Source organism: Lactuca sativa, chromosome 2, assembly GCF_002870075.4.
Source record: "Lactuca sativa cultivar Salinas chromosome 2, Lsat_Salinas_v11, whole genome shotgun sequence".
NCBI lineage: Eukaryota > Viridiplantae > Streptophyta > Magnoliopsida > Asterales > Asteraceae > Lactuca > Lactuca sativa.
The window spans coordinates 142,484,369-142,628,547 of NC_056624.2; the positions used below are offsets into that span (position 1 = coordinate 142,484,369).

Genomic DNA, 144,179 nt, shown 5'->3' on the forward strand with positions numbered 1-144,179 from the left:
CCTGGGTGGGTGTGTGTACCTATCTATGTTGAGCCGTGGAGTATTCGATAGTGAACTCAGTGGGGGTTGTGACTCGAGGAGGAGATTATGGGGTGATAAGAGGGTGAGCAGATCCGAGAGAATGTTGTGATACTGCGGGGAGTCGTAGTATTCATGAGTCAGTGAGAGAGTGTTGTAGGCCTGCGGGGAGCTGTAGCGCTCATGGGTTAGTGAGATGGACTGTTATGATACTACGGGGAGCCGTATTATTCGCTAGTAAGAGCATGACGCAGAAGAGTTTTTAGGCTTGGGTAGCCTTATTCTTTAAGTTTCTGGAACCTGGTGGTCGAATCAGGGGCGAGACTGGGGTCTCCATATTCATCGGGAATTGTTATATTCTGAGTTGATGTAACACCCATGAAAATTAGTCCAAATTTTTAATTTTTCAAAACATTCAAATAGTTATAGTTAATATAATTTGTTTCCAAAATAGTCTTTATCAGAGTTTCCCCAGGAATGCATCACAAATATGAGGAGCGGTACGATCATGTCTTCGCCTTGTCTCGATCCCCGGATGTACCTGAAACAATAAACTGAAACTGTAAGCCCGAAAGCTTAGTGAGCTCCCCCAAAATACCCATACACGCAGATATACGAATTATCACAACACAATATACAATGGGTCCAGTCAACCATCAGGTTGGAATACCCCAGGCCCTCAACCAATAGGTTGGAATGCCACATACTACGAGTCCAATCATCCTCGGGAAGGAATACTCACGGCCCACAACCAACAAGTTGGAATGCCCAGGTCTGTCGGCTTTCGCACAAAGCAGATAAGCCTCAACCGCTAAACAAACAAGTGCACACATAACAGATAATCACATAACATCATATAGACAGCACCTGACCTAACGGGTCATACCACATAGAACATAACACCATCCTATCTATCAGGATGCCTATCTAACACTTCATATCACATATCGTATAATATTATCCTACCCTCTAGGATACCGATCCAACAGACAACGTTAGCCTAACATAACCAGATAGCAATCCAAAAGGGTCGGCCTTGGTGCCTTAGACCCTTGAGTATAGTGAGGAACTCACCTTGCAATGTCGACTCACAAAAATAAGCTCCAACCCTCGAGTCACTGTCACGAACTCCACCACCTATATTTATCACAAACTGCACACGTAAATTTCTGATCCTTCCAGAACTGTCCTCAAACGTCAACGGGTCAACCCATGGTCAATGGTCAAATTCAACAGTCAAGGTCAACAGTCCATGTTGACCTGACTCGCCGAGTTCCCTCAGCTACTCGCCGAGCTTCCTTGGCTTCCTGTCCACTCGTCGAGTCATCGATTGACTCATCGAGTTCTCCTTCGTTTTTCGATTGAACTCTAAAGCCACTCGTCGGGTTTCCTAAACGAAACTCGACGGGTACACACGTGTGCATAACTTTGGGGGAAATTCATCCGACTCGTCGAGTTGTTCATCAACTCGCCGAGTTTCATGACGATCTTCATCGGACTCGTTGAGTTGTTCATCCAACTCGTCGAATTCACGACTTTCTTCATCAGACTCGCCGAGCCATCCTTGTGACTCGCCGAGTCTGTTCGGTCCTTTTTCCATACAGACTTATTCTGAGCCATGCAGTGGCTCCAAATCATAGATCTAGGCTTCTAGAGCATACTTATCACGTAAAGTTGCAAACTTTACGTACATGCATTGCTTTAAAGGCTCTAAATGCCAAATCTAAGCTCTTAATGGGGCTTCATGCCCAAGAGGGACCTCATATATGACCAATTCTGCGACTTCATGTTGCTAGAGCTTAGAGAGGGTTCAGATCTGAAGTTACAACTTCAGATCCAACCTATTGCTCAACTTATCAACCCTTAAGGTTCATGAAAACCCTAGAACTCATTAAAAGAAAAACCAACAGGAGAGATGGTGATTTAGGGTACCTTTGGAAGATGACAACTGAGAATAGTGCTAATTCCACACCTTACTCACTCCAACCTCCTCTTCCTTCAAGCCTTCTCCTTCCAAAAATCTTCAAATCAAGCTTCACACACTCACAAAGGCACACACACTCGAATCAGACTTCTCAGGGGACTCTTTAAGACTGTAAAGAGGCCCAAGTGAGGTTAAGGCTCCTTTAAATAGGGACACAAACCCCGGGAATTATGGTTTCACTTGCCAGCTCCTACTCCCCGAGTCCCACTAGTGGACTCGTCGAGTCGGTCACTTAATCCGCGATCCAATCCCGCTGCTACTCGACGGGTAGGGCAACCATCTCGTCGAGTAGGGCCAAAACCATGAAACTTTATTTGAACAATACCTGAGAATCGGGGCGTTACAGTTAAGTTGTGGTTATCACAATCGAAGGAATTGGAGAAGTGATGTACGCGTGGGTTGTAGTTCATGGGTCATGAGTTGAGTGCCTTATTGGGACGAGTGGTTCCAAATCTGTGCCGGACCAGACTCTTGAATTTGAGTTTGACTTGGGTAGTGATTTGAGCAGGCGAATGAGATTCCGGATTCAGAGATGGGTTTCATTTTTAGGAGTAATGGGTGTCATCTGATGTCTTAGACCTGAGTGGGCCAGTTCGTTTGTATGGGGAGGACAGCAAGGCGCACAGAACTAATGAGTAGTAGACGACAAAGGTCAAGGGTGAGACGATTTCAGTTGGGATTGTGGTATCCGTTTAGGGTAAAGTGAACTTCGTAACTTGTGTGTCACCATAAAACCCATTTTTTATAACATTTGGTCCGTGAACTACCCTAAAGGCCCAATGGGTTGAAAACCATTAAATTGGGCGTTATATAATCAGAATCAAACATTTAAGGCCTAATTCACTTCTTTTCCTTCTCCCTTTCGGCCCAACATATATATATATATATATATATATATATATATATATAATGATAATAATAATAAAAATAATGAATGGATGATGAAATAAGATGATGACAACACATTATTATCTAGCAAATAACTAGATAAATCACATGTATCAAGAAACTCATTATCCATCATGCAAAAATTCCATTCTTCCCCCTCTCTTCTTATTTTCAGCCAACACGCCTTCTCACCACCTCATTTCCTTCAAAATCTCTTAAGAAACTCTCTCTAGAACACCTCCTTCATCCTCCAAAAATTTCGAAGATCTAGAGTGCTTTCAAGAGGATTATTCACCAAGATCATTATCCTTGGTAAGATATAACAAACCTAAGTTGATTTATTTCATTTCTAAACTCAAATCACTTCTCTTACCACCTTGTTTTCATGAATCATACTCTAAAACTTCCTAGAATTTGAAGATCCTATCAAAGAAACAAGCTAGGCCGAAAACAACATCATCTTCTCATAATTCTTCTTCAAAACCAAAACATCAAAGCAAAGGTGAGTTCATACCCCTTGTTTTCAGTTTTTACATGATTTATGGGGGAGGATACAAGTAAAATATGTAGATCTATGTGTTATATGCATGTCTTGAGTGATTTATTAGTTGATTTTGTGATTATGTGTTGTTTTCTTCATAAGTCTAGAAATATGTTAAGAATATGAAGTTTATCACTTGTATCTACAAGAAAACCTTGAGAAAAGTATGTGTTGTCACATATAATACATGAAAATTTGTAGATCTGGGATTTATACACCTTAAATAGCAAAAATGAGTGTGGGATTCAAAGATCTATAAACTAACTCAAAAATCAGCCCTTGATAGAAAAGTTTTGGTCCAATATCGGACTGTTTTGATCACCTTAATGATAATATTTTTCAAAACTGTTTTACATGCAAAAAGTTCAGGTTTATGCCTTTAAAATGACTACTCTCACGTTTTCATACGATTTTTTTACAATTTTTGGCGAATTTTACAAAACTGTCTATCATATTTGAAATAATTTTGGACCAGCATGTGAAGGTGAGAAATTTCACACTTGTTTGAGGCCATTAAAAATTATGAGAAAAATTGTGAACAAAGTAGACAAAATTTCCAAATATCCAGAATTTACGGATCCAAATTTCGACTTACGATGATTTTTCTACAAAATTTTCCGACAACTGAGTCGGAAAAGTCAAAAACCAGAAAATGTGAAATTTCACAAAGATCAAACCAAAAATGAATACTTTTACCAAATAGGGGCTGAAAATATCAAAAGTTGTATTTTGGGCTGAAACTATAATTTAAGATTTTATTTGGGCCGAAAAGGCCAAGTCAAATAATCTAATGGACTAAAATGTCATTTTTCATCAAAAGGGACTAAAAGTGTCATTTTACACCATTAAGGGCTGAAAATGTAAATTTTGTATGAAAAAGGGACCGAAATGGTCAGATAAACATTTTGGGCCAAATATGTATGTTTCTAAACAATTTGACCAAGGATATAAATTTTTATAACATGAAGGTTTAAAAATGGTATTTTTATAAAAACTAAGAATACCGTTATAAACCAACATTGAATATTTTAATATCGAAAGTAAACACTAAGTGTAAAACAAATCCCATACTACAACTTGTATCAATAAACCTATGAATGATACGCTGGTTGGGCCCAATGTTTCCTATTCGTGCTTATTGGGCTTCCGGTGACCCAGTTACATGATTATTGGGCCCAATATAATCAACACATGTTTATTGGGCTTCCGATGACCCAATTACATGTCTAATGGACCCTCATTAGCTTTTATATGCTATTGGGCCTTTGTGGCCCATTTGCATTACTAGTATGGTCCAAATCAATTATCATATGCTTGATGGGCTAACGTGTTCATCGCATACTCGACAGTCTGTAATAACATACATGATTAGTGGGCCACAGTTGTCCTTTTTCGTGTTTGTTAGGCTTTATTCATATTCATGTAAACATCAAACGAGTTGTAATCAATGTTATTCAAATTCATGGGGTAATAATAGGTATTTAGTGAGAATTATCGGTTGGCACCAATAAGTGTCAGCCGTAACCTGTAGTTATAACCAGAGTCTCCTGGAGGGAGGGGGAGAGTTTGTGTATAGATCTATACGAGGGTGACTCCCCCACACCTGAGCTGTTCGCTACAGTTAGACTCGGCCAGTCTAGCTAGGGTGACAAAATCTTTAATTATCAAAACCGACATTTGTAAAAATTCCAAGACAGGCGAAATAGTCATTAGTATGCATGGTTATAACGACTCACATAGAGATCCATTACCATATCATCATTCATGGGAATTCAAATTCATACCTAGTGGGCATATAAGGTGATTCATGCGATAATACAAAACAATCATACTCTTCTAGATCGGAAAATATCGGATTTTCCGGGGAACAACATTATTCATTTTTTTACATACATCAAATACCATTTAAGGAAAACGTATAAAAGTCATTCATTTATACATGTTTGAAACCACACACGCACATACATATATTGGATCATCACATCGTATCGCGAACAGTTTTATTACAGAAAATATCGGATTTTTTGTGTTTTACAAACAATACAAACTATTTTATATCAAACGTGCTTATGAACTCACCAAAATTATATATGTTGACCATTTTCAAAATACCTTGTATTCTCAGGTAACCGTTAGAACGTAGGATTATCAAGTGTGTTTCGAAATTTCTTTTGTGAGATGTCAGTCATCAAACAATTTATGTTTTGGGATTAAGTAATGTAAACAATGTACTTGATGTGAACAATGACAGTTGTGTTATGTAACGTTGGTGATGTATGTGTTATGTTTCATTTAAATTCATTATGATGATATTTCAATTGATAGTCACACTAGCCCTCGGACGTTTTCGCCGTCCGGTTCGAGGGTGTGACGAACTTTGACTTGTTTCTACCAGTAGCCACGTAAGAATCAGAGGGGAAGTGAGTTATCGAAGTCTGTTATTCAAGGAGCGAATAACATCGTGATATCTTGAGTGGGCGGTTGTCAGTTGGACAGGTCACTAGAGTTTCCAGATTCTGGAAAGTCAAAAGGGGTATCATAGCGGCAGAGGGGTCGATTTTATTCTGGATCTGGAAGTTCCTGTTTGGATTCAGGTTTCGATGGAGAAAGATATCGGTGTGGTATGAGATCCTTTCAGTGGTGCTTTTCAGGTTATTGGGTTCGATCTATGTGTGGTTGAGGAGCGATTTCGAGGGCAAAATCTAATTCAAGTGGGGGAGAATTGTAACATCCGGAATTTCAGGTATATTATTGTGTGGTTAAATTTTGAAATTTATGGAGCGACTCGACGAGTTGGGAGTCCAACTCGCCGAGTAGGGTCGAGTTGCCACATGGGAATTAATGAGTGGACTCGATGAGTCAAAGAGCTGACTCATCGAGTAGGTGCTAGGCAGAGAAACCCTAATTTCCCAAGGTTGGTGCCTATATAAGGGAACTTATGCCCCCATTTCCGCCTTACCAATTACCCTACACCCCTGAGAGAAAACCCTAATCGCCATTGGAGCTAGAAAGTGAGTGGGGAGCTAAGTTGGTGTTTATTGGTGCATTCTTTGAATGAGGAGTGAAGAGTATTGAGGTTGGGACAAGAGGAAGCTTGGGATCCACAGGTTCATTAGTGTTTGCTTGAGGTAAATATGCTAACTTGCTCATCTTTTAGGGAGATTTTGAAATGGGAGTTTTTCTAGGATTTTCTTCCATTGCTTAGAGCCTTTGAGCCTTTTGTGTATGATTTGAAGTTGAAACCTCAGATCTGAAGTGTGGAGGGTCTTGAGAGCCCAAAGGCCTAAACTTTATTGAGCTAGAGATCAGATTTTGAGCACCTAACCCTTTGTTAGACTTTGTATTGGCATTATGGGCATATATGCCATGCATGAACGTAAAGGTCGAGACTTTAAGCCGCTTTGTGCATTTAAGGGCTAGATCTAGAGTCTAGTGTGGTAGATGAGAAATCAGATCGAAGGAACTCACTGAGTCCATAAGATGACTCGACGAGTCGGTGAGGGTTTGTCCCGATGAGCTTGAGCGTGCAATAACTCGGCGAGTTGGGGGTCAACTCAACGAGTTGAGCTAGACCTGTTGAGAGTTCTGAGGAAACGAGGGGACTCGACGAGTGGCAAGAGTGCACTCGACGAGTTGGGTCAAACATGGACTGTCGACTCGAGTTTGACTTCCGTTAACTCTAGGGTTTGGTCAACATGAGTAATGGAGACCATGGAGGGGTAAAATGGTCTTTTACCAAATTCAAGAGTTAGATAGAGAAGGATAACATTTGGTTACTTAGAGTCGAAAATCGAGTATTAATTAGAGATATTTACCCTATGTGTTAGGTAGTGGCTCGTTCGAGATTCGAGTTCGAGGATAATTGCTTGCTGCTTGCGAGGCGAGTCTTCTCACTATACTTACCATGTGTGGTATCTTTGTGTGAACGAGATGTCTTATGTGCTTATATGTGTATTGTGATATTCTGCATTATGTCTTTGTGATTTATGTTGAGTATTATCATTATGAGCTTCCTGAGTTAAGTCCGGAGGGTCCACCCGAGTATGGGACCAGAGGGTCCCACTGAGACATATTCACCATAGGGTCTTACAGTGATATAGCCTCGAGTGGCTAAAAAGTTGTGTGTGTGGTATTTTGGGGAACTCACTAAGCTTTGTTCTTACCGTGTTATGTGTTATGTGTTTCAGGTTTTTCTCAGGATCGCTGGAAGGCACCGGCTTGATTGTACACACCAGTGAAAGAGTTATGTATTTGAGGATCCTGAATTTTAACCAAACAAATATGGAGTTGCGAATTGTAAATTAAATAAATGAGATTTTTGTGAAATGCTTTATGAGAATTATGTGATTTTAAATGCAAAATTTGTTTTGAAAATTTTCGGTGTTACAACTATGCACTCACTTGTTGAAGTGATGACTCGAAATTCAGACAACGCTTCGCTTCTAATAATCGTCTTTTACTTCGATGAATCCTAGTATCATTACCGCTAGATTTTAGTCTGATATTCATAACGACTATTTACGAGAAATATTGTTTTGTAAGTGTTAAACAACAGTTTTCAACTACTATGTATAGTCAGGAGCCAGACATGAAACACCGGAGGGCATGATCATTTTGGCATTATAGTACCTCTGAAATCCAACAACCCTATGCGGCCCTTCAAACCAGATTCTCCGTATCACGAATAGTTAAAATATATTATAGTAACACTTTGTATATTATATTTTATAAATATTTATTGTTTATACGCTATGCTATCAATAGCGTGCTATAGCGACACTATAGCATTTTGCGGTGATACTGAATCGCTATTTGGAAATAGCATTTACGAATAGCGGTGACACTATTATCGGCGCTATTGGCCGCTATTTACCACAAACCCCATCAACGCTATAGCGACGCTACACCCGCTTTTACAATTTCGTACATTTGGCTACTTTGACAAAGAAAAAACCGATTGTTGGCAATTTCAATATTACATATGTATTTTTTAATTCGTTCACTAAAATTGTTTTTTTAATAAGTCCAAATAATACGTCTAATTAATTGGAAACTACCAAACAACGAATGACAACTTCTCTTTCTTGTCTCTTTTTGTACTAAGAAACCACAAACGACTTGAGTGTAATGACACTTTCTAATTACCATATTACTATATTAGAATATTATATATATGGTTTATGTGATGTTTATATATGTCTTTTTCTATGATATTAATTCTATATTGTATTAATACTCCAATATATCAATTTTATATAAACATATAATATAAATTATATATAATATTAAAAAACGCTATATCACCGCTATACCACCGTGATAACCGCAATTTCAACTAGTTAGTTAATTCCTTCCAAGAAAATAGATTATGCGATGATGCGCGTAATAGATCTCCGCTATTGAAATTATGACCGCGATAACTGCTTAGTTTATACGTTATAATAACGATATTGAACTTAAACATAAGTTATACTTGAAGTAGGGTAAGCATAACTCACTTATCGGGAGGTTTGGTTGGGAACCGGGCTCTATGGGGGCAGAACTTCCGAGCCAAAAGCTCTTGTTCTCAAAGCCTTCTAGCACTTTGGGACTTTCCTCTAGCAATTAGGAGTTACTAGGGCTTTGGGAGAGGTTTAAAAAGAAGTTAGAGAGAGAGAAGGGTTATGGTGTGAGGAAAAAGGGTGAGCTTCACATGGTATTTATAGACTGAAAAATGGCCCAACTCGTCGAGTTTGAGCCTACAACTCGTCGAGTTGGTGCCACATGTCACCATCTGGTGGCAAGGCGTGAGGAGAAAGCAATGGTCCAGATTAAACCACGTCACCCATTTCGCAACAACACCCTTCCGATTTCTAAATTCTGTAACATTCGCATACGAGCTCTGTTTTCGATGTTCTTTATATTCACACGTATGTGTTGACAAGATCTACAACTCTCCATTTGACTCCATTGACTAATTCTCGATCGATTTTATATTTAACGGTATGAGAAGATTACATTGTTAACGGTCGTGTAAAATTCAAAACTTTTACATACAGACTCCGTTTTCGACTGTCTTTTTATCGTTGAACTCCTATTTGTGAGATATTCAATTCTCATTTAGGTTGTTCGGCTAAAATCTCTCGATCTAAAATTCGATTTCTAGGTTGTATACTGCTATGCGAAATCTTATAAAAATTATAACTTCTTCATACGAAGTCAGATTTTGACGTTCTTTTTGTGCACACTCTCGGTTTAACATATACTACAACTTTCATTTAGATCTCCAAGTCTAAAAAGTATTTTATCATAAATTCACTTTTTACGTTATGCGGTGCCGTGCCGGTTTAGCTGTAAAACTTTAACGGGTCATAACTTATTCGTTATAATTCAGATTTCAGCGTTCCTTATATGTACGGAACTTTGTGACATATACTATAACTTGGTTAAGATTATTTACTCTAAATAATCTTTAATCAAAAAGTCATTTTTGACGCTTATTGTCTCTAAATTGACTAGCCCGAATCTGCGGGCGTTACAATTATCTCTCCTTAGGGTGATTACGTCCTGGAATCATCAACAAAACAGAGCTTGTATAATGAATCCATACGTTATCTCTGTTGGATTAGGTGTCTAAGCTCATAACTATATATAATTTGTACTTGACCCGAGAGTAACATGGTCCTTTTGGGTTGCCTTCACCAGAACAATTTGATAGGATGAATATTTGCGAAATAAGTTACTTGTGATTTGTTAATATATTATAAGTATACCATATAAACAACCGAAATCCATTTGGATTTAATTAATTGGATTGGATCAAACCGATCCATCTAAACGAGCACTCGTGATCATCATGCCATTAAAGTTATGAATTGCCATTATAGATTGTGGCCATAAGCTATTTCCATCCATTTTTATTCTCCACCACCATTTTGAAACATTAAAGTTCCTTAAACACCCAATTTCAAGCCCTCTAATTTCTTGGGAGAAACAACTTTTTTCCATGCCACCCACCTGATTTTCCTATTGGACTCATATTTAGCATTTTTCCTTGTACTTTCTATAGAACCAATGATGTTTTAAGGGCTATGAAGATTGAAAAATAGTATAAGGGATCTTTATCACATGCTAACAAAATTATGATATTACAGGAGATGCATCTAAAGTTCTTCATATATTTATCACATGCTCTACAAAACAACTCAACAAGTGCACTTTCAATATTTTGTTGAGAACCACATCTAATTTCAAGATTCATGATATTATTGCTAGAGACTAGAGTAATCAAATACTAAAACCCATCTTTTAAATATCCATGATACCTTAAAAAAACATATCCAAGATTTTCTTAAAAAACTTCAACATGTTTAACACTTATGTCAGTACTATTTTTGGTAAGAACAATAAAGTTTTAACAAGTATGAAATTAAGCGTTGTTAAGCATACTAAGCAAGTCATGAAATGATGGTCCAAATTAAGTATTTCATGTCTTGTAACATTGTTTTCATACAATAAATAATTGTTTTTACATAATAAAAAGATTTAATATAAAGACTTTTTTTTCCTATTTGAAAAGTAGTCTAGAATACCTTGTTTCGAAGTCTACTTATATATTTCAAAGAAAAAAAAATCCTATTTGAAAAGTAGTGTAGAAGAACTATTTTTCATATTTGAAAAAGTAGTCTAGAAGACTTTTTTTTCGAAGTCGTCTTAGATATTTCATAGTCAACTTAAATGCCAAGTCAAACTAAATAACACCACTTGTCCTCGCTACTTTTCTACGCACACCATTCACACACTATAAATCCACCTCTACCACCCCACTAATTAAATCATACAAACCTCCATGAAAACATTCTCCATTCTAATTGTCGTCGGCGTACTTCTCGCCGGTATCCTCCACATCTCCGCCCAGAACTGTGGCTGTAGTCCGGATTTGTGCTGTAGCCAGTTTGGGTTTTGCGGCAGTGACGAAGCGTACTGTGGAGCCGGATGTCAGGAAGGGCCGTGCTTCGGACCTCCTCCGACGAATGATGTATCGGTTGCTAACGTCGTGACAGATTCATTCTTCAATGGAATCGTGGACCAATCTGACGCCAGTTGTGAAGGAAGAGGGTTTTATACACGCGCCGCCTTCCTGGAAGCTATCGGAAACTATCCTCAATTCGGTAGGGTTGGTACGGAAGAAGATTCCAGGCGAGAGATCGCAGCTTTCTTCGCACATGTCACTCATGAAACTGGACGTAAGCTCAATCTTCCATCTATCTCCTATCACGTAGATAAAAATCTTTACTAAACTTACCAAATTTTTGAAAACGTTATAAAACCATACAATCTTTAAAAAAACGTTACAAAATCATTCAACCATGTAAATAATTTGAGGTTTTACCGTTTTAGGTTAGAAAATAGATAATAGCAATGTCTTCCAAATAAGTTTTTTTTTTGAAGGGCAAAAAAGGACGACATATATTATGGCAAAACTAGCAAGAAGCTTACCAAAACAAAATTAATTCTTCCAAATATGTACAAAAGTGCAATAGTCATGGTTATATTTTTGCGGATTTTCAAAGTAATATGATGAAAAAAAACTAAATGTACGAGATATTAATTTTAGTATTTCTTTTAAGTAGTACTATACATTAATATGTTTTAATAGAAATAAATAAAATGATGATACGCAAAAATGAATGAAATTAAGTTGGTTTTTGTATTTAGCCCAATATCAATTATTGTAGTGACAAAACTAAAATCGACGTGAAATATTAAATTGAATACTGTGTTAACTTTTGCATGCATGATTGATCAGATTTTTGCTACATTGAAGAAATAAATGGTCCTTCAAGGGATTACTGTGATGAAAATAACACTCAATACCCATGTAACCCTAGCAAAGGGTACTATGGAAGAGGCCCAATTCAACTATCATGGAATTTCAACTATGGTCCAGCAGGAAGGAGCATCGGGTTCGATGGATTGAACAATCCTGAAATCGTGGCTACAGATCCAATTATCTCATTTCGAACCGCATTATGGTTTTGGATGAACAATGTCCAGTCAGTCCTACTTTCTGGCCAAGGGTTTGGAGCCACTATTCGAGTCATCAATGGACAACTCGAATGTGATGGAGCTAATCCAGATACAGTAAGTTCTCGTGTTAGGTATTACACAGACTATTGCAACCAACTTGGTGTTACGCCGGGTGATAACCTTAGGTGTTAGACTATTTGAACCTATATTTGTATACGAATTACAGATTTGACACTTGTACTTTGAGTTTATTTTTGTATCTCATGTGTTGTTTAACACATGAAAGTTATCTCTATTGATGTATTATATTTTTATTTATATCTTACTCATATAATAGCGGTTAATCTCTTCGACTTCCGGCATATATTGAAAATTTTCAAATGTTTCTTTTAGAGGTACAATATATGGTACTTTTATCCTATGCAAATATGTAACACATTGTGTCCACATGTATCTACGTAAATCAAAAGATCTTATGAGATCATATACATATTTTGTGCAAAAGAAAAATATAATATGCCAAGTGAATATCGGTATGTTATGCAGCTTAAACTTATATAGTTAAAATATGGCGAATACATGTTGAAAACAATTTGTTATTTATATTAACTATGAATAAAATAATATTTTACAACTAATTTGTTATATAAAATTGTAATGATTTTGATATTATTTTTGTACAACTATTATTTTTTGTACAACTACGTAACATACATAATTTATAACTTTATGTTTTGTTGAACTAGTATTATTCTTAACTAATTTAAAACTCATTTATTTGAAATTTTTTGAATTATTATAAAAATATTTTTTGATATTCTTTTAGTTAATTTTACATGTCAATTTAGGTTTACACTTAAAATAGTTAAGCATTAAGCGTCAATGAAACATTTTATTATTTGTGACTAAAATATTGTTTTTGTGTAAAAACTATTCTAAGCAGCCCCAAACCCACACTATTTTTATGATATTGGTCTTTATAATATCACATATTAAAACAATTTTTTAATTAGATAATATTATTTTATTGAAGAATTTATCAAAATAGCCAAATTTCTTAGCTAAAAATAAAGAGGTTGTTTGGTAGCATCTGGAAGATTCATATCTAAATGATGCAGATACCTGGATGATATAGAAACTCTTTATAAATCTGTATCTAAATAATAAATTGATGTTTGAATGTCTATCTCTTAATGAGGAAAATGACCATTTTAACCCTCTAAACTATATTTTGCATACAAATAAACATCATACAACATTCAGTTACATATCATACAACATCTAAATTTATCAATTTGATAATTCAAACTATGAATAAAAGATTAAAAGTAGATATAACTTGATCATAAATTTGGATTTCATAAAAATCGAATCTGTCAAAAACACCAAGCTTTGTTCATCAACCTGATCACAAGAAATCAGAACATACCCAATAGAAATTGCACTGATGTCGACCAAGAATCTGTCAAAAACATAAAAATCGAGTAGAAGGAACACGATTAAAACACCAAACACATAGATAGAGCAGAAGGAACACGATTAAAACACCAATTTCATAGAAAACGAGCAGTAAGAACATGATTGAAACACCAATTTCGAGCAAAAAAAACAAATCAAAAAACTTACCAGCGAAGGGGAGGATGCGAGGGGGAGGCGACAAAGTCAGAGATGGAGCAACGCTGCCTGAGGCTGGCAGGGGGAGGTGACGACGAAGCCGGTGGCTAGCAGGGAAGCTGTCGACGGGGATGATGAAGAGGGAGAATGAGGGAGGAGTGGTCGATATGTAGGAAGAAGGTGAAGAATAAAAAAGAGGCGGGCGATGTTTTATTGTTAGGGCAAGGATAATAGATGTAATTTTTTTTAATCCTTAGGTCTTACCGAATCAGATCTATTTTTTGGCACATCTTACCGGTTAAGAGGGTGAAAAAGGTTTAACCAAACACTCTGAATCTTAATCATTTAGATAAAGCCTCTTGATGGGATCATTAAGATGTCAAACAAACAACCCTTGAAGACTTTTCCAAAACTAGCTAAAAGAATCCACATCGAGTCTTGCAAATCCCTTTCAAAAACAACTTGAATGCCACATAGGATGAGCCATTTCACTGTCTGCAAGGCTTGCAAAGGCAAACTCTATGGCCCACATGGATATTTAAAATTTAATACAAGGAATATCTTTGATTTTCTAAATATTTTATGAAGACTATTTTGATTTTAAATTGAAAGGCAAATCAATTAAAGCTTGATCACTCGAGAAATAGTGTACATATATTGTCCAATTAAATATAAAAAAGATCGTATTAAAACTATATTTACAAAAAAAAGAATACGAATGATATTTGTATGTAAATATAATATTTTTATATTAGAACTTTTGTTACGTTATTTATTTTATTTTTAAATTGGTAAATTCATCTTATACAAAAAAAACCAAAAACTAGTACTCTATTAAATGTATGGTTCTTGTTTTTTTTTTACTTCAATAACCTATATATATATATATATATATATATATATATATATATATATATATATATATATATATATATTAGTTGATGTGGCAGTGGGAACCATTTTTGAAAGATAAGTGTTATTGCACTGGTGTGAATAGTCATTGCAAAGTTGATGTGTTACAATTGAAAGATTAATGACATTGCACTGATGTGAATGACCTAAGTAAACTAAAGATAGCTAGATAGGGCAAACTCATCTGCAATTTCATTAAATGGATTGCAGAATTGTTGCCTGTTAACCGATTATATTTCAATTCTAGAAAAAGAGTTTCAATCTCATTTTAACATTCAAAGATAAAAAAAAAAAAAAAAAAAAAAAAAAAAAAAAAAAATTCTCTTTGATGGCGGAAGACGAGGGTGATTAATAATGTTTTAAATATTTTATATATTGTAATATTGCTTTCTTGATTGGTTTTTATGGTATAGGCTGAAATGTAATAGTATTTTGAACGTCTTTGGCTTGAAATTTGCAAAAAAAAAGGACTCGTAGATAGCATGGCCACAACAAGTGTAATGCACATAATGTGCATTAACGACTTTTATATTCGCAGATGGCATGACCATCTATGATTTCGTTATTTATTTATTTATTTTTGTTGTTGTTGTTTCATTCTTATGTGGTATCTTCTATCATGTAGTAGTATTTTGGATAAACTCATTGTCCAAACATCAAATTACAAAAAAATTGTTGAAATCACAAGTGAGATGAGAGAAAAATGTCGATGACCTTATGCCATCCGTGATTTCATGTATGGAATAAATGACCAACCGATCATTTTTATAGAAAATATGGAACAATAGATGGCTCGACCATTCTGTAGGCATGTTTGCCTCTTCTATGGTTTCATTGACTAGTTTTAAAAAAAACCGTGATATTTTGCTATTTTTGGCTAAATAATTAAGAAATTAAGTTATTTTTAAAAAATTTATCTATTTTAATTTGTTTTTTATTTTCTATAACTATCATAAATATTTTATTAGGATTTATAATATTAAAATATAATTTAATGTGATTTTTTAGTGTTTGAGTGTGTGTTTGGAGTTAAAAAGATTGGTTCGAGTTGTCTACTAATATTTCTGCAAATTACAGTTTTTACCTCTAAACTTTAGATTATTGATGTTTTTGCTAGTCTAAAATAAATTAAAATTTGTCTGAGAATTACAATTTTCCCATTAAATGAATATTCTAATTGATTTGTCGATATTAAAAATTAACTTTAAATTATCAAGCAAATATTAACAATTAATAATTCATGACGGATTGAAAAAAATTATAATTGTATACCATTTTACATTGTTGGAAATTAGGTTAAAACTACTTGATAAATTAACTTCAAATTTTCAAGAAAATGTTAAGAATTAATAATTCACGTTGGATTGAAAAAAATGGTAATTTCATACCATTTTACATTGTTTGAGTTTGGTTAAAACTACATGATTAATTAATTATATAAAATTCTATACATTTTATGTGCGCCAAATTTAAGATATAGACATTATTTTATAGAACAATTTATTTTTGTTACAATTTGAATAAGTTATTTTTTAAATTGTTTGGTATTTAAAACTTTAATTTAACTTATTTCACCCTTTTAAAATAATATATAATCAACATCTAACTTATATTAGTCACAAAGGTACCCAACTCATTCAACCCATTTAACATATTTGTGATATCATTCAACATTGGTTCTTCTTTATCATCATGTTCAACCCACTTAACCCATTTGTCATATTAGTTTCACATCATTTTTTTTTCTCTTTTCTCTCTTTCATCTTTTTCAAGCTACAAAACAAGAAACTTATATTTTCCAACAATATATATATATATATATATATATATATATATATATATATATATATATATATATATATAATATTTTTCACTGCATATCTTTCAATTTGGAAGCATTTTGATGTGTTGAACGACCCGAACCCCCAAGCTACTGCTTAAAGCGATCCATAATCAGTCGTCAAAAATATGACGATTTATGTCGAGTAAGCCGACTATTTTCAAAAGTGTCGATATATGCTCTGGCCAACGTCACTTTTTGATTTCTGACTATTCTACGCATACAATTGGTCTAGGAATAACACAGTTTTAAAAAAAAAATGAATTGAAATGAGAAAGAAATTCAAAAAGTAAAATGGAATGGAATTGAAAAGAAGAAGATGTGTGGCTTTGAAATTGTATGAAGAGAGTATTTATAATGGTATAAAGAAAAAAAAATATTGAAAATGTAACCGTGGAGCGAGTTCCACAACCCGCATTAACCTTCTTCTAGCGGTACTCTCTGTGCTTGGATCCATCTCCTCGGCGGTACTGCCCGCTATCCACCAGAGCCCACTTCCGTTACCCTCAATCCGTAGAGGTTTGAATACTGTTTATAAACTACAAACATGCTACTTTTCTTATATAGTACAGAGTTTTTATAAGATAAATAAAATTATTTTGCATAAAACATCTTCTCATTTATGAAACGTGCTATACTAATTTGTATCAAAAACAATTTAGTAAAAATATATATATATTAATTTACTATTAAATATTTAACTAGTGCCGTATTAAGAGAAGGTTTTGGTAACAATATTGCATATTTCGGTCCTACAATTATTGACCCAAAAGAAACTAATCTATTTGTAAAAATTAGAGAAAAAACAACATTGCATAAAAAACAGTTGAGCATTAGTTTTGATAATTGGATACCTTACATAGCATAAATAAAAACATGTGTCATATGATCAATTCTCTGTTTGTACAATGTGCAGTTTTTTTTTTGGCGAAGGTGATAAATATATACTGTATAAATGAAATAGATCCAGCCCACTGTTGTATAATTTTGAACATGCCAGCTAGAAGATCCAACTTCCAACGCTTTGGAACAACAAAACACCAAAAGTATAAGTCTTGTTGGGTGACAAAGTTAGTTGGAAATATATTTATTTATGTGAAAACATATCTAAAATTAAACTTGTGACGGTTTGTGTGGTTTTATATTTAGTTATTTGATGAGAAAAGAGTTTTCAAGATATCAAATTATCTTAGGCGCCATCCTCCGCTACTCCAAACTTGCTTTGGGACAAAGCTTTGAACTTCACTCGCTTATCTAATGAAATGAAAAGAAATACATTAAAGGTTTGACAATGATTGCAGAAAATCAAAACATGAACTATTTATCACTACAACATTATGGTATAGTTATTATCAGCTTTCGAACCCTAAAAAGTAATACATAAGAATGACATCTACATACCTTTAAAGCAAACGGCTTCTCTACCAAAACGTTCACATGATGGCATATATGAATCAAACTCACCCACCATTCGCCATTTTCTTAGGATGTATTCCCCTGTTGTTACCTGAAATCCGCTGAGATCTCCACCAATGATATGATTCCATGACTTGTAATAACCCAACACGTCGTCTTCTTCTTCTTCTTCATATGTTTCTCTGTCATCATACATCAAATTCACCCCACACTCCATTGTAACATGATGGCAAATAAATGTGTCTTTATTCATGGTAATAAAAACGTGGTCACCACATTCCATCTCATTCATCCCAAACATCCAATGACTTAACAAAGTGAAACTCTTTCCAATGACATCAACTCTACGAATGTAATGTTCGTATACCCAGATGCGGTTCTTTGTTATATTATTAATTGTGATCGCTGGCAAATAAAAGAACTCATCAGATAGATATGTTAGCACACAGCAGAAATTCAACCCTCTGAGCTTGAACTTGTTTGGTAACGATGGGACACTAAATGATATTGATGGCCCCTTGCTTCTATCCATAATCCAATTTGGCATCTCTCCACCTCCATAAATTGTGCTGAATATTCCAAATTCATAATACATCTGCCAGATATAACCATCTTCATTAATTATACATAAATAAACATTCAAACAAAAACAGATAGTTAACCAGAGCAAACCTGGATTTCAGATTCTTCTGATCCTATACCCGAAACCGAAACATCAGCCGACAAGCGCCTTTCGACGTTAAGGAAGTCTAGCTTAGTCCACCCCAAACTATGTAATAACTTTTCCTCAACACCTTCCAATGATTGGATCTTCACTATGCCTTCAATTTCAAACGATGAAGGTGCTAAAATCTTCCAGTCTATTATGAACTCAAGTGGTGACATTTTTGGATCAAATACAATTTTCCGTAGCAAATACTTATTAGGATAAGAATGGAGGTCCAAATATGTGAGTGATTGTGGAGGATGCTCGACCGATGTCAACATATTACAGTCTCTCATATTAAGTGTCTCGAGGCTAGGAAGACTTCTCACACAATTGGGTAGGGAAACCATAGGATTACCATTTAAATATAATTCCTTTAACATGGATAGACAACTGAAGTCCATGGGAAAAGATTCGGTGGATAAATTATTATTTGCAAGTGACAGGCGTACTAAAGATCTCGGTAAAGAAATCGCAAATAACTTTGAATAACTTGGTATAGCCGCCAAACTGGTGGAAGGATAGGTTATTGTGTTTATGCCGATGTTGAAAGCCATAAGCATATCCAATGGACTCGTATCCCTAATCTTGATTCGAGATTCACCAAGATGGCAACCGTTTAGCAATAGTGTTTTAACTTTTTTTAACATGCCTAAGCTTCTTGGAAGTTTTTCAAGCTTGTTGCAATAGCTCAGATCAATGAGGATAAGTTCAACGCATTGCTCACTTGATTCACAAACCTCAAGCAGACCAATACAACCTTTCAGTATTAACCTCTCAAGTTTTGGGAGATGGTCAAATCCACGAAGACTATGAAGTTGTTCACAAAAACTTAAATTAAGAATCTTCAATGATCCAAGCAACCTTTTATCTTCTGAGGACGATCCAATCAATTGCTGAAATTGAGATAAGTTAGGATAGTAGTGAATTTTATAAACTCAAGATAGAGGAGTGATAAATGGAGATAAGTTACCTTTAGCCTAGTATGAATTCGTTGTGGATAACTATAAAAAATCCCAAATGATTCAATATTGCTATATGACATGTCAAGAGCAACCAGATTCTCCATTGGTAAGTCTGAAGGTAAAGACTTCAAAGGGAACCCATGCATACACAACCATCTCAATTCTTCTGGAAAATTCTTGTAAGATCCGGTGATTTGCAGATAGTTGAGTTGTAGCAGCATTAGCATATCCATCTTACTCAATGCATCTGTTTTCAACTCAAGTGACCCTTGTAACTTCTCTTTCTCAAGCATGCTCATGTCAAGGGTGAGGCCAAGAACATTTTCTGTACCCTAAGAAAAAAGGGGACACAAAGATATTTTAAAATGTTATAAACATGTATATAGAAAATGCTTTAAATAAGAATACACGACCTCTTACCTTTTTCTGTTTCAACACTCTAAATGAGTCATAACCCCATAATCGACTTCGTTCCCATGGCTTGTAAGGTGATTCTTCACAAACCACAAATTTTCCCATCTCTTGAACCAACTGATGCATCATCAATTCATTATTCCATCTAATACTAAGAAGGCATTTGTCGATGAGATTTGTGATCCCAGTTTTTGTTTCTATATCACATGCTTCTAATATTGTTTCAGTAGCCTCTCTATCCATTCCAACGAAAAAACAAGCAATATGCTTAAACAAGTCTTTATCATTTTTGAATGGCAAAGAGTCAAAACTCATTCTCAAGACATTACTTATAGGGGGGCCATTTTCGTTCTTTAGCCTTTCCATGTACCCCTCCGAGTAAGATACATCACGATTATATAGAGACCTACCCAAAACTTTAAGAGCCAATGGATGTCCTTCACAATACTTGACTAGCTTTTTTGACACCTCCTCATAACCTACCTTGGGATCGTTGCACATAAATGCATGAAAACACAAAAGTTTTTGTGAATCAATCTCAGAAAGGCCTTTAAGCTTGTACGTTGTATGTTCGGGTTTAACATTCTTTTTGAATAGTGCACAACTATTTGTCAACCATGCGTCCTTTGTTGTTATTATGATTTTGGTTCCCAGATGAAAACCTTTGCTTCCAAGTAACACATCTAATTGGTTGATAGTACCAATATCATCTAGAACTAGAAACATTTTTTTTCGGGCTACTGCATTCTCTATCATTGAGGTGTATATAGAGCCATCATGAATTTGAACTGAACTCGGTTTTGAAATGTCATCATAGAGTTGTTTTTGTACATCAATCATCCCATTTGATTTTTCATCACATATCCTATTAATATCTTCAATGAAACTGCTTGTGTCAAATTCATGAGAATGTAACGCATAGACATATTTGGCTAAAGATGTCTTCCCAATTCCACCCATTCCCAAAATAGTGAGTATATCTGTCGTATGTGATGATGCATCTTTCAACCATGAAGTAACAAACTTAATGGAATCATCCATCCCAATAAGCTGAGGCAGTGGAAACCTTGAGGATATGTGTAATCTACGGAAGATGTCCTTAACAATTTCATCAATAAGCTCCACCTCTAGCCTGGAATATGACTTAAGTAAGAACCACAAAACCACAATCCAAAAAGCTAACATACCATACTGAGATTTAATTTTTCCAAAGATCCAAATCAAATTCTATCATATTAAGGTATTATTTTTTTTAAGTTTTTCACATCATAAACATTATTGTATTTGCAGCATATAATGTACAATGTCATAATTATTATCTATAATAAGAGCCGAGCTACCAATGTAATCCAAAATTTCATTAATGGTTCACCAAATTTCATCGTGTTTCTACAAAACCATCAAACTCAAAGATACAAACATGGTTTCGCATGATTCAAAACAAAATGTGAGTAGGTGGTTATAAGTTAACCTTTACTACTTACAAGTAAGAGAATTTAATTATCATAATAAAGGATTATATGCTTTGTAGGTGGAATGATAAACAAAATAGTAGATGATATAGAAACTAGATGCATTACCACCATTCTTCTTCTTCTTTTTTTTGTATTTGTTTTTTTTTTTTAGTAAAAAGCATATAAATAGATTAACCTACCTATGGGGATGAGCTTTATTACCGTCGGAACCGAAACTAGACCGAATTTAGTAATAAGGCTCGATTATCGGTTCTCCACTTTTAGAAAAATCGGTTTTGGTTCTACAAAACCCGATTAAAAATCCGGAACCGGAACGGAATTTTAGTTAAAATCCATGCAAATCTTTTTTGAAAATATCATCTCATTATCCTAATCTATTCCTAATATAAGTGTGTTACAATTTATGAGATGCCTTTGTAGAATTCGGCATCAAATGTATTACTTTCTTTTCCTGTATCATCACTTTTTTTTTGGAATATGTCCATCTTTTTAAAACGTGCATATCTCTTTCATATTAAGTCGAAATTACTTGATTTTTTTTCTAGCATTAGTTTTAGTATATTTGTATTTCGTTTTTAAACCGTACAAACACATATTTTGGTTAGATACTGAATCAACTACAAGCCCCAAAAGACAGCATATCGTTGCTGCATATTTTCTGTTTCAACACTTTTTGGTTGGAATTTGTCCTTCTTTTTGAAATGCACATAACTCACTCATATGAAGTCGAAATTAATTGATTTTTCTTTCAAAATGTAATTTGGTGTTTGTACTTCATTTTAAACTGTACAAATACATATTTTAGTTAGATATTGAATCAGCTACGGGCCTGAAAGACAGCATATCAATGTTGCATGATTTTCTTTTTCAGCACTTATTTTTAATTTGGAATCTGTCCACCTTTTTAAAATGTACATAACTCACTCATATGAAGTCATAAATACTTGATTTTTTTTCCAGCATGTAATTTGGTGTTTGTATTTCACTTTAGACGGTACAATCACATATTTTAGTTAGATATTGAATCAGCTACAGGCCCTAGAAGACAACATATCAATGCTGCATACTTTCAGTTTTTATAACTTTTTTTTTTTGGAATCTGTCCCGCTTTTTTAAGATGCACATAATTCACTCATATGTAGTGGGAATTACTTGATTTTATAGTTGAAACTTGGTTATTTGAATTGTATTCAACTCAGTTTTTCATTTTATGGTGGTTGAAAGTGCATTATTGTTCTTGGTTCCATTTTGAAAGTGCATGGTCATTCTTGGTTCCAATTTTAAATAATTGAAAAAATTAGATTCAATTCTTAAGTGTATCTTTATCCAAATTTAAATGCATCAAAAACATGCCTATTTGATGATTATGAAGAAATATATTGAAATGCATAAGAGGAAGTAGACAATGACTTTTCATGAACTATTTAAACAATATAAAAGGAGTTCAGAAATACGGGTAAGGAAGTAGTTACCTGCCATTTGCATCCACCCCTTTTAAATCAGCAACTTCTGTAAGCGCTTTATTCCATCGGTCCATCTTTTGAGCCCATTGATATCTTTTATCTGCATTTGTCTCCGCCTCCATCATCCGTGTATACTTAGCCATTGCATCTCCAAAGCTACTTTGTTGCTTCCTGACATCGGTCGGCTCAACATGATAAAATATAGGGATTACAATAAGTTTAGATGTCCTACGCTGCTCAAGAATCAACACCAATTCCTCAAGACACCAAGTGGAAGTAGCATAATTCTTGGACAACACGATAATAGAAGCCCTAGATGCTTTAATTGCACTCTCCAATTCTGGTTTCAAATCTTCCCCGGTTTCAATCTCTTCATCATCCAAGAAGGTAGTGATTTTGGCATGAATGAGGGCATTATAAAGGTGATTCGTGAAACTATGACGAGTGTCAACACCTCTAAAACTTAAAAATATGTCATATCTATGAGCTTCAATTGATGAAGAAGATGAAGCTTCTTCAGATATTTCATTGAGCTCAACCATTATGAGTTATAGGTTGATTCTTGTTTAATTCTTGTTTCTCCCAATAAGATAGTATTGTGTTACGAAGCTTTTGAATCTCACGCTTTCCTAAATCTCAGGATCCCACACATAACATCCCTACAAAAAAATCCAAATTTTTAATAACTATGCTACTTAAGTCTAATCAAACAATTTAAACCTTGGTAATGATACCTTATATTCTGCAAAATAGAAATTTGAAGTGTTTAAATAACAACACATATGCACCTCATTACGTTTCCATGTGAATTTAATATGCTTCGGAAATAACCAACATATATACAGCTACATATTAATATACTCACCATAACATTAAGATGAGAATTATTTAAAAATTGATTACTCGATGCAAGAAAAAACATCGAACATATCTACTCAATTAACCTACAAAACCTATATTTTTGATCTGATTAACCCACCATAAGCATTCCTAGAACTGTCTAAACAAATTCCACCTAAAGTTCACTTAAGTAATCATGAAACAAATCAACACCAAATATCATTCTAGAAACAACTACAAGATCCAGTATTACATACATTCTATAAAAGGAATTGCAAAACGTATAGACCATTTCCAAACTTTCACTAGATATGAACAAACAATTAAAAAATAAGTTTCTCGACATGATTGTTTATAGATCCCCAATATTAGCAAGAACAATCTTTTCAAATTTGAATTCAATTATCCAGATTGATATGAATTTGAAACCAACTAATCATTCAGCTTTTCAACATTTGATTACAAAGTCTATAATACATGATAATTCGGAGGTATGCAATACTTGATTGATTTCGGATTTAGTCTTTGCCCTAGCAAAATCCTAATTTTGATTCAAAGAATATAACACCCAAAAATTCTTTAAAGGAACCCACGTGTCTTACAATATGGATTAACAGATCAGCAAGTTTTGAACAAGGGGAAAATCACCAGAAACCTTAGCATTATTACAATCGCATATTAAAAACACTCATATGTAGAAAATCTAATCATGTTTGTGAATTGGATTATATAGAGGAAGTAAGGAAGTACATGTTCGACTATGTACTACAACCCTAAAATGATATACAAAAATGAACAAAAGTAATTGAAATAATCAAAATAACAATTATCTGTTAACGAACAAGCAAATGATTATGATGTGAGAAGTACAGTGCGAACGGAGGTAACCCGACCGGTAAACAGCGAGTCAACGACGGATGAAGAGAGGGAGACGGTAGAATCAGAAAAGAAAAGGAAGGAATTATAAACAACTTGTTTAAAAAATACATAAATAAATAAACAAACTAGTAAAAGTCAAGGAATCTTGATGAACAGCAAAGACTCCGTAAAACCCTTCAAAAAGAACTGGGCTTGCGGAAAAAATAAAGACTAAAACCTTTCAACCATTCTTTAATTAAACTAATGGATTATTTAAAATAGGGTGTTTTTATTAATCGATTATCTTTCTGGGACTATGAATATGTCATTAGATTTTGGTTTAGATGATTTGATTTTAGAAGGACTAAAAATATATTGTATGTTTGGTTGAATTTTTTTTTTTTTTTTTTTTGAAAAGAATATATTGTATGTTTTAAAACCCCTCAACCATCCCTTTAAAGTGATTGTTGGTAATAATAATAATAAGACAAAACTTCAAAAATGGTCCATGTGGTTTTCGAAAATATCAAGTTTAGTCCCTAAGTTCAAAAAACCTCACGGATCGTCCCTATGGTTTCAAAACTTTTAACATTTGGTCCCTCCGGCTAACTCCGTTACCATTTAGCCGTTAAGTCAGGGGCATTTTTGTCATTTCACTCCTTAGGGACCATTTATGAGGTTTTGTATTCCTTTTTTTAAAAATAAATAAATAATAAATAAAATTTAATATGCAAGGGTCCTCTCTCTCTCTCTCTCTCTCTCTCTCTCTCTCTCTCTCTCTCTCTCTCTCTCTCTCTCTCTCTCTCTCTCTCTCTCTCTCTCTCTCTCTCTCTCTCTCTCTCTCTCTCTCTCTCTCTCTCTCTCTCTCTCTCTCTCTCTCTCTCTCTCTCCCCCCTGCAACTTTGTCTCTTACCCCTAGATTTTTCGTTCCTTCATTTCCATTTGAAAATGCGTGAGATTCTTTACATTCAAGGTGGCCAATGTGGTAACCAGATTGGTGCCAAGTTTTGGGAGGTAGTGTGTGCAGAGCACGGCATCGATGTCACCGGGAAGTATACCGGAGACTCTGAACTCCAGCTCGAGAGGATCAACGTTTATTACAATGAGGCTAGTGGCGGCAGGTTTGTTCCACGCGTGGTGCTCATGGATTTGGAGCCTGCTACCATGGACAGTCACAGATCTGGTGCTTACGGACAGATCTTCAGGCCTGACAACTTTGTTTTTGGCCAGTCCGGCGCTGGTAACAATTGGGCAAAATAACAAAAAATTAGATTCCCCGAGAGTAGCACAAGTTATCGTTGTAAATTCGGTGATCCAAGTTATCTCGTTTGTTCTTAAGTCTAGTTTCACCCTCAATTCTTCAATCGAAATCATCAACGCAATCGACAAACCTTGAATGTTTGTTGGACTGTACAACACCTGTTGTACTATCTCAATTCCTCTCCAAGGTATGAATCTACTGAAATTTCCATCGATTTATGCAAATACAAGATGACTTTTTGAGATTACGGATGCACATGGTGAATATTTATGGAATTTCTCATTCTATTCCATCTCAAATACAATGTGAACTGATGCTTCAGAAGCCTGCTCCATGTCTGCTCCATTATGAGGGATACAAATGACTCATTCCAGAAAATCATGATTTTTGGTTTAATGTGTATATTTCTTATTTTCTCATAATCCCAATAGAAAATATATGTGTATTTGGTTCAGCTCAAATTCTGATGCCAGCTAGAAGAGAAAACACCTATTCTATGGTGAATTTATTAAGCTGCACATCAACTATTCGTGAAAATGCCTCCATAAAGCTATCACCATGATTTCTTAACTTTTTCACCTCCTTCCATGTCTTCACCTCTTCCTCTAAAAAAACTCATCTTCCCACATCAACATCCTGTTAAATTAACCATAAATCAACATGAACAATTTAATCCCAAGCTTGGTTTCATGAAGAAAAGAAAAATAGTTACACTAAAAAGGAAGAACACACAAGCTACCATTGTTGTCTCCTACTTTGCACCTGGTACCACCTCACCTTGAAGTTGCCCGAAAACAAAGGAAAAAACAAATTAAACTACAGACGGAAAGATGGATTTAAGGAGAATACGGTTGAGGATGAATATTTAAGGGTTTTTTTAAGCAGCTTTGGTTGTCAATGGTGAACAAAAGGTCATGTTCTTTGTTTCTTACGAGAGAGAGAGAGAGAGAGAGAGAGACCCTTTAATATTAAATAATTATATTTATTTTTCTTTTTAAAAAAAAATTAAGGCAAAACTTCATAAATGGTGCCTGTGGTTGTGAAATGACTGAAATACCCTTCACTTAACGGTCAAAAGTTAACGGAGTTAGCGAAAATGACCATTTGTTAAAAGTTTTGAAACCACAGGGACCATCTGTGAGGTTTTTTGAACTTAAGGACTAAACTTAATATTTTTGAAAACCACAGGGACCATTTTTGAAGTTTTGTCTAATAATAATAAAAAAAATATGGTGTTTTATATTCATGGATTATTTTCCTGGGACTATGAAAGAATATGTTGATGGATTTTGGTTTTTAGATAATTTTATTTTAGATGGATTGAAAATATAATGTATTTTCTTTTAATGGAATTAAAATCCATGCTTTTTCGAGCTTGTTTGGCTTGTAATTTTTTTTTAATATTATATATATATATATATATATATATATATATATATATATATATATATATATATATATATATATATATATATATATATATATTACCAAAATATGTATGTTAGGCAATTTACTATTGGTAAGCATAATCATTTTTTAAGTTTTGATACTTGCGGTTCTTTTTACATTTTTCTTCCTTTATTTTATTTGTTTTTATATTTTGTATCCTGAACAAATTTTGATATAACTTTTATCCTTATAGTTTTAGAATTTTATATATATTAATTACCAAAATAGGTATGTGAGGCGATTCACTATTTATTCCACCTAAGCATAATCATTTTTTAAGTTTTCATACTTGCGGTTCTTTTTACATTTTTCTCCCTTTACTTTTATTTGTTTTTATATTTTGTACTCTAAACTAATTTTGATATAACAATTTTTATCCTTATAGTTTTAAAATTTATATATATTTATATTCTTTCTCCTTAATTAATTTTTATTTAACAGTTTTCACCCATTATAATTTTAAAGTTAAATTATTAGTATTTTATACATTATAATATCAATTGTTTGTATCCATATTTTATTTTGATATTTTTGTGTTTCACTTTACATGATTTAATTATCTCAATGATATATATGGTGTCAAACTACATTTTTTAATATACCGGATCTTCTGCAGCAACGTGCGGATGGTCTAAACCCTAGTTTATGTTAAAAATAAAAATATTGATTTAGATTTTTCTTTTACGCATTTGTTGTTTAATAAATAACAAATAAAATAAGTTACAAATAAATATAAAAGAAAAAAACATTCTCTAAAAACATTCCAAAATATAAATAAATTACAAATAGTTGTTAGACCTCCTCGATCAAAAACTTACTTTTTGACATAATCAAAAATGATCTATATGATATGTATTTTTTATGTGTTTTTGTTTAAAGTATAACTTTTTTGGATTGTGAATCCTTTTTACTATTTTGTATATAAAAAAAGTATTTCCTCAAATTGAAAAAACTATTATATCCTTCTTCATTTTTTTAATAATTTTTTAAATTTCTAATAAATAATAAAATAAAATGGGTCTCTCTCTCTCTCTCTCTCTCTCTCTCTATATATATATATATATATATATATATATATATATATATATACACACACACACACACACACACAAAACTTCATTCCACCATCATCTTTACATATCAAATAACATCATCATTCAAAATAATTATCTTCACTTCCATCGATTATCAAAAGAAAAATTCACAAATCTTAATCCATTTCAAGAATCGTCATCGATTATCATAATCATTGAATTAATCTCCAAATCGATTTCAAGGGTAAGGACTGAATGTCAAATCAGAACATCAATTTGAATTCAATCAAACATAAGAACAACATTTTATCAATCCAAGTACAAATAAAAATAAAGAAAAATACGATCCTTGTATATGAGATTAGTCTAACAGGAAACAATAATGAATCGGCAGATAAGGTAGAATCAATTTACAAATTGTAAAGCAAATTGTGAATGATAAAACAAATCGCGTGATCTAATGATGCATAGATGGAACAATTAGATATCATCATCAAGGAATCGATTGGGATATTTCTTTATTTCGAGATACAACTTGCATAATTCAGAACATACGACTCAAGAACAAGAAAAGTCAAATAAAAAAACACCCCTCTTGTTACCATTTCATTAGAGGAAGAAGATAGGGCTCCACTGTTCATCATCTTCTGTGAACTATACCAAATTTTCTCGAATTAACCATCAACACTAACTGAATCCAACTAGTAACTTTAATATTTCCCTAGCTAACACCCATCCATATAGTTTATATGGCATCCACGTCCCATTTGGTCAACAAGAACAAATCTCAACTTTTCATAAATTAGAAATTTTAGTCCCTCTAACAAAGTTAATTCAATTTGACTCTATTTAACATCTAATTGATTTTTACCATTAAGGGAAATTTCCACAAAAGTCCTAATATTTTACCCTAATTAACGAAAAATTCCCAAACTAAAACTTGTTTATGAAAAAGCATGAATTACCGATAAAAATGATGATTTGACCTATTTTTTCTCTGTTTACCGGTTTCATTACTTACCTGATTCCAACATAGTTCCATTATTTTACCATAATTTACGAATAAGTCCCAAAACCAAAATTAAGTGATGCTTTGGCCCTTTTCTCCATATAACATACATTTTATCGGTTTCGTTGTTGACCTAGACACCTGGTCATTAAATGAGCTAATGAGATGGATATGTTGGGTTATATAATGTTATGTTTACCATAAAACTTAATATCATGATGTATTGTATATTTTTTGGAATATAAAATGCATCCAACGAACACTACAATAATTATATAAGCTAGCAACAACTTCGTCATTTTTTAAGTTTATAAGAAATTTCAAATCATCTGTCTAATTTTATGTAATCCAGTATATCAATCTCATTGGCTCATCCCCCCCCCCCCCCACACACACACACACACACACACATATCTTACCGATCTCATTACTGACCTGGATACATAGTCATAAATTAGCTGATGAGATAGATGTCAAATTTAATGATAAACATAGCATTATATAACTCATCATATTTATCTCTTATCAGCTCATTTAATGACTAGACGTCCATGTTAGCAATGAACTTTGGTAAAATGTATGTTACATGGAGAAACAGTTAAATCGTCACTTAATTTTAGTTTGAGACTTATTCATAAATTATGGTAAAATAATGAAACTTTAATGGAACCAAATAAGTAATGAAATCGGTTAACTGGAAACAAGGGGACAAATCATCATTTCTACTGGTAATATGTTTTTTCATAAACAAAATTTAATTTGAAATTTTTTCGTAAACTAGGGTAAAGGTTTAGAACTTTTCTGGAGATTTCTCTTATATTTATCATCAATATCTACCTAATTATATTTAATTTACTTAATTATTACTTTTTTATTTTATTAATTTATTTCTGAACAATATTTATTAAAAATGGCCCAAACTTCAAATGAGTTGTGGAATAATAAATAGGCCGAGTAAAAGTCGCATTTGATGCAGAAAAGCCTTATCAAGCTGTGAAATGAGCCTGTTGTGGTCATTCTATAAATTGTAAAAAAATCATTTTCTCATTTTTTTACACTATCATTTTGTTTCACACATATTAAGAAATTCTCTCTCAATGGAACAAGACGACAACAATTTACCGGATAAAGTAGGTTTTTCTGTCTTTTAGGCCGGACGTAGTGGACTGCAGGGAACCCGCGGGATCGGTTCCCACACTTAAGCACACTGCACCGTGGGTGCGGGAAAGGAACGGTGGGAAGAGGCTGGGGGAGAGAGAGTCCCGCTCTCTCTCTCTCTCTTCTAACCATTGGGTGACACGTTTTTTTACTCCAAACGGCTATATAGCCGTTATATATATATATATATATATATATATATATATATATATATATATATATATATATATATATTCTTTTTTCCTTCCCTTTTCTTAATCTATAAATACTCAAACATTTTATCATTTTTTTAACCTATAATCTATATTTCTCTCTAAAAAATATTACTCAAAATATCATCATCTTCATCAACCGATTTGACGGCGGTAGAGGATGTTAAGTTTATCGGTTCCGTCATGGCGAAAACGGTTGCATACTATCAAAACCGACTAGGTGAAACATCACGTGCATGACCTAACCTAAGAAAGCAGCTGTTACGTAGAAATCACGAAGCCGGACATGATCGTCTTATAGAAGATTATTTTGTAGATGACACCGTCTACGCTGTAAAGTTTCGACGTCGGTTCCGGATGAGGAAAGAACTATTCTTACGTATTGTTGGCGATTTGGAAGGTCGCTTTCCATATTTCCAATGGAAAATGGATGCAAGGCGTGTAAAAGGTTTCTCTCCCGTTCAAAATGCACGGCTGCAATTCATCAGCTAGCATACGGCATGGGCGCCGATAAATGGGACGAGTATTTTAGGATGTCAAAGCGTACCATGCGAGAGTGTGTGTACAAGTTCTGCAAAGCGATCTGTTTTGTAACGATCCGTTCCCGGTATGATAATTCCTTGGTATTTATTTTGGAAATTTTGTAAAGGGACTCGGCGAGTTCATAGCCTGACTCGCCGAGTAGGGACGGGATTTCGAGCACGTGTTAGTTGGCGACTCGGCGAGTCCATATTCTGGACTCGGCGAGTCTGTCCGTCTGGGAGAAACCCTAAATCCCCGGGTTGCCCACTATTTAAACCACCTTATAGCCCCCAATCTCGCCTCCTTGACCCTCTAAAGCTGCGAGAAAACCCTAATTCGTCCTTGAGTGTTTTTAAGTGATCTTGTGTGCATTTTGTGAAGGATTGAAGAAGGAGAAGAAGAAAGGAGCAAGGAGAAGAAGTGTAGAGCGAAGATTCAAGGGAAAACAAGAGTTCTTTGAGGTATTCTTCGGATTTCCTTTCCTTCTATGCTTTAAAATCCCCTTTAGATCTAGTTGATGCTTTTCTCAAGCCTTATGTTGATATGGAAGCCATTTTATGTCGGGATATCCTTAGATCTGTTCATTTAGGGGTTGTAGAGCCCAGATCTATTGTCTTTATGGAGCCATTGTGCATCATAACCCTAGATCTACCCTTTTAAGTGCCTTTCTAGCCTTTATTCCCTTGTTCATGTGTTTGTACACGTAAAGTTGGAAACTTTACGTGGTAAATCAGCTTATTGGACCCAGATCTATCATTTGTATGTATTGGATCCGAGCAGAATCGAGTGTAGAATAGTTGCATGACGGTGACTCGGCGAGTCGGAAGAACGACTCGGCGAGTCGAGTCGCGAGTCCCCGATTTCTTCCTTTTGAGCGATGTCGAGTGGGCCCAGTGAGTTGTGGAGTGGACTCAGCGAGTTCGAGGGTAGACTCAGTAGTGGAGGGACTCGGCGAGTTGTTCATACAACTCGGCGAGTCCAAGGCAATCTTCTTAAGCTCAAGAACAACTCGTCGAGTTGTTCATAGGACTCGGCGAGTCAGATGAAGATTGTCTGAGTTCTTGATCGGGGGAGTACTCGTCGAGTCGATGCCATACTCGACGAGTAGCAGCGGGTTGAGTCGAGGAGTGGGAATAGGGACTCGGCGAGTTGGCGGCCCAACTCGGCGAGTCAGGTCAACTATGAGTTGACTTTGACCGAGAGTTGACTTTGTCTGAGAGTTGACTTTGACCAAGGGTAAAAGAGTCATTTTACCCAGTGCAGTGTTTAGTATTTGATTGAGTGTGTTTATGGACTTGTAGCCGGGGAGACGCCGGATCAGCAGCAGCTAGCTTCCAGAGCCATACACTCAGCAGTCAGTTCACGAGGTGAGTTTCCCTTCAGTAGGAACGGGTCTGCGGTCACAATGCCGGCCCGTGTAATTATCAGTAGTTCCGGTCTTTAGTTTAATGTAGTAGCTAGCTGGCTTGACGTCTTTGTGATTCAAGCATATTTGTGTTATGAGTTCCGGACTTCGGTCCGATGCAGTATGCAGTATGTGTGAATATAATAGTTGTTATGTGATATGCTATGTCATGATCAGTCAGTTCCGGACTTCGGTCCGATGCAGTCAGTTCCGGACTTCGGTCCGATGCAGTCAGTTCCGGACTTCGGTCCGATGCAGTTAGTTCCGGACTCCGGTCCGATGCAGTTAGTTCCGGACTCTGGTCCGATGCAGGGGACAAGGTCCCAGTCAGTTCCGGACTTCGGTCCGATGCAGCTAGTTCCAGACCTCGGTCTGATGCAGTGGGCAAGGCCCAGTATGTGCTTTATATGTATTGTATGGGATGTGGTAGTTTGGGGGAGCTCACTAAGCTTCGTGCTTACAGTTCAGTTTTGGTTTCAGGTACTCCCGCTTGTAGAGGGAAGAGCTCGGGATGATGGCATCGCACACACCACAGCTTCAGCTTTTATCCTGGGAGTTGATTTGGTTCTTGATTTTTATATGACATGGATATGATACAGTTTTCCGCACAGTGTTTTTATTTTTATTTTGAGATACATCCTGTATGGGTTATGATATGACACTCAGATTATGGTTTTTGGTTATGTTGAAAAATGAAATTTTTGGGTCGTATTTTTGGGTCGTTTCATGTTTGGTTTATGGGCAACGATATTTGCTCAAACCAACTATCAACGATATCCACCAATTGTACACGGTGCATGAAGGCAAGCATGGATTCCCTGGAATGCTAGGTAGTGTTGGTTGCATGCATTGGAGTTGGTCATTATGCCCCAACGCATGGCGTGGTCAGTACATGAGAGGTGACCAAAAAGTGTCGACAGTCATTCTAGAGGCTATTGCATTACATGATCTTTGGATATGGCATGCATTCTTTGGTCCAGCTGGTGCAAACAATGACATCAATGTGCTAGACAATCGCCGGTATTCAATGATATCTACCTTGGAAAGTCACACGATGTATCTTTTCAAGCAAATAGGGTAGCATATAAGCGTGGATACTATCTTGCTGACGATATATATCCTCCCTTGTCTGTTTTTGTGAAATCGTTTACATGTCCTAACGACCCGAAAAGGAAAAAGTTTAAAGAGGCACAAGAGTCAGCTAGGAAGGATGTGGAGCTAGCATTTGGTGTACTTAAGAGACGTTGGCAAGTACTAACGGTCGTTGGCAAGTACTAACAGCACGTAATGTATGCATGTATCATATTGCATAATATGATTCTTGAAGACAAAGGAAGAGCGATATGTCGGTACAACGAGAATGAAGTTATTCCAAATGTCGAAGGAGTAGTCGTTGGTACACAAGAGTATAGGGTGAATAGAAGAGAAGTACACAATCGCGACATTCATCACGCCTTTCGTGCTGATTTGGTGGAGCACATTTATAGGGCTCATATTCAGCCCCCGCAAAGTCAGAGTAAAGTCAAGGTCAACGGACCATCTGGTCAACTCAACTAGTGCTTATATGTTAGGAGATTCTTTATGTTTCCTAATGTTCAACTATAATTCCTAATGAAAAGTAACACTTGAAAGTCTCAAAAGTTCAAAATTTAAAACCCTGATTTGATTTGGGGAAGTAACAGCTCAATAAAGAACTATTGAGTGCCCTTCGGGGGTGTATAACACGCAAAATAGAATATATCTAAGTCTAAGGACCTTGCACTACGAAGAAAAACACTAATAAATGCTCCCGACCAAGTCTCTCCCAATCTCTCCCACTGTATCTCTCTCTCACAAATCTCTCCAAGAAAATGAAGTCTTTTCTCAAATCTCTCCAAGAAAATGAAGTCTTTTCTCAAATCTCTCCAAGAATATCAAATCTCTCCCAAATCTCTCCAAGTATGTGAAATCTCTCCAAGTACGAGAAATGTCTCCCAAATCTCTCCAAGTATGTGAAATCTCTCTCAAATCTCTCCAAGTATGTGAAATCTCTCCCAAATCTCTACAAGTACGAGAAATCTCTCCCAAATCTCCCTACGTACCTTCCTTAATCGAAAACAACCCAAAACCGGAGGAGAGAACCCAAAAGGACCCTCTTGGTCCGGACTCCTCTTGGTCCGAAACCCTCTTGGTCCTGAACCTCTTAGTCCAGAACCCTCTTGGTCCGGAATGCCTTCTAAGGAACCAAGAGGACTCGCTAGTTCAGAATCCCCCCTAGCTTCGGACTGTAACATCCCGTTTAGAATATAATAATTAAATGATAAACCTGGAACCCGAGAAGCTGATTGTATTATTATTATAAGCATTGTAGCCCAAAATCAAATAATAATTAGTTGGGAGTGGATTTCGGAAAGCCAAATGGCAGGATTTGAATCTCCGGGGATCAAAATGTAATTTTGGGATTTATTTTGTAAAGATTTATAGAAGTTAAGAGTTAAAATGTAAGTTCCGGGTTAGTTTTGCAAATATTTATGAAGGCAGGGGCTAATGGGTAAATATTAGGACTTCACTTGAAGAGATTTTGGAGGCATGGGGCTATTTGGTAAATTTCGTACTTAGTGTGTAATGGATTTTAAGACTGAGGGTTGAAATGGTAAATTATGGATTTGTGTGAAAGAAAAGATGAGAATGGGGGACCATTTGTGTCATTATGGGCCAAAGATTAATGGAGCCGGGTATATAGCCTTTCATTCCCGTTCATACCCTAACCCTAAGTCCTTAAGTACCAGCCGCCATCTCCATCCTCTTTCTTGGTCGCCACCTCCGTCTCGATGGCCTTCAGCGCCGACATCACCACCAATAATGTAACGCCCAAAATTTCAAAACAATTAAAACTTTTCAAAAACCACTCATTTTAATAACGTTGTTACAAAAAGGTTTTCAATACATTATTTAACAGAGTATTTACCTAGGTTCATATCATAAAACACCAACGCGAGGAACGGTACGATCACGCCTTTGCCTTGTCACAGACTCCTGAGAACCTGAAAACATAAAACCACAACTGTAAGCCCGAAAGCTTAGTGAGATACCCCCAATATACCAACCACATATACGCCCTTCCAGGCCACGACCTTCCGGTGCATACATATTGCCTTCCGGCCCATAACATATTGCCTTCCGGCCCATAGCATAAAACGCATACATAACATAACAAATCATAGAACGACCCTGCATACCGGGTCACACCCCAGATCTAGCAATCATACGCATAACACATAATCATATAACAGTTCACAGTTAGCAATTGATCAACAGATCACATAACGTAGCATTACTCTAATCAAGATACCGGTCTAGCCGGTCACTAGCATAACATTACCCTACGAATCAGTCAACATACTGAATACATACATACGCCTTTCCAGGCCATGACCTTCCGGTCCACATAGCAATGCCTTCCGACCCATAACATGCAATGACAACTACCCGGATTTCCATCCGATAAAAGGGTCGGCCTTGGTGCCATAAACCCTAGCGATATAGTGAGGATAACTCACCTCGAAACTGTCGACTGAACAGATAGCTCAAGCTGCTCCGATCACTGATACGATCTCCACCTCTGGACAGCCACCAATGCACTGAACTCAACAGTAATCAACAGTTACCAAAATACCCCTGGAACCACTGGTCAACCCTTGGTCAAAGACAAGGTCAAAGTCAACCCCTGACTGACCCTACTCGCCGAGTCAACCCTATGACTCGCCGAGTCCCCATACTCAGAACTTCACTTAATCCGCGATCTAACTCGCCGAGTATCCCCCTTGACTCGACGAGTTCCTCCTGGAAGAATCGCGGGGCCACCCCGACTCAACTCGCCGAGTCTGAAGAACAACTCGACGAGTCCCAGTTATTCTTCAAGCTACTCGCCGAGTCTGTTCATCGGACTCGGCGAGTCCATGCCATGCAACCGCTCAAACTGCTTCCTAAGGTCAGAACTGCTCCGACCATTCATAGGTCTGGCCTACCTGGACTGGTCCATCACGTAAGGTCCTCATTTTGGTGCTCATGATACACCCCAAGACTTATAATTTACATATTGACCTAAGGCATAAGGATTCCAATCCAAAACCTTCATCAATTCCCGAAATGCACAGGCATGGGACATTCTGGACCTCCAAAGGTCCCAATACAGGGTTACAATCGTTTGGGGGACCAGGGTAACATTCAATCTAGCCACAAAAGGGGTTCCATAAACCCTAATTCTCTAAACACATCACCATAGCAGAGTATACTCGAATTCTTACCTGGATGATGTACTCTCTGTGTCCCCAATCCTCAGAACGTGACTCTCTTGCTGTTCCTTTAGCCCAGCCCTTCTCTTCTTTGCACAACCACTCCTTCAAAATCACCAATGGCCTTTAACCTTGCTCCGGATGCACACAATCGATTTAGGGTTCCTCTCAGAAGGCTAAAATGAACAATGACGGCTAATAAGTCCCTTTTATACGTCCCAAACCTAAACGGTTAGGGTTTTCGCTAAACAGCGCCGACTCGCCGAGTCCATATCTGGACTCGTCGAGTCCAGTCGCGAACCCGCGACCAGATCTGCGATCCTACTCGGCGAGTCTGAGCTCCAACTCGCCGAGTCCCCTCTTAAAACACCCAAAATCATAATTATAGCAATATCTGGAATTCCGGGCTGTTACAACTCTCCCCCACTGGGACTAGACTTCGCCCTCAAAGTCTCACTCTGAAAATAGCTCCGGATGCTGCTCCCACATCTCACGCTCCGGCTCCCAGGTCATTTCTGATCCCTTCCGGTGCTGCCACTGAACTAACACCAGAGGTATCTCTTTATTCCTCAGAACCTTGGTCTTCCGATCTCTGATGGCCACTGGTCTCTCGGCATAATTCAGGCTCGTATCCACCTGAATGTCTTCTAATGGGACCACTGCCGACTCATCGGCTATACACTTTCTCAATTGTGACACATGAAAAATGTCGTGGATTTGTCTCAAATCCGCTGGCAACTCCAAACGGTAGGCCACTCGGCCTACCCTCGCAATCACATGAAAAGGCCCAATATACCGGGGCCCCAACTTGCCCCTCTTCCTGAATCGAATCACTCCTTTCCAAGGAGAGACCTTCAGGAGTACGAAGTCGCCGACCTGAAACTCAAGCTCGGACCGGCGTCTGTCTGCATAACTTCTCTGTCGGCTCTGGGCGGTCAATAACCTCTGTCTAACCTGCTGAATCTGCTCTGTCGACTGAAGCACGATCTCTGTACTGCCCATCACTCTCTGGAACCGAGAATTACCCAAGATGCAACTCTGCTCTAAATCTTAACGATCACTTGACCCATAAGGGTTAGGAAACCATGAACCACCGGATCCCCGATCCAAAGCCCACTTTGTCCATTCCGGACCGACTGAGAGACCCATTCTCACTCTCAGAGCAACTCTCACGAGTTCTCCTCTTGCAATCACATACACATGCTGAACTAGCCCCACGCCCGCAGGTTGGAAGACCCGATACACTGATGATATCCTCGAACATCTCCCAAGATGAACCACTAATATCCACCCTATACCCTGATCAGAATCACACTGAGAATTCAAGATTCTCTCTCCCCCTGCATCCCTTCTGAGTCTCGACAGTCATCCCTAACCGGATGGGTTCCTACTTCACTACCGCGAACACGATGCTCAAAACCATACTCGAAATACTCTAACCATAACTCTACTCTGCAGCTTCCACTTTCGTGAACTTGCACCCCCTTCGGAGTTACACACCTTCCTCTTTTCCTTTTCCAAGGAACCCTCTTGGCCATAATGCCACTCCAACCGGTGCCACGGTGCTCGCCCCAAGCGACACCACCCTTTTTGCGTAACCGCTATTCACATACTCTGGCTCTCATTGCAGGGGCTCTCAAGCCCATGCACTCTCTCCACTCCACCAAATCACTACCTCAACTAAACAAAATCACTAACCCGGGGCCAGACCTTCCAATGTAATCACACTGCAACATATCAAATCCGAAATCTCAAACTGATCCAACAATACCATCAGAGTCCCCAGCATGACTGGACCGACTCTCATAACACACACTAGCCACTCGAGGCTATATCCCTGTGGGTCCGTACACCCAAACTCTGTGAACCCTCAGGTTCTAACTCTGGGAACCTTCCGGTTCCAACTCTAGAAACATGCACAACATAAATCCCGTGGGATTAATGCAGTACAACCCATCACGTACATCAAGCATACAAATACTCTGATCCCATAATCCCGATTACCTACTCAACTTGATCCCGGCCTGCTCCCAGGCCTCTACAATCAAATGCCCTAGGTCTGTATCCCGCCCCGCATACCCGACACTCGCTCTTGTCAGCCTATACTCTGAGCTGACAGAACACTGCTGAATCCCAACAGCTAAGCACCCTCACATACTCATCGATCTCCCAGAGAATTCTCCAATTCTCCCCCACTTGAAGCACTGACTAACAGCCACCGATCGCCATTAACGACCTTCTAGAACAACCCCGCACAAAGAGAACGCTTACACACTGACTGCTTCCCACAAGCCTAAGCAACCCTCAGCAAAACACATCTTCCCCCTGATCAATCCGCTCAAAAGAATCCGGTCTTTCAATTATCCACTCCACGACTGCAGATGCTACCCGACATTCAACTCAGTGCCGCATCTCCACTATCAATCCTCACGAATGATAACCAACGGAATTCCCAAACAATAACCCATAACCAAACCCACGACCTGCAAAAGGATGAATATCGCATCGAAAACCGCACAAGGATACCGGCACCAAAACACCAACTGTAACCATACCAAACCATCAGGGAACAACGAATGCCAAAGCGAAAACCTGAAACACCAATCCATAACCATGCCAAACCCGCGAAACAACGAATACCGCATCGAAATCCACACAAGATACAAACAATACGCCATAATCAACGCGAGATAATCAAGACATCAAGAAGGCATCATACCCGCAGCTGCCTCCGGCACTGTTCCGTCTCCCTCTGCCGCAAGCTGATAAGCACGACTCTGAGCCCTTGGGGCTCCGTTCCATTCTGTCCTCCTCCTGAACTCCTCAAGGTGGCCGGTGCTAGAGCCTACACCGGTCCTACAGAAAGCCGTGGACAATTGACCCTCAAATGTCCAACCTGCTGACAATGATAACAAATCCTCAAATCCCGAATCGGCACTGACTGCCGACAATCCCGCGCATAGTGCCCCTCCTTTCCGCACTTGCGGCATGCACCACCGGACCAGCAAACTCCGGTGTGACCCCTCCCACACTTTCCACAAGTGTGGCCGCTCCGATCCCCCACTCTAACATCAATGGTCCTGGACCGTTTCGGCGCCGGATGCGACTGCATCGGGGCCTGCCTCAGCTCACGCAACTGTAACTCAACCTCTAGCTCACGCCACATGGCGGCCTCCTGCAACTCCAACAAGGTCTCGCACCTCTGCGCAGACACGAACTGTCTGATATCCCCCTTGAGCATACTCAGATATCGGGACATCTGAGCCTGCTCCGAAGCAAACTCAGGGCAAAACATCGCCCTCTCAATAAACATCCTGGTGATCTCAGTCACCGACTCCGAATCCTGCTTCAGCCCAAGGAACTCCCGAGCCAATCTCTCCCTCTCATCTCGCGGAACATAGCGAGTACTGAACATCTCTCTGAACCGATCCCCTGAAACCGCAGCCCCCTACGCATCGAAATATGACCCCGTGGTCAATCTCCACCAATCCTTCGCCCCGAGCCTCAATAGGTTCAGAGCACACCTCACCCTATGATCAGCAGGGCATAAACTCGTGGAGAAACACCCCTCCATGTCTGATAACCATCTCATAGCAACAATCGGGTCCTGAACTCCATCGAATGTGGGAGGCTTCGTATAATAGAAGTCCCGATACTGAAAACCCCGACTAGGTCTCCCCTTTGCCGCTGCTACAGCCGATGTAGCCGCCGCGGCAGCCGTCTCTGCGAGAGCCGCATATCGCTCATCAAACTACTCAACCATGGCGGTCCTGATCGACCCAAACAATTCCGGCAACTCAGCCCGTAACAATGCAACAACCCCATCACGCAGGATCTCGCGAACCTTCGCGTCCAACTCGTTCGTGCTCGTCTGATCGATAACCTCAGACGGTACCGATCCACCCGGAACTCGCTCTCCAGCTCCCGATCCTGATCCGGATCCACTATCATCATGCCTCGAAATCTCCATACCGAAAACACCATACCAAATCCCAGACACTTCCTACAATCCTGGGATCCAACTCTCGCAATCCTACCCTAGAGATCATGGTTTCCCTGATACGCGTATGGGTCCTGTGCTTTCAGTAGTACGGGCCCATACTACCTTCCACACCTACCCATATTTGTATGAAGTACTACCACAATACCCTAGAGAACATGCATAACAACTATCAACCCTCACCACTAAAGAAACACTGAGAATCTCCCATAAGGGACCCTAGGCTACAGGCATCACAAATCAGGAAACATTATCATGAATTCCCGAAGATCCCTAGTCTAACTCTAGCATGCTGTTCTATCAAGCTCAAATAAAACAAATATCATGTATGGTATCTTGGGGTTACTTACTGGTTCTGGCTGATCGTACCTCCGCGTCCTCCTTTTACTTAATTTGAAAACCATTTTAATTTCTCTTTTTAAAATCCTCCTCGATTTGAGACTGGGGTCACACGAATGTTTCCCCAATTCACTCAAACCAAGGCTCTGATACCAGCTTGTAACGCCCAAAATTTCAAAACAATTAAAACTTTTCAAAAACCACTCATTTTAATAACGTTGTTACAAAAAGGTTTTCAATACATTATTTAACAGAGTATTTTCCCATGTTCATATCATAAAACACCAACGCGAGGAACGGTACGATCACGCCTTTGCCTTGTCACAGACTCCTGAGAACCTGAAAACATAAAACCACAATTGTAAGCCCGAAAGCTTAGTGAGATACCCCCAATATACCAACCACATATACGCCCTTCCAGGCCACGACCTTCCGGTGCATACATATTGCCTTCCGGCCCATAACATATTGCCTTCCGGCCCATAGCATAAAACGCATACATAACATAACAAATCATAGAACGACCCTGCATACCGGGTCACACCCCATATCTAGCAATCATACGCATAACACATAATCATATAACAGTTCACAGTTAGCAATTGATCAACAGATCACATAACGTAGCATTACTCTAATCAAGATACCGGTCTAGCCGGTCACTAGCATAACATTACCCTACGAATCAGTCAACATACTGAATACATACATACGCCTTTCCAGGCCATGACCTTCTGGTCCACATAGCAATGCCTTCCGGCCCATAACATGCAATGACAACTACCCGGATTTCCATCCGATAAAAGGGTCGGCCTTGGTGCCATAAACCCTAGCGATATAGTGAGGATAACTCACCTCGAAACTGCCGACTGAACAGATAGCTCAAGCTGCTCCGATCACTGATACGATCTCCACCTCTGGACAGCCACCAATGCACTGAACTCAACAGTAATCAACAATTACCAAAATACCCCTGGAACCATTGGTCAACCCTTGGTCAAAGACAAGGTCAAAGTCAACCCCTGACTGACCCTACTCGCCGAGTCAACCCTATGACTCGCCGAGTCCCCATACTCAGAACTTCACTCAATCCGCGATCTAACTCGCCGAGTATCCCCCTTGACTCGACGAGTTCCTCCTGGAAGAATCGCGGGGCCACCCCGACTCAACTCGCCGAGTCTGAAGAACAACTCGACGAGTCCCAGTTATTCTTCAAGCTACTCGCCGAGTCTGTTCATCGGACTCGGCGAGTCCATGCCATGCAACCGCTCAAACTGCTTCCTAAGGTCAGAACTGCTCCGACCATTCATAGGTCTGGCCTACCTGGACTGGTCCATCACGTAAGGTCCTCATTTTGGTGCTCATGATACACCCCAAGACTTATAATTTACATATTGACCTGAGGCATAAGGATTCCAATCCAAAACCTTCATCAATTCCCGAAATGCACAGGCATGGGACATTCTGGACCTCCAAAGGTCCCAATACAGGGTTACAATCGTTTGGGGGACCAGGGTAACATTCAATCTAGCCACAAAAGGGGTTCCATAAACCCTAATTCTCTAAACACATCACCATAGCAGAGTATACTCGAATTCTTACCTGGATGATGTACTCTCTGTGTCCCCAATCCTCAGAACGTGACTCTCTTGCTGTTCCTTTAGCCCAACCCTTCTCTTCTTTGCACAACCACTCCTTCAAAATCACCAATGGCCTTTAACCTTGCTCCAGATGCACACAATCGATTTAGGGTTCCTCTCAGAAAGCTAAAATGAACAATGACGGCTAATAAGTCCCTTTTATACGTCCCAAACCTGAACGGTTAGGGTTTTCGCTAAATAGCGCCGACTCGCCGAGTCCATATCTGGACTCGTCGAGTCCAGTCGCGAACCCGCGACCAGATCTGCGATCCTACTCGGCGAGTCTGAGCTCCAACTCGCCGAGTCCCCTCTTAAAACACCCAAAATCATAATTATAGCAATATCTGGACTTCCGGGCTGTTACAAATAACCGCTTGCTGCGTCGTTGTCGTCGCTACGATCATTCCGACGAGAAAGCGAAGTCACCACCGACTGTCACTGCTTGCGTATTTCCTCCCCAGCCGTGCCCGTCACCATCACAGCTCGAGTGGTTGTGTTCTGTGGTGCTCCGGTTGTCGCCATCTCCATTTCTGCGGCTGTTTTCCTTCCGGTGAAATTAAGAGGACACCGTGAACATCGCCTGCCACCATCCTTCTTCTCCTATTTCCGTTAGTTGTTGTTGCTGCTATTGGGTTTCTTTGTGGCTATCCACCACCTCCGGTAGTCATGGTTGTGGCCTTTTGGGCTGTTGCTGCCATCATTACACGCCACCAGGTGGGTGGCCGATCTTATCTCGCAAGCGGAGGAGTGTTTGTGTGCGTGTGTTTCACGTGTAAAGGGGCTATGAGATCGTTCCTTGGCCGGAGATTTGAGGAAAACCCCGTTGCCGCCATGCACCACCGTAGGTGGGTGTGTTTTAGTGGCTGTGTGCTTGTCATTGGGTGTGTGTGTGTGCTATTAGTGAGTGTGTATGTGTTTATTAGTGTGTTTGTGTGTGTTGGTTAATTGGGGTTTAGCATTGTAATTGTAACAAAAGAGGAATAATGAAAAGAAGAACCCAAACCACCACCATAAAGTGGTGGTTGCCGCCTCCTGCCGCCACCAGCCGCCGTGTCGAGTGGCGGTGTGTTTTGATTGCGTTTGGACCCCGTTCAGGGGATGTTTGGACAATGTGGAATCAAGGAAAACCCTAATGGGCCCAAAGAAGCCCTAGTGGGCCCAATGAAACCCTAATGGGCCTATAAGGCCCAATGTGACCTAAAAGCCCAACCAATGGACTAATTGGCTAGTATTGGATTGGGAAAACCCTAATTAGGGATTAGGAAACCCTAAGAGCATAAAACCCTAATTTGGGGAATTAACTGGGACACGCGGGAATTATTTAATAACTTGAGATATTAAATAATAATCGTTGGAAAATTAATCTAAGGCAATAATGGACTTAATGGATTAAGTCCTTATTGGATTAAGTCATTATTGGATTAAGTCCTTAATGGGTTAAGTGAGAAACACTTAACCCTAGTTTTCATTTTATGTGAAACCCTAATTTCACTTAGGCCTTGAGTTGGGCCTTCCTATAGGGTTTTGGTGGTTAGACTATTGATGGACCATCCAAGAACAAGTTAATGGACCAAAGTAATTAGATGAGCTTTAGGATAAGGCCCATGTGAGGACTTGAGCCCAATTTGGAAGATTGGGCCATATGTTGGGCCTTGGCCCATTACTTGACCTTTGGGCTTTTGGAGTGTGATTTGGACTTTGAGTTTGGAACCCAATTATTGATTGGGTATTGTTTGATGTTGATGGTTCGGGAATCTGTCAATCAGCAGCTGGAGCGATCCTGCGGGACTTCAGTAGTGCCAGGTGAGTTCTCCTCACTATATCAACAGGGTCTAAGGCACAAATGCCGACCCTTTATGGATTGTATTCGGATTATTGCGTGTTATGTTTACTGATTTATATCCTGGTAGTTAGGATGGTGATATGCTATGCTTTAGTGACCGGTTAGGTCTGTATCCCGGTTATTGGGATGTTGCTATGATTGGTGATCTATTAGATCGGTTTGACGGTTATATATATATATATATATATATATATATATATATATATATATATATATATATATATATACATGCTAGTGTTATATGATGTCTATGTGCACATGATTGTCCTGGTTATAGGATGATGCTATGTTAGTGACCGGTTAGGTCTGTATCCCGATTATTGGGATGTTGATGTGCACATGATTGTCTTGGTTATAGGATGATGCTATGTTAGTGATCGGTTAGGTCTGTATCCCGGTTATTGGGATGTTGCTATGATTTGATCTGTTAGATCGGTTTGACTGTTATATGAAATGAGCTAGTGTATGATATTTATGTGCACATGTTTGTTTGATTGAGGGTTGGGTTGAGGCGGTCCTGCTTTGTGTTGTAGGCCAACATACCCGTCGAGCGGTCTGGATAGGCTGTAGGCCCTACGTGGCGGTCCAAACGTGTCGAAGGCTCGAAGAGCAGTCCAGATAGATTGAAGGCCTGTGAGGCGGTACAGTCAGGCTGATGACTCATTATGCATACCGTTCTGTATTAGTTATATGATATGGTTATGTTTGTATGACGTTGGTATTTTGGGGAAACTCACTAAGCTTCGGGCTTACAGTTGTTGATTTTATTTCAGGTATTTCTGATGACCGCGGGAAGACGAAGGCGTGATCGTGCACCTCCTTATATTTTCATGATTGATTATGGGGATACTCTGATGTCTAAACTATTTTGAAAACAAATTGTAATGACTTAACGGTTTTAAATGTTTTAAAAAGTTTTAAATTGACTTGAATTTTTGGGGTGTTACACGGACCTTCTCGCATGACTCCGAAAAATCTTGCATAGTGCTGCTCCGGCAACGCCTACACCTGCTTCGGAAGCCTCGATCCGGACCTGCTAGCGACTTTGTATCCGCAGTAGGGGTGTGCATGGGTCGGTTTGGGTCGGTTTTGGACTCAAACCCAACCCAACCCATAAATGGTCGGTTTCTGGTTTTTAGAACCCAATAGGATCGGTTTCTGGTCGGTTCGGTTTCTTGGGTTCTGAGGTCGGTTTGGGCGGTTTTTCGGTTTCTTGGGTTCAACCCATACACTCACGGGTTCTGGGTTTAAACCCATGGGTTTAAGGTTTTAACCCATTTTCCATAAATGAAGCAACAAGTTAGATACTTCAAAAAATAACAAATTGAAGTTAAGTACTTCAAAAAATATGAGTCTTACAACAAATAGTCAATTACAACTTACAACTAAAGCCCGAAATAGTCTATTACAACTAAAACACAATCAAGTATGGGTGGTTTTTCGGGTTGGATGGGTCGGTTTCTTGGGGCGGTTTGTCGGTTTTAAGTATGGGTCGGTTTCTTGGGTTGGATGGGTCGGTTTCTGGTTAGAAACCGAACCCGAACCCAATTTTTCGGTTTCTAAAAATATCAAACCCAAACCGTCGGTTTTGCTTCGGTTTCGGTTTTTTCGGTTTCGGTTTTGTCGGTTTTAGTCGGTTTCTCGGTTTTTTGGTTTGGGTTTGCTCACCCCTAATCCGCAGAGATGCTCCGGAATTGTGAACCTGACTCCGGAACCTTGAAGAGAGCCTCCAGAACTTCCCTCAGCCCTTCGGACCCTCGCAGAAACCAGCTCCCACTTCGGATTTTCATCATCTTCGGACTTTTTCACCATTTTAAGGCATTTTGACGCCGAAAATCACACCAAACTCGTATTTTTCATGTCCTAAACCCCTGAAACTCCTATTTTATGCCAAAATTAAATATTTTAAATATATTAATATTAAATAAAAACCCAATATTTTAAGCGGATCCTAAGAAGATAAAGGGGTTTAACCTTGTGATGTGATGCTCAATCCTCCATTTTCCTATGCAAATCCCAGTTAAACACACATTACCTTTAGAAAATAAGCCCTACCCACCAGTTTTCCATGCAAATGTCAAGTCATTCCTTATCCTTCCCCTTTAGATACGTGAATCTTTTTTCCTCCCCCATCCCACTTCCCACCTTCTCGTCAGTAAACTCCCAGGAATTCTCTCAAACTCCTTCAAGACTTAAGTTTCATTCCTTTAAGGAAATTTTCCAGAATCTTCGGTAAGTGTTCATCCTCCTTGAATAGTGATTTTTCCTCACCATTCCTAAGACTTCACTATACTTACACATAAAATATTTTTTTAGAATCATTCTGAAGTCCCAAGAACCTTTCAAGTGTTGGGAAACTTGGAAGCTCCTCATCATCTCTTCAAATCTCCCACGAACTAAACCAAGGTGAGCTTCATAGCCCACCTTTTTCTTAGTTTTTATTGATTTTGGGGGAGAGTACAAGTCACCTCTTGTTCTAAATTCTTGAATGATTGCATGTGTATGTGTGTTTAATATGTGTGTTGAAATATTATCATTTTTATGTATATAACTCTCTGAACGTAAGATCTCACATAACCCATGAAAATAAATAATATTTTAATCATTACATGAGTAATGCAATTTACAAAAGGAACCTCCCAAGTTTTTGGGGGTGTTTAACATGCATCCTTGTATCCATGCTCTTCATAATTAGAGATAAAAGTTGTTGAAATAGTCCTTGAAAAGTTGACACTAGTCTAGAACTTCGAAATTTGAACTTGGTGTTCCACAAATGATTATTTGCAAACTGCTAAGGGGTTATTTATAAAAATTGGATATAAGAAATTTCACCTAGAATATATGCAAATAGATCCCTTATGACAGAAAATTTTGTATGTCATAATTTCACAGGAGTCATAAGTTTTACACAAATCATAACTTGAAATTTTCCCGGCAAATGGGGTCTCACTCAGTATTATATAGAGAGGAGAGTCATTTTAGCCGACTCTGCTAATATTGAATCTATTTGATAAACACTTAGAGCGGATCATTTTCAATAAATGAAACGAAACGGAATATCTAGTCAACAAGTACAACTAGTATTAATTATTTGGTAAATAATGAATTTCAACGCTTTGCGTGAAACTATTAGTATTCTAGTCAGATGAAATCTTCACAGTACATATATTATATACAATATTGTACACCTTAAGTCCTGTAAGAGTTATAACTAGAGTCTCCTGGAAGGAGAGCGGGAATTTGTGTATAGATCTATACGGGGTTGACACCCCGCACCTTCGTTGTTCGCTACAGCTAGACCGGTCAGTCTAGGGTGACATATGTCGTGAACAAAACCGATGCCTGAAGAACATCATAACAGACACTCCGTCATATTAGTATGGTTATAACAACTCACTAGAATATATCAAAAAATGTAATTATACAGATTTCATCTTCGGTTAAAAATCAACTATTCTGACTACCTTAATGAGACTTTTTCGCACCCGTGTTATGTTATTACCAAAATTACTATTTTATACATCAGAATATATAGGATTTTCTGGAGAAACGATTCGTACGATTTTGGAAAACAAAGAATTAAGACACACATGCAACTATACTCGATTTGAAACAAGAATTACAACCATTTGATAAGAAAATATTGGATTTTCTGGATTTTTAAACTATCATCAAAGTTTTTATTCTCAAATGATTATGAACTCACCAATATATTTTATGTTGACACTTTTCAAACGACTTGTATTCTCAGGAAATCAATAAACAGGTTATGGATTACAGACTCAAACTTATTTTGCTGTATTTTGGGAAATTTGCTTATTGATGTTTCTTTTGCGTACACTTGAAAACATAAAACATGATGTAAAACAATGTAAGCTTGTTATATTTATGTATGTTGTTTGGATTTGCTATGTTTCATTTATATGCAATTGTTATGATACTACACAATAAAGTCACCCGCCTCCGGACGTTTCTGTCGTTCTGGTCTGGGGGCATGACAGAGTTTCCTCACGATGATTTGTTTGACGAATCAGAGGATTCTGATATGTTCGTTGAGAGTGAAAATTCCGACGACGAGAGTGACGCTGGGGAGAATGATGAAGACGATCAAGGCGATGACGAGGACGATGACGAACACGATGATTCCAAGTGACGTATTTTGGTTTATATAAAGTTAGGATATTAATTATTTTTCTATTTATTTAAATATTAGGTTTAATGTAATTTTTATTTTAATTAATGAAATGCTTTTTATTTTTAATTAAATTTTATGTTTAGTATTAATTTAAAAATATAAATCATAAAAAAAATTTAATTTTGTTTAATAAAAAAAAAAGTGAGGGAAGGGCTTCCCACCCATTCCTTGGGTTTTAAGTGAGGGAAAGGAGGGTATGACCCACAAAAAGTGAGGGAAGCTTCCCTCTCATACCCTCCAGTCTAATAAAACCCGTATTGGGGTTTTAAAGCACATTGATTTCCGCACGACTCTAATCGATAAAATTCACACACACACATACACACACACACACACACACACACATATATATATATATATATATATATATATATATATATATATATATAAGTTCAAATAAAAACAATAGATAATATGAAAACGTAAAAACAGTATGTTTATATTATTATTCTGCAATGAATGATGTATATATGTATTGTTGAAGTAATTCTGATATTAATATTAACGTTTAATTATTCATATATTCATTAGCATGTTATTATTCTATTATAAATTTATGCATGTGTTTTCATATAGTAAATTCAAATTTCAGTTTTAACATTTGAGTATTCATTTATTTATTACTGAATAATGACATAAAAATAATGTCAGTTTTTATTTGAACTATCGACACACACACACACACACACACATATATATATATATATATATATATATATATATATATATATATATATATATATATATATATATATATATATATATATATATATATATATATATATAACTTATAATGTAGTTATTATTTTAAGTCCTAATTAATAGATTTAATTTTTTCAACTTTTGACGTTTTAGGATTTTCAATTTTTTTTACAACTTTTTAATTAACATTTTTCATTGTTTTTGAAGTCTTTTACTTAGATGATTGCACGTTTTTTTTAAATATATAACTCTTTAAAACCGAATAAATGAATAAAGTATAATTTTTTAGAATCATATAAGATCATCTGTTTGTAAAATAAACATATAACTCTTTAAAACCGAATAAACTAATAAACACAAACGTATAAACGAATAACATAAAAGAAAAAAAAACGTCAAAAAAGTTATTAAATAATTGTAGTGGATGATTGATAATTACATATGTTTTTAGCTTAATGTGTGTATTATATCAAAATGTAAAAAAAAAACAATGTTATATAATGTTAAGAGTACATAAAAAAATGTTAAATGAAATATATTTGATCACAACGTCAAAAACTTAAAAGTTTTATAAATCGGAAAAATAAATACATAAATAAAAACAATAATATAATTTTGATGGGATTGAAGTGGTGAATGGGATTTATTTAATTTTTTTGGGTATTTTTTTTCAAAAAACCCATAAAAGAAACATGGAATTAGACAAAATTGCAACAATGGTCCCTGTGGTATGCAAATTTTTGGGGTTTTAGTCCAAACAGTGACTTTTTTGGACTGATGGTCCTTTTAAGGTAGTTTGCTTGTGATTTTGGTCCTTCGCTAAATTGAAAAGACTAAAATACCCTTCTGATATATTTTATATGTTTATTTCTATTTAATTTAAAGTTTTATTAATAAAAAATATGGGACCCACCTCTCTCTCTCTCTCTCCAAACACACACAACCCCTAAAATACCGTTGGATTCATGCTTTGCCTTCTCCATTGCTATGCCGTCGATCATTGGAACCAAAATGATATTTCTTCACCTGCTTCCCCTTCTTTTTGTATTCGGTCTTCAGAACCTCACCACCACTAACATCCCTCCACAACCTCCACCGTCGCACCGTCCTGATGTAGGTGGGGAACTCATCAACTCTGTAACAGGAAAAACAACGGAGCACCATCCTCCTACGTATTTCTCCTTTGACGTGGCTCATCCATCTACAAGAACAGGAGATGTTTCTGAAGTAGCTTCTTTTCCAATCTAAATGGTGGAACCCGATAATAACTCCATTGATATTGAATCTGTACAGGATTGTGACTGGATGAACAAGAAATCAGATACAAGACCTACATCACATAAAAAGAAAAAACCTCTGTGAAAACCTAGAAGATGAAAACTCAGAATGATCAAGAAATCTGAAACCGATTCCAAACTCAACTTTTTAAACAGGATGATTTGGAGACAATCTACACACATATAATGGAAAACCAACATGTTAAGAACTTAGGAAATCTGATTTCAATTGAAAATTTCCACCGGAGCAATTGTGCCTTTGCTCCACGTACCGCCGGCCACGGTGGCGTGTGGCAATTGTTCTTGGTCGTTTTGGCTTGAATTCGACAAAAAAATGGGAAGGATAACTTGTGGATCTCAAATTAAAGTAGATGGATCAATGAGGGATCTTATTGGAGGTTGAAAACAGTCGTGAAATGGGGGAAACTTCCGGTGGGTTTTTCACGAGATTCACTCAGCGATTAGGGGTGTCGACGAGTTGTTTTCGACCGATAGTGGGTGCAGCTAGAAATGATGCTCTCCAGGGGGTATTTAGGTTTGTCTGTTGTTGAGAAAGAAGGAAGAAGTAGGACTGGAACGGAGGCTAACAACCTCCGGTTGCTGCTTTGTTTTTTAAGGGGAGGGGGGAGAGAGAGAGAGAGAGGTGGGACCTTTTTTATTTTTTTTTAATTGTTAAAATAAATAAATAAATATTAAATTTTAAGAATAATGAAAGAAAAATGAAAAATAAATGCCCCAAGGGTATTATAGTCATTTACATTTTCAGAGGGACCATTTTCACATACAAACCACTCCAAAAGGACTACGAAACCAAAAAAGTCACTGTTTGGACTAAAACCCCAAAAATTTACATACCACAGGGACCATTTTTGCAATTTTGTCTAAAAATTAAGGCATACCTTACATTTAATAAAATAGGTCGTAATTTATTTAATATTTATCGAAACCTATCTCATCCCACATCATAGACCAAAACAATAAGATTATAATAGTTTAATGTTATAAAAATAAACTGCGAAGGTTATAGGGAAACTTGAAAAACAACAAAACTCATACCACATCGTCAGGGCCGGCCCGATACATGGGCGAGATGGGCCGAGGCCCAGGGCATCAGATCTAAGGGGGCATCATTTAGTCATGTGTCAACGATGTATATAGCAGTTTGGTCCAAAAGATTTAGCCCAACTTTTGATTTCTGTTCTCCGACGCTTGGCTAGAGGGCAAGGTAAAAAGCGTGCAATCAAATCGACGATGGAGATGTAATCGACATTTTTGATTAGCTGATTCTCGATCGACGCCTAGAAAAATGAACTTTATTGAAGAACGAGGAGTCGACTTCTTCTCTAAATCTAATTTCTACTTTTTGATTTCTCTTTCTCCTATATATCTATATCTAATTAGTAATTTGGCGATATTTATGAGTTGGGGTTTGAACAAACTTTGTCGTTCTTTGTATTTCTTATTTTTCTGATTCCTAATTATAAATTTTCCTATTTTATCACTATTTTTGTTGGAATTTGATCGTTGAAGTTGTATACTTGGCGTTTGTCGGTTCAAACTTCAAAGCCATCACCTAAAGAGGTAATTATCGGTTCTATTCTTCAATTTATGATTCCCAATTTGTTCGGCATATATCAATTTTGTTTGAAATATGCATCTTTGATATCATATTTGTTTGTTTGATTATAGTAGTTTGGTTCAGGATGTTTAATTTTTAATTTATTAGGGTTTGATTCAGGAGTAAGATTGTAAGAGTTGGAATATGTGTTTAATTTTTTTAGTTCAAAATTAGGAGTTGCTATAGGCATGATTTTTGTGGTATGCTTCAGGCATAAGTTCTATGGTTTTATGTATGAATTTCAAGAGTTCCAATCTGAATTTTTATGGTTTGTTTATGTTATTAAGGAGGTATACTTTTCTATTGAATTTTGAACTTTTGATTATTTTGGATATTTTGAGGCATCAACTAGGGGCAGTAGTTTACAATTTTCCATTGTTATTTGTTGCTACCAGGCATAGTTTTTTTTAATTGATCTATATTTATGATTCTATGATTCATTTTCCATATCACTTTACATATTGAAACTGAAAAAACACAAACTTTGGTAAAAAAAAAATTTAGTTTTGAAACAACATGGGTAAATTAGGAAAGATATTGATAACATTGTATGATCTCAACGACTCAATAGCATTGAATTTAGTTTGTTTTTTTTCTAGTTTAGAGATAGCAGGGGTATATTAGGAAAGATTCTTATTTTAGATTTCTGCCTTGTATTTTTAGTGTATTTTAGTTTTCCTGAGATTGAAAAAACTCATTTGTTTCTTTAATCTTATATCATCAATATCTTTACTCACTTTTATTTATTTTTTTACAGTTAAAAGTGCATTAAAATGGTGGAATCTTTTCATTAAATTTTAGTTAGTAGGATCTGAGTGAAATACCTGAGATTACATATAATGAGCTGGCTGTGGCAAGAGAAGGAATAAAAATTGAAAAGAGAAGACAATTTACAATCCAATTTCTTTGGAACAGAGCAAATGCATGAAACAAGGAAATGTGACAAATGGCTTTCGAAGCATCGTGTAATGTTCTAAGAAAAGGCATTATCACCTTTGAAGAAGAAAATTTTGCTTGAAAACTAATTATATGTTGTTGAATACGTTTTTTTATGATATATATATATATATATATATATATATATATATATATATATATATATATATGTTTTTTTGTAGTTATATCTATGTATGTGTGTTTTTATATTGCATTTGTTTTGTATAAACATAGGGGCATTATTTTATTACTTTGCCTTGGGCATTAAAAATCAATGGACCAGCCCTGCACATCGTTTACCGCATGAAATTGTTGTTGCAAATGAACTCTTTAAAAGTGAAAGAAACTCGATTGTGTATAGTAATTAATTTTTTACAAAAATCTGGTAGTGCGGATCAAGTACGTCAGTTTTAAGGCGTTCAACCAATTAGGAGCCACCAATCCCCCCCCCCCCCCCTCTCACTATGTCCGTAGTGAGCTTACCTTGGCGAGTCCCCTAGCGATTGCTAGGGGCGGTGTTCCTTGTCTGTAACAAGCACTTGGTGAGTCCACTCCTTCTAGCCAGATAAAGTTATCTCACTTTAATTTGTAATTAAATAGGAGCCTCGTGGATCGCAATGAATAACCCCTTTGAACAACGAAAACGATATCATGACTGATAACCACCCATTTGAAAAGAGCAGAACATAACTATCACTTTTTATCTATAACATCTCGATTTCCAAGCATTTTACATTTTGACCCTTGGTGTGAGAATTATTTGCAAAACTAGTCCTAATGGCAATTTTGTAATTATTGGGGATTTCCTGCGTACGCTGTGCGTACCCATAGCATATGTTGGGCGTACGTGGTCTGGACTCAAAACCCTAATATTTAAGGTTTGTACACTATTTAAACACCTTTATAGCCTCATTAAACTTTCCTTCATTAGCCTCAAACCCCATTTCGACCCCCTTTGCAAACCCTAATCCATTTGAGAGCAATCTTGACCTTGAGTATGCATTTTAGTGTTCTTGAAGGAGGAAGAAGGAAGAGGAAACCATCCTAAAAGAGTGGAGCACTTTGGATCCAGAATCACATAACCATTTGACACCTTTTGAAGGTAAAAAAAGCTCTGAACTTGATGAAGCTATGCTTAGATCTTGTTTAGCCATAGATTTGTGTTCATTTTGGTCTCATAAGCTTGGTATTCTGAGTATGAGTTACTCTAATTCATATAAGCTATCCTTTCAGACGTTTTGGAGTGTTTAGAAGTATAAAAATGTAATTTTGGTCCTTAGTTTCCTTCCATGCATGAATTAGGTTGTCGTAATAAGATAAGAAGTTACGGTTTTGGTGTTAAACACTTAATATCCATGCAAGACCATAAAGCTGGAAACTTTATGGTTAAGGACATCATTTGGAGGCTCTGCATTTGGACGAAAGGACTTAATGAATTAAACACTTAAAAAGGGAATTGAATTTGGCCGAGTACGACACTGGGTTTACTCCTATGGGAGCCTGACTTAGTTCTTAAGTACGCTAAGCGTACATGCTTTATCTGTTGGATATTTTGATTTAAAGAACAAGTTGATAAATGAATTTGGAGACAAATTCAAAAAAATAGTCAGTGATCCCAATGAAGCCATAACTCGTAATTCTTAATTCAAAATTTCTTAATTTCAACTTATAAGCCTCTTTACGCACATCTCTACCAATAGAATTTCTCCACCTCTACCTCCACCAACAGCAGTAGAAGCTTCCCTATCTGTGGAGAGATTGAATTTCCAAGAACACCCATTCCATCAACATTAAAATCATCGTCCATGGATCTAATTTTGTTAATAGTTCCACCTAAGATAACAAGATATGCAAATCCAGAAGCTTCCACTTTTAATAGTATTCGTTTCTGCGTTGATCAAGGAAAACACAAATGTACATTAGATTGTTGCCTGCACCTCGAAGTCCATAGCTGTTAAATGCATATTCTTTAAACATAATTGTGACTCTTTCAACCTTCATCAAGAGAAGCCTAGTCCGCCATTCTTGCAATTCCCTATTTTAACATTTTGAAAACCATTTTATTATCTTATGAATGTAATAACCGAACAGACTTAAGACCAAACTCCCCAAATAAAAAAAATAACAGAATGTTTTCGTAATTAAACAAAGACGACAGAGGTTCACTGACCTTTGATTTCTTGGTGGCAGATGCTTGCAAAAACAGTCTCTTAGATCGCCGCGTTCTGCTCTTAGGATAGGAAGAAAACCTAACTGGTTTTTATAGCGTACAACCCCTAACCTGCTATATGGATTCTCTTTCTGGGCTTTTATGTAATGAACCAGCTTCTAGAAGCCCAAAAAATCATATCATGTTTTAGGGGTGTTGATCGGGTAATTTTTTGGGTTTCAGGTAATTCAGGTTTTTCATGTTGAAAAAATTACCCGTTACCCGACCCAAATTAATTTCGGGTAATTCGGGTTTGGGTAATTCGAGTATCGGGTCGTGTTTGGGTAATTCAGGTATTACCCGAAATATATATATATATATATATATATATATATATATATATATATATATATATATATATATATATATATATATATATATATATATATATATATATATATATATATATATATAATTTCACCTAAAAATAAATTTAATGAAATAAATACGTCGTGCTTTATTAGTCTTGTTTATATAAACAAACGAGACATAAACGAAGTTACTAAAGCTTTGAACATTGAGATTTTTAGTTAATAATACCTGAGATATCAAGTAATTTTTTAACAACTTAATCTAATCTAATAAGTTGTTAAAAAAACAAATACTTAAAGATCTTAATTTAAAAGTTTAAAATGTTTATGATAATTGTAACCATAAGTTTTGTCATGTTCTGAAGTTTCGTCAAGATAATGAGTTATTTAGTTGCAATAATTTATAAAACAGTTAAGTTTTAAAGAACATATGCTATATATAAACAATTACTTTTAATATTTTTAGTGTCATATTGTCATAATAAAAGAGATTCATGTTTTACAATAATGATAGTTAGTTTAAGCGTGATCAAATACCTGCTACAAAGTAAAAGCTCTACGAAAAAAAAATTAAAATAATTCGGGTATACCCGAAACTCAATAAACGTACCCTTTACCCGACCTGAAAAAAATCGGGTTAACCGATTACCCGAAAAATTTTTACCCGATACCCGAAAAAATCCGACGGATGATTTGGGTATCGGGTATTTTCGACAGGGCTACTTCAATTTTACTTCAAAATTTTGACGTAAGAATAACAATAACTACAATTATGAACGTTCAAAAAATTTTAACTAAATATATAGATGGGTAATGCAATAAAAACAATTATTTGAACAACTTTTTTTAGTTTTAGCCATAATTCCTTGTGTTCTAAAAGTCATTCTTTTTAATATTTTCTTTTAAATATTGGTTTTTCCAAGTTGTCAACATATTACCAAAGTCATCTTTTGGTGATAATACATGTTGGTGATTTGTTGTCATCAATATTATTTAAGTGTAATGTGATTACTTTGTTGACCAAACGTGATTTTTATAAATATTAAACAAGTAAGGAATGTGTGGAGTACACACTTGTTTAATTTTGATCAAGTTTCTAAGTACACTGTCATTTAGGGGCGAAGCCCCTAAACGAACGGGGGTCCGGGGGCAGCGCCCCTGGGAGCGGGGTCCAAGGGGCGGCAGACCCTGGCGGGTCCAAGGGGCAGAGCCCTTCGCTGGGGTCGAGCTGCCAGGTCAGGGCGGAAATTTTTATATAGGGTATGTTGCTATATAAAAAAATGCATCAGAAAATCGTATTTTCAGAGAATTGACCATTCTTTGACCCTTATCCAAACTTCCGTTTTATGTCAGTTTTTACAGTTTATGACAGTTTGAAACTGTCATATGACAGTTTTCAGACAAAGATCATAAATTCAGTTTTGGTCTCATTTTCTGGTACAAACGAAATTATCATCAAAGCATTCTAAATTCTTGTCTCTCTGAGTCTTATCCGATTAAAGAATATTGGGAGTACCACCCAAATGTTTTAATCTGAACGTGTTTTACACAATTCTCAGAATTCCAAGTCTTACTATACCCCAATTTCTAACAATACATTATTATTGACCGGGGATGTAATTTGTCACACCATCATCTTCAAAAAGAAAAAAAAATTAATAATACAATATCAATTTGCCATTTAACATAAATAATTATAACATCCAAACGAATGATTGTTGGTTTTGACTTCGTTCCTTAACATAAACATTTAAGATATTAAAATTTCTAGTATCATCAAGTAAGCAACACTTTGTTCAAAGCTTCCAAATACTCAAGTAGTCACATATTTTGAAAGCTTTTAACAACATGTTTGCATGAGGTTTTGGCTACAAGAAATGACTATATGAACAATTGAAGAGAATAAACCTAGGAAACATTTGAAACTTAAAGCATATAAAACAATTTTACAAGTAAAAAATCTACAGCCGCAACTTTATTTGTCCATAATATTCCTTTTTAGTTAGAACTTACGACGAAGCCGCATAGAGTTGAAAAAAAATTCTCTTATAACTTTCTTGATTTGCATAATCTATAAGAAAAAAAAAATGACAAGCAAAATCAAACCAATTTGAATACATACATATAGAAACCATCTGACAAAACAAGATCAACTAAGATGCAAAATCGTACAAGAAATACATTACTTTGATGGTAAAGGGAAAAAATGTAGATAACACAAGATTAATTCTTCACTCTTCGTTTAATAAATAAGACAATGCAACACCAGTGGCAAATCAACATTTAAATTAGTTTGCGTCCATCTTATTTAATCAAGCGACTAAATAAAGATGTAGAAATTCAATTTCTATTATCGGGATGGGCTGTCAATAGTGCAATCTAAGTCGAGTATAAACTAGTAAATGACTCAAAACTGTTTACGACGAGTTCTCATATCTATTCTAATAAATAAAAATCTTTTTGTCACATGTCACACTTTTATTGATTTGTACATATGTCATTTTGAGGTTTTTTCAATTAATTTTTTTCTATGTGGCATTTTGTGGTTTTTTCTATTTTATTAAATTTCATATAATATTTAAATATAATAATTACAATAAATGTAATAATAAATGCATATCAATATCATTAATTGATATTTGTTCTAGTTTCAAATTTACAAATTAAAGCTTTGTTAGTTTCGTATATTTATAACGTAAAGTTATCACTCTAGCGATACAAATATTTATAACGTTTTTTAGTGTGCGGTCTCATAAGTTCACATACGTCAGAAATAAAATTTATTCTTTATTCGTTGCAGTTATTTTCAACAAAGTCCACAGTGCGATCTCATAAGTTCACATACATCCAACTTCTTTATCCTCCTCTTAACATCCAAAAGTACTCTCATTCACTCCTTTGTCAACTATTTAATCCAAATCACATTCTTCACAACCGGTCTATATGTTTTTATCCCTAACATACTACATATTGACCATGTCAATTAGTTCAATTAGTTCAAATTACCACATTACTCATCATCATCCATCTTTTCTATTTCGATCCACTATTAAATACCCCAAATTTCCAAAAAATTAATTCAACTTCAACCAGCAATATTTCACTTAATACTTCGATTATGGTGTCACTCTTGATTGTTTGAGGCTTCCTTTTGACAGTTCTTTGTTGTCATTTTGTTTTTTTTCTAAGGTTTGCATCATTTGTGACTTACTGTGTTAAGAAGTATTCTTTAAAGTTGCATAGAGTGGATGGGTGTGATTGTGAATTGTATTTATATGCTTCATAGGCCATAGAGGAACATTTAAATCTACTTCTTGACACAAAAAGTTATATTCCAATCCCCCAAAAAGCAATGCAAAATGTGATAAAAGGATAATAAGCACCAAATCTCAAGTACAAATACAAATACAAATAAACATTGTCATGGGGAATCAGATAAGACATGAAATATCATCCAATGTCATCTCAATTATGTAAACTTTTCCATAACATAGCAATAGATCATCATATCTTTTAAAGATTTCCACCTCTTAATGCAAGAACTAGATGAAGAACGGATCCTCCTTCAATGTTGTAATCCTTTGCTGTTTTGTCATCTGCAAGCTGTTTTCCAGCATAAATCAACCTGCATTCATTCAACAATCAAGTTAAAATTAAAGAACCCTAATTTTTTTTGTTATCAAGGTATTTTTGTTGAAGAACCCTAATATCACCTTTGCTGAACTGGTGGGATTCCTTCTTTCTCTTCAACTCGTTCCTTGATTCTATCAATTGTATCAGTTGGCTCAATGTCGATTTCAATTTCTTTTCCTGTAAGAGTTTTGACCTTGATCATGGTTCCTCCTCTCAATCTTAGAACAAGATGAAGTGTTGACTCTTTCTGGATGTTGTAATCAGCGAGTGTTCTTCCATCTTCTAATTGCTTTCCAGCAAAAATCAATCTCTGTTGATCTGGAGGAATCCCTTCTTTGTCCTTCAAAATGCAATCACCAATTATTCCACATAATTAAAAGAGAAAATCAACGCACATCGATAGTAAAGAGAAAGAAGAACCGCAGTCCACATAACAAACAGATTCAGAACATCAATTTCAATACAAGTATACGATCAAAATCAAAGTAAACACGCACAGAAACAAGTAAGCATGATTAGGAAGTGAAGTGAATACAACAACAAATTAACCTAAAATCGATATTTACTATAAACATGTTATAAACAGTCATGAAATAGCAAAATCGTGTCAGAAGTAAACAATATAAGTATCGAAATCGAGGATTGGAAGAGGAGAAGATACAAAATCGAAATCAGAGGTAAGAATAGAGGAGAAATAAGAACCTGGATCTTGGCTTTGACATTGTCGATGGTGTCGCTGCTTTCAACCTCGAGAGTGATGGTTTTTCCGGTTAGGGTTTTGACGAATATCTGCATCTTTGTGTTTCTGTTGGGTGTTGGATTTGATGAAGGAAGGGATTTGAGCGTTTTATTAATAAGCACATACGCGAACCTAAAAGCTGCGTTTAAAGAACGCGGATACCGTTGACCTTTTGCTTATTCTAGAGTATCGTTTTGACTAAATTAATACAAAACAATTTCATATTTTATCAATATTTTATCGTTATAACAGGTAGAAATTATGGATAAGAAAAGTATATATTGATAACTAAAAATGATAATGAAAAAAAAAAATTTAATTTTTTTATTAAATTAATAAGATATATGTATTGTTTAGACTTTTATATTGATTATTTAAATTTTCATTAAAATTATGATTTTATTATTTTAATGAATATTGATTATTTAAAATTATTAAATGTCTACACAAAAATAGGCATAAACGTCCATTTTCTTATCTTTAGGGTTGATTTGAGTGTCTTCATAGATGGTTAAAGAATTTGTATATAATAATTGCAAACAAAACATACATCATGTTTGGATCTATAATCATCCAAGTGTATATTTGGTAAATTGGATAAGCCTACAACTCCATAAACATCATACGCTAAAGCTCTTTCCATTCCTTATTAAGCATTTTAGTTCACATGTGAAGCAGTCAAATAAAATTATAATATTTATTCTATCAACAATGAAATCATTCAACAAAAGTTTCCTAACAGGATCTGAATACATGATTCACATTTAAAGTATATTGTTATAATTAACAGTAAGGAGGAGAACATGTAAATTTTCGAATTTGCCCTCCTTTTGATAAGTTTATTGACAGGTGTCAAAGAGTTAGATAAGATGATAGTTAGTATTGTTTTTACCACCCAATGCAAGTATAAATATAATCTGATTTTTTACGTACTACTTTTGTTTATAAAAATTTACTACATTTTATTTAGTTAATTAATGAACAAAAATGCTTAATAATTAATATGGAATGGAAAGAGCTTTAGCGTATGGTGTTTATGGAGTTGTAGGCTTATCCAATTTACCAAATATCTAGTTGTATGGTTATAGATCCAAACATGATGTATGTTTTGTTTGCAATTATCCATTTATCAATTGAGCACAAGAAGTCTGACAAAGTGATGAACATGAACATGCTAGTGGCTTCATCATTTGGGCAATTAATAACAATGAAAGTACCATTTTTTTAAATTACAGTAGTATAACGTAACCGTATCAAAAATGTGGAAAATGATTTAAAAAATAAATTATAGTTGTTTATATTTGTCTCGATTATTTAAGAATGACTAAAATCACAAAACAAAACTACACCTACCTATGATTCAAAACCAAACAATAAAATGGTTAAATGAGCAAATCAAATAAAGAAATTTCCAAATAAAAAAGAAACATAAGAACCATATGGAGATTCGTGGGTGAATAAAAAAGAAAATTACATTAAATTTCTAATCTCAAATTTCTATGCATTCCGGTGTAATATATAGGCATACTTGATGCTTCATTATTTTATTTAGAAAACTAATAATCAAAAAGGTATTTAGCATCGGTACGTAGTGAAAACTCATGTGATTTAATTATATAGAAATAACACAAACCATAACCAATTTTGTTAATCATTTTATGAATAACTCAAAATACATCAAAATGAAACTATTAAATGAAAGCATTCCATAGGGACCAACTTTTACATTCAACCCAATATTTTTTTACCGTCAGGTAAGTTAGGACCATGGTAATGGTTTATAATTCAGATAAAATACGTAAAGAACATCAAGTTCCTCTTGCAAAATTAGTGATTGCAAAATTAATTACTGAAATGAATCAACAATTTCTTAAATCGGCAAGCGGTTTTCTTCCATTTCAAACTTCGCCCAAACATAATTCTCACTAGCTCTTTTTAATGAATTTAAGCCTCTCCTACTCTAGGTTAAAAATTCTTGTGATGAATAATGATAATATGTATAATCATCATAATAATGATAATATGTATAGCAATGAAATGGTCTCTTACCTCTATAGACTTAACAACTTGTTAGTAGCTTCTTTATTCACCATAAACTCATAAGAGAAAATCATAAATGTCGGTTGAGTGTATTAGTCTATTCAGAGAGATTTAAAAAGGCACCATCAACAAAATCCTTGATTTTTTTTTGTTAATATATCGGCTTTAATGTTGAAGTTTGATGTTATACGATCTGAAACGAAAAAATGGAATCAATTGCCTCCTATTTTCACGGGATTGCATTCAATGTGTTGTTAATATATGCATATCTACGTAATTGTTAAAAATAAGAGGAGGGTATTATAGGAATTTAACTTTGGAAAATAGTGTGTGGAGATTTTTAATCATATTTTAAATAAAAATATTTATCTAACCATTCTCATTCAATATTTAAAATAGTTTCTCTAGACACTCCAAATATAAAAACATATGTCCAATTGTATGATTATCTTTATTTATATCAAAATATAATAACAAAATTATATAAATCACACACATTCTTAATTTTCAAATTCGTGACATAAGGACTAGACCCTCAACATATTGGATAAGGGATAGCTTATTAACAACTCTTTATATCGTTAGGTCACATACTTTATGGTAATACAATAGAAAGGAAGTAAAAAAATACATTTTTCGTGCACATAATGCTAATGGACAAAAGCATTGAATGCGACATTGGATATATCTCTTTATAGAGAACCTTTTAGTTAGCATAACACAAGAAAACGATGGCAAAGATGATTCTCTATATAATATGTGTGACCAATTCACAAATTCTCTACTTATAAAAACAAGCTTAGAGAATAAGCTAAATGTATAATAGGGAAAAAGGAGAAAAACATTGAATGTCTTGTGTAAATCCTGCTTGATGCATTGATATGTTACAACTTACAATTACATCCTTCGTTTATTATGTTATATATTTAGCATGTTACGAATGCTTTAAACATTCAACTAACAAAAATCAAACTATATTCTCAAACAAACAAACATACTAGACACTCAACATTAAAACTTCAAACCAAAATAACAATCATACACATGTTTTGTCAAATTGGCATAATAAAAGGAAGAACACTAATAACAAAACGTTAATCCAAAAAATAACTTCCTTCCACTTCCTTCTCTCAACCATTGTTACGCCTATTTTGCTTAGATGATTTAATTTACATCTATGGTTTACATTTTTTAGACATATTCCTTCTATGCAAGCTTAAAATCAAGCATATCCTTTATATCTAACCGAATTGAAGGCCCCATTGATGAACATATATGTGCACTTTTCCAGTATACACCTTTTGCTCCAGTTGGCTTGTTTGTTTCCACTGATTTCTGTCAAAATTAACACAAACAAATAAATCATGTCAAAATATATTCATCTCAACATAAGTTAGCTTTTTTTTTTCAGAAGGGTAAGAATGTAAATATACCACTGCAGCAAGCAAGTTTATAGTAAGATCTTCTTCTGAAAAACTCGCCTTCCCAAATGGCAAATGAACAATTCCTGTTTTGTCTGCTCTGAATTCCACTTTCCCCTTCTTAAATTCCTCTATTGTCTGTAAACCATCATATTGTAAACTTAATAAGAAAATTACAAATTTGGTCCCTGTGTTTATCAAAAATTGAGTTTTAACTTTTAACTTTTAACCCCCTAAACTTTCAATTTTGCATAGATGGTCCTTATGAGCATGTTTCGTTGTGGGTTTGGTCCCTCCTTTTAACCTCAGTTAAAATTCAACTGTTAGTGGCTTCATGTGCCCTTCACACGAGGGTAAATTTGTCTTTTTTACCAATAATAACAACATACTTTGTTTTTTAGTCAAAATAGAAATGTATGTACATTTCACTACCAATATGGGCATTCCACTTTATTTGTTAAATATTGCAATTATGAATAAATAAATTCTCTGAACAAGAGTAAAATGACCATTTTACCCTTCTTATCTTACCTGAGGTATAGTGGTTGTAACAGTTCCTGCCTTAGGGTTAGGCATAAGTCCACGAGGTCCCAAAATCTTTCCAAGACTAGCAACCTGATGGGAATGAGAATTATTTTTAATTTCTTTAAAGGGTAATACTTATTTAAATAATATTATAAAATAAAAAAACCTTAGGCATCATATCTGGAGTTGCAATCAACTTGTCAAATTCCATGAATCCTCCTTTAATTTGTTCTATCAAGTCTTCTCCTCCAACTATATCTGCTCCTGCATTTTTTGCTTCATCTATCTTTTCACCTGTGGATTTAAATTTTAAAAAACTCAGAAATAAATCCATAAATGATATTATAATAAAACCATGATTAGTGAAAACTGTTTCTTTAAAAAGTTAGAAAATGAGAGATAGAAAAAACCTTGAGTGAGAACAGCAACCCTAACAACTTGCCCTGTGCCCTTGGGCAAATTCACCTACAATACAAGATTTCAAACATCAAAGACTCTTTTTGGAAGAATATATTAAACTTAATTACTTAAAATCAAATTAAAACATATATTTTAATTTAACTCACTGTTGCTCTGAGTTGTTGATCATTATATTTTGGGTCAATGTTAAGACGAAAATGTGCTTCTACACTTTCAGTAAACTTTGTGCTTGACATTTGCTTCACCAATGATACTGCAGTTTTGAGATCATACTCTTTCTTTACTTCCCTCAGCTTTTGAATTTCCAAGAATCTCTTTGACCTAGTCTGATGAATCAAAATTTCACAAAAAGCATTTGTAAAATATGAGAAAGACTAGTAAATAATCTTGAATATTGTTGGTTGTTTACTATAGGAAGTATGAATTAACAATTCAGTGTACATGATGGAAAAGAACCCTCGAGATTACAGTTTTGGAGCTAATACTATTTGGGGTTTGTTGTACCATGAAAACTCGATTGGAAGTTGACATTTGAGTTTGTAATGTGCACTGAGTTGTTTTGAACTTTGAAATTGTGTAAAACTATCAACATACATTCGAATATATACTAGAACTAGAAGAACAGAGACGTTTGGGAGATGGAATTATGACAGAAACTGATGTCGAATTTCATTGGGTTTTTTTTTTTTTGGGAGATGATGGGATTCAATAATCCGAAAACCTTTTACGAAATCAACCTAAATTAACCCATAATTTACAAAGTGAAGTAGAATTGAATCGAGCATAAACATACCCTGTCACTCTTAAGAGGCAAAGCAGCTTTTCCTTTCTTAGGTTTAGAAGGGGAAGGAGGAGGAGCAGTAGCGACACTGCCACCTTCAACATCCTCATCAACTTCACCCAAATCAGCTTCAGCAGCAACCGCAGAAACCAAAAAAGGAGAATTCTTGGAAGAGGTAAAACTGCCGAAACTGGACTTCAAATTCGTGGGTCTAATGCATTCTGATTGCGAGTGTAGAACCAGAGTCTTGGTTTTGGGGTTTGGTTTGAAACTGAAGGAAGAGATGAGGGATGATTTTGGTTCTTGAGGAAGGTGTATCGATGATAGAGTGAGAGTAGCCGAAGTGGAAGCAGAGGAGGAGGCCATCTTCTGGTTTTCCTTCGCCTTATGTTTTGTGTGTTCTATCCGTAAGCCGTATATACGATGAAGATGATGATAAGGCACTTTGGGTTCGTTTTCACTTTTAACCTTCAATTAATACACGTTTACACCAATGATCCCTATTGTTTATCAAAATTGGCATGGTGTGGACAACTATCAAAAACATCTACTTCTTTGGTCCTTATGGTTTATAAACAATGTCCATCTAGTCCTTTTTCTTAACTTTATTTGATTTTAGACGTTTTTCCAACCCACATGCCCCTCACATGAGGGTATTTTTGTCCTTCTAGTATACCCTTGCTAATCTAATCATATTGATGCATGGTATATTTGAAAATTGTCCTTATTTCTTCACATCTCACCCCAAAGAAATTAATCCTCTTTTTTAACGGTATTATCGTTTTTTAGAGAAAATTTAATCAACAACTGTAACATAGCGTAATTGTACAAAAACGGTGCTAACATAGTGGTTTGCTTGACCAACACATGTGAGGGAAGACATAAGGAAGGTGTAAGATAAGTGCATTGTGTGAAAACTTTAACAGTTGTATAATTTGTACATGGTTATTCATCTTAAAACACTTACTTCTTGTGTTTGAGGAGGTATACCAAACTACTCCACACTACAAGTTGGTCGGTCGATGTTTTTATCCTTTAAATAGCACTTATTATTACAAAACGTCCAATTTTGCTTATGAATAGCTGTAATTTTGGTGTTTATTTAATTGTTTGTATAGTATTGAGAATCGACTAACAAACAACGGAAATGCAAGAGAATAACAACAAAAAGATGATGTTGGACGTGCTTTATTGTTTTGGTGATATCTCATACATTGTAGATCCGATTAACATGATTCAAGTTGTTGTGGAAAGAGATCAAAATTAAATACAACTTTCAATTTTTATGCTTCCGCTAATTTGATTGTTATCAAGGTGATAACAAAGTCGTAGTTATGCCTATAAATAAACTTCGAAAATACTAAAGAGTTTTGAAATCAAAGATGGTTTTGGGAAACGAGAAATCAATGAAGATTAAATCCACACACTGCCCCATATTTATCCCACATTTACACGTAATGTAGCGCCCGCAGATTCGGGATAGATATTTAAGATTTAATAGATAATCTTAGCTAAAGATGTGATGACTATCTCGGTGATATAAGGAGCGCTTAAATCCGACTTCATAAGAAGAAGTTATGTAACGACCCAAAAATCCATACCAACAATTTCTTTTAAAATTTAATAAACAAACCACAAGTGTCAACCATTCATACAAAACATATCACGTCAAAGTATCAAGTCTAAAAACATTATTTTATTTTATTAGAGTAAAACATCCCAGGCTGAGTAAATAATTGTGTGTGCCATGCGATCACCCCAAGCTCTTCCCTCCACTACCAGAAGTACCTGAAACCAAAACTGAAAACCGTAAGCACAAGGCTTAGTGAGTTCCCCCAAATTACTACATACCATACAATAACACATAAAGAAAATATTGGGCCTTGCCCACTGCATCGCACCGAAGTCTGCAATAACTTGGGCCTTACCCACTGCATCAGACAGAAGTCCGGAATAAATTGGGCCTCGCCCACTGCATCAGACCGAAGTTCAGAATAACTTGGGCCTCGCCCACTGCATCAGACCGAAGTCCGGAATAAGCTGAACATAACATAAACATGAACATAAACATATAACATAATCACATATACTGCATCGGGCTAACCCCGGTATACTACCAATATATAAACGGGTCGGCATTGGTGCCTTAGACCTGTTCCTACTGGAGGAAAACTCACCTTGTACAACTGAAACTTTGTTGATATCCCTCACGCTGCTATCTGCAAATACCCGAACTGCTGCTCCCTCGGCTCCCCGAGCTACCAAGATCAAAATAATCACTTAGCCCAATTCAATAGTCCTTCTCAGGGTAAAATGTTGATATTTGCATATTTAGCTCATATTAAGTATAGATTTTTTTATCATTTATTAGCTAATTCATTGCATATTATGGACAAAAGATACTTAAAAGTGTTTGAATTATGTTTTCAGTCCAAAAGTGAAGCTCGGAAGAAAAAGGAAGCAGGAGAAGCGATTGGGAGCTCCGGAATTGAACAAAGAAGATAAACACCAAAAACAACACCTACTCGGCGAGTAGGGTCGACTACTCGGCGAGTCCGATCGAAGATTCGAGAAGATAACAACTCCGAGACTTATCGTATACGGGAATTAAGATACGGACTCAGGGAGTCGGCAATAGACTCGACGAGTCGGTTTGCATCTATAAAGATAACTTCTCAGATCGACATTATAAATTCTGGAACCCTTCTAGAGAGATTAGCTGCGATTGAAGAACCAGAAGAACCCTAGAGAACGAAGATACAACCTAGAATCCAATTCCAAAGGAGATTTGAGGCAAATTCTCATCATTCTACTTAATCTTTTGTTTTCCATTATGGCTAGACAATTAGAATTTGTTTTGTTGCTATTAATTACCTCAATCATGAGCTAAAACTCTTAAACTTCTGTTTGGGGATACAAAATTGAGACTATGGTTTGATTATTGGTAGGATTAATTCAATGTTGGTAATTTTTGTTAGTTTTAACTTGCTAAAGAACCTTGTGTGTGAATGATAATTAATTTTCTGTTAATAGGAAGGTAATTAAATAGTATGAACATCTTTTGATTATCAACCTCATATTTTAATGTGACCACTTTATCATATGTCTAGGATTAATGAACATGAAACTATAATTAATAAGAAAATTAGGTAAATTCATGTGTGAGCTTGTGTGATGACCATCAACAAGAAGTTAACTAAAGGACCAAATTAGTTAATTATTGCAAGTCTAAATTAACCCGAATAATTAATCTAGTGAATTTAATTAAATTAGACAATTGATCACTGTTTGAGTTAGTTTGTTCACTAAGGGTTAGTATAGCGAATGCGAAGCTAATCACTTGAGTCGGTAGCCAATAGAAGAGTTAATCCATTGCACTATTACCATAATATCAACCATAGGATCAATTGAGTTGAACTAAACAGAAGTCCTTCCCATTATTGAATCTAGTTAATTCTTTGCTTTTCTAGCTTTTAGTTTAAGTGATAGTTAGTAAGTTTTCTAGTCTTGTAAAACTAGAGAAAACCCCTACTTATTAATTAATTTAGATAAAATTAGTCTTTAGTTTTAATTTACCGTTCCTGTGTTCGATACCCTACTTATTTAGCTATACCACAATTGATAGGTCCACTACCTTCGTGTGTTCATTTTATAATATAAAAGTAGGTTTAAAACTAAGTGAGTTTACACACATCAAGTTTTTGGCGTCGTTGTTGGGGAACGGTTCTAAATTAACACTAAATTCTAGTTTAATCGATCCTTTGTGTGGGATTTATCTTACACAAATTTAATTCTTAGGTAATTTAGTAATTAGTATAAGTTTTAATAAAAAATCCGTTTTTAAAAGTAATTAGAAAATTTTTCTGTTTTTTCCTTCAACTCGTCGAGTGCTCGTGCCGACTCGGCGAGTTCATTGTTGTTCACAGTTTTAATTTTTATTTATTTTTTGTTCTTTTTACGCGTTTTTTGTTTTGTTTACAGTTGTTTCATGACCCGAGGATCTGATACACCTCTGGTCCCTCCTCTCGAAGACCCGGAATCCGCATTACGAAGGAGCAAAGGAAAAGCCGTTGGAGAATCCGCTTCTTCAAAGAATTCGCCACTAAAGAACCTCAAGTCCGTTTTCAGCAAGAAGAGGAGCAGCAAATCAGGAGCATCCAGTGCCTCTTTGACAATCGAAGACCCAATTAAAGAAGACACCGAGTACGAGACCGAGGAAGAAGAAGAACCTACATATGAGCACGAATCCGATTTAGCTATCACTATGGCTAATATCGATGAAGTCCCCATGGGGGAATGGAAGAAGAGGATGCACGATGACACTGGCCCGGGACTTGCGCAGCCTGCAATTCCCGCTACCGCTACTTTCGAGCTAAAGGGTCATATCCTCGCCAAACTCAAGGAGATTCCCTTCTATGGAAAAGACCACGAAGACGCCTACAAGCACTTGGATGAAGTAAATGATGTGGCTGACTACTTCAATGTACCAAATGTGCCACGCGAGACCCAGCTACTTCGCATGCTTCCAGTCACATTCAAGGGTGCTGCAAAGGATTGGCTCAAGTCACTTCCTCCCGGGTCAGTCACCACATGGGCTAAGATGAAAGAAGAGTTCATAGACCACTTTTGCCCGCCTTCCAAAATAGCTAAGTTGAAGAAAGCCATTGCCAACTTCGAGCAACAACCCAGAGAGTCTCTTTATGAGGCTTGGGAAAGGTACAAAGGTCTTCTTAGAAATTGCCCACACCATGACCTCAATAGCCAACAAGAGGTCTCCATCTTCTATGATGGAGTCAATGTCACCACACGACAATTGCTCGACTCGTAAGGCCCACTCACAAAGAAGGCACCCCCGGTAATCAAGGAGTTAATTGAAGAATTCTCTAAGCATTCTAGAGAATAACACAATCCAAGAAATGAAGTAAGTCGGGGGGTAGTGAACTCGGTCAATGATGGCATGGCGGCGATGATGGCTAAGCTCAATAGTTTAGATAGAAGAATGACAAAAATGGGTCAAACAATCCATGCTATTCGAGTTGGATGCGAGAACTGTAGAGGGCCTCATCTCACGAAGGATTGTGACTTGGATGAAAATGGAAACAAGAAAGCTCAAGTGTTCTACTCAAGCGGCGATCGATACGACGAGAATTAGCAGAAACCGAAGAAGGAATGGCTCCCATATGAAGAATACAAGAAGGCTAAGGAGGAGAAATACAAGCAGAAGGAGAAGGGATTTTATCAAAAAGAAGAACCGGTTATGGAAAAGAAAGCCGATTTAGAAGATATGTTCACTAGATTTATAGCCGCGTCCGAGAAAAGACATAATGATCATGATGCTGCAATACAAGAGACCAGAAATATGCTAAGGAATCAACAAGCATCTATTCTCAATATTGAGAAACAGCTAGGACAACTTGCACATCAAGGGAACGAGAGAAGACCGGGTCAAATTCCAAGTAACACCGAGAATAATCCGAGAATGGAGAATGTGAACGCTGTGACTTCCAGCTATGAAGAAATTTTCACACCTGCACAGAAGATCTCCAAGGTGAATACAGAAAAGGCAGCAGAGTCGGCTCCAGCAAAACCCGACTAGACTCGCCGAGTCCCTCTAATGGACTCGACGAGTCCATGCACTGATGACAAAACTGTTATTCCCTCAAAGCCCTACAATCCCCCTTTGCCATTCCCAATCAGATCCATGCCTGGTGAAAAGGTTAGAGCATATAAAGCTTTCATGGAGCATGTTCGATCCCTTCAAGTTAACATTCCATTTGTGGAAACAATGCTTCAAACACCCAAGTACTTTAACTTGCTAAAGGGTCTCTTTCTGCTAGAAACGATTTAGCTGAAGTCGCGGAGATAGTATTGAGTGAGCTACCAGAAAACAAGGGCAATCCGGGGAGCATCATAATTCCTTGACAATTTGGAAATGTACTTTCCACTCAAGCGTTGACCGATTCGGGTGCAAGTATCAACTTAATGCCCTTCTCTTTCTTCAAGAAGCTGAATTTACCGGAGCCAAGGCCTGTTAATATGAAGATCCATTTGGCGGACAAGAGGACTATTCAACCAAGAGGTGTTTGTGAAGATCTCCTCATTAAGGTCGACAAATTTATTTTTCCCGTGGACTTTGTGGTACTTGATATGGAAGAAGACCCCAAAATTCCAATTATTTTGGGGAGATCATTTTTGAACACCACATGCGCATTGATAGATGTATGCGAGTCCACACTAACATTAAGGGTAGGAGACGAGTCAGCGGTGTTTAAAGCTTTACCATGGATCAAGCAAGAAGAAGGAAAAAAAGAAGAAATCTCATTCATTGATTTGGATGATGAAATACTACAAAAAGAACTTGCACTCTTGCAAGAAGAAGATCCAAGTAAGTTTTTGCTATCTTCTGAAGGTAATGAAGATGTTGACAAAGACTTGGAGGAGATAGAAAAGCTGCTGAAGGGAACTGAATCAGAGAACACAGTGGGATGTGAGGAATACGATCGGACTCGCCGAGTCGATTTCATGGACTCAACGAGTCCATTCGAAAATCCCAGCAACTTGGACGATTTTGATTTGTTTGTTCCCAGCTCTTTGCATGTTCTAAACATGAAGATTTTCCTTAGTTCTTTAGAAGATCAAGCAGCAGAAGGAGGAATGGATGGTGATTTTCAACATGTTCAAGTAGCATGCCTTGACACGATAATGCAAGATGATCCACTTGAAGAGGAGGAAAGCTTTAGAGAAGAGGAAAATGCAAGGAGAGATGATGTTGAGAACCCATTCATTGAGTCACGTACCACCAAGCCTCGAGCCCGAGTTTTCACCAATTATGAAGTAATGAAGATTAAAGAAGAAGAGGTGCAAGAGAAGGTGCAAAAGAATGGGGTAAAGAACAAAAAGATGAGGAAAAGGGAAATTCATGTAGCTGAGGATGATAGTACAAGGAAAAAGAGAGAAGAATTAAGACGGGCTTACAAGAAGAAGATACACGCTTACAAGACGAAGTACAAACCACAACAGATTAGGCGTGCATTCCCGATACAGGAAAATGAAGAAACGTAGAAGGGAAGGAGTCCAGCTAACGACTCCTTAAAAAGAAGCGCTTGGCGGGAGGCAACCCGTTATTAGAGTTTGCTTTCTTTTATCTTTTTTCGTTTTAGTTTGATTTTCGTTTTTAGGATTTTATTCATCATCCAAATCATCAGACATGACTGCTTGAGAGTGCGTATGGACTAAGTGTAGGGTGGAATGAGTTTTTAATGACAAAATGATATGATTTTCTGAATTGTTTTCAAGTGACTCACCGAGTCTGACCCTGACTCGACGAGTCTATTCAAATTCCAGGTAAGTATAAATTCGCGACCAGACTCGCCGAGTCTGACCCTGACTCGACGAGTCGGTTTTATTTACAGAAAAAAAATTAATTTAAAATGAATTTTTACAACTGATAACTAGGTTTTTTTAACTCTAATGAGATCATTTTCCCCCATCACTCGTCGTGCGCCCCCATTTGCTTTCTCTCTCAAGCACTCATCAAAGTCTCCACTCTTTCTTCAAGATTTTCGATTTTTATCACCAAAGGTACTTAATTTCTTTCATAATTATGTTAAAGCCATGATTTTTAGATGATCTAGGGTGTCAATTTCATAGAATACCCGATTTTGAAGTTTAGTGAATTTTTAGGGTTTTGATTTAGTATTAATTATGTTGTTTTGGATGGTTATTTCTCCTTTAATACATCTTAGAAACATCCATGGACAAAACCCTTGAGAAAAATTCCAGGTTTTATGCTCGAATTTCAATCGACTCGTCGACTGACTCGCGCAGTTCATACGACTCGCCGAGTCGTTCATGGACTCGACGAGTCCAGTCGGGGACCCAGCTGTAATCTGTTTTGATGATTTTCTATGTTTTCTAGGTTGTGTGTTCTTTGTTTTGCAGGGACAATGTTTCACAGAGGACAAATCTCAAGTGGACACCAAGGAGATTTTCCTTGGTTTAATTTTCCTCGAATTGAATCAGCTTCAACAATGACAAGATGGAAGAAGAAGTTGGCTGAGGTTAAGAAGAAGGAGATTTATGTACCCAACAGGGTTGATTGGGATTGGTTGCAGACTGTCCGGTATGAGGAGGAGTTGGCCCCTTATCTTTTGAAGGAATTTACATACGAGGGGGAGACAATGATTTGTGATGGATGGAGCCGGGTTTTTAGAATTCAAGAGCCGGTGTACCGGGAACTTTGCTGGGAATTTTTCTCCACGGTGTCTTTCCATGGAGGAGACGATTGCTACCACCCCGCCAGTTTCAGTTTTTGCCTTGGGGGCGAGTTCCATCAATGCTCCGTCATTGATCTTGCATGTCGGTTGGGGATTTACGACCGACCATTGGTTACGACTGCTATCTTTCGTGCCTTTTTGGAACACTCTCATAAGGTGTTCCCCGATGGTGTTACGAGTACGGGTTGGTGGAACACAATCGCCAACAAGTTATACATTTCGAAGTCGGCCCAAGAAGGAAGTATTAGGTCACCCACACACCGTCTCATTCACCGCCTTATCTCCACCACCATCAACCAAAGGAAGGATGACGACTAGGTGTCCAACCTTGATGTCTTTTATCTTTGGAGCATCATCACACCCGACACCTTTTGCAACATTCCGTGGTGTTTGGCTTCTTATTTGTCGGAGGGTGCGGTCAAGGATCGCAAAACCTCCAAAATTAATGGTGGCATGTTCGTCACCCGGCTAGCCAACTCATTTGGGTTGATGACCTACGGTGCATGGAATTTAATGACAATGATTCCTGCCCCTCCCTTTAATCCCATTCTTTTTCGGAGGGTGAGAATTATTGAGGATTATGGCGGTGGTCATTATGTTATCCGACATGATGACCCGGTGGTTGGTCCCGAGGCACCGGGAAGGAGGGTTAGGTCGAGACGAGAGCGAGACGTGGAGGAGGAACCACCGGTAATTCCGGTGGATAATGATGAAGTTCCAATGGACTGGTATAATGTTGAGATGAGGAGAATGCAAGATCAAATGACGAGGAGTCTCAATTTTAGCAACGAGTCCAACATTCGACTTTTTGACCACTTCCATATTCCGCATATTGATGGGGGTAACTTCCCATACATTCCATCTTGGGATGAGGTGATTAATGCAAGGAGGAGTGGAGCTAGTGGAAGTGGAGCTGCGCATGATCATGATGAGGAGGAAGATGATTAGTTTTTTTTGTTTTATGGAACAATTTTCAATTTTTTTTTTGTTTGGTATGTTTGAATTTTTAGTTAAGACTTTTATTTTTATGCTTGATGTTTAATTTTCCTTGATGAATTTTAGATTTTGGATTAGGAATGCTTGCATAAAGGGTCTAGAGTTTGAGAGAGAAAGAAAAATATAAAGAGTGGAAAAGAGTCAAGAAAGGTCGGAGTTTAGAGTTAAGGTGTCGAGTCCGGTCCTGAGGGACATGAGTGAATAAGTCTAGAAGTTATGAGAAGTTTTGAAGATTTATCAAAAGCTGGAACAAATGCAGAATGTGAATTTTTCCACCCAGCAGTCTACTTGCCGAGTGCACTTAACTGACTCGACGAGTCGCTTTATACTTTCACACTTTCGAAGTTGTCCGCGACCATACTCGACGAGTCGTTTATATGACTCGACGAGTCACTTATTTTTATACCAACAAGACTGCTGATTCGATGTTGTAGAATATACCACTTGACCATTTATTCTCCCCTATCGATTCTTGAAGAGTTTACACTATTTTTCATGCCTATTTGGAGCTGCCTACATGTGATTTGATGCCCAAGACGTGGATGAGCCATTTCCATGTCTAAAGTCAATTGAAGATGGAGTTGAAGAATAGAGATATCGACCTCGCAACTACTATCCCAGGAGAGTTTGTTCCAATTCTTTTTATTTTATTGTTCTTTTTCATGCATAATATGCAATGGGGACATTGCATAAATTAAGTGTGGGGTAGGGGGTTGATGTCATTTTAGTAAATGTAGAATCTTAATATCCTAATTTAGGTCTAATTGATTAAAAAATTTTGCATACCAAAAATGTGACTTAGGGATTAATTTAGAAAATTTTGGTAAAGAGTAATTAGGATTCCATGTTAGAATTATGTTGATGATTGCATGAAGACCCAAATGTTTAGTTGAGCCTATATACGTTCTAGTGCATTTGTGGCTTCCTTATTCCAGTGAAATCATGGGACAAAAACACGACCTTTCTCAGACCGAAGGATACAATATATTTAGCATCGTGTACCAGAAGTGTATCCAGGAAAATTATTATTGTTAGCCAATAAAGGTTGAGGTTGAGCGCCCCTACTTAAGCATGTAGGGTTTTGAGTGAAAAAAGTGAAGATCCAAATTCCAAGAAATTCAAAAACTTGAAGATACCAAAAATCAAACAACAACGTGGTGAATTCACAAGAAATCAAAGATCAAATTATCAAGGAAGTGAAGAATTCAAAAGAGCTCCATAGTGGTATCATAAATTGTAATTCTAGATTATGGATGCTTGGGTTGCTCAACTAAAAATACCTTGAGGATAGGAGGTTTTCCGCGGATGGATTCGGAGGGATGCATAAAATCAGCGTTGTTCGGGATAAGTGGGCGAATGTTTATGAGGATTGTGAGTATTTGGAGTATGGGGGTTATTAGGAAAATTTTTAGACACAAATGCTTGCGTTGCGGTCTTGGCATAATGGCTGGGTTAGATTGGAGTTGTCATATGTGATTCTAATGTGTTAAAATTCAGTTTTGCTTGGGGGCAAGCAAAAGTCAAGTGTGGGGTATTTTGATATTTGCATATTTAGCTCATATTAAGTATAGATTTTTTATCATTTATTAGCTAATTCATTGCATATTATGGACAAAAGATACTTAAAAGTGTTTGAATTATGTTTTCAATCTAAAAGTGAAGCTCGGAAGCAAAAGGAAGCAGGAGAAGCGATTGGGAGCTCGGGAATTGAACAAAGAAGATAAACACCAAAAACAACACCTACTCGGTGAGTAGGGTCGACTACTCGGCGAGTCCGATCGAAGATTCAAGAAGATAACAACTCCTAGAATTATCGTATATGGGAATTAAGATATGAACTCGGCGAGTCGGCAATGGACTCGACGAGTCGGTTCGCATCTATAAAGATAACTTCTCAGATCGACATTATAAATTCTAGAACCCTTCTGGAGAGATTAGCTGCGATTGAAGAACCAGAAGAACCCTAGAGAACGAAGATACAACCTAGAATCCAATTCCAAAGGAGATTTGAGGCAAATTCTCATCATTGTACTTAATATTTTGTTTTCCATTATGGCTAGACAATTAGAATTCGTTTTGTTGCTGTTAATTACCTCAATCATGAGCTAAAACTCTTAAACTTCTGTTTGGGGATACAAAATTGAGACTATGGTTTGATTATTGGTAGGATTAATTCAATATTGGTAATTTTTGTTAGTTTTAGCTTGCTAAAGAACCTTGTGTGTGAATGATAATTAATTTTCTGTTAATAGGAAGGTAATTAAATAGTATGAACATCTTTTGATTATCAACCTCATATTTTTATGTGACCACTTTATCATATGTCTAGGATTAATGAACATGAAACTAGAATTAATAAGAAAATTAGGTAAATTCATGTGTGAGCTTGTGTGATGACCATCAACAAGAAGTTAACTAAAGGACCAAATTAGTTTAACTATTGCAAGTCTACATTAACCCGAATAATTAATCTAGTGAATTTAATTAAATTAGACAATTGATCACTGTTTGAGTTAGTTTGTTCACTAAGGGTTAGTATAGCGAACGCGAAGCTAATCACTTGAGTCGGTAGCCAATAGAAGAGTTAATCCATTGCACTATTACCATAATATCAACCACATGATCAATTGAGTTGAACTAAACAGAAGTTCTTCCCATTATTGAATGTAGTTAATTCTTTGCTTTTCTAGCTTTTAGTTTAAGTGATAGTTAGTAAGTTTTCTAGTCTTGTAAAACTAGAGAAAATCCATACTTATTAATTAATTTAGATAAAATTAGTCTTTAGTTTTAATTTACCGTTCCCTGTGTTCGATATCCTACTTATTTAGCTATACCACAATTGATAGGTCCACTGCCTTCACGTGTTCATTTTATAATATAAAAGTAGGTTTAAAACTAAGTGAGTTTACACACATCAAATGTCCATTTTACCCTTATCCCAATTTGGTCCATAACTAAGGCCCAAAGCATAATATAAAAGGCCCAACGCTAGATAAGCTTCCTAACCCCACTAGTGGCCCATTAATGGCCTAATTTGCTATATTTGGCCCAATCTCTTTATTGGGCCTTACCCTAAGTCCATCACATATACTTGGCCTATATTCACTGACTCCTGATGGCCCACCATGACCCAAAGACCCAAGATCCAAAGCACAGCCCACACCGAGGCCCAATTACTCAAAACCCAAACTAGCAGAGTACGTGGGGCGTACTCATAGGTACGCTGAGCGTACTGGCTGATGGCTTGTACGCTGTGCATACCTCCTTGTACGCCCAGCGTACAGCCCTGTTAAGCCAATATTCTAATAAGTGCTTAATACTCCGATTCAGAGGCTACAAACTTAGATCCAAGTCTTATTCCATGTCTTAATTCATCAAGTCACTAACTTGGTGACTTGCAATCCACCAAACAAGCCCAAACTAAAAAGGAGACAACATGCTTTCACTCCAAGGGCTAGATCTCATGCATGGTCACAAATGAGTCCTAAAGGTTGAAACTTTACTGCTTGTGGGACTTATATGACACTAAGGGTGGCGACCCTGGACCTAGAAGGCGAGATGTGATATAAAGGTCGAATCTTGGAACCAAAAGGCCCAAAACTTCCATTAATATAGATCTAAGCATACTTAAGGAAAGTTTCAGACTTGATACCTTACAATGGTCTGAAATGGAACCAAAACCTCAGGTCTACAGCTTCCCTTTCGATCCACCACCTTGTTAATCTCTTATCTTGTTTTGAAATGGCTTTACAACACCCAAAATGCTCACTTAGTGGCCACCAAAGCTTCAATAACACTCAAGGAGGTTTAGGGTTTCATGGAGACTGCCTAAGGATGAGATGGGGCTGGACCCTTTGAGCATAATGTTCCTTTTATAGTGTCACAACCCCAAATTAGGGTTTTAGGAAAGATGGGCTTACTTCTCGTACGCTGGGCATACGCCTCCGCGCACCCGCGACCATGCACCCTATTACGCTGGGCGTAACCCAACTTATGATGGGCGTACCCACGCACGTTCCAAATTGCATGCATGGCCTTCCATGCGAACTTTTCTCCATAAGGTCCATTATTGTCAATATCTTCAAAGTGTCATAACTCCTTCATTCTATATCCGTTTCTGGTGAACTTTATATCCACGGAAAGGTGGCTAGAAGCCCCACGCTTCTAGCAACACACCCCTGCCCGAAATCTTCTCAAATAACCGCTCTAAGACTCATAAAGGACCGAACGCCCCTAGCCTTGGTCTATGAAATTCCATAAATTAATAATTTAAAACAGGGCATTACAAGTTATGCTTCTTCGAAGTTCCGCGATTAAACCGATACGACTATGCGGGTTGTAAAAAGTGAATTGTAGATAGGCTGCTTATAAACTAAACGGAAGCCGTAGTAATCATAGAACCAAAATTGTGTATATAGAGAACGTCCAACTCTAGCTTCATACAAAGAAGTTATCATTTTTTCAAAGTTTTAGTATAAGCAGTGTGCGACACAGACTGAATTTTAGACCGGTCAATTGTTAGGAAAAGCAATCTAAATGAGAGTTGAAGATCTTGTAATTAGGAGTTTGTTGATATAAAGACAATCGAGAACGGATATCATATGAGAGAGTTATGATTTTTATACGGACTTTAACAGTCTAATCTTGTTAAAAATATAACTTTAAAAATAAAGTGAGAATTAGCCGACGTAGTCTAAATGAGAGTTGTAGTAGTCGATAGCAACGCATGGATATAAAGAGTGTCGAAAATGGAGCTCATATGAGGAAGATATGATTTTTGAAAAATTAGATATTCGCACGCGCACATGCGAGAGGCGCAACGCATAGCAGGCTGCCGACATGGCGACGTGGATGAATATGGTGCTAACATGTGGCAGTAGGGGGGAGGGCAGGAGCAACGTCGCTTGAAGGGCGTGACACGCCTATGGTTGGTGCGCGGACCGCGCATGTTCAGTTATATATACCCCTTGAAGTTCCTTCAATTCTCATCCTAGTTCTCAGATCTCTCTCTAAAATATCTTTGGTAGTTAAGGTCCGAATATTTCATACTTTTTAAGTATTTTAGTTAGGCTCTGGAGTAGCTAGGAGCCCGACAAATAGAAGCTATCGGGTCGAAATTCTACCAGTGTAATTTCTGAACTTTTGTCAGGAAAATCTTTGTAAGTTAAGTTACACGTACATTGCTTTCAATGTAACTTATATTTATAATCACAATCATTATTATGCGTCTATAAATAAGATTTATTAGTGAATCCATGTCATAATATTTATTGATATTGTGACATCCCCATTTTCATCTGTCTTTTTATCGTTACACTACTAATAATGAGATCTTCGATTCTCGTTTAGGTTGTGTGGGCTAAAAACCGCTCGATCTAATACTCGAACTTCGGGTTGTACACAGCTAAGCCGAAACTTCGAAAAATCGTAACTTCCTCATACAAAGTCAGATTTGGGTGTTCTTTTTATGGACGCTCTCAGGTTAACATATTCTACGACTTTTATTTAGATTACTAAGGCTAAAAGTCGCTCTATCATAAATTCACTATTTACGTCTTCTTGGTGCCGTGCCGGTTCCGTCGCGAAACTTCGACGGGTCATAACTTCTTCGTTATAACTCGGATTTCGGCGCTCTTTATATGTACGGAACCCTTGAGACATATTCTACAACTTGGTTAAGATTATTTATTCTAAATAATCTTTTGTCGAAAAGTCGTTTTCGACCCCTATTATCTATAAATTGACTAGCCCGGATCTACGGGTGTTACAGATATAGTTACGGGGATAATATATATGCTAGGTTTAGGTGCTATTTGTTTTTTTTCCAGAAAAACCACTTCTTGTTGCGTCGCGTAGTACATGCCAGCACTTGGCCTTTCGCACCTGTTTATTTTTTGGAAGACTTCTAACTTAAAAATTGTTGCGCGTGTGTTAGGTGGCGCATCACTGGACCATCCTCTTCAAACAATTTTCACTTACTTTAAGTTATATTATTCAACTTAATTTGTTTTAATTTATTTTTCAACATGTTTATTATTTTAATAATATTTGAAGCATATTATAAACAATTGAATTATATTTTACATGATTTCAGATAACTTCAGATAATTTCAAAATCTCGTTTGGTAAATTTCATATAAATAATTTTTTGTGTTATATTGTCTATAACCAAATATTAATAAATTATAAAGTTAATCATTAAAATTATCAAATTTATTGAAGTTAACCGGAAAAATAATCGACGTCTTCAAAATTTTAACAAAAATGAACATGTTTTTGGCTAAATTAACAATTTTATTTATTTTTATTTAGCAAATATTATGTTTAATTCTTTTATATAAACATCTTTAAAAATCATATCACCATAATGATCTTTATATTTTATTTGCATATGATTAAATAAAATAAATTTTTTATTTAGATTTATTTTTAACTTTTGTATAGTTAATTTCAGTTTATTGCAGCAGTCTGCAGAGGTTAAAAAACAAACATACTTCTTATTACAGGCTTCAACCGTTTGGTCCACTTCTTCTACTGCAGAGGGTTGCAGATGTGGTCCACAGACTTCAGTCGTTTTCGCTTCAAAAAAATAAACAGCACCTTATTGAGGTGTTTTAAAGTGAGATTTTCAAACAATATACTTTGTATAACAAATGGACCTTACCTCTGATATGGTATTACCTAGTTATTCCTTACTTGATAGATCTTGATGTAGACATTGGGATTATTGATGAATTTAGACTATCATTAGTCACCCGGAATATAAGACTAAGACGTGGTGATGTGTACATAGATCTTTCAAAAGGAAAAGCTAGGTGTTAAGGCGAAGCGCTTCCCAAATTATGAGTCGTTACTTTAGCTAGTGAGTGCATAGTCACTTTCAAGAACACTGTTTTAATACAAAGTATTTAACTAAAAAGTATTAATTATCTGCTGAAAGTTTATTTGTGAATTAATTGCTTATTATCTAGAGTATTTGTTAAATGTATATTTCATTACATATACTGTGTGAATCATAAATGGTTAATTATGTGTTAAAATGTTATATGATATTATTACATGATAATTTTAAAAAAATACGTATTGTCATTTTAAAGATTAATGTATAATAACTGCATAATACTATGTGCTAAAATTTTACACTAAATTAGGACAATATTGTCTAAACAGAGTTAGTATTGGAAGTTGATTACAATGATTGTAATCTTGTCTAAGTTTAAAACTAATACATATAAAGAATACTTAGGTCTCGTTAAGTTGGATAAAATAATCTTGTCGTATATTGTATTGCGATAGTATGGTATAAATAGGAAAATGGTTTGGATATCAATTATAAGTATTATAGTCTTACCTGCTAATGAAACATTAGTTCGATTTAAATTAAAAGAGTGTTTAGTTACACCATGAACTGTAAAAATATTACATAGGCAGGAAATTGTGTTTATTACAAGCTTTGTAATCTTGTCTGGTTATACACTATGACTTAAAGGGGATGCTTAGTTCAGGTAAGTTTAGATATTGTGTAGCATCATAGTAAGGGTGTGTGTGACAGGAACAAAGAGTATAAATTTGTTCTATGACACTATCAGGTGTTGATATTGTGAAATATGTATCAGGGTACAATAAAGTATTCCTTTGGATGACTAGAAATGGTGGGTCCGTATCAAGTCCCTTTTTGACTTACACTAGCCACAAAAGCCCCTAACTATGTAGTCAAATCCTTTCTCTAAAATGGTTTATCTTTCTGATAATCATGGACTAGGATTCGTGAGCATCGGGTGGGATGGGTATGATTGGTTTATAGGTTTCCAAGTTTGGGATATATTCTTTGGGTAACAGTTTGTTTGCAGGTTTGATAGTTAAGGAATATTATAATTTTATAGGATTGAAATCCTTATGTATTTCACCAGGTTTCCCAACTTGACCCATTCAGATTGTATGCATCACATGTATCAAGACTTAAGCTACTGGAACTTGATTAGGATGTTGAATGATTAAGAGACAACTTGAAACGGTATTCAAGATCATTAGGTATTTACGATGTAACTTATATATCTATATTGCTTATGACATCCTTAGGATTTCTTTGAGGCAATCTTGTTCTCAAAAAGATTTTATATACTGGGATTTTTCGCAAATGAAGTATCACGATTTTTAAAGTGTAAAAAAAGTTATTTTTGGTTCTGAAAATTAGAGGATGTCACACCTACTGAAAAGACAACCAACCCAATTTACTTGTTAAAGAAACATTGCTATTTTTCTTCGTAATCATAATATCCATGTACGTTTCTTGATCTTGATAAATTTACCTACTTACCCTTATCTACCTAATCCTAATTTAAATCATATACCCATGCACTTAATCCTTAAATCCCGCGGTTATATAATCCTATCTCACATTCCGTTTAAAAGAATCTCACACCCAAACCAAAAAGACTCAAACCCTCCTAACCCATTACCACATCCTAATTTTTCCATGGTAACTTTGATAATTTTTACATCTTTGTTCCCATCTTGTGGCTGACTTTTACGGGTAGTTTCTATGGTTCTATGTCCCAGGAGTCTCTTTTGTAACATGATCTGAGAATTTAAGCACCGAAATCATCAAGTGTTTCGTCATCGTCATGTCATACATGGTATCTGAGACTTCAATAGTGATCATGTTTTTGGTGTGTTAATAACTATATATTAGTTTAGTATTTTGAATTAACAAGAATACATCACCTTCTCTTGCACCTACACTCACACTAAACTATTCTCTACTCCAAATTCTCTTGAGGGACAAAATGAAAGGAGAAAAATACCTTGACTAGATCCGTGCACTAAGAATCACTCTAAAGTACAAGAAAAGGGGGTATGTTCTGGACGAGGATGTCCTTGCGATTTTTGAAGAAGATGCTACTAGGGAAGAGAGAGAAATGATTATGAAAAACATATCAAGCACTCGAATGAGGTAGCTTGCCTCATGTTGGTGACCATGATTCTAGAGCTCAAAAGACCTTCGAGAATCTTGGGTGCTCGACATGAATATGCAACTTAAGGAAATACTCCAAGAGCAATCAAGGAAAGAATGATTCAACTTTGTGAAATCTCTTCTACGATTCAAGCTTCAAGAGGGAACTTCTATTAGTACACACATTGTAAAAATGAAATCGTACATTGGCAGACTAGAGCATCTTGGTGTTTGATTCCCATATAAGCTAGCTACCGACATAGTACTTAACTCTCTAACTAGTTTGTATCACCAATTCATTATGAACTGTGATATGAACAATCTAGAAAAGACCTTGATGGAGTTACATGGCATGTTGAAAACTAATGAGGCTAGTATGGTCAAGCCTAGTATCGCCATCTCTACAACTCTTATTGTTGCTATTAGGGAGGGCGGTATCAAAAGGAAGAAGACTTCTTATCCCCAAAGGTAAGGGAAAGGGTAAAGTTGGATAGTCCAACTTGATCCCTAAAGAGTGTCGATTCTGACATAGCACCTACAAGCAACCTCAATGAGGCCATCTGCTTCTACTACCAACAAAAGGAACATTAGAAATGTAGTTGTTCTAAGTACTTAATAAGAACAAAGCCAATAAGTCTGAAACCTCATGTATTTTTATGATTGAACTCCATAGTACCTCTACTTCTAATTATTTGGTCCTTGATACAGGATGTGGTACTCATATTTTCGCAGACATACATGGACTAAATGAAAGTAGGATGTTAAGGCATGATGAGATCGACTTAATCATGGGTACTAGACACATTGTTGTAATTACAAGGATTAGGGACTACGAGCTCATGTTATATAGTGGGTATTTAATTTTGATTTTATATTATTGCTATTCGCCATAAATGGAAAGAAACATTATATTCACTTCATGCTTTGTATAAGGATGGATTTGATTACAAGTTTGATAATGGTTCTATCTTAGTTTTTAAAAATGAATGTTTCTATTGTAAAGCAAATCCTTGTAATGGTATTTATGAGACTGTCGTTAACATAAGAAAAAATAATAGCTTAAACTTAAAGTACATTTTGGTGTTCCTTGAAGAAGAAAAAGGTAGAATATTGGTGTCAAGAGAATCTTTCCCAAAAAGGATCCAACCTTCTCACTTGTTTTGGACCATTGTAGGTTAGAAAGCCTCTTCCTTTATGTGTTCCATCCATAGATCTAGGTTTTTGGTTGAGTTTTGGTCATTATGGCCCCTTTAACTTGATGTTCTTGGAATTTGGAGAAATATTAAACCTTATACTTGTATATTGATAATTTATGGATGTTTTTTTGGATCACTTAAGTGCATGAAAGAACTCTTTTTAAGCCAAGCAAAAGGATTTGGCCATTTTACGACTTCTTTTTAGTTAGTGTTTAGTATCTTGTTTGGTTAAGCCTTGGATCTGGATAAAGTTGGAAATTTTATCCATTAAGACCCTTGTTTGATTCAGATATGAGAGTTTAACCCTTTAGCTTAATGGTTTAATGACTTGACTTGGAAGACTGTTAAGTCAGTGGACACAACACGTCTATCTAGAGCCACGATGCATCTGAGAGGTCCAATCACAACTGATTAGTCATCTACTGGTCCCAATGCGTCAAGTCATGGTCGCAGCGCGTCATACCATTAACCATTGACTGTTGACTTTTCAACAAAGTTGACTTTTAGTCAAAGTTTGATGCTTAGACTAAGTTGGACCTCTATTTGGTTTTAGGTGATTCATGCTAGTTGTTTATTCCTCAAAAGTTGCTAGCATTTGAGTTTTTCTAACTATATTATATGTGACATTAGATGTCCTTGATTATAGGTTGTATTTATGACTTATATATGAATAACTATAGTTGAACTATAATAGTTGTATGAAAGACTATATTTGGACTATATTAGTTGTGAGAATGACTATAGTTAAAGTATAGTAGTTTCATGAAAGACTTTAGTTAGACTATAGCGGTCAAGGCTATGCTTGGACTATAACATTCAATACTATAATTAGACTATAACAATAGGATGTAGGAGTAAGACTATAGTCGAACTATAACATTCACATGTGTATGTGGTATCTTGGAAAATTCACAAATTTGTGTGTTTAATCAATGAATTTAAATGTTTTCAGGTTGTTCTAATGGAAAGGCGAAGAGCATGGTCTAACTATAACTGCATCCATGGGTTTTGTTTTTGGAGACTTCTGTTGATATGATTTGATGAATTTTGAGAAGCTAAAAATGATCATTTTTTATAAAACAATTTTAAGAGGTGAACAGAAGACTTTAAAAATAACTAGTTTATTTTTTGATCATTTTAACAAAACCACAAAGAGGATCCAAATACATGAACTGTAAAGATTATAATAAAAGGATGTTAAGTAGAAACCCTTTGGGGCCTTTGATCCCACTTGGAATTGGAGAGTTGATGAAGATAGTAAAAACTCAAGATAGAATTTCTCTACAATGTATCCACCATCAAGAGTAAAGCATTTTGGAATGCTAGTTCTCATCTTGTATGAAGTACTCCTTAAGCCTTAAGAGTTTAACACAATTAATCACTAAAGGAGAAGCACTTTAGAACACCAACACTTAAAAAAACTTCAAAAGAAAAGCAAGAGGATAAGGGAGAGAAAAGCTACGACTTTGTCTTATTTTATAAGGAAAATATCAACCAAAATGAAATCTTGACACTCTTATTTATACTTACATGCAAGACTTAAAGCCCATACCACAATAACTCTTACACTCAAGTCCCAAATATGTATCTCAAGTCGAAGAATGCAGAGATACTACATTTATCAAACATTACTCATGACTATGATCCATAAAGTGATTTTGATGCAGGTCATCTCCAATATTTTTGTCTAATCAAGTACCTGAAAAAGTTGTTAGCAACTCTTTGTTATTTTCATCTCCATGAAAATCAAACAATCCATTCATATTAGTCTTACCTCATAGATGTCCCCACAACTATGAATGACTATAGACATTTAGAATAATTAGGTTATTCAAGGATTAAGCATGCTAATAATGAACATAACAATTATTTAATGAAAAAAAACTATATCTAACATATCAAGTTATAAGAATATATGTTCTTATATTTTTCCAATATCCAAATACTAAATTTCAATCAAATCTATTCACTTAAAACAACAAGGTCCTATAGCACCAACGTGACTTTCATGCTTTAGCTAATGAAGGAACTTTGTTAAGTAGATTCGACAAACTTGATTTGTATAAACTTTTTGAATACAAACATTTTTTGTTTTATATATATATATCCCGTATATAAAGAAAACTCTTGAGAATGTATTAAATGCTTAAATATGACTTAAATTCCAATACTTGTGTAATGTGATTACTCATAGCCATAAATGAACTAAACATTTAAGCATCGTCATATGTGGTTTCCTGAACAACAATGTATTTTAACTGTATAGTGTAACTTCAATTAAAATCTTCATGGAATTCCCATCCATGTAATTTTTCCTTTGTTTATAATGAGGACATGCCCGATTATGATTAATGACACTCTCAATCTATTTGGAAGTTTGCATCTTTGTAACAGATTACACTTAGCTTTTTTTTAAATACTTCGCAATTTAGGAATATTTATCCAGTTCTTAGTAAGTACTTTAGAATGTTCCTATCAATCATACCATGACTTATTCTTGGATTATACTTGTATTTATTCCTCATGCTCCAGTCATATGCTTTATCTTTCCTTTATGGATAAAATAACATATATGATGAATCCAATTGTAGTAGCAAATGAAATACAATCATATTATCTAGTTCAACCATTGTATTAGGATTCTGAGGCATGCTCAAAAACATGTCATGTGGTATTGACAAGATAAACTCTCTTAAATTCTTATTTCCTGAACTCTTTAAGAGCCTTAGCAAGTAATGTAATTGTACTTAGTCTTTTATGTTGATATGATCTATCTGAGTAGATCTTAATTCCAAGAGTTAGTATGTTAGTCACATATAAGACCATGAATGTTATTGTGCTCCAACTAGCTTTTTAGAAAACACAAGAGTCATCTTGATTTATAAATAAATCACATTATGCAATTTTCTTATAAGAAAAAAATATTCTTTACTTCGAGATGTTGGCTATAAATCTAAAAAGATTTTCATCCATGTATGTTTTCTCCTTTGAAAACTCATTTACTCTTTATAGCCATATTATATCGAGGAAGATTAATCAAGGTCATACTTGATTATCATATATGAATACATATCTATGTATTATATTAGTTTTTGATCAACTATTGAGCATGTTCAACATCTATTGAAAAAATTGCTAGTTTCAAATTACATGTCTTCTGGAATGACAATCAGTGGGATCGTAGAAAGTTTATCCTAAATTATCATTTAGGATAGTCTACATAAATGTAATTAGTAGATTACAGGTTGGGATAAGCTTCTTGTCTAAGATAAGCTCCATAACTCTATACCTTTTAGATAGGGATAAAACATTTCATCCTTAGTCTAATGTCAGTATTTAATATACTTACTTGGCTAGATATATATATTCAATATATATTTTTTGCACTGGGCATAAGTCAAAAATATATAAATGAAATAGTTCTTTAAAACATCATATAGAATACTATAAGGTCTGATTTATCCTCTTCAAAAACTTGTAATATCAACACTCAACCAGTGGCAAGGTGACCCTATCACACTAATGAAAATGAAAGTTACCTCGAACATCATAAGACAAAATCCAAGCAACCAGGCGATCATGTGCCACAATGAACAATACAAATGACGAGTGAGTGTTATTTGACGAAATGATTTATGAACAAATTCCACAACCTATAAGATGTTCCAAGAAGACTTGGTTTAAAAACACATTTTCTTTATTAGAACCAAAAGGTTTATGATAGTCTCATTGAGTTTGTGAGAACTAAAGATTTGTGCGGACAAGGTTTGAAAACTCAAAACTTGTGTTAAATAATGAAAATGGTTGCTTCTAATATAGAGTCCAGTGAAATCTAGATAAACCAGTTAAGCCTTGAAGAATATAACTCAGCGAAGTGCTAAAAAATAAGTAAAATGAAGTATGAACAATGAATAACAAATAAGAACAAGAATAATGTAAGAAAGAAATGATTGACTAAATAATTATTAATTACATTGAAGTGAAGTTGCTACAAATGTTACTCTCATCCTCTTCTATTTACAAAACTTGACACTCCTTTTATAGCAAAGGAGTTACATAATACAAAATCAAGAAAAGTGCACATGGACTGAAGACCAACAACCTGACATAGTCGTTGTTGTAGATATTTCTAGTTGTACGAAACAAGATAACAAGCACTAAACAACATTATGTACTTTTACTCCTAACATTTCATTTTAAACTAAACTTCGGAAACACCTTGAAATCTGAACTCTATTCTTCTCGAAAATTTCTTCATTTCGAAACATACATCGTCTCGGAAATGAAATGAAATGTCCCAAAACTCAATACCAAAATTTTTTGTTTTTATATTAATTAAATCACCAATCAAACATGTTTATCCAGACCATAAAGCACTCATAAAGTATCCATAAACATCTCAAATGTACATCAGAGTAAATAAGCGGAAAATCATGGTGTGTGCAATGCGATCATCTCGAGCTCTTCCCCTTCGAACCAGAAGTACCTGAAACATAAACTACAAACCGTAAGCACAAAGCTTAGTGAGTTCCCCAAAATACCACATATCATACATATACGTTAGCTTAAGGTTGTATCAGGTATATTTTACCCCCTGAGTCTATTTCAACTCATATGTCAGCCCAATATTGTACTGGGTCTATTTCACCCCAAGTATATTTCAACTCATATGTGAGCACCAGGCTGTACCAGGTCTATTTCACCTCCACATACATTAGGAGTCATAAATACTACAAGCACACACAATCCTTAATGTCCTACAATATAGCGAGCAAGCTCACCACAGTTTGCTGACAATCAAATAAATGCTTAGGTTATTGAACTGAAGAATTCCCGCACTAACCAATCAAATAAAACCCTAAATAATAATTAGGTCATAAACCATAATCGGGATTTTAATCAATTAATCCTGGCTCCCGGGGTAAATGACCATTTTACCCTTCCCTCAATTAGTCTAATAGTCGTGGCCCAAACTCAATGGCATAAAAAGCCACATAGTGGCCCAAATCCTAAAAGGCACTTAAGGCCCAACATGGGCCCAAATCCATGGAGGCCCATCGCCTAACAGTAGCCCAATATTAGAAAGACTTATGGCCTAATAAGGGCCCAAAACCCTAAAATGCAATAGCGGCCCAAAAATCAAAAGCTCGTTCTGGTCGAGTACGCCCGACGTTCTAGGTTGCTACATAAAGTCGGGATCCAGACGCGTACGTGCAACGTACACTTGCTTACGCCCAAAGTACTCCTTTATTCAACTTTTTTGTCAATTAAGCACCTAATACTTAAGACCAAACGTCCATATTTCAAACCCAGACCTTGGGGAACGTCTTAATCCATAAAGTCACTAACTTGGTGGCTTTTCATGGCTCCAATCGACTCAAACCTTAGATTTAGAATCCTACTTTCACGAAATGGACATATACTCATGCATTGTTGATCCTCAACCATCAAAATGCTAACTTTATGGAGTAAGGATCTCATAAACATCAAGAGGAGGAACTCATAACTTCTGGAGTGGCAAATTTCCATTAGATCTTATTTATTGGGACCAAAAAGTGACCAAACCTCTACTAGATGTAGATCTAAGCATAAAATGGGCAAGGTCAAAGATTTATACCTCTATGAAGCTGGAAATGATGAATGGAATCTGGATCTACAAGCTCCTCCTGTAATGTTTTAGAGTTGAGTTATGAATATGAAATCAATCACTAAAAGCAATAAGAATACGATACGTAAATAAGATCTGGTTGGATCAATAATCATATGTAAGAGTACAAGAGTTCGTGAGAGAGTACAAAGAAGAACAGCCCAAAAAGTTTTTCTCTACTCCTATACTTACTCTATTTATAGAGTGTTACAGACGTACAAAAAGTATGCAAGGTCTAGACATTAGACTTCAACATCAACATGCCTTGCAAAATGCATAACAGACTAGTATAAGTTTCGACTTCTCACTAAACATTTCACACCCTACAATCTCCCCCTTAGTGAGAAAGGTCGAATTATTCCATTAACTTCATAGTCTAAAGAAGTACACCGCGAACCTGCATACTCAAACTTGTAAACTGCATCATTCCTTTTGCAATTGTTGAGTTGAACAAGAAGGCTTGTATATTGACAATTCATATACCTCTATACATCGTATACTTGAAACAAAAACTGAATCATTTTACCGTTCTTGTTCTTTCTTAGGAAAACAATTCGAAGAGGTTGATGCACAATCTCTCCATCAACATATTTGTCGAGATCAATATTCCTTTTCAACAGTGACTAAAGAACCTTCGAGGTCTTTTTAAATGCCAATGACAGCTCAATATCAGTGATTGAGAGACAATCATAGTAGTTATTAATGAACACCTTCATATGAGCAAAGCCAACGAGAAAATCATCCTTAGTGTTCTCTTGCAGTTTTGAAACATCAGCACTACTTAAAATCCTTGTCATAGTGATCAAGTCATTTAAGTTTATTAAAGGGAAATCAACAATCGAAAAATCACACACTGCATTATTAGTTATGACAACAATATAGAGAAAATTATGTAGTATGCCTTCGAACAAGTTCTCACATGAAATATGTTGGAATAGTGTCTAAGGCTGCAACTATATTTGGCAAGTATTTAATCCAGTTGTGCATGGTCCTTTTGGGTTGCCTTCACCATAGCAACTTGACAGGATGATTTAAAATGAGAGAAGAAATATTATTAATATATTATGAGAATAATATAAGGAATAATAATATTTTTAATTGATTAATATAAGTCATAAATTAATTAGGAATTAATTTGGTGACTTAAAGAGATTAATTAAATAAAAGGGCATAAACTGTCAATTGTATGATAGTTGTACTTTGGGCTATGATTCCTTATGACCAAAGGGGGTGGACGGTTTTAGTCTTTGGAAGGGCCTAGAAATCTTCCAAGGCTTATCATTAAGGAGATTGGATTGCTTAGGGCCTAAGTTATCCAATTAGGGTTTAAAGGTGAAACCCTAGGAGGCTCACTAGTATAAATAGACCCATGGGGTCAAGGAAATCGACACTCTTGCAATAGAAGAAACCCTGGCCGATTTCTTGCCCTCCCCTCTCTTTCTCTAATCATCCTCTTGCTAAGTTGGTGTTTGTAAGCCATTAGAGGAGTGACACTTGTGACTCTAAATTCCAAGGACAAGAAGATTCAAACAAGCAATTCAAGGTAATCTTTCATATCTGATTTCATGTGTTATTATATGAATGTTTACATTAGATCTATCAATCAAAGTCTTCGATACATTGCATGTTCAATTAGAGAAACCTAGATCCAAGCATTAGGGTTTGCATGTGCACATAGGAAAGTTCTTATGGCTCAAACCCATCAGTGGTATCAGAGCCTTGATTGGTTTCTATTGAATTGATGCATTGGTTGCTTGATTGTTGATTGCTAAATTTGTTTTTGTCCTTCTGCCTGATGAACTCAGCGAGTACCACTGTGTACTCGGCGAGTAGGCCTCAACTCGGCGAGTACATTGTGGTACTCGGCGAGTTCGAGCGTCAAAAGGAGCTAGTTTCAGGATTTCTTGCTATTTATCTTATGGAAACTTGCCTTTATCTTAATGGGTCAATATAAATCTGATTTTAACATATATTTGAGTATATCCTTGACCTAATTGAAGATATTTACCAATAAATTGAATAATAATTTCCTTATGTGATAATTGATTGATTATTTTAATTAAATTGGTAAATTGTTTTGCAAGAAACAATTAAATAAATCAAATATGGATAATTATGTGATTAAATGTTAATTTAGATTATTTGTTATTTGATCCCTTATGTTTTGAAAAGTTTAAAACTTGTCCTCAAGTTTTGAAATTTACGTTTTGTGTTTAAAAGTTTAAGTTAGACAATTTAAATTTCAAACCCTAGAATTTTACAAGTTTAAAATTCAACCCTATACTAATATAATATTACAAGATTAATATATATATATATATATATATATATATATATATATATATATATATATAATTAAAATGCTAGTCTTACCGTTAGTAGGCCTAATTCATGAAGCCGATCTATAAGGTGGGTATATGGTTGCTGCCTATAAAATGACGCTTAATGGGTGTACACTCTCACCCACTACTTGCTTGATCGGTGGAGGGTCGTTAGCCGAACGGGTAGGATAGGGCAACTCTATCTCCTCATTAAAATTATAATATTAAATACAAAGTAACTACAAGTTTTTCAAATTCCCAATCCTAGTTACTTTAGGAAAAGTGAATTGATGCAATCCCATGAAATTACACTTTGCACCCTTGCTAAGAAGTTAGTGGAGCGTGTGTGGTTTACCGGCACACTAATTGGGTCTAAGCAAAGGTGGCAAAGGGTGATTCATTGTTTATCATAGTTCGGTGGAGCGTGTGTGGTTTATCGGCACATCGAATAGGTGATTGTTACAATGAAGGCACTGTGTAGATTTGCATGGTTATTCACACCCACTTTGTGATCCTCGGCATCCCAGTCACAAACGAAAGGGGCATATCGAGATTTAAACATGTCATTGAAAAGTTCAATGAATCTCATCGAAACCTAGGAATTCTTAATACATTTAGAACTTAAAGTTAGGTTTTCATGGTGGAGAATTAGTGAATCGTCATTCACTTACCTTCAAATTGTTTGCATATTGGATTACGGCATCCCTTTTCTAATATGTAAATAATGTTGTTGGATCCTAGCCCTAATTTTTTCTTATTGGGTGATAATTAGGGATTTTAAATTCTAATCAATCTTTGTCCTTTCTATTTGTAGATGTCGAACGCGAACAACGCTGCTACTAGCTCGTTCACATTGATGAGACTTTGCCAAAAGGTGACTTTCGATGGAACAAAGTTTAGCGAATGGATAAGATACATTCGCACGATTTCTCGCTACGAGGACAAGGAGTATGTCCTTGATGAGAAGCTCGAGAAGATCAATCCAGAAATCGCTACTCCGGCTGAAATGACTGCTTTTGAGACTCATGAACGTGATACGATGAAGGTTCATTGCATCATGATAGCCACAATGAACGCCGAATTCCAAAATTCCTATGAGGACATGTATCCGTACGAAATGCATCAAGACTTGTTGGAGAGATACCATCAAAACGCGAGGCAGGAGCATTACGAGATTTCACTAACATGATCTCCGCTAAAATGGGACATGGAGAATCTCTAACCGTACACTTGAAAAAGATGCAAAGGTATGTCGATCGTCTTCGCAAGTTGAATGTCGACTTTGGGGAAGACTTGGCTATCGACATGGCCCTTCACTCGTTGCCTCCGTGTTACAACCAATTTAGGATGACCTACCACATGAACAAGGAAGAGGTCACCCTAAGTAAGCTCCAAGGTCTCCTTAGGGTTGCTGAGAGCAACCTCAAGGACAAGTCTGTTGCATCTACTCCCAATCCACCCGCTGCTCCTGTTTTAGCCAATGGGCAGGGAAGGGGCAAGAAGAGAAAGGCTCCGTCTAAGAGCCACCGCAAGGGAAAGTCCCGAGATGGTTCCTCCTCTAGTGGGACCAAAGTTAATCCTGCTAAGCCTAACCCTAACCCAAAGGAGGAAGAGTGCCACCATTGTCACAAAATAGGGCATTGGAAAAGAAGCTGCCTAGAATACCTGCAAGCCATCAGGGAAGGAAAGATCATGCCGTCTTTCGCAGGTATTTACACAATTAAATCTAATGATTCATCTCATGCTATTTCTTGGGTCCTCAATACCGGGTGTGGTTACCAAATTTGTTCTGAATTGCAGGGACTAAGAAGAAATAGGGATGTGGAGCGTGGAAGAATAAATCTAATCATGGGGAACAGAAGATCGTCGCCTGTGACTAAGATTGGAGTGTATTCTCTAGTGCTTAGTAATGGATTATGTTTAGATTTGAATAATTGTTGCTACTCGCCAGAAATGGCAAGAAACATCATTTCGTTTCATGGTTTGTTTAGACAAGGATTTAGATTTTCTTTTAATAATGAGAATGGTTCAATTTATGCTTATCTAAATGGTGTCTTATATTTTGAAGCAATGCCATGTAATGGAATTTATGAAACTGTTATGATTGTAGATAACCTAGGAAATGATGTTTTATGCATGGATTCTTCCAATAGTATGGATAAAGCATCCTTGTGGCATTGTCATCTTGGACATGTCAACAAGAAGCGCATAGCCCAACTCCAAAAGGATGGAGTGTTGGAGTCATTCGACCTTAGGGAAGATGACACATGCGAATCTTGTTTACTTGGAAAGATGACCAAGTCACCCTTCACTAGCACATGTGAAAGGGGTGAGGGTTTATTGGACCTCATACATACCGATGTATGTGGACCCTTTAGATCAACCGCAAAGGATGAGAACCGCTTCTATGTGACTTTTACCGATGACTATAGTAGATATGGGTATATCTACTTAATCAAGCAAAAGTCAGAAACGTTTGAAAAGTTCAAAGAGTTCAAGAATGAAGTGGAGAATCAACTGGGCAGGAAAATCAAGATGCTTCGATCCGATCGAGGAGGAGAGTACCTAAGTCTTGAATTCCATGACTATCTCAAAGAATGTGAAATAGTTTCACAATTGACGCCACCTAGGACACCGCAGTTGAATGGTGTAAAAGGCGTAATCGAACCTTGTTAGACATGGTCCGTTCTATGATGAGTCGTGCTTCACTACCTATCTCATTTTGGGGGTATGCCTTAGAGACTGCCTCCCATATCCTTAACCGAGTCCCTACTAAGAAGGTTGCCAAAACACCTCACGAGATGTGGATAGGGAAAGCTCTCTCGTTAGCACATATCAAGGTTTGGGGTTGCGAGGCTTTCGTAAGACGAGATACTCAGGATAAGCTCGAACCTCGTAGTGAGCGATGTATTTTCATCGGATACCCGCAGAAATCCTTTGGATATCTCTTCTATAGGCCGAAGGACAATGTTGTCTTCGTTGCGAGGAGAGGAGTTTTCTGAGAGCGAGAACTCATAAGCCAAGGAGATAGTGGGAGGCAAATCGAGCTTGAAGAGATTCAAGAATCGATTAATGAAGGAACCTCTACCGCTGGCGCTCAACCCGAGGAGGAAGCTCCGGTTGAACCAATTGACGAGTCCTTACCTCTTAGACGTTCCAAAAGAGTTAGAGTTCAACCCCAGTTTTATGGTTTTCATATTACTACCGAAGGGGACACGTATATTAGTGATGGTACACTAATAAGTCTAGATGAACCTAACAACTATAAGGAAGCCATGGCAGGCCCAGAGTCTGCAAAATGGAAAGAGGCAATGGACAGCGAGATCCAATCCATGTATGACAACCAAGTTTGGAATTTGGTTGATAATGTGCCCGGACGTAAGACCATTGGGTGCAAATGGATCTTCAAGAAGAAGACCGGCGTGGATGGAAACGTACACACATATAAGGCGCGATTGGTTGCGAAGGGATTTACTCAAACTCCCGGAGTTGACTATGATGATACCTTCTCACCAGTTGCAAAGATAAAGTCTATTAGAGTGATGCTAGCTATTGCCGCATTTCATGATTATGAGATTTGGCAAATGGATGTCAAGACTGCTTTCCTTAATGGAAAGTTGGCTGAGAATGTTTACATGGCTCAACCAGAGGGTTTTGTTGATCCGAAGCATCCAAATAGAGTGTGTAAGCTTGAGAAGTCTATTTATGGACTTAAGCAAGCGTCTAGCAGATGGCATCTTTGCTTTGATGAGAAATTCAAAGAGTTTGGATTTGTACGAAGCGAAGATGAATCATGCGTATATGTCAAAGCTAGTGGGAGTATAGTCACCTTTCTCGTTCTGTATGTCGATGACATACTACTCATAGGAAACGACGTCCCGACACTGCAGGAGGTTAAGTCCTGGCTCAGGAAGTGCTTCGCTATGAAGGACCTCAGAGAGGCTTCCCATATTTTGGGTATAAGGATAGTGAGAGAACGAAGTAAAAGACTAATAGGACTTAGTCAGAACACTTACTTAGATAAAGTACTAAAACGTTTTAGTATGGAAAATTCGAAGAAGGGAGAATTACCGATACAAAGTAATGCCAAGTTAAGTAAGACTCAGAGTCCGAGTACCGAAGCTGAAATAGCAGAAATGAGCCGAGTACCATACGCTTCCACAGTTGGCTCAACCATGTATGTTATGACTTGTACTCGCCCTGATGTAGCCTTTGCTTTGAGCATGGTTAGTAGATATCAAGGGAACCTTGGCAAAGCCCATTGGATTGCGGTTAAGAATATCCTTAAGTACCTTCGGAGGACCAAGGAATGGTTTTTAGTCCTCGGAGGGAATGATGACTTGAAGGTGCGAGGGTATAGTGACGCCAGCTTTCAGACCAACAGGGACAACTACCGTTCACAGTCGGGCTGGGTCTTTACCCTTAATGGAGGAGCAGTAACTTGGAAGAGTTCCAAGCAGGAAACCGTAGCTGATTCAACGTGCGAATCAGAGTACATTGCAACAAGCGAAGCGTCGAAGGAGGCAATATGGTTGAAGAACTTCATTGGTGATCTTGGAGTTGTGCCTTCCATAAAGGAGCCTATGGAAATTTTCTGTGATAATGAAGGAGCGGTTGCCTTGACCAAGGAACCAACGGATCATGGTAGATCTCGTCATATCAACAGAAAATATCATTTCATTAGACATCGAGTAGAAGAAGGACACCTCGTGGTTAGGAGGATATCATCAGAAGATAACCCAACAGATCCGCTTACGAAGGGACTGAGTAGGGTCAAGCATTTGCAGCATACTAGGAGTATTGGGCTGAGAGATGATATTAGATTAGATTAGATAGTTTTAGAAACTTGTAATAGATAAATGTAATTAACATTTGATGATTAAATAAAGGAGTATTATTTATAAGTAAAGTTACTGTCTTGTGTTAATTATTTAACTATTGTTTCACTTTGCATGTTTTGACTTCCTGAATAATTGAGTTATTTAGAATAATCGAATTATTCAAACAATCCACAATCGTTCATATGTTGGAAGTAGGTATGAATGAAGATTGTCATGAATTGGTGTGTAGATTGTCTAAATGGTATTAGACATAACAAAAGTTTGCTGCAACGTTCATGAGTGCTTATGAACTAGTTTTGGGCATTGGAACAAACCTGTGCTTGCTGGAATCACCTTATGGAATGTGATAAAAAGGGTGATCGCAAGACGATAATATCATATGGTCTTAAAACCTAGATATATGGTTTGTTATTTGTTAATTGGTTGTACATTGATAATGCGAAACCGCATCAGTAAATTGATGTTATAAAATGCATTGTTGTGTATAATTGATTAATGAATAAGTAAATGCATATAAGTCGAAGTTTATCTGTTACTTTTATCCTAAGAGGGTAAAAGCGATATCTCGGCGGCTCGATGATTTGATTTGACTTATGTTCCGGGCCCGGTCAGAACTAAATTGATGTGTTCGATTAAGTTCTATGTCAAATAAATCTGAGATCGAGAAACCAACTGCTGGAAAAATTGGTTCCATAGAATTGTCTGCATGATATCTAAACAGAGGACTGTACGATCCCTTATCTAAAGGACAAGATTGATAAGATCAGAGTTTGACAGTGTCTTTGAGAGCTACGATTGCTAATTGGATTATGCTTGTATATAAAGTTACTAGACTTATCCAAGTGGGAGACTATTGGAATAGTGTCTAAGGTTGCAACTATATTTGGCAAGTATTTAATCTGGTTGTGCATGGTCCTTTTGGGTTGCCTTCACCATAGCAACTTGACAGGATGATTTAAAATGAGAGAAGAAATATTATTAATATATTATGAGAATAATATAAGGAATAATAATATTGTTAATTGATTAATATGAGTCATAAATTAATTTGGAATTAATTTGGTGACTTAAAGAGATTAATTAAATAAAAGGGCATAAACTATCAATTGTATGATAGTTGTACTTTGGGCTATGATTCCTTATGACTAAAGGGGGTGGACGGTTTTAGGGTTTGGAAGGTCCTAGAAATTGTCCAAGGCTTATCATTAAGGAGATTGGATTGCTTAGGGCCTAAGTTATCCAATTAGGGTTTAAGGGTGAAACCCTAGGAGGCTCACTAGTATAAATAGACCCATGGGGTCAAGGAAATCGACACTCTTGCAATAGAAGAAACCCTGGCCGATTTCTTGCCCTCCCCTCTCTTTCTCTAATCATCCTCTTGCTAAGTTGGTGTTTGTAAGCCATTAGAGGAGTGACACTTGTGACTCTAAGCTCCAAGGACAAGAAGATTCAAGCAAGCAATTCAAGGTAATCTTTCAGATCTGATTTCATGTGTTATTATATGAATGTTTACATTAGATCTATCAATCAAAGTCTTGGATACATTGCATGTTTAATTAGAGAAACCTAGATCCAAGCATTAGGGTTTGCATGTGCACATAGGAAAGTTCTTATGGCTCAAACCCATCAAAATAGACATCCCTTTTATGATCTTCATAGATGACCGCACTTCATCCTCTATCTTCCCCAAGACTACATAAAATCGCATCGCTAGTCTTTTGTATTCTTATTTGTCATTGAAGTGAATGACTAAATTGTATCGTGCAGAAATGAGCATCATATGATTTATCGGGAAATGAAGATTAAAATCGGAGTTATCAATCTCATAACTCTTCTTTGGTGCTTTGCAAAAATAATCAAACTTCCTATCTGAAACAATTTCCTCAATGGTTTCATAACACCAATGCTTGTTGGGATCACCCTTATTCAAGCCTGGTGGGTCATTCTGCCTTCGCCTTAATATACTATTGATTTGCCATTGCCTTTCGATCTCCAAGGCATGTTGCTTTTTCTTTTGTTTTTCTAAAGGAGTCTTATTAATACCTTTTCCTTTATCGCCTTGAGCTTTTTTCGAAGTTGGTGGCATAGAGCTCGAACCAGAACCTCTAGTACTTTCATTAATGATAACCCCTTTCACACTTCGCCTTGTTGTGGTAGTTGTCAAAGTTGTTGGTAATGAAATTGGAAGTGAAGTGGGTATCTGAGTGGACATCACCTTTCCAAAAACTACTCCTTTATATGTATCTTTCGAAGACCCAATGCATCCACATCCTTTATCTCCCCCTTTTGACACTTGCTTTGCAGGTAGAGCATTAGTTGGTAAGAGAGGTACCAACTCAAGGATAGGAGCTAGTTCAGCTTCGAGATTAGTTTTGAAAGGCGAATTCAAATGAGAGATTTATCTGAGAGAAACAGAAGACTAATTTGAAATAGCATCATTCGAAATCGATTCCTTGATACCAATGAAGAATTCCTGCAACTGTGTAAATACCTTGTAATCCTTGTCTGACTTCTCATCAAGTTGAGTCGAATAACTTGTATTGTATTTAACCAACTTTGCCATAGTATCAGTAATAACATCAACTTTCCCATATAAGGCAGAGTAATTTTTATCTATCATCTGAAGCTCTTTGGCCATCTCCAATTTCAGTTCAACCATCTTGAGATTCATAGACTCTTACACAGTCTTCACATGCTCAACAAAAAGTTCATGACTGTAACATCCGTCAATTAAGATAATATTTATTTTTAAAATATTTGTAATTTATTTATTGGGATATGCAATAAGTAATGGATTATTGAGTGGACTTTAGCAAATTGGCCGATAAGCTTGGCGTACGTGGGGCGTAGTGCAACATTGGATGCGGGGGGGGGGGGGGGGGTGGAGGTGTGTACGCGCAACGTATGCAAGCAGACTCAAAACCCTAATTTTTAGGGTTTGAGCCATATAAATACAATATTATGACTCAAACGCTAGCCTCCTTACCAGCCTCTCAACCTCAAAAACCCTAGATAGCCTACAGACCCGGCCCTATACATGGGCGACTTGGGGTTAGGCCCAGGGCATCAAATTATTTAGGGCATCAAAAATAGTCCAACTAGTTGTATATGTATATTAAATTGGCTCAAAAACTTAGCCCATGGTGATGATCTGTTTACCGACGTCGTGAGAAAGAAAGCTAGGGAAGACGTGCCAATTTCAAGCAATCATCGATTTGCTCATAGAAAAATCTAACGTCACCCGTGACTAGAAGGATAAAATCCCGTTGGTGTTGTTGTCAATGCTAGAAATCAATGCCTACCTAGAACATCTCTCATAAATAAAAAGTAAGAACGGATTTCTCTTTTGTTTCCTTCCGATCGAATAATCGATAGTATATACCTCTCAAATCTCAATTTAATCATTCTTAGTCGACCTTTCGCCCGATAAAGCAACGATTTCTCTAATTTGGTATGGTTTTCTCTAATTTGATACAACAAGAGGCGATTCTGAATTTCTGATTTTGTAGTTCACTAATTTGGGTGTGATTCGTTTCTTGTTGGTTATTTAAGAAATCAGATTTAGGTGAGTTCAGTCGAAACTTGTGTTTATTTTGGTTTTTTCAGTATCTACTTGATTTATTATTCATCTGATGATCTGATTTCATCTCTATTTCATTACAAGAAAAAATAGTCAAAGTCGCAAAGAGTTCATTCTAAGTTTTCTATTTCAGAAGTCAAATTTATGTTTCAGTCTTTCCGAAATCAAATCAAATTTATCCTCTGTTTGTGTTTGTGCTCGATGTTATTGTTTCAGAAATCATGAAATCATATTTGGTTAAGTTTAAACTCGAAATTCTTTTTTATGTAGGTTTCTTTCAGAAATCTGATTAATTTCATATATATCTGATTTCTTCTCTAAGGCTTATTGGTTTTTGTCTCTAATTTCTTAATTTTTTTTTAAATCAGATTTAGGTGATTCTTGTATAATTTTCTCCAAGTTTGAGCTCCGAAATCAGATTTGTATCTGATTTCTTTATTCTTTCAACAATCAGATTTGTATATATTGTTTTAGAAATCAGATTTTAAGAATTTGGTGAGTTTAGTTTTGAAATTTGTTTATGTTCATTGCTCAATATTTTTTGTATAAACAATCTTTCTAAATTTTGTGTTATTGTTTATGTGATGTGAAGATAAACATTGTTTCTGAATCTGAATCTGATTGTAGAGGACTTATTTCAAGGGCATCCCACAAGTAAAAGAAAGTTGTAGGAGCTATTTGGGGACACCCCATCACATGTAGTTGCAGGGGCAGTGCTTGGGATCCTAGTTGCTTGTCTTTGTTGTCAAGGTTGCTTTGGTGTGATCTAGTTCCATGTAGGATTGTTTTGTTTTGAAAACAACTTTGATTGATTTTGGTGGATTGATTAGTTATGTATAAAACAAGACATAAGTTGTTATATTATAATCCTAAAAAAACTGCAAAGCAAAAGTTTGTTGTTAGTTTCTTATTCTTCGGTTGAGATCATAAAAGAACAACATATTGTTTTTTTAGAAAACTAACCCATTTGATTTTTTTATAAACCTCATCCACTAATTATCATGTTTGATATTGTTAAAACAAGATATAAGTTGTAGGTTTTTGTTTGTATAATTTGTTTTATTATAAAGTTTTATTGCATTTTTGTTATAAAATTTTTTCTTTATACGTTTTCTATATAAGGGCATAAAAAATTTATTTCGCCCTAGGTATCAAAAATCAATGAACCGGCCCTGATAGCCTCTCATCCTTCATCCTTGTGTGTTTTTTGCTTTGTGAAGTTCTTGGTGGTGTTTAGAAGCTTGAAAGAATAAAGAAGAAGTTGAAGAAGAAGAACTTGAGTAGCTTGAGCTCAAGGATCCGAGATAACATCACCATTTGGCACTCATTTGAGGTAAAAAGCTTTCAACTTGCCTCATGAATGCTTAAATCTATGTTAATGGAGTTTTGGAGCTTTTTAGGTCCCCAAGAATGGATTTTTATGGTTCAACTTCGTATCTAGGCTTAGTATTGCCACCCTTAGTGCTATATTAGTCCCATTAGTAGTAAAGTTTTGATCATTAAGGTCCTTTTGTGATCATGCATGATTTCTAGCCATTTCCATGGAAGTTAGTTGCTATATTCCAAGTTTGGGTCCATTTGGTGGGTTGCAAGCCACCAAGTAATCAACTTTATGAGTTAAGACATGTTAATGGACTCATATCTGTAATTTGGACTTAAGGTCTTGAAGGATTAACAATTTTGAGGAATATGGCTTAACATTGTAGGACATTGGGCGTACAAGCCATGTATCCTGTACGCTTAGCGTATAAAGGAGTATGCCCTGCGTACTCACAGTTTTGGGCTTCATGACATTTTGGCCTCGAGTTGAGTCAAACTTTGGACTTCTTAGCTTTTGGGCCTTAGTGGGCCAGCAGGAGTCAGTTAGTAGACCAAGGACATGTTTGGGCTTAAGGGAAGGCCCATTTGAGTAGTTGGGCCCAATTTAGAAAATTGGTCCATTAGTGGGCTTGGAAAGATTAGATGGAATTGGGCCTTGGATATGGTCCAAATTAGACTAGGGGTAAAATGGTCATTTTACCCTAAGAAGGATTATGGATTTTGACTAAGTGTTGTTGTGATAATGATAGTCAGGGAGTCGTTGGAGTAGCCATTGGAGATTTCTTATTGTGAGATTACGCGTTCAGCTTGCGAGGTGAGTTTCCTTCTATAGGAACAGGTCGAAGGCACCAATACCGGCCCATTTATGTATGTTAGTATATGCCAGACCAAGATCTGATGTCGAGCAGTGCCCGATGTAGGTTTATATGTTTCCGGACTTCGGTCCGATGCCGGGGAAAGCCCTAGGAACGTTTGTATGCTTGATGTCTTTGTGATTCTTGCATGTGCTTGTTTTATATGTTTTTGGACTTCGTTCCGATGTCGGGGTAAGCCCGAAGAATGCTTATATGTTTATGTTATATGTTTCCGGACTTGGTGAAGTCAAGGCAATCCTTGAGGAAAGTACTAATAAATGTGCAAGGTAGTATGGGCCCGTACTGCTGAAAGCATAGGATCTGTACTCGAGTCAAGGAGGGATGAGGTAGAACCAGGGAATTTGTAGAGTGTGTGAGACCTTTCAAGGTTATGTATGACCATGACGATTATGTGTTTTGTTCAGAATGGTGGTGACACGTCACTAAGAAGGAGGTCCAGGGTCTGAGTCAGGTTCAGGTTCGGGTGCAGGTTTCAAGCCGGTTGATGACGGATGACATGAGTTTATTGCATATGAGATTATGAGAGGCATCCTTGAGGCGACCCCGGTGATTTTTGGGTCGATCAAGGAAAGGATCATTGATCTGATGGAGGATCGCCTTAGGGAATTCAAGAGTGACATGGCATCTGGCCAGTCAGGGACGTGCACACTCTCCTTCAAGGATTTCATGGGATGTGGTGCGTCAGACTTTCAGGGGGTGAAGGACCCCATTGTGGCCAAGAGATGGATTGCAGACATCGAGTATGCACAGTTGACGAGCTTCTGCCATGAGGGGTCGAAGGTCCGGTATGTTGCGGGATGTTTGAGAGACAAAGCTAGAGACTGATGGGAGGCAGTTAGTGACACGTTAGGAGCCCTAACCTTTAAGGCTATGACTTGGTCGAACTTTGTGACCAGGTTTATGGTTGAGTTTGCGCCAACTGTGGAGATTCAACAGCTAGCAGCAGGGAGTTTCTTGATATGAGACAGACGACTGATTCAGTGGCGGAGATTACCGCCAAGTTCAGGGAGAGGGCGTGCCTCAATACGCGGGTAATGGAGATGAGGAAGATTTGGTACTATGATATGTTGAGAGCTAACATCCGAAAACATGTCAGCTACTCGGCATGCCCGAATTTGGAGGATATGATTGCCAGAGAGAGAGATAGAGAGAGAGGGAGAGAGAGAGAGAGATTGATAAAGAGCACATCCGGAAGAGGAAGGCGAAGGCTGGGAAGGTGACTGGGGTTTCTGGGAAGAAACCCAAAGGAGTCGAATTGAGGTCGAAGGGCCAGCAGGGCCAGAGCCGTTGTGGGAAATGCGACAAGATTCATGAGGGAGTTTGCAGATTAGGGTCGTTGGGCTGCTATAAGGGAAGCAAGCTTAGGCACTTTGGCAGGGATTATACTGCCCTACCCCCACCCTTCAGACATCAGACCTGATTTGCTTTCATTACAATCAGAAGGGATATAAAAAGGCCAACTGCTCAAGATTGACATCAGGAGCATAGTGGCGACGCCAGCTCCAATGACCCTGCGGATCACAGATGACTGACAGGGAAAGATAGATGCTCTAGTGTTGAGGAGTCGAGCCTACCAGCTGACCACCGAGGAGGCGCATCCCACACCGGATATGGTGACGGGTATGTTTTCTTCTCCCTAACTCTTATTACATGTTGGTTATGATGTTTATGTTCTATGTTTTATGTGTTTTGTTTAGGATCGTTCCATGTGAACAATATCCCAGTACAGGTGTTATTTGATTCGGGGGCTACCCGATCAATTGTCTCTCTTGCACTTAGTAAGAGGTTTGCTGAGTCTTCAGGCATGTGGGATTGTCCTTTAGAGGTCGACATTGCTGACGACCGGTTCGTCCGGGCATCTGAGGTCTAAAGAGATTGCTTCTTGAGGATGTATTGTTGGATTAGGTGTCTAAGTTCATAACTATTTCTGGAATGTACTTGACTCGATTAGCATGGTCCATTTGGGTTGCATGGCATCATGCATTTGGATAGACTAAAATGAGAGAAATAACACTTAAGGTTTATTAATATATTATACGTTGTAATATATTAATAGTATTATTTAATTAGTATTGATCAAGAATTAATTTGGAATTAATTAAGTGATCAAAAGAAGACCAATTAAATATATGGGTTGATTGTGTAAATCATCCATACTTGTATAGCGGGCTTATGCTCCATGGATTATCAAGTTGGGATAAAACCCATAGGATGCTCCATGGTGTTTATAGAACTCATGGGTCATGGAAATGAAAAGTCGTGACAATTAGGGTTTCCATGGTGTAACCCTAATTGTAACACACTATATAAGCTTCATGTTCTTCACCAAAATCGGCCACTAAGAAAACAAGTGAGGGCTAACCGATTTTAGAAGTGTTCCATTTCTCTCTAAGTAATTCCAAGTGCATTTGGTGTTGTGTGAGACATTTGAGGCATCACATTGGAGGTGTTACGCTCTCAAGGTTTTCAAGGAATCCAAACTACTATAAGGTATGTATTTCTTACTAACTTTTATGATTAAATGTTCCCCATGTATGCTAGATAGGTTATAAACCTTGGAAAAACAAATTTGCATGCATCATAGATAAAACATAGATCCAAGGTTTCTAGGGTTGCATGTACACCATAGGAGTGTTAGAATGCTCAAAACGCTTCAGTGGTATCAGAGATAGGTTTGTTTTGTGTGATACTTGATGCAAAATTGTGAAAAAAAAACTCAGTTTTTCTGCACTCTGCAGCATGAACTCGCCGATTCCATGGGGGGACTCGACGAGTCCATGGGTAAACTCATCCTACTCGTCGAGTAGGTTCATGCACTCGACGAGTAGGAGCCACAAAATGCAGTTTTTCGAGTTTTGCTGCTGGAAATGGACTAGAAACATTACCCTAAACTATTTTGGTGCTATAAAACTTGTTTTAGATGGTGTAATGGTTATGCTAATCCATTTTCAATAGCTATTATCAAAATTTCAAGTTTATATGGTTAATTTTATGATTCTTGAAATTGTTGATATGCATGTTCATGAACTTATGAGTTTAGAAGATCATAAGAATTATTTGTAACTTGCTTGTTAGTTTAATTCTTGATCATTATGTATTTTAATGGAATCCATAATTTGTCCTCAAGTTATGGATTACCAAAAGTCACACTTTTAAAGACCATTAAAGAAACACATAGGTTACATAAAATGAAAAGTCACTCATTTTATTAAACCATTAACTCATAAGTTATGAAAGATGAAAAGTTTTGAAAGTTACAAAACTTGCCCTCAAGTTTTGGAACATGTAAAGTCACTTTAAAAACTTTAAGTTCCACCCCCTAGATTTTTAAAAGTTAAAATTCAACCCTTATACTTTATAATATTATAAGTTTAATAATAATTATATATGTATAAGAACAAAGTCGTTTTACCGTTAGTAGGCCTCATTCACGAAGCTGGTCTATAAGGGGGTCTAAGGTTGTTGCCTATAAAATGACAGTTTAATGGGTGTCCACTCTCACCCACCGATTCCTTGATCGGTGGAGGGTCGTTAGCCGAACGGGTAAGACAAGGACTTTAAATCTTCATTAAATGTATGATGAATATAAAGTAACTAAATGTTTTATAAATTCCCAATCTTAGTTACTTTAGGAAAATGTGAATAAGGTGCTAACCCATGAAATTACACTTTGCACTTTGATTAAGTCGTTAGTGGAGCGTGTGTGGTTAACCGACATACTAACTTGGACTTAACAAGGTAGGAAAAGGGTAACTTAATATTTATCATAGTATCGGTGGAGCGCATGTGGTTAACTAACACATCAATTGAGGGGTAAATATTAAGGGTACCAAGTAATTTGCATGGTTACTTCACAACTTGTTTTGTGATCCTCGACATCCCAGACACAAAACCTGAAGGGCACACTCGAGATTGAAACATGCCATTGAAAAGTTCAATGAATCTCAAAGAATCTAGGAGTTTCAAAACCAATTAAAACCTAATAATTTATTTCATTTTTCATGGTGGAAATTGGTGAATCGTCATTCACCTACCTTCAAATATTTTATAGCTTGGATCACGACATCCTTCTTCTAAGTTATAAAATATTGTGTTGGGTCCTAGCCTTAATATTACATTTGGGTGTTTTATTAAGGACTATCTTTATATCTAATCAAAACTTGTCTTTCTTCTTTTTAGATGTCTTCCAATAATGTTGCTTCTGGCTCAAACCCTACCGGCTCCTTCTCTCTCATGAACCTTTGTGGGAGAGTCATCTTTGATGGATCCAACTTTATGGATTGGACCAGGAACATCAAGATTGTCACTCGGTATGGGAACAAAGAATATGTTCTCGACAAGGAGCTTAAGGTACCAGAGCCGTCTGCTACTCCTGAGGAGATCGCTGAATATAAGGCACATGAAAGAGATGCTACCAAAGTGACATGCATCATGTTGCCCACTATGACAGCCGGGCTCCAAAAGTCCTATGATGACTACTATCCTTTTGAGATGCACCAGGATTTCATGGACCGCTACCATCAGAGTGCTCGTCAAGAGCGATATGAAATCATCTCCTCCATGATAACAACCCGGTTGAAGGATGGTGAACCCATCACGGGCCAGATTCAGAGAATGCAAAGGTATGTGGACCGTTTGCTGGAACTGAATGTGAACTTCCCCAAGGAGTTAGCAATAGATATCATTTTTTGCACTCCTTACCATCATTTTATGATCAATTCCATATGACATACCACATGAACAAGGAGGAAGTTACATTCAACAAACTTCAAGGACTCTTGAAGACTGCAGAAACTGGTCTTAAGGGTAAATCGGTTGTTACCACTCTTACTCCTAACGCGACCCCTGTCTTGGCAATTGGGCAAGGCAAAGGAAAGAAGAGGAAGAGCCCTTCGAAGGGCACCAAGGGGAAGACCCTTGATAGCTCCTCTTCAAGTGGAACCAAGAAAGGTTTTGTCACTCCTTCTGCTAACCCTAAAGAGGCTGAATGCTTCTATTGCCATGAGAAGTCGCACTGGAAGCGAAACTGCCCAAAGTACCAGCAAGATGTGAAGGATGGGAAAGTTAAACCCAACCATGCAGGTACATACACTATATTGTCTAATAATTCACCCCATTCTAATTCTTGGGTCCTTGAGACAGGTTGTGGTATTCACATATGTACTGATTTGCAGGGACTAAGAAGAAGTGAGAATGTGGAGCATGGGAAGATAAACTTGATCATGGGGGATAGGAAAAGCTTCACCTGTCACGAAGAGTGGAGTTTATTATTTGTTGCTAAGTAGTGGATTATTATTAGATTTGAATAAGTGTTGTTACTCGTCTGAAATGGCGAGAAATATTATTTCTTTTCATGGTTTGTACAAACAAGGTTTTACCTTTTCGTTTGATAATGATAGTGGTGGTATTAATGCTTTCTTTAATAATGTCCTTTATTTTAAAGCATTACCTTGTGATGGTGTATATGAAACTGTTTCGGTTGTTGATAACCTAGGAAATAATGTATTGTATATCGATTCTTCCACTAGCTTGGATAAATCATCTTTATGGCATTATCGTCTTGGACATGTAAGCTAGAAACGCATAGGCCAACTGCAAAAGGATGGATTCTTGGAGTCATTTGAGCTAAAGTCAGATGATAGTTGTGAATCTTGTTTGCTTGGGAAAATGACAAAGTCACCCTTTGCTGGTACTTGTGCTAGGGGTGAGGGTTTGTTGGACCTCATACACACTGATGTGTGTGGACCCATTACAACCACCACAAGAGATGTTAACCGCTTCTATGTGACTTTTACTGATGATTTTAGTAGATATGGATATGTCTACTTAATCAAGCATAACTCAGAGACCTTTGAAAGATTCAAAGAGTTCAAGTAGGCAGTGGAGAATCAATAGGGCAGGAACATTAAGATGCTACGATCCGATCGAGGTGGTGAGTATCTTAATACAGAGTTCCTTGACTATCTTAAGGAATGTGGGATTATCTCACAATTGACACCTCCCAGGACACCACAACTTAATGGTGTGGCTGAGAGGCGTAATCGAACCTTGTTGGATATGGTGCGTTCCATGATGAGTCGAGCTTCTCTACCAATCTCATTATGGGGGTATGCCTTAGAGACTACCGCCCATATTCTTAATCTAGTCCCTACAAAGAAGGTTTCCAACACACCGCATGAGATATGGATCGGAAAAATTCCCAATCTGGACCACATCAAGATTTGGGGTTGCGAGGCTTTTGTGAGGTGCGAGTCTCACGATAAGCTCGAACCTCGAAGTGAGAGGTGTATTTTCATCGGCTACCCACATAGATCCTTTGGTTACCTCTTCTACAGACCTAGTGATAATGTGGTCTTTGTAGCAAAGAGAGGAGTCTTTCGCGAGAGAGAATTCATGATCCAAGGAAACAGTGGGAGGCAAAATGACCTTGTAGAAATTCAAGAGTCAAGTGGTGAAGGAACCTCAAACCCTAGCAATCAACCTGAGGAGGAAACTCCTGTTGATCCGACAGAAGAGTCTGTACCTCTGATGTGACAACTCGAAATTTTCATTCGGTCAAGCCCTAAAAGTCAATCACTTTGATTTATAGGTCAGTTACATTATTACTTATTTTTAGCAAATTTAAAGTTCGTTTGATTATTTTAATATTATTCTTTAAACGAACGGGTGAAAGAAAGTGTCGTCTCGGGTTTTGAAATTTAAAAACCGCAAACACCTCGTGTCTTAGAAGTTCACGACCAAACTTTTATGTTTGGGTCGAAAAATCATCCAAAAACCGTGAACTCATGCATAAGCATGAGTTTACTCCTCAAATTAGTCACTTTTCATTTTTTTCACCCTAAAAGAGTAAACTCAAAAACCCTCTCAAGTATCATCCAAGTTTTGTTCAATATCTTCAATCTAGTAAGTGTTTCTAGCCCTTTCAAGTTAGTATATCACTTAATCTAGTGATTGTACATCCTTTAATCCATCTATTTTTGTCTTTTGATTAGTTTTCCAAAAACACCAAGAATACACACTAAGTGTTCTTGGACTTTTAGCTCAATTCAAGCTTCCTTATAGTAAGTACTTCCATCCTTGAATCTTATTAAGCTTGTATTACATGTTAGCATCAAAGAAAGTCCCAAGAACACCAAGATAAAGGTGTTCACGGTTTTGGGAGGTCCCAAAACCGTAAACACCAAGATTAAGTGCAAAGTGGTGCCTTAGGGTGCCTAGATGCTTCACCATGCCTTAGGGACTTGTCTAGATTCATCCTTGATGAGTTTATCACACAAAAAGAACCAAAACCTTACATTTTTATGTGTTTATGGTTTGGGGATCTCCCAAAACCGTAAACACCCCAAAAGGTGTATAAAAGTCTCATAAAAGTCCCATGGTTGTTCCTTATGTCTAAATCTAACCTAGACTATTGCCATGATTGAGCTAAGGACTTGAAAACCCCCAAATACCAAACTTATGGGTTTAAGGTATTAAACTCATGAGTTTAAGGTAGTAAACTCATAGAGAAATGGTCCTTAGACCGTAAACTCCATTTAGGAGTGTTTTGATGCCACACAACACTTCCTAAGGCTAAATCATGAAGTAGGAATGCTTGGAATAGCTTAGAAGACTTCAAATCAACAAATGGTCAAAAGGTTAGGAGTTTACGACCATAAACTCAATATTTTACGACCGTAAACTCAAGGAGTGTTGGTCTTTAGGGAGTAAACTCATTTTAGGAGTGTTCCTTGAACCCAAACACACTAGCCTTTCCCTACAACACTTAGATGCCATCCTTGAGACTTATAACACTTGTATAAAGTGTTTAGCATGTCCTAGGGTGTCTTAAATTTGTTTATTAGTTGTTTAAAGACTAATTGGATACATATATGTGATATTATATGTTAACTAGGATCATAGAGTGTGTTCAAGACTTCACTTGACACCTAGCATCATGTTTCAGTATGTTCATCCCAACCACTTGCTATAGGTGAGTTCATACCCCCTTGAATTAACCTTTTAAATGTTTCTACATGTTTTTAAATGTTTTATGGGGGGATACAAGTAAAATCATGCTAGTTATTATATCAATCACATGTGATTAATAAGCATCATTCAAATGATTTACTACTCATTAACTGTTTCACCAAACAGTTTTCTTCACATGATTTTCCTAAACGTTTTAGATGTTTAAAACTCCTTATTAAACTGTTCATTTTACACTGTATGTTTCCTTTCAAACTCATTTACAATTGTGTTTCCACCAAATGTTTATTTATACTTAAATTGTTTTATCAAACACATGCTTTCAACCCGTTTTACAGATTGACATTAAGTCAGCTTTTTCTTAGATAATAATTATGTTCAAAGGATTTACAAAACTTATTTTATGCTTTTATATTATCAATTGCATGCCTATATATGTATAGTTATATAAGAAATGTTTAAAAGACTTAGGATGGCTATCCACCCTATTTCCTTTTCGCGCTTGAGATGTGGTCTGGTGGGATATCAGGTACCCGTCCGAAGGTCGTTTAAATATTAGTTATATATATCATGTGTACATATATAGTCATAAAGGTTCTTCCAGTTCATTCAATATCATTGGGTAGCAAGGGTATACATCCATGTTCATACGTACCAGTTATATTACTAGTAATCAACCATATGGGTAGTTTAGGAAGATACTAATACTAATACTAGAACAATGAATCATACAAAGAGTCAGTTCATACATGAGTCATAATACATAGCGAAGAGAAACAAACATAATACATAGTAATGAGAAACAAACATAATACATAGTGAAGAGAAACAAACATAATACATAGTGAAGAGAAACAAACTTAATACATAGTGACGAGAAACAAACATAATACATAGTGAAGAGAAACAAACATAATACATAGTGAAGAGAAACAAACATAATACATAGTGATGAGAAACAAACATAATACATAGTGATGAGAAACAACCATACATGCTAGATAGAGAGAGAACACACCGTACAGCTAGCACTCGCAGAACATTACAGTACACTACTATACTATTACATGATTACGCTTACATGAGTACGTTTACATAGATACGTTTACATGAGTGCGTTTACATATACGATAATAGAACATACATCACTAGGTGCTATAGCATGGAACGTTTTCAAGATCTAACTATACCAATGAATCACAACGCATTGTGATAGTTATATTGGGTATAAGTGATCATAGTAATGTGGATGTTCACGGCTTGCAGATATGTAGGGGTCGTGTATGGGTCCCAAAATCCCTTTGACATGGGAGCGTCTAGCCTGGGATCTAGCCATCACATTATGCCTTATCCCTCAAATAAGGCAATAGGAGTACAGAAGTAGTCACTTATTACAAATACTATAGTACTTATAAGAATTACCCTAGACTTAAGGTAATTAGTACGGTTGTAGTTCGACACTACACCATAGTACTATTTCATTTTCCCATTACAATCACTTCGTGAACATTCACACGACGCACGGTAATGTAGAAACTATATTTTTGGTTAATGATAGTCAGATTTGGGAAAATACACACTCTTACAAGAGACAGACACACAGACTGCGGGGTTCCGGCTGCTACAAGTGTGGCGGTGATGGTCACGTCAGCAGGGATTGCCCACGGGGGGCAAGCCCATTATGTTTTCACTGCAATCAGGTGCGCCACAAGAGGACCAACTGCCCGACGATGAGGGGAGGAGCAGGGAGTGCGCCTGCCCCAGCAACTATGAGGATTACGGATGGGCGAGAGGGTAGTGCCATGCAGTGACAGATGCGGAGGATCTGGACTACAGGAAGGAATGTTGCAGGTACATATCTATGGCTATTTTCATTCCTATGTGAATTATGGAAGTTTTTACCCTGGACTCAGGCGATTTTATGTATGATTTGTCTCTCTGCTTGTATTCGGATTGTATTTTGGAATTGTCATATGCCAATTGCATACCAGGAACTATTAATAGCTAGTGTAGGTCATCTTTCACTTCAGGTTCGAAGTGTCCAGTATCATCTCGGTTGCGGTTGAAAACGGTTCGGGAGTGGTCAGGCACCGTCATCAGGGTTGATGGTTCTAATCTGGGCGTTCGGGATGGCTTTTGGAAGCATCAAGGAAAGTGGCTTATCACCAAGGAGTCTGTGCCCAGTTATTCAGACTATAAGGACAGTAGTCAGAGCTTTAGGGATTTTTTTTAGCATCAGGGATGCGGGAGGTGTTCATCTAGTATTCGCTAATCATGTGGTAGTTGGAGTGGGCTAGAGACGGATCGCTAGCAGGGATAGGGCGATGGTGGTTATCATGCCTATCGAGTAAGGAAGGAAGGAATGGAAATCTTCGAGTTTTCGCAGGCAGTAAGGACTTAGCTGAGGCTAAGTGGGGGAGAAACAATCAGGTTATGGGAGTAGAAGGGGTTTTGAAACTAGGTTAAGTTTCGCTCTCCTGTAAGGAAGAAAGACGGCTCAGGTGACTGTATGATTGGAGGTTAGTGTAAATTGGAAGTTGGGAAAACTTGGCAATTGTGAGACCTCACCCTCAAAATTTCTGGTCGCAGATAACATAGGAATCGGTTGGGGAGTCCATTTGGGACATGGGTACCACTTGGGGGTACTCGATTGTGCTGTATGATCGACTATGGGTTAGTCGTAGCATCCACTAGCAGCTAGTCGGCGTGGAAAGGTGTTGTCGGACTACCGGATGGCCGTAGCATTCACCAGTGGCTAAATAGTAAGAGAAGTATAGTAAGACTGCAGTGTGGTCCGTAGCATTAGTATAGTAAGACTGCGGTGTGGTCCGTAGCATTAGTATAGTAAGACTGCGGTGTGGTCCGTAGCATTAGTATAGTAAGACTGCGGTGTGGCCCGTAGCATTAGATTAGTAAGACTGCGGTGTGGCCGCAGCAATCATATGTGAGTACGGTTAGGCTACGGTATGGCCCGTAGCACTGGTTTAGCAAGACTGCGGGGCGGCCCGTAGCTTTGGTTGGCTGGCAGTGTAGAAGTGTTGTAAGACTACGGGGTGGCCCGTAGCATTCATCGGTCCCTATTCGTTAGGGCGAATGTATCAGGTGTGTGATTTAGTGGCAGAGTGGATTGAGCGGTTATTGGTGAAGTTTCTTCGAAAGTCGCTCGGATCGACTAGGAGTTGAGTTGGGGTTAGCGACCGGTGGGAGCCGGTAATCCAGATATTGATAGGTTGGTAGGGACCAGCGCGGTCTCAGTTCATCCGGAAGGCAGATGAGGAATGGCAGGAATATCCATTCAGTAGTAGTGCGGGAAGGCGGGTTATGGTGGAATTCAGTTAGTTGAGTCGAGGGGTGCTCGACACCAAGTTATGACAAGATTGGAGTGTCAGCGGTTACTGACGGTAATGACCCATACTGGATTTAGCAGGAATAAGGGATTGGTGAAGATAGGATCTTCACAGTGACTGAGGAGATAGTTGTTTTTGGAGCATCGCCTTGGGAAGGCAAGGGAATTGTGTGAGGAAAGAAGGGGTGAACCCCTATAGGTTCAGTGTAGTACTCGGTGAGTACCAGAAGGATTATCAGTTGAGTAAGTTGTGTTTCTGAGTTGTTCAGGGTCAGGTTTGACCCGAGGCTTAATCGTGAGATTTACGTTAGTCAGAATGACCAGGTGGAAGACCAGCGAAGGTAGGCAGCTGGTGTTGGGATAATTGGTGGGTATTGAAGGCGGATCGCAGGCGGTGGCCATGGCAAACTTCGAGGACGAAGTTTAATTTAAGTGGGGGAGAGTTTTAACACCCAAAGTTTTGAAGACCAAGAAAGGAAAGAAAACCCTAAGTTTAGGGATCGACTCGGCGAGTCCGAGCGGGATCCGGGCCGAGGAGTAAGTGACCGACTTGGCGAGTCGGCCAAGGTGACTCGGCGAGTCTGGTCTGTGCGAGGAAAACCCTAATTCCGGGAGTTGTATCCTATATAAAGGGTGTTATGTCCCTCCCTCAGCCCCCATATCACTCCAGAGGACCTGTAAACCCTATAATTCGTGTGAGCTTCCATTATTGAGAGAAATAGCTTTGGAGGAAGGAGACTTTGGAGAGAAAACTTGAAGATCAAGAAGGTTGCTTCAAGGGAGAGGTGTGTGCTCGAGATCTACTTCAGTTTGTGTTCATCTTGGAGGTATTAAGCTGCCATTTTCCCTTCTTTGCATCTAGATCTATTTTGTCATGAGATTTGGGGGTTTTATGGTTGTTTGAGACCCAAATCGGGTTAGGGGCTTAGATATGTTGTTGCCACTTCAGATCTATGGTTGGGTTGGTCCATTATGTCATAAAGCATCAGGAGATGAGTAGTTGGTGAAGCCCTTGTGTCCTTAAACCAAACCCTAATGTGTTTTGAGCCTAGATCTCTTTAGTTATACGTAAAGTTTGCAACTTTACGTAGGGATTGAGTTTTGGAAGTATGGATCTATGGATTGGAGTCCCTGCATGATTCAAAAACCCTCTGCATGTTGGGAGATCTGAATGGACTCGGCGAGTCCTTTGAGTGGACTCGGCGAGTACCATGAAGATGAGGAGGAACTCGACGAGTGGGATGAACAGCTCGTCGAGTCGGATGAAGATAGGCATGAACTCGGCGAGTTGGATGAATAACTCGGTGAGTTGGATGAAGATTGTCGTGTGCTCGGCGAGTCTGTTCTTAGAATCGGCGAGTCAGGTCGCGTAGTCCCCAAACCCTTCGAGTTTAGACTTGGGTCAGTGAGTCGATTAAAGACTCGGTGATTTGGACAGGACAGGATTCGGGAATCGGTAGACTCGGCGAGTAGAGTCGCGAGTGGAAGGACCCTGGACTTATGAACTTGGCGAGTCAGTAGGGTGACTCGACGAGTAGGGTTGACCTGGAAGGTTGACCCTGACCAGGACTTTGACTTTGACCTGAGTTAACTTGGTTGTCTTTCGGGGGACAGTTAGACTCAGTGTTGCTTTGTCATTGGAAGCTCGGGGAGCAAGTGGAGCAGGAGTTCAGAGAGTTGTCGGTCAGCAGCCAGAGGTTATCCGCAGAGTCCAGCAGTGCGAGGTGAGTCACCTCACTGTTTGAATGGGTCTAAGGCACCAATGCTGACCCATTTAGAATATGTATGAAAGACCAGGGGGTGGCTCCTGGCACACAGTATGTTATTATGTATGATAGGAAGACCCGGGGGTTAGCCCTAGGCAATATGCATGAAAGACCAGGGGGTGGCTCCTGGCACACAGTATGTTATTATGTATGATAGGAAGACCCGGGGGTTAGCCCTAGGCAATATGTATGAAAGACCAGGAGGTGGCTCCTGGCGCATTGAATGCTATTATATATATGAAAGACCGGGAGGTGGCTTCTGGCACACTGTATGCTGTTTAGCTAAGTAAAGTAGTATGTACGGTTGTCTTTGTGATACTTGCATAAAAGACCAGGGGGTGGCCCTTGGCACATGTCTGTAAGACCAGGGGGTGGCCCTTGGCACATGTCTGTAAGACCAGGGGTGGCCCTTGGCACGTGTCTGTAAGACCCAGGGAGCGGCCCAGGCTTGACCAGGAAGACCACGTGCGGCCCGTGGCATAATGGCAAGACTATGTTTGGCACATAGCACCTTATTTGATTATGGATCAGTCGGTTATGTATAGCTCTTGGCTATGAATGGTTGTATGGTATGTGGTATCTGGGGAACTCACTAAGCTTCGTGCTTACGGCTTTCAGTTTTGGTTTCAGGTACTTCCAGTAGTGGAGGATGGAGCTCAGGACGATCGCATGGCACACACCACAGATTAGTCAGCTTGGGAATGTTTTACTCTGATAATGAACATGTGTTTTGAAAACTAGTGCCTTGTTTATGTTTTGAAATGATGATTTTACTTTAAGTAATATTCTATTAAAAGAAATTTTTAGTCTTGAATTTTGGGACGTTACAAGATCGAAAAAGAAATAGGTTAAACCCAACTACAAATGGGTTCCAAAAGCTCAATCTCCCAAATCAACTAACGATTCTAATATTTCTATGTCTTCTGTTTGTGATAAACAGGACATGTCATGGGAGAGAGTAACGTGCAAGGATGACAAAGGTCGACTCAGTTTCAAAATGGACTGGGTTCCAAAGACCAACTAATCCTGCTCTGTGTCGGAGCAGCTATGGAGGCATATCATCAGACTTCGGTTTGTTGGTAGTGGTTGTTCCAGGCACATGATTGGGGACATCTCTCAACTGTACAACATTCAGACTTTTTCTTGAGAGTATGTGTCCTTTTATGGGAAAGGAAGAAAGGAAGGGATCACTCATGGGGTTAGTGCTTAACGACATGAAGAATTTTCGGATCTGTTCTGAGTTTACGCATGCTGTTCTCAGACCTTCTTGATGCAAATTCAATCAGTGACTTACGGTTTGCGTTTTCCTCTCTATACTCCTAAGTTTTTCTTAAGTTGATTCACTTTAAAGACTAATTTTTGTTTTAGGATAGTTTAAATTTGCGCATTTACTTTCGTTTCTCTCCTATGCACAAATTTAGGGGGAGAAATAAAAACAAAACAAAAATTTTAAAATTTTAAAAAATCCAAAAACATTAGAAAATCAGAAAATCAAAAAAATATGTTGGTTATGAAATGTGTTTGAGGGAGATGTTCTGGGAAGTGATATTATCAAGTGATAACAGGCAACCTGAGTCTGCGTAACGTACCCGAAGTTAAAGGGTCTATGCTCTGACTTGATGCGTCGGTAGGCACGAAAATTTTTAAATGGACTTGACTAGGCAGAGTTGAACTTAGGAAATTTATAGACTTGACAAATCTTGACCTAGTTAGATACGTTCAGCCTGACAATACGACGCTCGGATAGGTTGAGCAGGGAGATATATATGGGAATCTACTCGTCACATTAAATGAACCCGTACTTGGAACCGTGGTTTAACTTTTCCTCGATGTGCGGATTCTGTCCTTAATTCCGGTTGGATGGGGCGACTGGTAAATTCCGATAAATTAGGTCTGTAGAATATCATTTTCTTTCTTTCCGTCTGTTAGTCATATGTTGTCTCCTTTGCGCGACTTCCAATCCGACCTGGTACACAACATATGCGACTCTATTTCTCTGCAGGCTATGTATATATATATATATATATATATATATATATATATATATATATATATGTGTGTGTGTGTGTATGTGTGTGTGTGTGTGAAATACTTCTTATCTATTAGCCATATGCTGTCTCCTTTGCGCGACTTCTAATCCGACCTGGTACACAACATATGCAACCTTCTTCTTCTCAACCCCTCTGAAATAGTTAGCAATAGAATTCTGAATCTCTTCTCTCTCTGAATGGTTGTCTGCTCACCCGATGTAAGGAGTACTCTGGAAGTTCTTGATGGCTGGGGCATATCAGGAAGCGGGAAACACGTTCCAGTACACTTAAAATTGAACACTCAAAGATTGTCTATAGATCTCGCTGTTCAATTTAGGTGGACAACAATATCCCTGGTCGTCGTCAGATGAATGGACCTTAAGATATAATATCTAAGAAATTAGGATCAGATATAAATTTTAGGTTTTTAAGTTCATCATGTCTTGTAACAAACAGTATGTCCTAAATATGTCACAAATTTTTCGTGTTTAAGTGGACCACAATACCGACGATCGACCAGACAAAGATGTGAATATGGAAGGTACCGACAAGTGGATAAAGGTTGTCTAAAAACTTTGATACCAAATCACTCTTAAAGTTTGATATCATTTTATTTTGTTAAATTTGTCATAGTTTCTTCTAATTTAAATATTAGGGGAGAATTAAAAATTAAAAATAATAAAAAAAAATAAAAAAATAAAAAAAATAAAAAAAAATCAAAAATCAAAGAAAAATAAAAAAAAATTAAAAATCCAAAAATAGTGTTATTTCTGTTTTATTTCTTCTTCAGAAAAATCAAAAATCCAAAAATATTTTTGTTTCTATTTTAATTTGTGTGCTAAGTTTTCTTTTAGTTTTGTTTTGTCTTGAAAAGTGATTCCAGGTATAGATAAGACTCATGGAGTTTGTGTTGAAGATTTCTGAGTCAAAGCCTCGTCTGTGAGCATCGAAGAATTCACATTCGAAGGAGCAAGAAATGAAGATTATTCTTTCAATATTCAATCATTCAACCCTAGAAGCAAGGTGAAGCTGCAATTGAAGATTATGTGACGGATTGCATTGAAGCCTCCTCAATCAGTCTGCTGCTATCTTTGTACCTGCTGAAGTGATCCAGAAGATTTTTTCTCTCTGAAGATTCTCAAGCTGAAAGCGCCATCTTTCAAGAATCAGTACAAGAAGCCTTCTCACCCAATGTGCGTTCAATGCCAAATTCTGAAGAAAACCTCAAGCGCTCAAGATGAAGTCATTCATTGAAGATTCATATGTTCATCCTGATGCTGTGAAGAATTTGAAGATTAATGTTGAAGCCAAGTTCCCAATGAAGATTATCAAGAAAGCCAGCTACTTTTTAGGGGGAGCTTGTTGGGTCATTAAGAAAAGAAAGCTATAAACCAAGGGGGAGATTGTTGGGTCAAAATCTGGTTTATACTTTACTTTTCTGGGCAATTATATTTTTTTGTAATATTTTATGAATTTATAGCCTAGTTTACGGCTGAGTTTACGGCCGTAAACACCTTACGACCGTAAACTCATTTACGGCCCATGTGTGTCCGGCCCATATTCAAGTATAAATAGAGGTGTTAGGGTGAGGAGTAGAGATTGATGAACCCTAGAGAGTTTACGGCCATAGAGAAACAGGAGCTTTTATGTGTTTGTGAATCTTTTGTATCCGGATCATAATTCTAATCAATTCATACATAGATTCATCATTTTCTTCTTCTCCTTCTCTTTTATTGTGATCTGGCATCATCCGTTTGATTGAGATTCCGCACCATCAAACGGATCTGATTGATACACGGGCAGGTTAGGGACTTACACTTAAGCTACATAAATATATGAATTTAGGGTTGACGTTGGAAACTTAGAACCTTTAAATGCAAAGAAAATGGTTTTGGGGGGTAATTCTTGCCATTATGGAAAACTTGAGGGACCATTGTGTAATTTTCGAAATTATGGGCTCTCATGATCAAGACTTCTCAAGTGGTGGCCCAAAAACTTCATTCCTTGGTAGTCCACTCCTTTGGACCATTAGCAAGCCTTAAAAGCAAAGAAATCAAAACCCTAAACTAGTAGTATATGTATGTGTGTGTCGTGTTGGTGTGCTAGCCAAGAGAAGAAGAGCAGGAACAAAAGAAAAGGAGGAGTTAGGGAAAAAGTTTTGGCTGCCAATGGAGCATATTCAAGGTATGTAATCTTCCTTTTAATTCCTTGCATGAGTATGAGTGAGAAAAAGAGGCAAAATGGGTGAAATGTTTGATTTTCGTCATCAGAATCTACAGGTTACAAAAGAAGCAAACATATAGACTTAGGGCTGTGATTTTCGAAATCTCTCTAGCCTATTCCATAGTTTATAAGTAAAGGTATTTTTTCTGTAGTTTTTGGAGGAAGAATAGTTGAGAATGTCTTCAAAGAGACGACGAGAGAGACGACATATCCATAGAGATTTTGGGCAAAAAAAAAAGTAAAAAAAAAAAAGATGATTGCCTTTGTCACAAGGTTTTCTTATGGAATATTTAATCCCGCTCATCATAGGTAAGTACTTTTTTCCAATTATGACTATCGCAAATGTATTAAAAGGTGTTAAATCTCTATAACTTAATAAGTTAAGTGAAAAACCCTAGTTGATGGATTTACTATCTCGACATTTTACTTTGTTCCTTCCAAAAAGCAATGTACTATGGAGTGTGGGATTAGAATTTATATAGACATTTTGACTCAATGGATTGAAAATTCTACTAAGAACTTACTTCCATAAAACAATCCATTTTGGATTGGGTCTTAATGGGTTAAGAAGCTAATTAACTCTAAAAAGCCAAAGCTGTGATTTCAGGTTTTTTCTATAATCTGTCCTTGTCTTTGAAAGATCATATATCGGTCATGAAAAACCCTTTTTAATCGAAATCAGTGCACAAAGTTTCGTATGTGAGTACTATATACTTCATTAGTTTTGACCGAAATCCAGAAATGCCTCTAGCTAGGGTAAACATGACCATTTACCCAGACTGGTCTACATTTGACTGTTATGCCTTATGCAAGACAGTTTTATAAAATTCACCATAAATCGTAGAAAAACCATATGGAAGCATTTAAGTACTACTTTTAAATCTAAGTACATGAACTATCTTCTTGTGATACAGCTTTGAAAAATATGGAGTTTAAGGTGGGAAAAACAGGTCTCGAACAGATCCTAATTTTTATATAGAAAGCTAAAATTTAACCCCTTAGTCTATTTGCATAATTAAGGAAAATAAGTAACTAAAATTAACTTAAATCATTATTATTAGGAAGTGTGAATGACAAGAAGGTGTGAGTGAGTCTCGGGTTGCTTTGTAGATTGCTTTGCTTTTGGAGGTGAGTTCCTCACTACACGATGTTGTGTTATATTCTCTTTACGTTAGCTTGTATGTGTTATGTGTTGTTTATGTGAGCAGTACTAGGCGGGGTAGAGTCTTGTGGTTTCCCTCATGTATTGAGGATTGTGCATGGTAGGATTTGACGCATCTGAGTGGGGATTGTGCGTAGCCAATGTGTTCCAAAGGCTCGATGAAATGAGCAAGGCGGACCAGGCATGCCCAATATGTTCGAATGGGTTTATGTATGGGGGATCGGGCTTAGCAAATATGTATAAATGGCTCGATGAATTGAGCAAGGGTGATCGGGCCTAGCCAATGTGTCCCAGTAGGAGTATGTATGTTACTAATTCGTTCTTTGACATGCATGTGTGGTTATGTGTTTGATACCATTTGTATCTGTGTATAGGGGTAAGGATTATATGATATGATACCGTGCATGTGTGGAATTCACTAACCTTTGTGCTTGCTCACTTTCCCTTACAAATATTATTTCAGGTACACATGGTGGTCAGGCATGATTGTACATAGTAGCTTGAGGCGGGTTTTTGGAATTGATATTGAATTGGTTATGTTTTCATAAATTTTAGAATTCTAACTAATAATGTTTGGAAACTAAATTGATCTTGGGTTTTGGTATTTCATTTTTTGAATAAAATACATTAAATGGATAATTTATGTTATTTTAGAAAGTTCAAATTTATTGGAAATTTTGGGATGTTACAATGGAAGTAAAGATTCCAACTACAAGATGCTTGTTTAAGTCCATAGATGGACTTCTCAACCTTGCATACCTTATTAGGGAATATGGCATGCACAAAACCTTCTAGTTGAGCCTTGTAAACATCTTTAGTCAGTTTCCCATTAAGGAAAGCAGTTTTCACATCCGTTTGACATACTTCATAGTCATAATGAGTAGTTATGGAAAACATTACCCTAATTGACTTAATCTTGGCAACTACTGAAAATGTCTCATCATAGTCAATCCCTTAGGTTTGAGCAAACCCCTTTGCAAGCTACCTTGCCTTGAAGGTTTGTATACCATCCAAGTCTGTCTTCCTCTTGAAGATCCATTTGCAACCTATAGTCTTTCAACCAGGTGCTTGATCAACCAAGGTCCATAATTGGTTATCATATACAAAATGGATCTCACTATCTATTGCCTCTCTCCATTTAGCAGACTCAGGATATGCAATTGCTTCCTTGTAGTAGCTGGCTCATCCAAATTTATCAGTGTGTTACAATTGATAAGCATATCCCCATCTACCATTATATGGAAGGCATAGAACTCAAGTAGTGTGCTAAATCTACTAGATCGACAAAGAGGTAACGAATTGTTAATAGGCTTAATAGGTTTAGCCTCAGGTTGAGAGCTAGTGTCATCGTAGGCTCCTTCATTGGACGAATCTTGAATTTCTTCAAGATCAATCGTACTCCCAATGCCCTCTTTGGAAAGGAGCTCTCTCTTGCGAAAGACCACCCTTTGAGCTATAAAAACCACGTTGTCACTAGGTCTGTAGAAAATGTATCCAAAAGATTTTTGTGGGTAGCCAATAAAAATACATCTCTTGGCTCTGGGTTTCAATTTTGTCTTGGGCCTCGCATCTAACGAGAACCACACAACCCTTGACCTTGATCTGCATAAGTGAGAGGTTTCCCTATCTACATCTCATGAGGTGTTGAACAAGATTCAAAATATGGATTGTTGTTTCTAAAGAATAACCCCATAAAGATATAGGGAGTGAAGCTCAACTAATCATGGAACGAACTGTGTCCAATAATGTCCGATCAAGCCTCTTAGCTACACCATTAAGTTGTGGTGTCCGAGGAGGTGTCAATTGTGAAACAATTCCACATTCTTTTAGATAGTCATTGAACTCGATACTAAGATATTCTCCACCTCTATTAGATTGGAGCATCTTTATCTTCTTGCCAAATTGATTCTCTACCTCGTGCTTAAACTCTTTGAACTTTTCAAAAGTCTATGATCTATGCTTGATTACGTTGATATAGCCATACCTACTATAATCATCAGTAAACGTCACTTGACAACGGTGTTCATCCCTTGTGGTTGATCTAAACGATCCACATACATCAGTATGGATGAGGTCCACCAAATATTTACCTCTTTCATAAGTACCAGTGAAAGGTGATTTAGTCATATTGCCCAAAAAACAAGACTCACATTCATCGTCTGATTTTAGGTTAAAAAATAGCAACAATCCATCCTTCTGGAGTTGGGTGATGTGTTTCTTGTTGATGTGCCAAACACGATAATGCCATAAGCATGTTTTGTCTAAGATATTAGAAGAATCAATGTTGTAAACATTATTTCCAAATTTATTCACACAAACAATAGTTTCATACACACCATTATAAGGATAAGCTTTGAAAATAAATGCACCATTACGATAAACAAAAATTGTACCATCCTTATTATCAAAACTATAACGAAATCCTTGTCTAAATAAAGCATGAAATAAATAATGTTTCGATCCATTTTTGGCGAATAGAAACAAATGTTTAAATCAACCCTAACACCATCAAATATGAGCTCATGAGTCCTAATCTTGGTAACAATCGACTTTTGCCTATTCCCCATGATCAGGTTCAGCTTCCCATGCTCGACCTATTAACTTTCCTTTATCCCATGCATATCAGAACAAATGTGGAAACCATATCCCGTATCAAGGACCCAAGAATATGAAATATAAGTGTTATTGATTTGAATATAGTACCAACTTCTTTCACTTCTTGGAGGTACTTGAGGCAGCTTCATTTTCAATGGCCCTTTTGCCTACAATGAAAGCATACGATCACTTTTGGGTGTAACACCTGGTTCTTGGTATGTAATTTATTTATGTATTTTGCATTTTTGGCCTTGGACTCGGCGAGTTCAAGGACCAACTCACCGAGTAGAAGCGGGATGGGATGCGGGATTTAAGTGATGGACTCGTCGAGTCGGGTTCCGGACTCGACGAGTAGGCTCTGACTGGACAAAACCCTAATATGAGGGTTTGCACCCTATTTAATCATCTCTTTCAGCCACCACTCGTCCCTATTACTCACAAAAACCCTCCGTAGCAAACCCTAAGTGTTTTAGTGCAAGATCTAAGGCTTTTGTGGTGATTTTGGTAGTTTTGTTCACAAAGAAGAAGGAAGAGCATAGAAGGATCAAGAGGAGACTGAAGGATTCGAGTTTGGTGCATCATTGTCAGTCTTTGAAAGGTATAAAGTATGTACCTTGCTTGTTCATTTGTTAGATCCCTTTTTGTGGAAGATTTAGGGCTTTTTAAGCCATATGAGGTGGCCAACCATGATTGCAAACATGGTTGGGGGTCAAGACTTCGGATCTATGTCTTGGGAGGAGTCACAAGGCAGATTTGGGTTGCTTTTGCACCCAAGGAAGGTCCCATGCAACATAAGAGCCATTTTAGAGCCTTTTAGGCTCAAAAGTCCCATGCATACACATAAAGTTCGAAACTTTACATGCTACATTGAGCTTAGGGTCTTGGATCTATCATTTGGTCAAAGGTTAGACATCAGAAATCGAGGAAATAGGGCATGGACGTTATCGACTCGGTGAGTCCGTTCTTGGGACTCGACGAGTCCAAGGCATAAAGTCCCATATCTGTTGAGGGTCAAAAGTACGTAGTTGGGTGTTAGAAGGGTTGTAGAAGATCCGAAGGAGTGACCCAACATATTGGACTTAGCCTTAGACCTGGAGTTCATGGGACTCGACGAGTGCTAGAATAGACTCGGCGAGTCCAAGGCAATCTCCTTATGGTTGAAGATGAACTCGACGAGTTGTTCATACAACTCGGCAAGTCAAGGACATAACTTTTTCATCATACGGAGTTGAACTCGATGCATTGTTCATATAAGTCGACGATTCGGATGAAGGTTCATTCGATGTTCATATAGAGGAGGAACTCGTCAATTCGTTGCTAAAGTCGACGAGTCGAGTCATGGACAAGGAAGGATAAAGGGTTAGGGACTAGACGAGTTGACGGCTCAACTCGGCGAGTCGGGTCAACTGGAAGTTGACTTTGACTTGGACTTGGTTGGGGGTAAAATAGTCATTTTACCCTAAGAGTAAATATCAGATTCTCACTGAGTGTTTTGTGGGGATTATAGCCGGAGGATTTCCAGAGCAGCAGCAGATAGAGGTTTCCCGCATAGATTATCAGCAGCTACTCGTACGAGGTGAGTTACCTTCCAGTAGCGGTGGGTATACGACCACAATTCTGGCCCACCAGTAGGAGTTTTATGTTAGATGATTGTCTTTCTGATATTCATCTAGGTTCGCTACCACCTGATATGTTATGAGCTAGTATGGTATGATATTAGATGCTAGTAGCAGTAGGGGAGATAGTCCCCAAGGTTACCGGTCGATAGGGCCAAAGGGGTTCGTTATACCCAGTCATACTAGATAGAATATGGTTATGTGTTACATGCTATATGGTAGTAGTAGAGGGGTGAAATAGTCCCCAACATCCGGTCGAGAGGACCGAAGGGGAGGCCAGCGCCCAGGTATGCTAGGCAGTACTTGGTCAAGAGGACCGCTAGGGAGGCCAGCACCCAGATATGCTAGGCAGTATCCGGTCGAGAGGACCGAAGGGGAGGCCAGCACCCAGGTATGCTAGGCAGCATTCGGTCGAGAGGACCGAAGGGGTAGGTCGGGCACCCTGATATGCCTGACAGTATGTGTATGTTATGTGATTGTATGGTACGCGGTACGATGGGGGAACTCACTAAGCTTCATGCTAACAATTTGCAGTTTTGGTTTCAGGTACCTCTTCAGCGAAGGGGAAGGAGCTGGCACGGTAGCGGCACATCATACACACACTCATTGTTTTCCGCACTATGGATATTCTGGGATTGTACTCTGACATGTTCTTATTTTATGACTTGGGTTTTCAGACATGATACATTGTTTTATGAGATGATGTGATTTCACAATATTTTCTTATGAATGTTTTATGAGTCAGTTAATTAAAAAGAAATTTTTTTGTCTTGAAAATTGGGTCGTTACATTGGGTCCGCAATAGGAGGAGTATCGAAGTTGGGCTTTCCTTTTGACCAATTGGACTCTCCAATGTGAGATTTCCCTTTCCACTTGGGTTGGGAATAAGCATTTCTCTTCTTACCCATTCCTTGTTGGATGGCCATGAATGGGGCATTTACAACACTATTGGAATGAGAGCTCTTCATTCCTACTTCAGCTATCTGCAATAGATTATGAAGCTCAATCAATGTGGTTCCAGTATTTTTCAAATAATAAGTCAAGATGAACTGATCATAACTATTGGCTAAGGAGTTTATCACCATGTTAATGGAAAGCTCCTTATCAAAGTTCACGTTGAGCTTTTCCAATCTTTACACGTGTCTCTGCACATGAGCGCGCACAAATTCCCCATCTTTTAATTTGCACGCCATGAGGGCCTGGCCAACTTCGTAGCACTCTTGTCTAACTTTCTTGAGAAACATTTTAGACAAAGCATGGTTCATTTCATAAGGTCAATAGTCCTCATAGGTATTTTGGAGCTCAAACTCCATGGTTACAATCATAATGCAAGCGACCTTTGTTGTGTCATCAACATGTTGGTTATATTCAACCATTTCTTTTGGAGTAGCATATTCTTTGTCGATTTCAGGAACTAGAGTGTCAAGAACATACTCTTTGTTCTCATATCTCAACGTCATTTTCAAATTTCATAACCAGTATATGTATTTGGGACCAATGAGCTTGTATTTTGAAAGGATAAACAGGAGAGTGAAATTGTGAGTGGTTGAAGGAGGAAGAGGAAGATCACCATTTTTAGACATCTAAAAAATAAGAGACAAGATTTTAGTTATTTGATTCATTTCCTTAATATTTTAACCCAAATTAATATTCAAGACTAGGATCAAAAAATGTAATTAGAAACTAATAAGAGGGATGCTGTAATCTAATTGAAAATTCATTTTAGGTATGTAATGCAATTTACCATTTCTAGTGTATTACGAAATTCCTAGTTCATTTGAGATTCATTCAACTTTTAAATGACATGTTTCATCTCGATTATACTCTTCAATTTGTTACTGGGATGCCAAAGATCACAAATAAGATGCGAATAACCATGAAAACTCGCGTGACATGCTTGAGGTCGTTTATAGTCTCACATTGATGTGCTGGTTAACCGCATACGCTCTATCAATAACCATAAATTCGAGTATGTACCATCATTTCATCTTTGTAGTCTCACATTAGTATGTTGGTTAACCACACATGCTCCGATAATGACTCACAAAGAAATAATGTGCATTTTCATGGATTAGCATACAATTTCACATTTTTCCTAAAGTAACTAGAATGAGATTTTATATAAGGTTCTAATACTTCATACATTATACTTGTAATGAGATTATGTCCTATCAAACCCGTTTGGCTAACGACCCTCCACCACACAAAGAAGTGGTGGGTGAAAAGGACACTAATTCAATGATCATTTTATAGGTCGTTTCATTATACCTCTTTTATAATGTGGCTTCATGAATGAGACCTACTATTGATTCGATCGACCTTTAATGATACATATAGAAGTAGATATTTATACATATGTATAGGGTGTATTTTAAAACTTTTGAAAATACAAGGTTCAAATAATATTAATTTAGTTAACCTTTAATAATTAATATTTGAATATGATTTAAGAATTATCTATTAATTATACTTTTAATTATTTTCTTAAATCTTATTAAGATAATGAAATGATCTTATAATAGATAATTATCTTATTTAATATTCCTCTTATATTCAAATTAGGATTCTTAGTTATCTAGTTAATATATTCAGATTTTAGACATTTAAAATAATATGGATTAACTAGTAATTATCATATCTTTTGAATTAAGGCAAGAAAATTCGGATATCGCCTTCCAGAGAGGTCTCACGTCGTGACAGAGGACTTCTCACAACGTGGCAGAACAATTTGTCAATTTTTCTGTGTTTCCTAGTTTCATTTATTTTATACCATTAATGAGAAAATCAAGGCTCTGATACTGATATTGTAACGACGTGAAAATTTTAAAAAAAATTCATTTTTAAAATGCATACTCTTCATAAGATCTCGTATAAAAATCTCTTTTATTCAATTACAAAGCACAACTCCATTAATAATCCAGGATCCTCATAACTCTTTCTCTGGTGTGTACAATCAAGCCGGTGTCGTCCCGCGATTCCGAGAGGAAAACCTGAAACACATAACACATAACATGGTAAGCACACGAAGCTTAGTGAGTTCCCAAAAATACCAAATAAAACACATATTAGCCACTCGAGGTGATAACTCTATGGACCCTCTAGTCCTAACTCTGTGGACCCTCTGGTCCTAACTTTGTGGACCTTTCGGTCATAACTCTGTATACTCTGGAACACACACAACATAAATCACATAGAAATAATGCAGTGCATCACATCACATAAATAACATACAAAATACTCTGTCATATAACTCTAATTACCACTCTAGGTAAGATATAGTGAGAAGACTCACTTGGAAAGCAGAAAGCAGCTATCCTCACACTCGAATCTCGAACTCGCCACCGTCTAACACATAAGGCAAATATCTCTAATTAAACCAACGATTACTCTTTCCCTCTCTAATTGGGAAGTGGATAAAAGACCATTTTATCCCTTCATGGTCTCTATTACTTATATTGACCAAGACCACATAGTCAACATAAGTCAACACAAGTCAACAGTCCCACTTGGCCCGACTCGGCGAGTACACCTCTGTGACTCGTCGAGTTCACTCACCTTCCCGAAGTCTCTTGAAGATCCAGCTTAACTCATCGAGTTGACCCCATGACTCGCCGGGCTACATCGCGATTCAGTCCAGACATGAAACCCTAGCCGACTCGTAGAGTCAGCTCATTGACTCGGCGAGTTCATTCAGACTTTTCCTTATCCAGACGGTTTCAACCAGATCTAACACTCTAATCTATAGATCTATCATTCCAAAGCTCAATACTTTCATAAAGTTTCAATCTTTACGCTAATGCACGGTGTTATAGCTCCAAAACACCAAAACACACTCTTCATGAAGGTTTTTGCTCAACAACCTTCATTTGGGCCACTAAAGCCGAGGCATCTAGCCTCTAAGGACCTCTCAAGGCTCAGATCTGAGGTTTCCCACCTCAGATCATGTCTCACTTAGCTTAAAGATAAAAGAAGGGGAGTTAAGCCCTAAAACTCCCAAGATCTAGAGGTCTAATCACAATTAGATGAAAAGGATGCAAGGTCATACCTTCCACAGCAGCTCCATGAGAAGATAAGCTAGATCCACAGCCTCCATCTCGTTCCTTGCTTGATTCATGCACCTTTCCTTCCACATAACTCACTAAATCACTTGATTTCATCATAAGAACTCACCCCAAGCTCCCATGGTGATTTAGGGTTTCTCATAGAGGATATGAGGCGCACCCAAGGTCATAAGTTCCTTTAAATACGCTCCAAACCCGGAACTTAGGGATTTTATCGGACCAGTATCTACTCGACGAGTCCCTTTTTTGACTCGTCGAGTCCACTCATTAAATTCCCTGAAGGATCCCGACTCGACTCGGCGAGTTGGACCCTCAACTCGTCGAGTCCCCCCCTTGAAACCCAAGATTAACCTTTACAATAATATCCCTGAAATCCGAATGTTACAATTCTCCCCCACTTGAATTTGATTTCGCCCTCGAAATCACTCGTTAACCACATATAAATTACATCTAACCACCCGAAGGCACCGCCAAAAGGATCTCATGCCAAACCAAAATCTTCTTCCATGGACAACTGAAATCACACAGAACTCCCAAATCCAAAACTAATCCAACTCTTCAGCCGCAATATACTCTTTCCCAATATCTGGAAACTCTAGTGGCCTAACTCGCCGCCAGACCACCTACTCAAGCAATCACTATGATATTTGCTCCTCGAATGTCAACCCTGATAACCCACTGATCCTTTGATTCTCACAAGACCAAATCCAACAATCGGATACCGTTCACTAATACCAACATGCTAAAAGATCCGAATCACGCCCCAAGTAACGGAAGGGCCAACACCTCACTAGGGGTCATCCAGTAAACCGCCATCAGAACCCATCCGACATAGAATCCTTAACACTCTGCCCTCAGACACAAGGGAAAAACCATACTCGTTCAGAAGTGTCCTCATACAGCACATTTGAAAGCCCCAACTTTGTTTCTCGTATCCCTTTTCAATACTTGGCACTAAGTCAACTCCTAACTCCACAGTTGCACCTCCAAAGGTCACCCATAACATGCCCCGAAATGTCTCACCGACTTCCTTCTCAAACAACAATCTTGGCCCAGTGACACACAAGTCACGAAGCTCTCTTTACCCCAACGAATAACACAAACCCACTAAATCATTTCACCCTCAACCTCTGTCGAACACCACTCCCTAGATATGCGCCTCGCGGTACCTCCCGTACCCGAGTGTTGACCTACATAGGTCTAAGGCATCAGCTGGATAATAATACCTCTCAACTTGGGACACATCTCCGAATCTAGAATCTTATCTCACCTACTCAAGGCACCACTAGAGCCAAACTCAAACTCGAGAGTCTGGTCCGACCCAGAATTGGAACCACCCGTCCTTATGAACCAATCAACCCATGACTCATGACTCGCAACGCATGCGTACGTCACTTCCCCAATTCCTTCTAATTGTGATAGCCACACCTTAACTCAGTATATAATGATCCCTGGTCATTAAGGAGACCACAGTCTCGCTTCTGATCCGACCACCAGGTCCCCAAAAACTCAATAATAAGGCTACCCAAGTCTAACACTCCTCTGTGTCATGCTCCGGCTTGCGAATAATACGGCTTCATGTAGTACCACGATACCCTCTTGCTGACTTGTGAATACTACGGCTCCCCGTAGTATCACAACACCCTCTCACTGAATAGTGAGTACTACGGCTCCCCGCAGTATCACAACACCCTCTCGCTGACTAGTGAATACTATGGCTCCCCGTAGTATCACAACACCCTCTCGCTGACTAGTGAGTACTACGGCTCCCCGCAGTATCACAACACCCTCTCACTGACTAGTGAATACTACGGCTCCCCGCAGTATCACAACACCCTCTCACTGACTAGTGAGTACTACGGCTCCCCGCAGTATCACAACACCCTCTCGCTGACTAGCAGCGCTCTCTCTTATCATCCCACAGTCTCATACTCACGTTAACACCACACTACATCCTCTAACTCATGCTTTGCGGACTAACATAGATAGGTACCCACACTCATCCAAATTATGCATCATAATATCTGACGACAACCGCCATAACAAAACACCATTCCCTGCTGCAATCCACCTTCTTAAATGATCCTTCTTGATATCAATACCCGAAGGGCTCCCACTGGAACCGTAGATACTTGATTCACCACTTGCCGCCTCAAACTCAAGACTCTAAAAATAATTCGGAATTCAGGGCATCGTACTCGGATACCCCAGAAACACCATTGCAGAACATCACGATGTCCTGCCTCAACCATCGGTCCCATACTTACGGTATCATACACGGATACCTCAAAGCATTCCCTTAGGATATCATAACTATCCTTCATTTCACACAACATGCAACTTCGGAGTATCCCAACTCTCAAACAAAGACAATAAAGAATCGACAATGACTCGGAACATGATGACAACCATCCGAAACTCCCTCTTCTATTGCTCAAAACTCATGCAAGAATACATTGACCGACCCTGGGGTTGGTCGTCTCATTTCACATCTGGTCTTCCCAAACTACATATAACAACCCATACACCAGACTGGAATTTCCCAACTGCCGAACTAACCTTACCAGCCAAACCCCCTCGAACAATTTCCAACCACCACAAGTTCCCTGACCAACGGCCACCGGCCGTGGTGACACTCATCCTTTCATGAGCACGAGCCTCATGCATAAACTTTTAACCACCAATAACGTTGGTATTCTGAATCGTACCACAGGTCTCTATATCTAGTTCTCTAACCGCTCTTGAACGAACCTCTGATTCTTTCATTAGAATACTCGGTTCTCCCCCACTCAGGGTTTGAACCATCATCATTTGACACATCAACAGTCTATCCCACAGACTGTTCCCACTAGAAACATCACACCTACTCCTAGAAGGTACTGCGCACGCTCGATGATCTCCCGGCAGAGATCAAGCAACCCTAAACAACCCCAATCTCGGGTGAAATCCTCAGAACTTCCCATCATGATTGTCTCTAGTCATTCAACAACTCACACCCTCCCATCACCGGACCTCCCTAATTGTCCAGTATTAACTCTGACTCTTAGTCTGGAAATAATGAACTATCATTCTCTTCATCCTCGACTCCTCAACCACGCTCTAACACATCACTCATCATAAGAGCAGAGACTCCACTTCCACTCTCGATACCCATCATAGACAAAAAGAGTCATTGACTTGATATAATCCTCTTGATCATTCCATTCTGTAGCTAACACATTCCCTACCATGCTCAAATAGGGTGTATCCGGGTCCTTGACCATCTCAGTCCCCACTGACAACCTGCTCAGGCTATATCATTCCCTCGCGACAGACCTACTGCCGGCTACTCTGATTAAAGATCATCATCAATGCAATCCCATAGGGCTCACCCCCAACTCAGAAACTGAAATCTAAACACCTCTTACATCTCCCTCAGGAAACGAAAATATCACTACTCGGGTCATAAGGTGGCATCTCTACTATCGGCTAGCTGCCCAGCTCAGACCGTATTCTTCTATAACGCACCGTCCCTACTGAACTCTGAGTCTTGCGACTCTACTGGCATATCACCAACAATCCCTCGGAGCTAACCCAAATCTCTTCTCAAGGTATGCTCCGTTGAAACTCGTTCAACATGGCCCTCTGGCCCCATATTCTATTGCATCCGATCATAGAATAACCCAAACACAACAGAATAACTGGAAAAAGCACAAACACTATCCGCTATGAAGCATGGTACTCGAACCATGACATCACCTTTCGCTCTGCTACCGATCATGGTGCCCAAACCATGACATCGCCTCTCGATCTGCTACTGATCATGGTACCCAAACCATGACATCACCTCTCGATCTGCTACTGATCATGGTACTCGAATTATGACATCACCTCTCGATCTGCTACTGACCATGGTACTTGAACCATGAAATCACATCTCGATCTGCTACTGATCATGGTACTCGAACCATGACATCACCTCTCGATCTGCTACTGACCATGGTACACGAACCATGACATCACCTCTCGATCTGCTACTGACCATGGTACTCGAACCATGACATCACCTCTTGATCTGCTACTGACCATGGTACTTGAACCAAGACATCACCTCTCGATTTGGTACTGAACATGGTACTCGAACCATGACATCACCTCTCGATCTCCTACTGACCATGGAACTCGAACCATGACATCACCTCTCGATCTGCTACTGACCATGGTACTCAAACCATGCATCACCTCTCGGTCTGCTACTGATCATGGTACTCGAAACATGACATCACCTCTCGATCTGCTACTTAGAACCTCCGGAATACTCCCTGCATCGAGTATGTGCCCTCTTCTTTCAGTAGTATGGGCCTATACTACGCGCCACATCTACCCATACTCTCTACACGAACCATCCCAGATTCCCTAAGTAGCTGCTCAACCTTCTCATCACCAATGCTCTACTCTGTCAGCGTACTCATCTGACTAATGCCATTTCCTAGGCTCTTCCTAGGTTCTCACACTTCTCCGCCATCAGCTGCTGAGAAACTCCTTATGATGCCAGTCACACCCCAAAACCGGAATGGCGGAAACGTTCGGGGGTGGAGGATGTCATGTCAAGTATCACGAGATATGTATATGGTAAGCAAGTAATGAACAACCATTTCATTCAGAAAGAAAGTGTTTACAATGTATGTGTTCACAAAACATAGAAGTCATAAACAAATAACAAAACAAGACTTGAAGCTATTATGTTCCATCTTCTGAAGTCCCAGCACGAGCACCTGTCTAATAGTCTCCTGAGAATACAAGTTATTTGAAAGAGTTGATCAGCAATTAAGCTGGTGAGTTCATAAGATTTTAGTGATGTGAGTAAGCTGTAAAGATGTGGTTGAAAATTTATAAGCACAAGTGATGTAAGCTGTAAGTTCTGTTTTGAAATGATCACCTGTTCCTCTAGAAAATCCTATATTTCCTACTTTAATGGAAGTTAAGTAAAATAACACTACAAGCATTTCTATGCGTACTAAGTGGGTACAAGTTATATATATACTTAGAGTAAATAAACAATCGATTGTGCGCATCTGCCCTAAACTCACAACCCAACGGGGAACAGCAAGTAAGGCGGATAACACACATTCCATTGGTTGTTAGATCGTTGTCATATATAACCTTGGTGTATTCACTTGTTACTCATGGATTTATTTGTAATGGTTCCTTTATATCTAATGGAGAGTTATTTTAAGAAAACCTATTTTTCTTATAGTAAAATATTGACTACGGTGATTACTTTTATAATAGCTTTGTTTATACTGCTATACATAATCTGATATCGGGTAGATAGTTAATTGGGGGAATCTGCCCTAAGCCCACATCCAACAGGAACATGACGTCGGGGGAAAACACACATTTAGCTATCTATCGGATATTAGTTCTATATATAAACATGGTGTATAAACTAAGGTATTATAGAGTTAACTCACTTAAAGTCTCTAAAACTGTACTGGCTTAATAAAATGGATTAAGCCCTTTTCTGGGAAATCTCTAGTTTTGTATACCAAAAGTACTGACTTTGAAAAGTAATTTTTGTACTAGAAAAACTGTGCTTCAACTCTATGTCCTATAACCTGATCCATACTTGGTACCCTTATGATGACTTAATGTATACTAAGCATAAATATATATATATATATATATATATATATATATATATATATATATATATATATATATATATATTTGGGTAGATAATAGATTGGGGGAACTCGGTTCAAGACCACATCAAACGAGAACAGGAAATGAAGTGAAGGCACACATCCTATTAGCTGTCGAAATCTATTGGCATATATGTATTCTATAGTGTATACATTAAGGAATCATCAAGGTAGCATTATGATCCTAACCTTTAATCGTAGCCTTCTACCAAGGCATCTTCTGATCTGAGTTAAACCCGACTGTTCCTTTGTCAAATGTAAAGTATATTCTCCCTGGTTTATAACTATCTTGACTAGAAAATAGATCAACTTTCAAGTGTTACCGGCAATTTACGAAAGTAATGGGGGGAAGTAAGTACACATATGTCATTTATAATGACATGCGGATGCACTATTAACCTAAAAACATATTTGTTTTATTACGGTCATAATGTGAAAGCTAGAACTAAACACTCTCAATGTAAAGAGATTGAGGGAACCAAACGCGACCCCAGCAAATCCATGCAAGCCGTGTAATTCACATTAAAGTTATATGATCATGTATACCCAATATAAGTATCACTAATGCGTTAATGATTCATTGGTATAATTAGATACTGTCTGTGTGTTATCATGCTATAGCAACCTAACTTGTTTGTTATGTTCTGTTCTGGTATTGTTTGATTCTCTTCATTATTTATTCTATTCTTACATTGTTTGATTCTCTTCACTGTTTGTTCTGTTCTGATATTGACTCTTTGTGTGCTTCATTGTACTAGAAGTAATGAATAGCATTCTCCTAAACTATACTTATAATAGTTTACTAATGCTCTACTTGGACTGTTACTGAAATGACTCCTTTTCCTACTAAGTTATGCTTTAACTTTAATAACGGAGTTTTGAAATGTGTTGACATCTTATAATTAACATAAGTAACATTTTGAAGAATGTTTAAAAACAAATATTTACACAATTATCATTGTGTTCAACCTGTATTCCCCCTTAAAACAGTTTAAAATAGTTAAATGATTCATTACGGGGTATGAACTCACTTGATGTGGGTGATTCAAACGGGAATGCGCGTACGGATGAGAAGTTCCACGAATGAAGTTCCGAGACACAATAAGTCCTAAATGATATTTAAGGACACATAATGACATGAATATAGTGTTTATAAACAACTATATGAAAGATAACACCTTCCGGGACTAGGAAACACCTTGGCTAGGTGTTGGAATCACATATGATTCAACATAGGAAGGTATAAGGCACACACATGAGTTTACTACCATAAGTTCATGGCCCAAGGGAGTTTACGGCCGTAAAATCATGGCTACTCATGTGGGAATGCAAGTTTGAAGTCATGTGGGAATGCAAGTTTGAAGGCTAGGGAATGATTTAGGGACATTAGCTCTAGCCTAGGATGAGAAAGACCACCTTCTTTGGAGTTTAAGAGGAGTTCATGGCCCAAATGAGTTTACCACCGTAAAATCATGGCCATTTATGCTTATGAGGGTCCTAAAGGTCATAAGGAAGCATTCTAAATTCAAGCCTAAGCCTTAGGAAGTGTTTGTGGCATCAAAACACCTCTATCTTGAGTTTACGGCCCATGGACCATTTGGTCATAAGCTTGCGGCTGTAAACACCTATGGGTGTTGGTATTTTGGTTGCTTTGGGTCCTAGACACATCAAGGTAAAGTGCTATGCTTGTCTCTTGGCTTATGGAAGGCATTTAGGGCATTTTGGCACCCTAAAATGGAGTTCACGGCCCAAGAACTTCCTTGGCCTTGAACTCACTTCTAGCCTTTGTTTTTTAATGATTTTGTGGTCTAAACATGTCATGGTAGTTTCTAGGTTTAGTTCCAAGGCTTGGAAGGACATTGGGCACACTTTGGCACTCAAAATTAGTGTTCACGGTCCAAGAAGATCTTGGGCCGTGAACACCATTTCCTTGGTTTTTTGGCTTGATTTTCATGTTATTAAGGCATATAACACACTTATATACACTCTAGGTTGAAGTACTTATAATTGGGGGTGGTCGGGCGAATATCCTTGAGAGAGAAATCGGCTTTTATCTAGCTGGAAATGCAACTAATGAATAAATATGGTCAAGAACCATATATATACCCTTAGGGTTTTTGGCAGAAAATATTTAATTCAAGGATTGAACTCTAATGTCAATTGGCTTTGGAAAAATAGAGTTGCATACTACCCTAGTGCAACCTCTCTCCTGATATCTCCTTAAGTGTAAATCCTGAAATGCTCAAACTTATCTCAAAAGTTTGAAAGTTAGCAGAACGGATTTGACTTCACTTGCTGTGGATGGTTTTACAGAATGGAAACTCTTGGGTTGTCACATCATCTCCCCGTTAGAATGAATTTCGTCCCGAAATTAGCTCTCTTAGCCTTACTACTGGGTTTGAGCTCTTCTACTTTGTAAAATACTCACTCGTAGACCTGACAACTTTGCCCTTGTGTTCTTGATAGGATTTATACTTGGTCCATCTATCATTACCTCGTGTATACAAGTCATATATGATTAAGATTAGTAGGACTGTCGGATGTGCGACTCTGCCCCAGGTCCACAACCCAACGAGGACAAGAGATAGGGCGGAAACACACATACTAGATCTGCGTAATCATACTCATATACCACTCTCACGTATATACTAAATAATAATAGGCGGGTTGTATTCGTCCATAGCCTCTGTGCTCGAACTTGGTCTGTTGGACGAGTGGTATTTTGTGACGGTCTGCGAACGTCTGACGATAAGGCTTCGGAGGACAAAGTACACTTCGCACAAGTACTTCGGGGGTTTGGAATGCGAAAGATAAAATTTTTGATTCAGGTCAGACTTTCAATACGAATGATGAAAGTTTCGAGAACTTGCCGATCGAGGCGATAGAAACATACGAACTCAATATGGTGAGGACCACGCCAACTCATGACGAAAGAAAACCACAGACTCTATACCGAACAAAGTTTTGGTCAAATGAAAGAAACATCTGATAAACGACGATGTATCCCTGGTATGCTTGGTACTGTACTCCTAGTATGTTCAACAATGTACTCCTTGTACTGTTCTTGAGTTTTCCTGTTTTCTATTTTGAAATTAATACTCCTATGTATCGTACGGCTATGTGCGCATACATACAATTAAAAGTGCTTTACTTATTGAAGGGATACTTTTATACCATGATCCCCCATGGTACCACTACTATCGCCCGTCATATACAAGTTGTGAATACTTAAGATGAGCCAGGAAGTCGACTGATCATCTCTGCCTCAAATCCACAACCAATTAAGGAGAAGGGGACCTAAGTGGAGTCACTCACTCTAAGTCTGCAACATCTCAGTTGCGCACAACCCTGGTGTATATGGTGAGTCATAATAGCTTCTCTAAGGGATCTTTTAATTCTCTTGAATATTACGACCTATTTCAACATGTGAGTTGCTATAGTTTCTTTTAAGTGTCATCCCCAAATTTTAATCTTATATGAATATAAATTAATTTTGAAAGTAAATACTATTTTGAAGACGTACCACTACTCGTCGACGACTCCGGGGTAGATTCTCCTGCGGTGATCATCAAAATACGTCCATCCGCGCCTGAGTTCCTGATTATCGGGCAGTCCCTCTAATTGTGTCCAGTCTCACCACAACCATAGCAGGCTTGGTCTACTTCAGCTCCGAGGATTTGGGAGATCGGTTGAGCCGTTGCCCTACAATAATGGACTGTGTGTCCTTTTCTGTGGCAGTTCAGACACTGCATTTCCCGGCACACTCCTGTGTGGTGAAAGTTGCATTTCCCACACTTCAGAAGGTTTCCAGCATAACGACTGGCAGGTGCTGAAACAGTAGGCGTCGTTGCGGCGTATATAGTACTCGCTTGTTGCTCTTGCGGGGTGTCTTGGGTTGTTCGCTTCTTCTTTCTCTTGTTCTCCGACTCCTGATTATAGTCCTCTTCCCTTGATGACTCGGGAATAGGGACTTTTACGCTGTGGCGGACTCCATGATTGATGAGTCGTTGAGCCAAGCATTTAGCACTAGCGAACGTAGCTAGGTTAGAAGACAACACATTTCCTTGGGTCGGAGCAGTCAGACCCCAAATGTATCTTTCTATCTTCTTGCTCTCCGAGGTAATCATCTCGGGGCATAGAGCTGCTAGTTCGCTAAACCGGTCCGTGTAGGTCACTATGTCTGAGCCGACCATAGTGAGATCCCACAGCTCTTGTTCCAGTTTTTGAATCTCGCCTAACGGGCAATATTCTTCCCACATTAACTCTTTTAGGCTTTCCCAACCTATTGAGTTTGCCATTGATAGGGTCAGTGACTTAACATGGCTGTTCCACCATGTTAGGGCCTTGCCATCGAAGGTGCAGGCAGCAAACTTCACTTTGCTTCCTTCTGGGCATAAACAAATTTCGAAAACCGACTCGGTTTTCTCGAACCATTGCAGGAGGGCAATGACTCCTTCAGTCCCTTTAAAGGACAGTGGTTGGCATCTGGTGAAGTCCTTGTAGGAGAACTCTCCCTGGCGTACAAGGACCTCACCTTGAGTAGAATCAGTAGGCGTTTCACCTCCACGTGTACTGATAGGGTGATATTGTGCCATGGCTGTTGCCATAGCCGCGGCCACTGCAGCATTCAGAGTTGCTGCATCGATTTGTGGATAAGGTATTGGAGTTATCGGAGTAGTGTGTCTGGGTGATCTGCGAGGAGGCATCTTTGCTAAAAGAAAACAAAGATGAGACAGAATAATTCTATAGTAACGGACACAAGCCTAAAGCTGAAAAGACAAGGTTATCCTAGTTCTGGATGTATCGGGTCCTGACTTCCACAGGGTTCTAGAAACAATTCATAAATGAGTCTATACCAAATAAACTCTATGAATTTGAAATAACTATCCTCGAATGAATATCTGTTTCTTGAATAACTGTTACCAGCTGCATGTAAGAAAATAATTCTAACACATGTAATGTGAGCATTGTTTCCACTCGCTCGATAAATTAACCTAATTAATATTTATTAGTGTGACGCGTAAGACGTTTTGGTTACTTCGGCTGATCTTTCCTTGAAATCTTCTCATGAATTTGTCCTTGTTCCTCCTGAACTCTTCTGTTGTCTACTATGAGGAAGTGGTTACGTTTATCTGGGCTTGTCGTGCGAGAATGAAAGTGACTAAAGAACCTATGAGCTTTAAGGTAATTTTATGGGGTGATCCTTACGGAATCCTCCTACAATTGTACAAGGTACACCAGTTTGTATTGTATATAATTGAAGATCAAATAGACCTTCTAATAGTTGATCCCACCTCAACACTACTTCCTTAAAAGGAATGGATAGCGAAGCGTCGGTTACAGATTCTATGTCTATAAAATCTTGATTATATATAAAACTTTATGAGTATACCCTGTAAGATTATAGACCTATCCGCAAGGATCTTTTAAGTTATCACATAAGTTATGTATCTGGACTAAAATACTCCTATAGTATCCTAACGTAATGTACTTGTTATGTTCTAAACTTGTTATCGCGTTATCGTATCATAGAATACTCCCATAGTACTCTAACTCTAACTGTACTTGTTCTGGCGTTCTCTTGACTGGTGTTCTGGTAAGTTTTAACCCTGTTGCAACACCACATCATTCCCAAACACATGTTGGTCACATCTCGAATGAATATAGTTGATCAGACTATATTGATCCTAGCTATGATTACATAACTGTTCGGGTTGACAACAGTGCCCAACCTTTAAATACTTTTAGTTCTGTTCTCCTCGTGATCCTAGTTCTATTATGTACATGTATGAGCAAGTAGGTATATTTTTATAACTTGTAGTTATACTCTAAAATATATCATTATCCAGAGCACTTAAGCCCCATTGTATTTATAGACGTATATCTTTTATCGGTTGATATACTTAGTTCACTATAAACAATGCTCTGATACCAATCTGTCACACCCCAAAACCGGAACGGCGGAAACGTTCGGGGGTGGAGGACGTCATGTCAAGTATCACGAGATATGTATATGGTAAGCAAGTAATGAACAACCATTTCATTTAGAAAGAAAGTGTTTACAATGTATGTGTTCACAAAACATAGAAGTCATAAACAAATAACAAAACAAGACTTGAAGCTATTATGCTCCATCTTCTGAAGTCCCAGCACGAGCACCTATCTAATAGTCTCCTGAGAATACAAGTTATTTGAAAGAGTTGATCAGCAATTAAGCTGGTGAGTTCATAAGATTTTAGTGATGTGAGTAAGCTGTAAAGATGTGGTTGAAAATGTATAAGCACAAGTGATGTAAGCTGTAAGTTCTGTTTTGAAATGATCGCCTGTTCCTCTAGAAAATCCTATATTTCCTACTTTAATGGAAGTTAAGTAAAATGACACTACAAGCCTTTCTATGCGTACTAAGTGGGTACAAGTTATATATACTTAGAGTAAATCGGATAACACACATTCCATTGGTTGTTAGATCGTTGTCATATATAACCTTGGTGTATTCACTTGTTACTCATGGAGTTATTTGTAATGGTTCCTTTATATCTAATGGAGAGTTCTTTTAAGAAAACTGATTTTTCTTATAGTAAAATATTGACTACGGTGATTACTTTTATAATAGCTTTGTTTATACTGCTATATATAATCTGATATCGGGTAGATAGTTAATTGGGGGAATCTGCCCTAAGCCCACATCCAACGGGAACAGGACGTCGGGGGAAAACACACATTTAGCTATTTATCGGATATTAGTTCTATATATAAACATGGTGTATAAACTAAGGTATTATAGAGTTAACTCACTTAAAGTCTCTAAAACTGTACTGGCTTAATAAAATGGATTAAGCCCTTTTCTGGGAAATCTCTAGTTTTATATACCAAAAGTACTGACTTTGAAAAGTAAGTTTTGTACTAGAAAAACTGTGCTTCGACTCTGTGTCCTATAAACTGATCCATACTTGGTACCCTTATGATGACTTAATGTATACTAAGCATATATATATATATATATATATATATATATATATATATATATATATATATATATATATATATATATATATTCGGGTAGATAATAGATTGGGGGAACTCGGTTCAAGACCACATCAAACGAGAACAGGAAATGAAGCGAAGGCACACATCCTATTAGCTGTCGGAATCTATTGGCATATATGTATTCTATAGTGTATACATTAAGGAATCATCAAGGTAGCATTATGATCCTAACCTTTAATCGTAGCCTTCTACCAAGGCATCTTCTGATCTGAGTTAAACCCGACTGTTCCTTTGTCAAATGTAAAGTATATTCTCCCTGGTTTATAACTATCTTGACTAGAAAATAGATCAACTTTCAAGTGTTACCGGCAATTTACGAAAGTAATGGGGGGAAGTAGTACACATATGTCGTTTATAATGACATGCGGATGCACTATTAACCTAAAAACATATTTGTTTTATTACGGTCATAATGTGAAAGCTAGAACTAAACACTCTTAATGTAAAGAGATTGAGGGAACCAAACGCGACCCCAGCAAATCCATGCAAGCCGTGTAATTCACATTAAAGTTATATGATCATGTATACCCAATATAACTATCACTAATGCGTTAATGATTCATTGGTATAATTAGATACTGTCTGTGTGTTATCATGCTATAGCAACCTAACTTGTTTGTTATGTTCTGTTCTGGTATTGTTTGATTCTCTTCATTATTTCTTCTATTATGACATTGTTTGATTCTCTTCACTGTTTGTTCTGTTCTGATATTGACTCTTTGTGTGCTTCATTGTACTAGAAGTAATGAATAGCATTCTCCTAAACTATACCTATAATAG

The 144,179-nt window shown here is 37.4% G+C and overlaps 5 protein-coding genes and 1 non-coding gene across 8 annotated transcripts; 2 read left to right on the plus strand and 4 right to left on the minus strand.

The window, feature by feature from the left end:
* Nucleotides 1-11,224: 11,224 nt before the first annotated feature.
* Nucleotides 11,225-12,784, plus strand: LOC111887823 (endochitinase EP3). Its single transcript, XM_023883972.2, has 2 exons — nt 11,225-11,656; nt 12,220-12,784. The coding sequence occupies exons 1-2, from the start codon at nt 11,260-11,262 to the stop codon at nt 12,630-12,632; spliced, it is 810 nt and encodes a 269-aa protein (XP_023739740.1). The 5' UTR covers nt 11,225-11,259; the 3' UTR covers nt 12,633-12,784.
* Nucleotides 12,785-16,981: 4,197 nt separating this feature from the next.
* LOC111887820 (disease resistance protein RUN1) lies at nt 16,982-25,139 on the minus strand. Of its 3 annotated transcripts, none has more exons than XM_023883968.3 (8): nt 24,956-25,139; nt 23,255-23,904; nt 20,314-21,439; nt 19,902-20,225; nt 18,895-19,824; nt 18,208-18,817; nt 17,995-18,060; nt 16,982-17,345 (listed from the first exon to the last, which is right to left on the minus strand). In XM_023883968.3, the coding sequence occupies exons 2-7, from the start codon at nt 23,785-23,787 to the stop codon at nt 17,996-17,998; spliced, it is 3,588 nt and encodes a 1,195-aa protein (XP_023739736.1). In that variant the 5' UTR covers nt 23,788-23,904; nt 24,956-25,139; the 3' UTR covers nt 16,982-17,345; nt 17,995. The 3 variants fall into 3 exon arrangements, with proteins under 3 accessions (XP_023739736.1, XP_023739735.1, XP_042755129.1); XM_023883967.3 differs by lacking the exon at nt 16,982-17,345 and adding an exon at nt 17,618-17,828 and having other exon boundaries at nt 24,956-25,137; XM_042899195.2 differs by lacking the exon at nt 16,982-17,345 and having other exon boundaries at nt 17,618-18,060; nt 24,979-25,050.
* A 752-nt stretch (nt 25,140-25,891) lies between these two features.
* On the plus strand, nt 25,892-49,242 carry LOC128132398 (tubulin beta chain-like). Its single transcript, XM_052768948.1, has 2 exons — nt 25,892-26,183; nt 49,043-49,242. The coding sequence occupies exons 1-2, from the start codon at nt 25,892-25,894 to the stop codon at nt 49,240-49,242; spliced, it is 492 nt and encodes a 163-aa protein (XP_052624908.1).
* A 10,455-nt stretch (nt 49,243-59,697) lies between these two features.
* Nucleotides 59,698-60,833, minus strand: LOC111887824 (ubiquitin-NEDD8-like protein RUB2). The gene is made up of 3 exons (XM_023883973.3): nt 60,673-60,833; nt 60,051-60,310; nt 59,698-59,962 (listed from the first exon to the last, which is right to left on the minus strand). The coding sequence occupies exons 1-3, from the start codon at nt 60,763-60,765 to the stop codon at nt 59,851-59,853; spliced, it is 465 nt and encodes a 154-aa protein (XP_023739741.1). The 5' UTR covers nt 60,766-60,833; the 3' UTR covers nt 59,698-59,850.
* Nucleotides 60,834-63,726: 2,893 nt separating this feature from the next.
* On the minus strand, nt 63,727-66,299 carry LOC111887811 (50S ribosomal protein L1, chloroplastic). The gene is made up of 7 exons (XM_023883958.3): nt 65,909-66,299; nt 65,262-65,441; nt 65,106-65,160; nt 64,862-64,989; nt 64,702-64,785; nt 64,183-64,308; nt 63,727-64,084 (listed from the first exon to the last, which is right to left on the minus strand). Exons 1-7 carry the CDS (start codon nt 66,260-66,262, stop codon nt 63,956-63,958), a joined length of 1,056 nt encoding a protein of 351 aa, XP_023739726.1. The 5' UTR covers nt 66,263-66,299; the 3' UTR covers nt 63,727-63,955.
* Nucleotides 66,300-70,544: 4,245 nt separating this feature from the next.
* Nucleotides 70,545-70,651, minus strand: LOC111887837 (small nucleolar RNA R71). The gene has a single exon (XR_002848924.1). It is a non-coding gene; the product is annotated as a small nucleolar RNA R71 (small nucleolar RNA).
* Between the last annotated feature and the right edge of the window lie 73,528 nt (nt 70,652-144,179).

Excerpts from the sequence above, each read along its gene's own strand:
- LOC111887824 (XM_023883973.3), bottom strand. The coding sequence starts at position 60,765 with ATGCAGATATTCGTCAAAACCCTAACCGGAAAAACCATCACTCTCGAG. Across the intron at positions 60,311-60,672 it reads ATGTCAAAGCCAAGATCCAG|GACAAAGAAGGGATTCCTCC; the intron begins GTTCTTATTTCT and ends TGCATTTTGAAG. Across the intron at positions 59,963-60,050 it reads ATCCCACCAGTTCAGCAAAG|GTTGATTTATGCTGGAAAAC; the intron begins GTGATATTAGGG and ends GAATGAATGCAG.
- LOC128132398 (XM_052768948.1), top strand. The coding sequence starts at position 25,892 with ATGCGTGAGATTCTTTACATTCAAGGTGGCCAATGTGGTAACCAGATT. Across the intron at positions 26,184-49,042 it reads TTTTGGCCAGTCCGGCGCTG|TCACCCGCCTCCGGACGTTT; the intron begins GTAACAATTGGG and ends TACACAATAAAG.
- LOC111887823 (XM_023883972.2), top strand. The coding sequence starts at position 11,260 with ATGAAAACATTCTCCATTCTAATTGTCGTCGGCGTACTTCTCGCCGGT. Across the intron at positions 11,657-12,219 it reads TGTCACTCATGAAACTGGAC|ATTTTTGCTACATTGAAGAA; the intron begins GTAAGCTCAATC and ends ATGATTGATCAG.
- LOC111887820 (XM_023883968.3), bottom strand. The coding sequence starts at position 23,787 with ATGGTTGAGCTCAATGAAATATCTGAAGAAGCTTCATCTTCTTCATCA. Across the intron at positions 20,226-20,313 it reads GAGTGTTGAAACAGAAAAAG|GGTACAGAAAATGTTCTTGG; the intron begins GTAAGAGGTCGT and ends CTTTTTTCTTAG. Across the intron at positions 18,818-18,894 it reads CAGAAGAATCTGAAATCCAG|ATGTATTATGAATTTGGAAT; the intron begins GTTTGCTCTGGT and ends TATATCTGGCAG.
- LOC111887811 (XM_023883958.3), bottom strand. The coding sequence starts at position 66,262 with ATGGCCTCCTCCTCTGCTTCCACTTCGGCTACTCTCACTCTATCATCG. Across the intron at positions 65,161-65,261 it reads ATCAACAACTCAGAGCAACA|GTGAATTTGCCCAAGGGCAC; the intron begins GTGAGTTAAATT and ends CTTGTATTGTAG. Across the intron at positions 64,786-64,861 it reads CTCCAGATATGATGCCTAAG|GTTGCTAGTCTTGGAAAGAT; the intron begins GTTTTTTTATTT and ends CATTCCCATCAG.